At 39.9% G+C, this 144,179-nt stretch overlaps 2 protein-coding genes across 3 annotated transcripts; both read left to right on the top strand.

Moving 5' to 3' along the window:
• The first annotated feature begins 38,731 nt into the window (after positions 1-38,731).
• On the top strand, positions 38,732-122,400 carry LOC124621769 (troponin T). 2 transcript variants are annotated; one of them, XM_047147199.1, is made up of 15 exons: positions 38,732-38,875; positions 65,952-65,997; positions 67,426-67,456; positions 74,372-74,389; positions 83,271-83,310; positions 83,402-83,527; positions 88,679-88,843; positions 93,635-93,688; positions 95,632-95,850; positions 96,048-96,118; positions 96,339-96,360; positions 97,446-97,526; positions 101,306-101,384; positions 108,123-108,344; positions 122,184-122,400. In XM_047147199.1, the coding sequence occupies exons 2-14, from the start codon at positions 65,979-65,981 to the stop codon at positions 108,338-108,340; spliced, it is 1,143 nt and encodes a 380-aa protein (XP_047003155.1). In that variant the 5' UTR covers positions 38,732-38,875; positions 65,952-65,978; the 3' UTR covers positions 108,341-108,344; positions 122,184-122,400. The 2 variants fall into 2 exon arrangements, with proteins under 2 accessions (XP_047003155.1, XP_047003156.1); XM_047147200.1 differs by lacking the exon at positions 101,306-101,384 and adding an exon at positions 99,650-99,728 and having other exon boundaries at positions 38,806-38,875.
• A 2,904-nt stretch (positions 122,401-125,304) lies between these two features.
• On the top strand, positions 125,305-125,901 carry LOC124623068 (zinc finger MYM-type protein 5-like). Its single transcript, XM_047148861.1, has one exon. It carries the CDS (start codon positions 125,305-125,307, stop codon positions 125,899-125,901), a length of 597 nt encoding a protein of 198 aa, XP_047004817.1.
• Positions 125,902-144,179: the final 18,278 nt, after the last annotated feature.

Here is a 144,179-nt window from a genome sequence, read left to right as displayed (position 1 = left end):
CATATCTCCGACATCGCTGGGGCCGGAAAAAGACCCAGCAAGAACGGGACCAATGAAAACTGCAGAGAATCGTTCAACATGACAGAAGCGCAACCCTTCCGCAAATTGCTGCAGATTTCGATACTGGACCACCAAAAAGTGTCTGCGTGCGAATCATTCAACGACACATAATCGATAAGGGCATTCGGAGCAGAAGGCCCACTCGTGTACACTTGATGACTACAATTCACAAAGCTTTACGCCTCGCCTGGGCCCGTCAATACCGACACTGGACTGTTGATGACTGGAAACACGTTGCCTAGTCGGACGGGTCTCGTTTGAAATAGTATCGAGCGGATGGACGTGTATGGAGTCAACCTCATGAATCCATGGACCCTGCATGTCAGCAGTAGACCGTTCGAGCTGGTGGAGCCTCTGTAATGGTGTGGGGCGTGTGCAGTTGGAGTGATATGGAATCCCTGTTACGTCTGGATACGACTCTGATGGGTGACAAGTACGTATGCACCCTGTCTGATCACCTGCATCGATTCATGTCCATTGTGCATTCGGACGACTTGGGCATTTCCAGCAGGACAATGCGACACCCCATCCGTCCATAATTGCTATAGAGTGTCTCCAGGAAGACTCTTCTGAGTTTAAACACTTTCGCTGGCCACCAAACACCCCAGACATGACCATTAATGAGCATATCTGGGACACCTTGCAATGTGCTATTCAGAAGAGGTCTCCATCCACTCGTGCTCCTGCAGGATTCATGGTGTCAGCTCCTTCCAGCACTACTACAGACATTAATCGAGTCCATGCCACGTCGTGTTGCGGCACTTCTGCGTGGTGGCGAAGGCCCTACACGATATTATGCAGGTGTACCAGTTTCTTCGGCTCTTCAGTGTAGATCCTAGAATATTTCTGAGGTGTGGGGGTACCATTCCAGTCAGGACGCATACAAAGAATGGCAGCAGGAAGTGTCACAAGTTTGTGTGACTCAGAGGAGAGTGCACGGAAAGGCGGGAAAAAATAATCTGGCAGATGCCTGAAGATAGACGTGAACTATCTTGTATAAGGGCATTTACTAAGTCTTAAGACCAGTATTAAGGGGAGACTCTAGCAATATACTATGTACACCAGCGTGCCGCTCTCGAATGGACCTCGGAGACCAGGTAAATTTAAGTACAGCACGCACAGAGCATTTGAACAGTCATTTCTCTCTCGTTCCATTCTTGATTGGAAACCCCAAAGTGCGTTACAGTTGTAAGGACCCTCTGCCATGCTTGTCGCAATGGCTGCAGCGCAAGTAGATGACGTCAAGCGTGACTGTGTCCTGTGTCGGGACGTACCCATTCTGTGGCTACCGCCATAACAACAGGCTGTAGCAGCAGTGCTATGCTATGAGGAGTATTTCGGTGTCGCTATTTCTATGACTATTTCTTCATATGGAAGGTACTTTTGACCTACCTGATTACTAGTAGCGTATACTGTCACACGTCTAGAAATGTTGGTAAACGAACGACAGCGCATAAGCAAGAGGTCAAAGTTCCGTGGTCCTAAAATCCCAGAACCTCAAATCAGTTAATAAACTGTGAGAAGTACTGTAGACAGCGTGGATGCAGATACCCGTCGAGAAGAGTTAGCACCTGACTGACTTCCCCAGCTCGACTAACTGCTGTGTGTTCTCAGGAAGCTAACAGCAGATCATAATAATATTACAACAGATCACATAGGCCTACCAGCTTCTGGGAATTTTTTTCAATATCGATGGTGGTAGCGGGAATGGATTCCGAAGTTGCTTTCGCCGTGATGTTCGGTTCTTCATCTCTAATTTGGAAATTATTTTTCTCCTGTATGTGGTGACGCTGTCGAGTACACCGACTGACCGCAAAGGAAATTTGCCAGCCACTATAGACAGAATACACGAGGATGTATGTAGCAAGGCAGATGTTTTCTCGCGAGTGCCAACCACATAACGCCAAGCGTCCGTCAGCAGTCTGCCAGGGCATTACGAAACAATCCATTGTACCCCTCCTAAGGACCGCGACTCTGAACTAAGACAATCGAATTGGCTGACTGTTGCCAAGAAAACGATGCGCACCCATGTCAACAAGCCAAGCTGTTCTTGTATTCATATTGCTGTTGTCAAAGTCCTACGGCAGCAACGAATCACGGTATCCACATCTACTGGTGTACACAGTATACGTAAATCTGTATTCCGCAAGCCGTTGTATACTGGGTATCAGGGAGTACAGAGTGTACCAGAATCGAGCCTCCACCCTCCCTCCACTTTTTTTCCGCTTCATGAGTGAATGGAGTGCCGGTGGACACGTTGTGGATACCTCTATCTATATGTTCAGCTTCGTCAAAATTTCGCCCTCATGTCAGTAGGCGAGACATATGACGATGGAAATTATATGTTTCGTGACACATAATGAAATGTAGGCACCCAGAATTATTGAAGTAAATCTCTCTGTGATGCACGGGGCTATCTCCTAGAGTCTCTCACTGCAGATTGTTAATTATCTCTATAGCAACGAATATCATCCGTTAATGTTATTCCCTAAGGGTCTCAAATCGATAAGCAACACTCTCACGAACTGGACGAAGTTCGCAAGAAAAACGCCTTTTGGCTGCTGCACATTAACTTTTTATTTTATTTATGAACCCAGCGCGTTTCGCCTTTTTAACGAGGCATCTTCAGTGGGCGTCCTGGAATAGTGCGTGATTTGTTTTCACTGTCACATATCGGTCATAGATTTATAACAGTTCATGGAAGTTTATTATTATAAAATGGAAAGGTACTTGAAGCAAAACGTCTAATTCATCATTTGAGAAACAAGCAGCTTTCCCTCATACACAAAACTGGCTGAAAGCGTCCAGTTCATTGTGAACTCACTGTGTTTTCGTAACTTAGCACTCTATTTGCTATTTTCTGTGTCTAAAGTGCCATTTATTTTTGTAAGTGTTGCCAACTTTCTCAGTTTTTGCTGTCATTTATTTTTTGTTTGTTTGAGTATATGTGTGTTGATGTAAGTATGTATGAATCCTGCAGGGCTGCCGACGAATCCGAGGGGGTGGAGATCTCTTCTGAATAGCACATTGCAAGGCATCCCATATATGCTCAATAATGTTCATGTCTGGCGAGTTTGGTGGCCAGCGGAAGCGTTGAAACACAGAAGAGTGTTCCTGGAGCCACTCTGTAGCAACTCTGGAAGTGTGGAGTGTCTCATTGTCCTGCTGGAATTGACCAAGTCCGTCGGAATGCACAATGGACATGAATGGATGCAGGTGATCAGACAGGATGCTTACGTACGTGTCACCTGTCAGAGTCATATCTACACGTATCAGGGGTCTCATATCACTCCAGCTACACACGCCCCACACTATTACAAAGTCTCCACCAGCTTGAACAGTCCCCTGCTGACATGCAGGCTCCACGGATTCATGAGGTTGTCTCCATACCCGCACACGTCCATCCCCACGATACAATTTGAAACGAGACTCGTCCGACCAGGCAGCCTGGGCCAGGCTCCGAAATCCCACATCGATGATATTTCGTTGAATGGTTCACATGCTGACACTTGTTGGTGGCCCAGCATCGAAACCTGCATCAATCTGCGGAAGGGTGCAGTTCGGTCACGTTGAACGATCTCTTCAGTGGTCGTTGGTCCCGTTCTTGTAGGATCTTTTTCCGTGCGCAACAATGTCGGAGATTTGATGTTTTACCGGATTCCTGATATACACTGTATACTCGTGAAGTGATCGTAGGGAAAAATCCCCACTTCATCACTACCTGGGAGATCATGTCCCATCGCTCGTGCACCATACAAGGGACGAATGGTATTTGAGATCATCTGTTGGGATGTTTCTCTATTATACAGGCTGTCGCAGGAGGAATGATTATTTTTTAAGAATATGACTGGAATGATCATTTGAAGCAAAAAACTTTATATGGACATACGCCCAATTTTGAATGGTTTCTGAGATACAACACATTTATTTATTTTTTTGTATTATTCAATACACTGTCAGTTTTACACATGTATAGATGTACAACCGTTAGTAAACATTACAATATGGGCTTTCCGAAGTATCAATGTGCTGGAAACTCTGGTAAACACTGTACGACCACGAATTCGACTGTTGGGAAGAGCCGATGGTAATCTTCGGCAAGAGCAAACATCAAGAGCACTACCACCGTAGACGCCGTAAACATACACCATAACAGCATATTCTTCATTAGTGTATAAGTGTGGCATTTTAGCTAGCACCTGAACAAACACAGTTAACCGATGCTTCTCTCTGATACACTTTCAATCACTCGCGCTACTTCACTCACCATGGAAAACTGTACGTTCAACAGGCTTTTTTAATGGCAGTAGGACATACCGAGGAAAAAACTTGAAAGCAACAAGTTAAGCTGGTCTAGAATAAAGTGTCAAAGAGGTTTGGTGTGTAAGACACACACTTGGACGCCACTAGCCAAAGAAAGTACCTTGAGGGGGGACTTCTATGAAAAACACACACTATTTCAAAAACGCACCAAATCCACAGTTTTGGAGATATGGCAAGGAAGTTTTGTACCACGCTTTACATGAAAGTAACACATTTAGATACAAAATCCTTTGTTTATATAGATTAAACTTTTTTAATGTTATTTGAAGTTTTATTTTCAAAAAATATTGTATGTCCCTATTTCTCAGAAAGTATTCAAGAGATTTCTACAAAAATTTCTCTGTTTCATCTCTTTATATGTTGTAAGCTTCTCTCATAAGGTTTTTGGACTAGGTCAAATAGGAGAATTTTCATAATTTTTTAATTATAATTCCACAAGTACAATATTAAATTCATGCAAAATTCCAAGCACTTTGCCCCATATCTCGGCTTGCAATCATAATTTCAAAATTTGCTCTTGAGGCAACGTTTATTAGGTTTCCAGAAATATGTGTACAAAATTTTATAATTCTACCATTAATAGAATCTGAGGAAAAGGTACATAAACTTTAAAAACCTAACTTTTCAGGAAACTCAATTTAAAATTCAACCTAACTTTTTCTTTATATCTCTTCTTGAGAAGGCACCACATTTGTACTCTCTGTTGTCTTTCCCTTCAAAGCTTCTCTTCTGGTTTCTTATTATCTGTCTTCTTTCCTTTACCAGGTCTTCAACTGACTTTTCAGCTGCAGAGACGCGCTGTAAATCTATTTTTCTCAGGATGTCTTGAGTAAAATTTCCTATCTTGAAGCCTATTCTTTCTAATACCTTCATCCTCCCGAAGTTCCCATCATTAAATACAATAACTGCATCATAAGTTGCAATCCTGACAACTATACCAGATGTAAATGTGTTTTTAGGGCATCGTTTCCATATGAGTGAATTTAGAGACTCATTTGGATTTTGGATTTTGCTATGAACACACTTTTTGAGAAGTGCAGGATCGACCAGAAGCCTGTAAGTGGGCTTGACAAGGTCCAAGATACAATTTGGAAGCCTCTCCTTGTGAATGTAGGGGTTGTTATTGAAGTGGTATTGGAGTGCAGCTTCAAAACGTGGGCTTGGCAGGGAGGCTGTATCACACTTTTAATCAATTTTCAGGCACTTCGGATGCGATTTCAACATTGAAACTTTGGAAACTTACTGTCCATGAGTTGTACTAAGAAATAAAAAATAAATCGAAAGTTGACATTTGTGGTCAATTTCATCAACTTCCCCCCTTAAATGTGTTCTATGACACAAACCATTCGGAATGAGGGACATGTCCATATCAAGTTTATTGCGTTCCTGTCATATCCCTGAATACTAACCATTCTTCATGGGACATCCTGTACAAACAATTATGTAAACAGTGAGTGGTTAGTCACATTCACGCCGCCATTTAGTACGAGCATTATTGCTACTTTCATTTTATTTATGCAATAATTTTCTTGTGCAGTTAAGAGGCGTCTTCACTATTCAGTCTATTTTAATGTCTTTCTGCCTTGTAGCCTTTCTTAAATGTTCTCCAAAAGTTGGATGGCTTGTATCACATGTCGAATGTTCTACTAGTTTATTCTACATACATTCCACCATAAGTGTTGCATAGTAGTTCATATATTCCTGCTTTCTGGTAGACGTCTGTGTCTTTTGTTATTTGTGGAATGTACTTTTGGACTGAATTACCTGTTTGGAAACATTTATTATTTTATGTATGAGCTAGTGCTTGTATGTCACTAATTACCACCTTGAATCTTCTTTCTTGTTGTCATATATTCTTTGTGTTGTTGGTGTTCTGTCACTTCAAGTCCCTATTTATATGAGGTTATATTGTGTTATTTTTTGTGGCTGTATGTATTGTGTTTATTGACTGCATTTTTTGTTTAATTTTGAGACTAGATTACTATTGTACCCAATGTTTGTTGCTGTTTGTGTGAAAAGTCCAGTTCTTCCTGGTGGTTTTCTTTGCTGAGTGGTACTGTGTTGAGTCTACGAAACATCTGAGTGCTGCTTCTTTATGTTAGTGTGGGTGATTTGAAGTCTGATGTGTGACTTTGATACATGTTGTGGGTTTATAATAAATTTCATAGTTATGTTGGTTATTTTGTTTTTTGTTATATCTAAGGCACTAATGAGAACGTGTGGCGCCATAAAACGGAGATGCGATCATGACTCACGAAACTTCTGATGTAGAAGGTAACACCAGTTCGAACTTTACCGTCCCTAGAGATGCTTAACTGAGCCAATCCAGCACATAATCATCAAAACCCTTTGAAAAAGAGAACAGGATTGAGGTATTAATCAGTTTAATGGCACAGCTGGGTGATGATACTAAAAGATGTTGACCAAGCAGAGTGTAGAATCAGAAGACAAGAGTTGTTGACAGACGATAGAGACCGTTACTTGAGATCAAGACCCAACTGGAACACACGTCAATAGTTCAGTAACAGATTAGCAGTGTAGAATGTCGGCAAGATGGACAAGAGATTTAAGTCGTGTGTTGTAGTTCCTGGCATGTGTTCGCTATAGTCAATGGTTCGGCCTATGTGGCTATGAAAAAGCTAAAACTACACTCCGCCAAAACAGGCCATGAAGGCCCAACGGTACAGACCGACCGCCGTGTCGTGCTCAGCACACAGCCATCACTCTATGTAGATACTGAGCAGCACGTGGTCAGCACACCGCTCGCCCTGCCGTATTTCAGTTTACGAGACCGGAGCCGATATTTCTAAGTCAAGTAGCTCCTCAGTTTGCCTCACAAGGGCTGAGTGCACCCCGTTAGCCAGTAGCGCCCGACAGTGCTTAACTTCGGTGATCTGATGGGAACCGGTGTTACCACTGTGGCAAGGCCGTTGGATGTGGCTGTAGCGGGAGTTATAACAAATCTGAAGAAGTTTCTAATTTCGTCCCCCTTGCAATCCCAATTTTCGTTTCGGTGACGAAATTTGGAACTGTTATTAAAAATTGATTTTTTTTGTTGCTATTTATAGATATTATTTTACTTTTTTCACATGGGGAATCGCAGACGGAGAGAAATAGATTCGTTGCACGAAATGCTTGGTTTGTTATCATGAAATACGCTATTCACCCGGACAAACATACAAACTCATATCTGACAGATGTTTATACGGTTGAAAATAACTGGAAAACATTGTTCATTCGAGGCCTTTGCGTGATTTATAACAATGAAAGCGTTTGCCAATTTTAGTGTGGCAAAATACATTTAAAATAATCGAAAATTTTAGAATTTTTATGAGGGAAGAAATTACGAGCATTTTTTTTTAATTTCTGTTTCTAAAGTGTCAACTTTTATGTCAAATGCTCTCTTTAGTGTTTTATAACAGTTTAATTGTAACTTTCCTTAAGTGAAGAATAAATTGAGGGATACATATACCAATTTGTGACGTTTTCGATAACCTTTCAGGAATGATACAATCTCTAACCTACTAAAGTGACGAAATTTTGGCCTCCTACCTTGCATGTTCAATACCGATAGCGGAAACTGTAGAAGTACAATCACCTCTCGAGTTATGAATGATGCTTCTTTCTTACGGGGGACGTGAAAACTTACGGCGCTAACACGAGCACAACGTCGTTTAGATCGTCATGATATCAAGAGAAATGAGTACCCATGTTATCGCAGAGGATTTCAATCATTGTCATCCAGACAGTGATGGTAAAACTTCTCGCGAAATTTCATAAATTGTGTTTATTGCAGACAAACAGAAAAGCTGAACAGTCGAAAAGTATTACAGATGAAGCAACGTCAGCAGCTGTTCCGACATCATTCAGTAGGAGTCTAAGAGTGCAGTACTCATCACGTCTCACAAGACATCGGGGTCAGCCAGGCACAGGCCTACCTAGATATCCAGCTTCCCCGCAGCTGGATACGTCTTAGGGGTCCGATGATGTGGACGCCACATTAACTGTGCTCAAGTCCAACTGATTTCTGATCAGAATCGTTGCACGACTCAGCGAACGGAATGTTGATGCTTGTGCTCGCATTCGAGTGCATGTTTGGTTAAAACTCGTGAAGATGAAACAGTTCAGAGCAACCTTACAATGAGCTGGACAACGCATCGAGCACTGCCTGTGAGCTTTGTGTGTTAGCACCAGCATTTGCCCTGTTTTGTACAACTCAAGAATGAATAAAGCCACCATGCTCAAATGAAAGACACCATTGTTTTTCATGTATAATTCTCTATCTGTTTTATATGTCATGACCCCCTTTGTATCTGTAAACTACGTGTTGCATCAAGATGGCGTCTTCCAATATGGCCGCCATGTTATTAACATATTCTCAGATTTCGCGCTCTACTACCTCACACTATCTGACTTTACATTTCTGTTTATCCACAAGTTTTTGTACTAGAATGGTTGTTCCATACCTATGGACCACCCAGCGCTTTGGCATTTAGTAGGCATACGAACGCACCCTTCTTAGTTGGCGGACGTGACGTCACACAGAAGGTGCTGGAATAGCACAGCTGAGGGAGGAGACACCGCACTCTGTTCCTGGCAGATACGGTGGCAGTTTTCTATAACTGAAGTGTGGTATCCGTGAGTCTTTACACTGACGACAATTTATCACAAGTATTTGAAATTATTTATCAGTCTTTATTTTTAAAACTACGATGTATCATCCTAACATAAATAATTAATGTTGGTTGGTCTTGGCCAGAGTACTGGACAAACTCTATAACACTTTTGGTATGTGGTGGGAGTCACACTGAAATTTAAATTAATTTGGAAATGTTTGTGTCGGCACCCAAAATAGAAAAGGAGTCCACAAACTAGGCATGGGCTGCGCCCTCATCAGGAAATAATATGCACTTCATAAAATATGGCACCGCATGAAAATTTAACGTGTCTTGTTCGACAGAATTAATACAAGGTTACTAGTTTCAACCACAATGGTTGGTTATCTTCAGGGCTATTGATAAAGACAGCCAAAGGAAAAGTATCAGATATAACCAATTAATTAAAACATTACATAGAAAACAGTATACGCAACCACACATTAGTTACTGCAGAAGGTCGTCGCAGTTGCGTAATCACCAGTCATCACGCTGAACGCTTTCCAAACTTCAGAGCGTTAATATTGGAATTATGCGCTAATCTGGGCAGTGGAGCTCAGGTTTGTGCAGCTTATAATCCAGATAACAAAATATTACATACGAAAAATTTCAAAAGAGAAAACTACAGTCCAAATCAAAGTTATATCAACCAAAAGCTCACGATATTCAATGGTACAAATACAAATTAAGTTCGCTAATATCAACAGTAAGAGAGGAAATAACATAACAACGTATAAGTCACCTAGAATCAACGGTATTGCTACTAACACAAAATAGTTCATGACAAGATTCTAAAAGGCATATTGTGTAAAGGAGTAACAGAACAAAACGCAGTATGAAAGTAACAGGTGCGAAACAGTAACGGCGAGCAGCCTGCAGAGGTCGCAGCGCTTGCTGGTCATGTATTCAGCGTCATCTACTCGCTAGGATACAGCCACTTAGCTCGTACTGCAGGAAAGGAAGCATGGCTCCAAGCTGCATGCACGGGACACTCTACGAGGAAACACCAAAATACTTTATCATGGCGAGACACTGTGACACATCTCCAGTGAGTGACCTCATCCTACACTCCTGGAAATTGAAATTAGAACACCGTGAATTCATTGTCCCAGGAAGGGGAAACTTTATTGACACATTCCTGGGGTCAGATACATCACATGATCACACTGACAGAACCAGAGGCACATAGACACAGGCAACAGAGCATGCACAATGTCGGCACTAGTACAGTGTATATCCACCTTTCGCAGCAATGCAGGCTGCTATTCTCCCATGGAGACGATCGTAGAGATGCTGGATGTAGTCCTGTGGAACGGCTTGCCATGCCATTTCCACCTGGCGCCTCAGTTGGACCAGCGTTCGTGCTGGACGTGCAGACCGCGTGAGACGACGCTTCATCCAGTCCCAAACATGCTCAATGGGGGACAGATCCGGAGATCTTGCTGGCCAGGGTAGTTGACTTACACCTTCTAGAGCACGTTGGGTGTCACGGGATACATGCGGACGTGCATTGTCCTGTTGGAACAGCAAGTTCCCTTGCCGGTCTAGGAATGGTAGAACGATGGGTTCGATGACGGTTTGGATGTACCGTGCACTATTCAGTGTCCCCTCGACGATCACCAGTGGTGTACGGCCAGTGTAGGAGATCGCTCCCCACACCATGATGCCGGGTGTTGGCCCTGTGTGCCTCGGTCGTATGCAGTCCTGATTGTGGCGCTCACCTGCACGGCGCCAAACACGCATACGACCATCATTGGCACCAAGGCAGAAGCGACTCTCATCGCTGAAGACGACACGTCTCCATTCGTCCCTCCATTCACGCCTGTCGCGACACCACTGGAGGCGGGCTGCACGATGTTGGGGCGTGAGCGGAAGACGGCCTAACGGTGTGCGGGACCGTAGCCCAGCTTCATGGAGACGGTTGCGAATGGTCCTCGCCGATACCCCAGGAGCAACAGTGTCCCTAATTTGCTGGGAAGTGGCGGTGCGGTCCCCTACGGCACTGCGTAGGATCCTACGGTCTTGGCGTGCATCCGTGCGTCGCTGCGGTCCGGTCCCAGGTCGATGGGCACGTGCACCTTCCGCCGACCACTGGCGACAACATCGATGTACTGTGGAGACCTCACGCCCCACGTGTTGAGCAATTCGGCGGTACGTCCACCCGGCCTCCCGCATGCCCACTATACGCCCTCGCTCAAAGTCCGTCAACTGCACATACGGTTCACGTCCACGCTGTCGCGGCATGCTACCAGTGTTAAAGACTGCGATGGAGCTCCGTATGCCACGGCAAACTGGCTGACACTGACGGCGGCGGTGCACAAATGCTGCGCAGCTAGCGCCATTCGACGGCCAACACCGCGGTTCCTGGTGTGTCCGCTGTGCCGTGCGTGTGATCATTGCTTGTACAGCCCTCTCGCAGTGTCCGGAGCAAGTATGGTGGGTCTGACACACCGGTGTCAGTGTGTTCTTTTTTCCATTTCCAGGAGTGTATTAATAATTATGTAATGAAACATATGAGAGCTAATAAAAATACGTGATCAGCTTCTCAAAAATGTTGAAAAATTAACCCATCTTCACATTCCTCGTTCAAAAGACCCTACGAGAACCTTTTCTTGTACTATATTCCTCCAACTCTTCTAAACTTCAACGTATAAGGGATAGTCAAATGAAAATCGAAGATCCACCACAGCGGGACCGTGAAATGGTTCCAATCAAAAGTGATCACCACACACGTTAAGACGTTTACCCACAGGGGTGTCTCAGATTGCATGACGGATCAACAACCGCACCCACTCTTGCCTGTCCTCATCGGACTGCAACCTACGTCCTCGCATGTCCACGGTCGCCAATGATGTGAAAATCACATGCTGAACGATCCGAGCAGTACATCTACATCTACATGGATACTCAGCAAATCACTTTTAATGCCTGGCAGAGGGTTCATCGAACCACCTTCACAATTCTCCATTATTCCAATCTCGTAGGCGCGCACAGAGAACGAACACCTATATCTTTCCGTACGAACTCCGATTTCCCTTATTTTATCATGGTCACCGTGTCTCCCTATGTAGGTCGATGACAACAAAATATTCTCGCCTTCGGAGGAGAAAGTTGGTGATTGGAATTTCGCGAGAAGATCCCATAGCAACAAAAAACGCCTTTGTTTTAGTGATGTCCACCCCAAATCCTGTATCACTTCAGTGACACTCTCTCCCCTATTTCGCGATAATACAAAACGTGCTGCCCTTCTTTGAACTTTTTGCATGTACTCCGTCAATCCTATCTGGTATGGATCCCACACCCTGCAGCAGTATTCTGAAAGAGGACGGATAAGCGTAGTGCAGGCAGTCTCCTTAGTAGATCTGTTACATTTTCTAAGTGTCCTGCCAATAAAACGCAGTCTTTGGTTAGCCTTCCCCACATCATTTTCTATGTGTTCCTTCCAATTTAAGTTGTTCGTAATTGTAATTCCTAGGTATTAAGTTGAATTTACGGCCTTTATATTTGACTGATTTATCGTGTAACCGAGGTTTAATGGACTTCTTTTAGCACTCATGTGGATGACCTCACACTTTTCGTTATTTTGGTTCAATTGTCAATTTTCGCACCATACAGATATTTTTCCTAGATCGTTTTTCAATTTATTTTGATCTTCTGAAGACTTTATTGGTCGATAAACGACAGCGTCATCTGCAAAAAACCTAAGAGGGCTGCTCAGATTGTCTATCAAATCGTTCATGTAGATAAGGAACAGCAAAGGGCCTACAACACTGCCTTGGGGAACGCCAGAAATCACTTCTGTTTTACTTGATGACTTTCCGTCAATTACTACAAACTGTGACATCTCTGACAGGAAATCACGAATCCAACAACAATTTCACTACAAGCTGCTTGTGTGGTACAGTGTCAAAAGCCTTGCGGAAATGTAGAAACTGGAATCAATCTGAAATACCTTGTCAATAGCACTCAACACTTCATGCAAGTAAAGAGCTGGTTGTGTTCCACAAGAACGATGTTTTCTAAACCCATGTTGACTGTGTGTCAATAGACCGTTTCCTTCGATGTAGTTCATAATGTTCGAACAAAATATATGTCCCAATATCCTACTGCATATCGACGTTAATGATATGGGCCTGTAATTTAGTGGATTACTCTTACTACCTTTCTTGAATATTTGTGTGACCTGTGCAACTTTCCAGTCTTTGGATACGGATCTTTCGTCGAGCGAACGCTTGTATATGATTGTTAAGTATACTCTGAAAGGAACCTATTTGGTATACCGTCTGGACCAGAAGACTTGTTTTTATTAAGTGATTTAAGTTGCTTCACCACTCCGTGACTCATGTTGGCAGCTGTTCTTGATTCGAGATGTGGAATATTTACTTCGTCTTCTTTTGTGAAGGCATTCGGAAGGCTGTGTTTAGTAACTCTGCAGCACTGTCTCCGATAGTATCTCCATTGCTTCCGCGCAGAAAAGGCACTGATTGTGTCTTGCCCCAAGTATACTTTACATACGCCCAGAATCTCACCGGAATTTTCTGCCAGGCTTCGAGACAATGTTTCGTTGTGGAGACTATTATAAGCATCTCGCATTTAAGTCCGCGCTAAATTTCGAGCTTCTGTAAAAGATCGCAAATCTTGGGGATTTTGCGTTCGTTTAAGTTTGGTGTGTTTGTTTCGTTGTTTCTGCAACAGCGTTCTCACCCATATTGTGTAGCAAGAAGGAACAGCTCCGTCGTTTGTTAATTTATTTGGTATAAATCTCTGAATTGGCGCCGATACTATTTCTCTGGTCTCCACTTGTATTATTAATTTGGAAGGAGTGGAGCTTGTCCCTCAGGAAGGAGTCAAGTGAATTTTTATCTGCTGTTTTGAATAGGTATACTTTTCGTTTATTTTTGAAGGATTTGGGGGTTACAATATTCAATCTCGCTACGACAACCCTGTGTCGACTAATCCCTGTATCGGTTTTGATGCTCGTTATTAACTCAGGATTATTTGTTGCTAAGAGGTCAGGTGTGTTCTCACAACCGTTTACTACTCGCGTGGGCTCATGAACTAACTGCTCGAAATAATTTTCAGAGAATGCGTTTAGTACAACTTCGGATGATGTTTTATGCGTACCTCTGGAATTAAACGTGTATTATCGCCAACATATCGAGGGTAAATTAAAGTCGCTACCAAGCAGAATCGTATGGGTCGGGGTCGTTTTCTTTGAACCTTTCAGGAACTGTATCATCTGAATTGGGAGATCGGTAAAAGGATTCGATCATTATTTTATTCCGGTTGCCAAAAATGATCTCTGTAAGGAAGATGTTGCAGTGTTTATCAACCACATCGCTGAAGCACAGCTTTCATCCTATTGGCAGTGTAGAGGCGGACATTACCCTGCAGCAGGATGATGCTGTACGACAGCGTTCCTGGCCGTTTCGGCTTTATGGCGTGTCACAGTGTCTGCAGAGTGTCTTCATAAAACTGCACATTGATTGTGGTTCCATGCTCGAGGATCTTGATGAACGGAGGGCCACTACATTCGAAGAAGAAGGGCATCATGACCACACTGGGACTTGTGTGAACAGCTTTGTATTTGTTTTCTGGGAGAGATGTGGCATGTTTCCACTGTCGGCTTTGCTGTTTGCCCTCGGGCTCGGAATGGTAGCACCACGATAGGTCATGATGACCTTCTGACCTTCTTCGACTGTAGGAGCCTTCTGCTTGTCGAGTTCCTTAAGCATGGAACCACAAGCAACGCGCAGACACTTCGACACGCCCTAAAATCAAAACGCCCAGGAATGCCATCAGAAAGCATCAGCATGTCGCCAGATAAGTCCCACCCTACACTGCCAATCGGACCAAGGCTACGCTTGAACGATGTGGGTGGGAAACGCTGCAACATCTTCCGTACAGCGAGGATCGTTCACCGTGTGATTTTCACATCTCTGGTGACCTGAAGAAAGACATCCGTGGACATTGGTGTCAAACGGACGAGTAAGGGAACAAGTGGGTGCGGTTACGGATCCTTCAGTGGCCGACAGCGTTCTATGAAACAGGAAACGATCGTCTCGCCTTCCAGTAGGGTAAATGTCTTAAAGCGTTTGGTGATTACTTTTGAACGGAACAGTCCACGCTCCAGTTGTGGCGGGTGACTGGTTTTCGTTTGACTTCGCTTCATACCTTCCTATGGCTCCTTTGTGCAATGTTTAGCTGGCAGCTGTGGCCGAGCGGTTCTAGGTGCTTCGGTCCGGAACCACGCAGCTGCTACGGTCGCAGGTTCGAATCCTGCCTCGGTCATGGATGTGTGTGATGCCTTAGGTTAGTTAGGTTTAAAGTAGTTCTAAGTCTAGGGGACTGATGACCTCAGATGTTAAGTCCCATAGTGCTTAGAGCCATTTGAACCATTTTTGCAATGTTTTCATGTCATGGCTAATACTTCCTACAGGATGTCTATTTTCTTTTATATGTACCATACTCCAAATACTGACCTATGATTAGTACACTATTGGCCATAAAAATTGCTACACCACTAAGATGACGTGCTACAGACGCGAAATGTAACCGACAGGAAGAAGATGCTGTGACATGCAAATGAGTAGCTTTTCAGAGCATTCACACAAGGTTGGCGCCGTTGGCGACACCTGAAACGTGCTGTCATGAGGAAACTCTCCAACCGATTTCTCATACACAAACAGCAGTTGACCGGCGTTGCCTGGTGAAACGTTGTTGTGATGCCTCGTGTAAGGAGGACAAATGCGTACCATAACGTTTCCGACTTCGATAAAGGTCGGATTGTAGCCTATCGCGATTTCGGTTTATCGTATCGCGACATTGCTGCTCGCATTGGTCGAGATCCAATTACTGTTAGCAGAATATGGAATCTGTGGGTTCAGGAGGTAATACGGAACGCCCTGCTGGATCCCAACGGCCTCGTATCACTAATAGTCGAGGTGACAGGCATCTTATCCGCATGGCTGTAACGGGTCGTGCAGCCACGTCTCGATCTCTGAGTCAACAGATGGGGAAGTTTGCAACACAACAACCATCTGCACGAACAGTTCGACGACGTTTGCAGCAGCATGGACTATCAGCTCGGAGACCATGGCTGCGGTTACCCTTGACGCTGCATCACAGACAGGAGAGCCTGAGATGGTGTACTCGACGACGAACCTGGGTGCACGAATGGCAAAACGTCACTGTTTCGGATGAATCCAGGTTCTGTTTACAGCATCATGATGGTCGGACCCGTGTTTGGAGACATCGCGGTGAACGCACATTCACCGTGCATTTGTCATCGCCATACTGGCGTATCACCCGGCGTGATGGTATGGGGTGCCATTGGTTACACGTCTCGGTCACCTCTTGTTTGCATTGACGGCACTTTGAACAATGGACGTTACATTTAAGATGTGTTACGACCCGTGGCTCTACCCTTCATTCTATCCTTGCGAAACCCTACATTTTAGCAGGATAATGCACGACCGCATGTTGCAGGTACTGTACGGGCCTTTCTGGATACAGAAAATGTTCGACTGCTGCCCTGGCCGGCACATTCTCCAGATCTCTCACCAATGGAAAACGTCTGGTGAATGGTGGCCGAGCAACTGGCTCGTCACAATACGCCAGTCACTACTCTTGATGAACTGTGGTATCGTGTTGAAGCTGCATGGGCAGCTGTACCCTTACACGCCATCCAAGCTCTGTTTGACTCAATGCCCAGGTTTATCAAGGCCGTTATTACGGCCAGAGGTGGTTGTTCTGGGTACTGATTTCTCAGGATCTATGTACCCAAATTACGTGAAAATGTAATCACGTGTGAGTTGTAGTATAATATATTTGTCCAATGAATACCTGTTTATCATCTGCATTTTTTCTTGGTGTAGCAATTTTAATGGCCAGTAGTGTATACAGGGTGAGTCACCTAACGTTACCGCTGGATATATTTCGTAAACCACATCAAATACTGACGAACCGACTCCACAGACCGAACGTGAGGAGAGGGGCTAGTGTAATTGTTTAATACAAACCATACAAAAATGCACGGAAGCATGTTTTTTAACACAAACCTATGTTTTTTTAAATGGAACCACGTTAGTTTTGTTAGCACATCTGACCATATAAACAAATACGTAATCAGTGCCGTTCGTTGCATTGTAAAATGTTAATTACATCCGGAGATATTGTAACCTAAAGTTGACGCTTGAGTACCACTCCTCCGCTGTACGATCGTGTGTATCGCAGAGCACTGCAACATACATCGCGTTTCTACAGAACGATCTGCCAACGTTGCTCGAAAATGTCCCACTGGAAACGCGTCGACGTATGTGGTATCAGCATGATGGTGCACCTGCACATTCCGCAATTAACACTAGGCTGACCCTTGACAGGATGTTCGACCGGCGTTTCACAGGACGTGGAGGACGCATAAATTGGCCAGCCCGTTCTCCTGATCTTACACCTCTGGACTTTTTTCTGTGGGGTACGTTAAAGGAGAATGTGTACCGTGATGTGCCTACAACCCCAGAGGATATGAAACAACGTATTGTGGCAGCCTGCGGCGACATTACACCAGATGTACTGCGGCGTATTCATTACGCCAGAGATTGCAATTGTGTGCAGCAAATGATGGCCACCACATTGAACATCTATTGGCCTGACATGTCGGGACACACTCTATTCCACTCCGTAATTAAAAACGGAAACCACGTGTGTACGTGTACCTCACCCCTCATGGTAATGTACATGTGCGTCAGTGAAAAAGACGAATAAAAAGGTGTTAGCATGTGGACGTAATGTGCTGTTCCAGCGTCAACTTTAGGTTACAATATCTCCGGCTGTAATTAACATTTTACAATGCAACAAACGGCACTGATTACGTATTTGTTTATACGTTCAGATGTGCCAACAAAACTAACGTGGTTCCATTTAAAAAAAGGTAGGTTTGTGTTAAAAAACATACTCCCGTGCATTTTTTTATGGTTTGTATTAAACAATTACACCAGCCCCTCTCTCCTCACGTTCGGTCTGTGGAATCGGTTCGTCAGTATTTGATGTGGTTTACGAAATATATCCAGCGGTAACGTTAGGTGACTCACCCTGTATATATGTTCTTTATACCGCACTTCACACGAATGTCCCATTTGACTACCAATAAACTGTTACATTCATCTTCCGACTGATATTTCGAAAGCTCAGTTTCACGTCGGCATTTTTGAAATTATGTTTTGCTGTCGCCGAAACTTAGCCGTTATATGTCACTGCAACGTATTTAGCTTCGGGTTTCCTTATTTCTATGTTTTATTTCTTAATGTTGTAATACATATTGCTCATTTCAGATGCTCTGCAGTATTTTGCTTTGGCTGTTTGCTGAAGATGCAAGTCCCTTATTAATTTCATCCTCTAGAAAAAGAGAATGTGTCGAACCGTGAAGCGAAATAATGTATCTCTGAGCATAGCAGAACTTTCCAATAACAATTACGTCAATATACACTATCTGGTTAAAAGTAGCCAGACATCCCTAAATAACGCGGAATTTACAACTATATGTTGTCATGAGAAGCTGACCCGCCGTATAAATGGATAATGATGATGATGTTTGGTTTGTGGGGCGCTCAATTGCACGGTTATCAGCGCCCATACAATTTCCGAACCTTGATGATGAAATGATGAGGACAACACAAACATCCAGTCATCTCGAGGCTGGTGAAAATCCCTGACCCCGCCGGGAATCGAACTCGGGACCCCGTGTGTATAAATGGAGGAGGGCAGTACTGTGTTGTCAGTTGAGAAACAGTAACAGAAGAACGGGTCGGTCAGGAGAACTCAGTGACCTCGAAAGTCGACTAGCCATTGGATGTCACCTGAGTAACAGATTCTTCAGGGACATTTCAACGTTTCTAAAGCTCCCAAAGCCAACTTTTGCTGATACAGTTGTGAAGTGAAAATGTACAGTTGTGAAGTGAAAATCCGAAGGAACAACCACTGCTAAACCAAGGCCAGGAAGACCACGCATGCTGACTGACAGGGACTATTAAGCATTGCAGACGGTGGTTGTAAGAATCGTATGAAATCAGCGGAAGGAACCAGTAGTGAGTCCCAATGTGCTACCGGAAGTCCAGCTAACAGAGTGATTGTGCATAGGGAGATAAAAAGAACGAGATACAATGGTCGAGCACCTCCTTGTAAGCCAAATTTCTGAAGTCAGTGCTAAGCGACGGTTGAGGCGGCGTACAGAGCAACGACACAGCTCAGTGGATGATTGGAAAGGTGTGATGAATGACACTGTAACCAGTGGCAATCCGATGGAAGAGTACAGAGGAGGTGGTGTTACTCCATAGGGGTTTTCCGTGGTTAGGTTATGGGCCTCTTACTCCGCTTAAGCAAAATCCTAAATGAGGAAGGGTGTGAATACATTTTACAGCATAATGTGACGCGTACAGTAAAGGAACAGTTAGGAGACCACGACTGTATCAGCTCGCAGTCCACCTTATCGCAAAGCAGCATCTCTGAAGCAATGGTTTGTGGCAAATACACTCCTGAAATTGACTGACCCGCCCAGTTTCCCGAACTGAACCGAACAGAACACCTTTCAGATAAGTTCAAACGCCGATTTCGCTCCAGATCCCAGCGACCATCATCACTACCTTCTCCGGTTTCGGCTCTTGAGCAAAAATGGGCTGCCACTCATGCGTAGACATTCAGACACCTCACTGAAAGTGTCCCCAACAGTGTTAAAACTGTCAAAAAGACGAAGAGTTGTAGCAGGTGTAGTAGGTATGGTAGGTCACATCTGTGATGACAGTGGATAGAGAAAGGGAAGTTACTGCCTATCACTGGTTTCCTATCAGCCAGGATAATATTCTGCCTTACATTATGAAGACATTAACCTTCTTCACCTACTGTAAGACTTTCGTCGCCTAAATTGATACTATAATTAGAGAGAAGTTCTGAGAAACTTAGCAAGCTGTCACCTTGCCGTACGGCAAGTAGTGAAATAGAAAATACATAAAGACACAATGAAAATTAAACAAGAATGCGTCCAGTCTATATACAGAGCGGGAACTTCCGAAATGAGATCAATGTTAGCCATGAGTTCCGAAGTACGATCACAAAAACAGGAGCAGTACGACAAAACTAACCATATCGCCACTGGCGGAATTACAATGCCAGACGCTCATGGTACAAGTAGCAGAGTTGTATGGTAGTTACCAACATACTAGTTCCTGCAAGTATCCTATCGCAAAACATGCTAATCTAGCCGGACTACTTTCACACAGGAATGCTCCCAAGGTAACGGAAGGCAATGTGTGTGTATTAGAACGTTGATAACTTCCACGCTACTGTCCAGTATCTGTAACCGAATGGAGTCACAGAGCATTGTCCCTGCACTTTCGTAAATTCGAAAGCCATCCAGCAGCTTGTGTCCATAGATAAAAGGTTCCCATAGCCAACATAACAAGGGGTGGAGGCAGAACTGTTGCTGCTCCCTCAGACCAGTGGGATGACACAGCCTATGGATGCACAAGTTGGGAGAGCTGTCTTTGTGCCAGTTCTTCGAGCATGGGAGAAATTATTGCTCATCCACATTGGCATGGCTCCAACTTAAATTCGAACATAACGGCCCTGAACTTTACGGATTTCCGCCCACCACCTTAGGTACTTTCTAAATTAATTAAATGGTTAATGTGAACATTGTTTCACGCCCTCCAGCCGGTGGTCTCCCGTGCGCGGAAGCCATCAGTGGTGTCCTTTGGTTCTACTTTTTCTTATGCCTTTGATCCTCATCACTGCGTGGTTAGTAACGGATTTGGCAAGGTTATTTCAAGAGATGGATGGACTCTTTCCTGTGCGCCACCCTGTTACCCCATGGTACGTAGCATATGTACCCCAGTTGTGTAGTGATATTTAAGTGAAAGCGAGCGAAAGTTTTCGAAATGTTTGCTAATCGTGAAACTGAGGCGAAACTTGGTTACCAGCCTGGTATTCTCCTAGAGGGATGTACCAAAAAGCCGCATCCTGGATGGGCAGCACACTGACCCTCATCCTTAGTCCGCTGGGTGAATTCGATTTGGGACCAGCACACCTTCCCCTCCCAGAAGCAGCGCTTCAACACGGACGACTATCCGAGTGAGTTGCTGATGTCATTCAATTGGAGAAAATTAATGTTACTACATAAAATAGATGATTTAGTATTGTGACGTTTTAGTTGATTGACAGTCAGATCTACGATTACTAGCAGTGAGCTTGAAATTTTGCAAGAAACTCGAATCTATGATTGAAATTACGCAATTAATTTTATTCGGCTCTGCTTCTTTGTGATGTGAACTGGACTACACACACTTTGTGGTTTCAGCACGTGCGTCGTACGCCTTTCAAAAAGTCTCTGCGTTACAGGACAGACACACCTCGCATTGATGTCCACTAACAGGTGTCCACAAAAATATGGATCCACGTTTAGGAAGTTAATACCATTATTTTGTCCAACTGTAAAATTTATCTGAGTGTGCTGATTTCATTCCTATCCTCATTATAAGTACTATTGCCATGGCCTGTAGGCGTTCTTATTACATCATTTCTGCTATTCAGTAGATATATTTAAATACAATTGTTATGAATTAAGGAAGTGAACATTTGTTCCTGTACTTATATAGCAATCAGTCTTGAGTATATTGTCAAAGTTCATTTATGTCAGGGCGGGCCATGGCGTGCCAAATCGGACGAGAGCCATATGTTCGAGCCACATGTGGGCTGAGGCTCAGCCTGTCTTGGTTTTGCTCGGTGTAGTATTTTTCAACCGGCACAACTCTCTTCAATTCGGCAGAGTCGTGGCGTCCACGCTGTTTATTCTTCGCCATTTGTTCGTGGTATGAAGGACGTTCAGAGGTACAGTGGCTGTTTGCATAAAAAGAGACATAAAGAGATCTACAGTCACAAGCCTTTAAAAATGAATAGGAATGAGGGAAGAGAGGGATGGATATTCTCATTATCCATGACGCAGTCGCATGATTGATGGGTACTGCAAAATCGATACGAAACGACATTACAATACCATGCAGAAAGAATTTTAAGATTTAGTTGACAATGAGACACTAAAAAATTACTCTCATCGGCAGACGGGGTTCATTGCTCTGTACATCAAGAAGAACTTTCTGCTAAATTTGTGGGCATGGAGCATGTGAAGAAATTGGTGGTACGAATATTGAATTTCATGAAGTCGTACGCACTATTCCGCTGTCAGTTGCAACAGTATTCGATGGAAGCGAATGAAGAGTGTGGAGACTTTATACATGGTGGTCCATTGATAGTGACCGGTCCAAATATCTCACGAAATAAGCATGAAACGAAAAAACTACAAAGAATGAAACTCGTCTAGCTTGAAGGGGGAAACGAGATGGCGCTATGGTTGGCCCGCTAGATGGCGCTGCCATAGGTCAAACGGATATCAATTGCGTTTTATTTAAATAGGAACCCCCATTTTTACTACATATTCATGTAGTACGTAAAGAAATATGAATGTTTTAGTTGGACCTCTTTTTTCGCTTTGTGACACATTGCCCTTTAATAGTCACAAACATATGGCTCACAATTTTAGACGAACAGTTGGTAACAGGTAGGTTTTTTAAATTAAAACACAGAACTTAGGTACGTTTGAACATTTTATTTCGGTTGTTCCAATGTGATACATGTACCTTTGTGAACTTATCATTTCTGAGAACCCATGCTGTTACAGCGTGTTTACCTGTAAATACCACATTAACGTAATAAATGCCCAAAATGATGTCCGTCAACCTCAATGCATTTGGCAATACGTGTAACGACATTCCTCTCAACAGCGAGTAGTTCGCCTTCCGTAATGTTCGCACATGCATTGACAATGCACTGACTCATGTTGTCAGGCGTTGTCGGTGGATCACGATAGCAAATATCCTTCAACTTCCCTTACAGAAAGAAATCCGGGGACGTCAGATCCGGTGAACGTGTGGGCCATGGTATGGTGCTTCGACGACCAATCGACCTGTCATGAAATATGCTATTCAATACCGCTTCAGCCGCACGCGAGCTATGTGCCGGACATCCATCATGTTGGAAGTACATCGCCATTCTGTCATGCAGTGAAATATCTTGTAGTGACATAAAATTAAAAAATATCGTTACGCAAACAATACTTTTGACGAAACTGTTAATTACTTTGGAATTAATTAAGGGTGGCTTTGCTAACACGTTTTCGAATAGAGCAGAAATAAATACTTTCAAAATACTATTTGTTGTTCCTCCAAATGTTTATAATTAGTACAGAATTTATATTTGTTTATTCAGCAACAACAGAATTTAAGTTACGAAGCAATTACTGATATTAACTAAGAATAGTCAAAATAAATTAGAAAATCATTTACATACATAAAACTAAGCACAAAATTAGATCTGGTACTATATTCCTTAAAACTGAAGGCCAACCTTTCTCTTTTATGAAAATGCAGATTATTTTAAGGAAGCAGATGGCAAAACCAGAGGGGAAGTAAAAATATCCCAAATTACTTCGTCACATCATCCCCTCATTGGACTAACCAGATAGAAATTGAAAATAGCTAACTGGGCAGATCCAGTGACCACTAGTGACGCCAAAAAGTTGGTTTAACTATTTACACAAAAGGATCTGGAGGATAGCCAGAATGGCCACGGAAATTGTAGGAGAAATTCAAGTAAAAGAAATGGAGGAGATGACTAAATTCTGGATCAAACCATTTAAACTAGATAATGCTCCATTTTTGGCTCGCACTCGAGCAGGTAGTGATGAAGAACCACTTGTATATAAATGTGCTGTAATCATAAGTAAGTGTAACGCAAATGATGGTAGTAAAACGAGTGTAATTTCTAACTCTAGTGAGATGTTGAATGATGGTGTGGGTAGCAATGTTTATCCCATAAAAGGAGAGGAGGAACTTACTATAATAAAATCAAGTGATGAAACAGTGTGTGTTGCTGGTGCTCAGGATGCACAGTGTCAAAATGGATGTTAAATTTTTAAGAGAACACAAGGAATTAACGTGTTTTGCTTTGTGGTCTAGTACAGAACACAAGGATCAACTAATCAGTCAAGTATTTTAGGACAATGAGAGTGACAAAAGGTCTGATTATGGCAGTAGTGGTAATGATGATAGCGGTGACGAATCCAGGAGTGATGAGGACGAGGTATTGGAATTTGTAATTGATAATGATGGCCTTGTGGTAAGTAAAGAAAGAATAAAAGAGGATAATATTAGGCCTAATGAAGAGTTAGAGTTTGATGGCGGTAATGAGGAAAAGGGCTATGTTATCTGTCATTTGACTGAGTCTATAATAATTTTGATAAGCGGGATGATGGTTTTTCCAGGGAAAGGATTAATAAGGTTTCTCTGCCTCGTGATGACTGGGTCTTGTGTGCTGTCCTTAGGTTAGTTAGGTTTAAGTAGTTCTAGGTTCTAGGGGACTGATGACCATAGATGATAAGTCCCATAGTGCTCAGAGCCATTTGAACCATTTTTTTTTTTATTAATAAGGATGTGTTGTATGAAGAAAATCATATGGTAAGTAAAAAGGAAGCGTGGCTCCCTGTAATAGCAGCAAGGGTACAAGGGATACATGTTAAGTGTTTACTGGACAGTGGTAGTGACTTGAATGGCATTTCACAGGCATTTTTTGAATCTATTAAGAACACAGAGGGTATCGTAGTGATGCACGTTTCTGGAATAAAAATTATCGATGCTACTGGTAAGCTATAGAGTGTAAAACAAGAGGTACTATTAACTGTGGAATTGGCAGGACAGCTGTTGGAATGCAGTTTCTTGGTGATTCAAAATTTCAGCATTGATGTAATATTTGGAACTAATTTCTTGCGCAAATGGAGTGTAAATATTGATTTTGCTAGTGGTAAGTCTAGTTTTAAGTACAACGGAAGTAGGTACAAAGTATCATTTTTGAAAGGTATGGACAAGTGTATGGAAACTGAATTAGATTCGCCATTAACAGTTTTGACCACAGAGCAGATTATTGAGGAAGAAGAGGGGGAGAGAGTAAGGTTGGAAATAATAAAGAGAGTTGAGTATATTGAAGGTATTACAAATAGTCAAAGGGAGGAATTAAAAGGTATTCTCCTAAGCAACTGTAAGTCATTTTCAGACAGGCCAGGTTTGGTAAAAGATTTTGAGTGCGAATTAAAGTTTAAGGATCATGAACCATGTTCGAAAAACGTTATATTATTCCATTTTCAAAAAAGAAGTAGTGAGGAAAGAATTTCTAAAGATGGTCTCATGAGGGTTAATTGAAAGGTCAAACAGCAGGTATAATAACCCACTTGTGGTTGTAAAGAAAAAGAACGGTGGTGTCAGGCAGTTTCTGGATGCCTGGAAGTTAAATGAAATTGTAGTAGGAGAGAGTGACAAACCCACTAGCATACGGTAGATGAAATTTTACAAAAGTCCCGTGGACGTAAATTTCTAACTTCTTTTGATGTGACTTGTGGCTACTGGAATATCAGTTTGGCCAAGGAATCTAAGCCATGTACAACATTTTTACATGAAAGTAAGCGCTACCAATACTGTGTGGCGCCATTTGGTCTGAAATTGTCTGTGTGTGTGTGCTTGTGTACGTGTGTGTGTGTGTGTGTGTTTATCACAACTATTGACAAGGTGCTAGGTGAGATATTAACCAATGAAATAACGGACTATGTAGGTGCTACCCTAGTAGCGAGTGCAGAATGGTACAAGCACTGTAAGATTCTGAATGAAGTACTGAGAGCTATGCACAGAGGAGGAGGTACGAAACTAAAATTAAGCAAATCTGAATTTTTAAAGAAGGAAATTTCATTTTTGGGCCACAGGATTAACGAGGAAGGTATACAGCCTGATCCAGAAAAGCTTTCTGCTATTGCCGATTTCCCACCCCCAAAGAACAAGAAGGCTCTTAAAGATATGTTTGGTTTGTTTGGCTTCTAATGAAAGTTCGTATCAGATCAGGCATTAAACCGTCCTTGCCTTGGTAATTTATTGAAAAAGAATGTGATGTGGAATTGGAGAGAGGAGTGTGAAGAGGCATTTCACAGTTTGAAAAAAGAATCAGTTAGGACATCCAAATTTTTCACTGCCTTTCTGTATGAGTACTGGTGCAAGTTTTTGTGGTTTGGGGGATTGTGGATAGTGAAAGTAAAGTACTATGAAACCCAACCGTGCATCTGTCGGCTACATCATTTAAATTAGACAGTACCACACTTCCGTCCTCTATTCTTTCAGCCAGTACGTCGACACCGAGGACAATCAACGAACAAATAGAAGCGGGCGAACCGCCACAACTGTAGCAATATTCCACAACAGGTCGCAGTAGCTTACGAGCTGTAGTCAGGAAGTTTTAATTTCCACCTCAAAAAGCTAAAATTATTTAATTAAATTTGGTTGTAGGTACATGTTTGCAGTCTAAGCAAACATTGAAAATTCCTGTACCACAGTAACCTACCATGCTGCAACAAAGCTCACTGTCTGCTGGGTTCATCAATTCCTCATACCCACTCAAACATGCTGAAAAAATTAGTCAGCATCAGAATTCTTGCAGCTGTGAAGGCCAGTCAATACGATATTTTTAGCCTCATATACAACGTGGACTAGTGCTAGGTGTATCACTACAACTTTGAGACGAGGAGCAATGCAACAGTGAAAACACGTGGATTCAGCATCACCGAAAAACCCAAAGACCAAGCCATAAGACGGCAAGGTGAAGTCTGTGTGTTTTCTGGGGCTGCCATGGTACACTGTTAACATATTACGATCGTAAAGTGAAAAAAGTCACAGGAACATACAACAGAAATCTCATGGCGACGAGAGCCTGTCAAGACAAAGTCATGGGAAGCTCCCCAAAGATGTGTTTATGCTCCACAACACCCCAGTTCGTTCTGCACAGCAGACAGATGCATAGCTTCTTTGGGCTACCAAATTATATACAAGGTGTACAACTTTGCTTTCGCCGTTTGCCGATAGGTGGCGACAACGGTAAGTAGCGGTCGAAAGAAACAGATCGCAGACGTCAGGCAGTTAGCTTGGACCTCTGTCAACATAATTTCATTCAAACATTAGTCGATTTGTGTCTGCATCATAAAGTTGTTCTTGATTGAAAATGTCAGTTTACGAGACTAATTCTCGTCATTTCCTGGAGGTGTTACTGTTTTGTTTCAATATGAAGAAAACATCAGCTGAGTCTCATCGAATGCTCTCAAGTACGTATGGTAAGGACGCTATTAGCGACAGAACGTGTCGTGAGTAGTTTCAATGCTTCAAGAACGGTGATTTTAATGTCGTAGACCGACATAGTGGTGGGAGAGAGAATGTTTTCGAAGATGCAGAATTGGAAACATTGCTGAGTGAAGACTCGCGTCCAGCTCAAGAAGAATTGGCACTATTAGTGGGAGTGACACGGCAAGTCATTTCAAAACGTCTCAAGGCTATGGGCATGATTCAGAAAGAAGGAACTTGAGTCCCGTGTGAGCTGAAACCAAGAGACGTTGAACGGCGTTTGTGTGTTTATGAACAGTTGCTTCAGAGACAAAAACGGAAGGGATTTCTGCATCGCATTGTGACCGGGTTCATTACGATAACCCTAAACGCAAAAAATCATGGGGATATCCCGGCCATGCTTTCACGTCGATGGCCAAACCGAATAGTCACGGCTCCAAGATCACGCTCTGCATTTGGTGGGACCAGCTCGGCGTAGTGTACTATGAGGTGTTAAAACGAAGTGAAACAGTCACAGGTGCTCGTTATCGAACGCTATTAATGCGTTTGAGCAGAGCATTAAAAGACAAACGGCCGCAATGCAGCGAGAGGCACGATAAAGTGATTTTGCAGCACGACAACGCTCGGCCCCACGTTGAAAAAGAGTTCAAAACGTACTTGGAAACGTTAACATGGAAAGTCCTACGCCACCCGCCGTATTCTACAGATATTTCTTCCTCTGACTATCACCTGTTTAGCCGGCCGCGGTGGTCTCGCGGTTAAGGCGCTCAGTCCGGAACCGCGCGACTGCTACGGTCGCAGGTTCGAATCCTGCTTCGGGCATGGATGTGTGTGATGTCCTTAGGTTAGTTAGGTTTAAGTAGTTCTAAGTTCTAGGGGACTGATGACCACAGCTGTTAAGTCCCATAGTGCTCAGAGCCATTTGAACCATCACCTGTTTAGATCAATGGCGCATGGACTGGCTGACCAACACTTCCGATCTCATGAAGAAGTCACAAACTGGATCGATTCGTGGATCGCTTCAAAAGACGCGGGGCCCGTAAACTGCCCGAAAGATAGGAGAAAGTAGTGGCCAGCGATGGAAAATACTTTGAATTGATACATGTGTAACCAATTTGTTTCATTAAAGCCGCAAATTTTTGGGAAGAAACGCCGGAAGCAAAGTTGTACACTTTGCAACTAATCTGTTTTTGTTTCATTTTTAACATAAAGAATGTAATTCAATATATTACATGTAACTGAACATCCTTACTTTCCACTCGGTGTATGTGCTTGTTCTACCTTATATCGCTCCAGACAGAATCTTCCAGCTCTCTGTAGGTTCTGAGTGACTGCTAATCGTGTAAGTAAATGGTATTGGATTTTTCCATATTTTTATGTTCACTTCATACGTTTATTGATGTTCAGTCAGCTGCCAATCTCTGCACCAGGCGCTAACTGCTGCGTCGATGCTTTATGCCTACTCAGCCAGCAACCAAGCACACAGAGGGGTTACAGGGGCACAGACCTCACAGGGGACAGCTCTTCACATGACAGACAAGCGATGGCTGCAGTCTGCCTTTCCGCAAGGCCACCAGAAGTCACTGGCCCAGGGACCTTTTCTCCTCCAAAGGTCATTTGACTGAAAGTAGTACCTGTAGTATCCTGGCACCCGAGCAGTATTTATGCCACTGCCCAGGCTACACTCGAAGAGTTCACTCCGAGTGAGTTTCCTGGGCAAGGTGTCAACTGCAAAAGCATTCCCACAATCAGGATCTCACTCTGGAGCTGCTGCTATGACGACGCTGTGTCCATTGGAGACTCATCGCCAGGAGCTGCCAGCTATTGACTTGCACGATTTTTGCCTCTACACCAAAGTGATGTGGCCTCAGATGTCTTGAAAAGCAATCGGACTTTTTTATATTTGCCTCTGTTTTTCATCAGAAATATTCAGGACCTTTATTCTCAGGACCTTAACTTTCACACATCCCTTCCAGAGTGTGACTGCGGTACACTTAGTCTATGGTCATTGGAGTTTGGAACTTTTAGATTACTGTGACATTTTAGGGTCTTCAGCCTTCAGATAATATTGCTGTTCTCTTAATGTCCAAGAAGTGACTTATTTTCAATCAATGTGTTCCATACTAAATCCCATCAGAGAAGACCACTCATGTGTGCTACAATTAACTTCATATTCATCTCAAAGAAGGGTATGTTTTGATCTGAGTTCTTCCACTTTCAAGTACACTTACTGTCATGTTTCTTCCAGCATGACAGAACCGGGGATGTCTCTGCCCAGGTGTTGTTACTGCTCCAGCAGATGCACAGCACACATGAACTCCTGATCGAGTGGCTGGCGCCCATCACCACATTGCCTGCAGAGCTCCCCAACTGTCTCTCCTGGATCGACTCCATGATAAAGGGCTTCTGGACGGCGCCCTTGCCACTTCAGCAGCTTGACGTGAAGGTTGAACCATGGGCAAACTATGTCGCATGCATGGAACAACACTTCATAGACCGTAGCACACAGAAGACGCCCACTAGTTTTCCTGTCATACATGGGTCCAGACATTAAACACCTTCTAGAACAATTAAATTTGAAAGCGGAACCGCAAGATCTGCCCTATGACAGGTTGATTTCGAGTTTTTTAAGAATATTTTACTCCAAGGTACATATGGTGGCAGTCCACAACAAGCTTTCCAGCTGCCATAAATTTGACCGTGAATGCCTCCAGGGTTTACCTCACAACTGTCATTTCCAGTAAAGTAATGTGAGCAATCGTTTTTGAAGAGTCTCTCAGGTCGATAGCCATAATGAAGGATCGTCGTTTTTTCCTTGGTCAGATATTATCTGGTCACTGTTACACCTAGTTTGGTGGGTTCCTTCCTGGGGGACTCCTGGTTAATCGCCATAGATGCTGGCTGTAGCTTCCCCTATGCCTCAGGCATGGCCGCCATGTTTGCAGGTCAGACCACTTAAATTCTGTCTTGTATGTATTCAGTTGAAGGGCTCCCAGAATCCACTGTCATAGATAATGGTCATCAATTTTTTCTGCAGAGTTTTCCACTTTCTGCAAAGCAAATGGGATACCATTGATACATATTGCACAATCCTGCTCTTCTTCTAATGGTCTAGCTGAGCACTTAGTCAGTACCTTTAATTCCCATATGTCCAAGCTCCAGTGCCATCAACATTTGGATGAGCTGCTTATGCTCTTCCTGGTTTCTTGTCGCTCCACTGCTCAGGACAGGTCAACCCCAGCAGAAAAACTCCACAACTGACCCCATCAGTGGCAATTACCTATCATCCAGTCTGGCAGCACACACCCTTCCTCTTGGCTGTGCAACACAACTATTTCTCACCCAAACATAGCCTGTGGGCAATTGTCTTCACCAAAGGCTGCCGGCATTGGTTTCCTGTGGTTGTTTCCAATCTTCTGACCAGGTCTTTGGCTGAGGTGATACTTCAAGAAGGCACAGAGTGCTGTAAGCACATTAACCAATTGCAGCTTTGCTGTATTCTTCTTACTGTGTCCAGTAATCTACCAACATCTTTTATTCCAGAGGCAAAGCCCTCCTCAATAAACACGCCAGACACCACTTGTCTGTCTCAGCTCTGGCCTATGACTGGCTTCCTTGAGGTCCCCCAGCTGCTGCACATGCATCACAAATGCCAATGCTGATGGAGGTGCACCTGAGACCCCCACCCCCCCCCCACCCCAACCCACTCCAACCACTGGCAGGGCCCTATCCCTTCCAGAGACATTGAGATGTGCTACCACCTCTCCTCCTCTTTTGGGGGGGGGGGGGGGGAGGATGAGGAATGCTGTGTCGAGGTCTTGTACCTATTCAGTCAGTAAGCAACAACACAGACAGGTTATGTGGACACAGACCATGCAGAGGACAGCTCTTCAGATGACAGTCAAGGGATGTCCACACTCTACCCTGCCAACAGGCAGGAATTGAAGCACTGCCAGAGGTCACTAGCCCCACAGACCTTTCCTCCTCCATGGGGCATGTGACCAAAAGTATTACCTGCAGTAACCTGGCGCCTGGGCAGTTTCTAGGCAGGTACCTAGGCTACGCTCAAGTTCACTCTGAGTGAGCTTCTTGGGGGTAGGCACTGATTGCAAAAACATCCCCACAATCAGGATTTCACGCTGGAGCCATCGCTTCAATGATAACGCCGCCAACGTCCATCTTCGCTTCCAGGGGCTTCCAGATATGAACTACACCATGTGTGCCTCTATATTGAAGAGACATGACCTCTGACACCATGACCAGCAGTCAGACTTCGTATTAATGGTTCAAAAATGGCTCTAAGCACTATAGGACTTAGCATCTGACATCACACACATCCATGCCCGAGGCAGAATTCGAACCTGTGACTGCAGCAGCACCGCGGTTCCAGACAGTGAAGCACCTAGAGCCGCGGCCGCAGACTTCGTATTATTTGTCTCCATTTTTAATTGGCAATCACCTTACTTAAACATCTGTGTGTCCCTCCGAGACTTTGATTGTGATATGCTTAGTGTATGGACATTGGATTTTGGAACTTACTATCTTCTTCTTTCTTTACACGTGGCTAAGGCCTTATCGACCATACACCTGCTCTACGAGCCTCTTCCAATTATTTCTATCCAGGGAAATTGTTGTCCAATCAGAGTTGATGCCCATCCTAGCTGCATCTTCCCGGATATTCTCCATCCACCTAATTCGAGGTCTTCCTCTTCTTCTCTTTCCTTCTAATTTCTTAGTGGATGCTATTTTGGGTAGTCTGTTCTCTGGCATCCTTGCTACATGACCAGCCCAGTTCAGTCTTCCCTTCTTTAACATTTCCACAATGGTACTATGTTTGTACAGCTCCCGTAGTTCTTCATTTTTCCTTATCCTCCACTCCATGACATTTTCATCGAAGATTGGTCCAAATATTTTTCTTAGTATTTTTCTTTCAAATATCAACAGTTTTACTTCATCTTTTTTCCTGAATGTAATAGCTTCACATCCATATAATGCTACTGGTACAATAGTTGACTGATAAAAACGGATTTTGAATTCAGTACTAAGTGATCTCATCCTTAAAATTTTGATACAGCTGTAAAAAGTTCTATTAGCTGCTGCTAGACGGGCGTCTATTTCTATTTCTGCTCTATTGTCTCTGCTAAAAAGACTCCCTAAGTACTTGAAGTGGTCAACTGCCTTGAAAGTGAGACCATTTACGGTCAGTGGTGTATTCTTTAGGAGTTTTTTACTTATGACTAGATATTCTGTCTTTTCTTCATTCACATGAAGTCCAGCTTTCTCAGCTATTTTGTAATAATTTTGCATCATCCTGATTAATTCAGCTTTTGAAGTGCTTATTAAGGCTACATCATCTGCATAAGCAAGTCTAGTAATGTTCTGTCCCTGCAGTTGGATCCCTTGTGGATTAGTTTTGGTGAATTCTCTATCAATCTTCTCTAAGATAATATTAAATAGAATAGGTGAGATGGCATCCCCTTGTCTCAGTCCAGTGTACACCTTAAAATTTTCAGTCTCTCCTGCAGGTGTCTTAACTTTGCATATGGTTTCTTCCAAACACATTTTAACTAATTTGATTAATTTTAATGGTATTTCAAATTCTTTCATGGTGTTTAAGAGTGTCTGTCGGTGTATGCTATCATAGGCCTTCTTGAAGTCTATAAATAGAATATGGATATCTACATTAAATTCCCATGCCTTCTCATTTATTTGTCTCAATGTGAATAAGTGATCCAAAGTGGATCTGTTAGTGCGGAAACCACATTGGTAGTCCCCAATCAGTTCTTCGGTTTATGGGAATCAGTCTGTGTAGTATACACATCGACAAAATTTTATACGTGACATCGAGTAGGGCAATTCCTCTGTAGTTATCACAGATAAGGGGATCATTCTTCTTAAAGATGGGGCATATAATTGCAGTTTTCCAATCGGCCGGTATGTTTTCTGTCTCCCAAATTGTTTCAATTAAGGAATGTAGTTCTATTTCCAATTGTGGTCCTCCATTTTTTAAAAGCTCAGCATATACCTGGTCTCCCCCACAGGCCTTGTTGTTCTTTAATTTCTTTATTGTTTGTCTTATTTCATTTACTGATGGTGTGGTGACTTGTATATCAACTGTATCTGGTTCTTCAAATCTAAAGTAATATTGTGGATCATTGCAGTTGAGCAGCTGTGTAAAGTATGTCTTCCATGTTTCTTGTATGTCATTCTTGTTTGTAAGTATTTTCCCATTATGGTCCTTTATAAACTGTTCCCTTTTAGTGAATTTTCCCAAGGACTTTTTTATATTCTGGTACATCTGCCTTGCTCTGTGATGCTTGAAATCATCCTCCGCTTCCCTTACCATGTTGTTGTAGTGTTTTCTCTTCTCTTGTCTTAGAGTTCGTTGTGTTTCCTTGCGGATTTTATAGTATCTCTCCTTTAGTGTAATATTGTCCATGTCTTGCAACCATGCCTTCCTCGCATTTTGCCTCTCCAGTACTCTTTCTTGGCACTTTATATTAAACCAGATTTTGTTAGTTCGTTTTCTTTTACCTATAGTTTTGGAAGCTACATCTTGAATACTGTTTCTGAGGTGTCTCCATCTACTTTCCACGTCTTGCTGGTCACTATGTGTCAGTCTAGATTCCGATAGGTTAATTTCCATTTCTTTCCTAAAGTTTTCTTTTATTTTTTCTTCTGCCAGATTTTCTACATCGTACCTTTTAATTTCAACCCTATTTGTACTTTGTTTCTTTTTTAGCTTTATTTTCATTTGAGCTAACATATGATCTGTCTCACAATCTGCTCCCCTAAAAGTTCTAACGTCTTTAATACTGTTTTGAAATCGTCTTTGGATGGCGACATGGTCAATCTGGTTCACTACTTTTCCATCTGGTGATATCCATGTCCCTAAATGAATGCGTTTGTGTTGGAATTTTGTGCTGCTTAATGTGAGACCATTTGCCATTGCAAAGTTTATGAGTCGCACACCGTTCTCTGAACTTTCATCATGTAAGCTGTAATTCCCAATGGTTGGTTTGTAGATTTCTTCTTTTCCTACTTTGGCATTAAAGTCTCCTAACACTATTGTTACGTTATGTCTACTTATTGAATTATATGTCTGTTCCAGTTGACTATAAAATTCTTCTTTCACGTCATCTTCCTTATCTTCTGTGGGTGCATGAACATTTATAAATGTAATATCAAACCACTGAGCCTGAACTGTAATGTGTGATATTCGGTTATTAATTGATTTGAATTCCTTTATTGTGTCAATTGCTGTTTTATGAATGTAAAAGCCCGTTCCAAATTCATGGCGTTGACCGCAGTCTCCATACATTATTGTCCCGTCTCCTATTTTCATTGATCCCGTTCCCTGCCATCTTATTTCTTGGAGCGCTACCAGTTGTACCTTGTATTTTCCTAGTTCGTTTGTTAGTATTTGTGCGCTTCCTGGGCGGTATAGACTTCTGACATTCCACGAGCCAAAAGAGAAATCCTTGTAACTTTGCCAATTTCTGTTCCAGTAAATTCTGTCCTGTTTCCGAGGCATACCTTGAGTGTCCTGACCGGCCATTGTTTTACATGAGTGGGTTGGTAGCCCTCTGCACAACCCCCAACCTGGAACACCAGGAGTCTTGATTTTGGGGTACTCTACCCCTAGGGATTTGCCTTCACCATGGCTTAACGAGTCTTCCCTACCCGTGCTAGTTTTGGTCCACCCCGGGTATTTTATTTCCCCAGTACCCCCCATATCTGGAGAGCATTCCCCAATCCGCCACCCGGGGAGGCGCCCGATGGGGGACTAGCAACCCCACACGGGGGAACTTACTATTTACTTATTTTTTCAGGTCTTCAGCCTTCAGATGTTATTGTTGTTCTTTTAAGATCTAAATAGTGACCTGTTTCAGTATTTTAAACATAGCTGCACAACAGCAACGGTTCCATGTAATAAAATTATAAACAGCCGACCAGTTGCAATGGATAAAGAATTCTTTACCTAGGTTTCAACAAATTTAAATTTGTCTTCTTCAGAAGGTGGCAATTTTACATTAGTATGGACTGATGTATCGTCGCCGTTTTTACAAATGTCTGCATAGATCCATTTGTCAAAATTAAAATATAGAGCTCTGCAGCATCCATGTACTAATTTATATTCACGTGACAAACCCTATTTTTAGGGCTATATTTTAATTTTGACAAATGGATCTATGCAGACATTTGTAAAAACGGCGACGATACATCAGTCCATACTAATGTAAAATTGCCACCTTCTGAAGAAGACAAATTCAAATTTGTTGAAACCTAGGTAAAGAATTCTTTATCCAGTGACCTGTTTTCTAATATTTTGTTCCAAATTAACTTCCATAGTTGAAAAGTATTTATGTTTGTTACAATAAACATCATAGTCATTTTATACCCAGGTATTTTTTCTGCACCGTCTTTGGTGGACTTATTCAAGAGTCAATGGAGTAATTTTTTATGAGGCAGTGTCGCAATTGTTTTGTCCGAGCCAGGTAGACATTATTTTGGAATGTGCTCTTCCACTTTCAAATACATTTAGTGTCACATTGCTTCCAGCAAGACGGAACCAGTTTATGTCTCTGCCTAAATGTTGTTACTGCATCCACCAAATGCAGCACACCTACGAACTCCTGATCGATTGGCTGGCGACCACATCCACGTCACCTCTGGAGCTCTCCAACCGTCTCTTCCAGATCGACTACATGTTCAAGGGCTTCCAGACGGCGTTGATGCCGTTCCAGCAGCTCGACAAGAAGGCCGAGCCATGGGTGAACTACACTGCATGCGTGGAACAGCACGTCTTAGCCCTTCGCATCACAGTTGATAGCAATGCCTTCTTTCTGGCACACGTGAGCTCAGACATTTGCCACCCAGAAGTGGAACTCTACAGTATGCCCTATGAGAGGTTGAAGTTGAGTTTGCTAGAATACTTTGGATCACATGTACATATACTTATGACAGCAGAAACCACAAGTTTTTCAGCTGCCATAAACTTAGCGGACCATCTTAACACGAATGGATGGCACACTTCCAGGGTTTATGTCGTGACTGCCATTTCCAGTCTAGTAATCCTAAAAGTAATCATACGTGGCTTCCTTGGCCTGGGATATGATTCTTGTACATGCCCTGAAGATGAACTATTTGTGTACCTCCTTAAATTGGAGGACCCTTCCTTAGAAACATGTCTCCCAAATAGAAAAACTTTTGAACAGTGTCTCAGATCATCAGCAAACCTGCAGGACCCATCACAAGTGTTTAGCGCCCGACCAACACGCTGCCCTCAGCCCCAGCTGCACTCTCCATGATGTCAGTTTCACACAATGCAGACAAATACTCGGTAGCCTGACTTCGTCCTCAACAGCTCCCTTCCAGAAGCTTGTGTTTTATTAGTCACCAGACACCAGTGACACTACTGGTGCGCTAAGAGCAACTCTTGTGGGAAATCCGGATATAGGGCTGAAATGTGCCAAGCAATATTCAAAAAGAAAGGCAACTAAACACTTATGGACCAGTCAGACACAGGGTGGACGACAGGGCAGACCTGTTGCCGGACATATCCTACATCCAGTTTGTGCTTCCTCACTCAGAGGAATCTCTATCGCTCATGCTAGCCATCAACAATGTGCCCATTGTGCTACAGATAGACACAGGGTCCTCCATCACTATGATACATCGGTGATCATATTGACACTCCACAGCACAATTATATCATTAGAATCAACAGCTAATTTTCAGTCGTAGTTCAGCATCGTTCAAATGAATGCACAGCCGGGATTTTGGTTGGCAATGCTCCTGAAGCAATCATTCTCTCGGGCCTGGGTCTGTTCAATGCTATTGGCTTAGAAATCCATGACTCTGCCCCCACATCTAATCGCTAGCCACCATCCCTTACCTGAATGACCTCTTTTCCAAGTTTAGCTCAGGTGCGACAAAGCCCTTCTTGGGTCTCAAAGCTTTTGAGGCACATATGGGTCTTCCCCCGTCAGTGACACTGAAGTTCGTCAAAGCCAGAAAGGTACCTTCACACTGAGAGACAAACATCGACTGGAGCTACTGCGACTGCGAGGTGAGGTGTACCTCCAGCTTGCATTGGCTGATGATTCCCAATGCTGCTTAATTGTCAATATTCGTTTTGGACTGTTTCAGTGTAATAGACTTTCGTTTGGCATTGCCAGTGCACACAGACACGTGAATAAGGCCCGAACAAGGTGACAAAGGTAAGACAGAAGTCAAATGAGATTAGCCGGTCGGACGTAACCAACCCCCATCATGACTATCGACTACACAGTTGCATGCCTTCCTAGCAAACATATTTACAAACGGCTGTAGCACGGAAACGATACACTTACGGACATGGGTTAGGTACTACCCCCCCCCCCCCCACCCCCCACCCCCCTCCTCCTACAAGTCCAAGATGTTTGTAACGGGAATTCCCGAAAACTCTGTTTATCGGTATTTCTGGCGCATTAAACGCGTTGCCAAATAACGTTGGTAGTAGAATGAGATTTTCACTCTGCAGCGGAGTGTGCGCTGATATGAAACTTCCTGGCAGATTAAAACTGTGTGCCGGACCGAGACTCGAACTCGGGACCTTTGCCTTTCGCGGGCAAGTGCTCTACCAACTGAGCTACCCAAGCACGACTCACGCCCCGTCCTCACAGCTTTACTTCCGCCGGTACCTCGTCTCCTACCTCACAAACTTTACAGAAGCTCTCCTGCGAACCATGCAGAACTAGCACTCCTGAAAGAAAGGATACTGCGGAGACATGGCTTAGCCACAGCCTGGGGGATGTTTCCGGAATGAGATTTTCACTCTGCAGCGGAGTGTGCGCTGATATGAAACTTCCTGGCAGATTAAAACTGTGTGCCGGACCGAGACTCGAACTCGGGACCTTTGCCTTTCACGGGCAAGTGCTCTACCAACTGGGAGGTAGGAGGCGGAAGTAAAGCTGTGAGGGCGGGGCGTCAGTCGTACTTGGGTAGCTCAGTTGGTAGAGCACTTGCCCGCGAAATGCAAAGGTCCCGAGTTCGAGTCTCGGTCCGGCACACAGTTTTAATCTGCCAGGAACTTTCAATGTTGGTAGTGACTGGAAACCGCTCAATACCGGTCAAATCAGTGAGCGCATATAGTAATCTCGAGCATTTTCGAGCGACAACAAATCTGATGCCCGTTTGCAACTGCGTAACGCAGGGATGTCGGCTTTACGGTCACGAACGACGTTGGGCGGGGCCGAGAGTTAACGACCGAAGTGGCAAGGGACCGGACGGCATACGGCGCTCTCGTAGCAGCCTCTGGATGTGTGCGGGGGCGGTGGAAGCGGCGGAGGCAGCGTCTGGAAACATGATCGCGACCGTGCGCGCTGGGCGAGCGCTCGATTTGACTGGGCCGGGCGGCGACTGCTCTATTTCTGGTCGTCTCGCCGGCGGGGGGTGGGGGGCGGCGGCGCCCCGGGGGCGGGGTGGTGGGGTGGCGCCGCCCCCTGCGAGCCGTGGTGGTCGCGGCGCGCTGGCCCGCCCTCGCCAGATCCGCTGCAAGCCTCGCGGACTCCACATTCCACGGCCCTCGGATTCTTCGCGGACAGTGTGAGTGCCTCGCGGCTCAGCTGCGTCTGTGTGTCGGCCGCTTGCCGCTTGTGTGCGACTGCAGGTGACGCTTGTGCTGCCGTGGTGGAACGACAGTGGTGAACACAGGTGCAACAGGCAGACAGTGCAAGTGTTCTCTCTAACGGCTCGTATTCGGGATGCGCGCCGCGAGAAACGACTGGTCTTCGTCTGATGAAACCTACGTGAAGAGCTATGGAAATAGTGCGGTAGCTGCCAGCAATTCGCAGCAAGTTTCAGTTCGTGTCCGGGAACCATTGTACAAGTTTTTCTTCGAAAAGAATTCAGAGTGTTCTGGCGATGGATTCTGAATGAGATTGTGGCCACAGAAGAACACGTTCTGTGGGACTAGAAACCTAACTCGATACTACAAGAATCTACTCTCTCGTTCGCTCGGAGTAACTACACGCGCTCATTGGTTTCATATCTGTGACAGAGTATGACAGGGACGAGTCTTTCGCTGTACGGACACGTAATTTGGCCGAAGGAGTAGAGCCTATCTCTGTTGCCTGTGATCACCGCTGTTTTCAGTGAGAGTGGCAGTGTGTTAAAAAAAACTATTAAAATAAACAACTTATAACGACGGGCAGGTGCAAGGATGTCGATTCTTACCTTACTTCTCAAGTCCCGAAACCAACCAAACGGAAATTAACCTTCCTTCTCACACCCACGAACTACTGTAGATTTCTTAATTTACTTTCCTCACCCTTCGTTCTACACTTTTATTTTACTTTGAAAACATCATTTTCATTTTTCTATTTTGATTATACAGCGTACTTCGGTAACAGGTACTTCGCAATTTAATATTGCCCTGTCGATTTTGTCTCTCTTATTTTCCCGCCTTAGCTCATAGTCTCACACTTGCATGATGTTTCCTCAGCAAAAATCTAATTATACCTAATCTAATCAACTGGTTACATTTTTTCCAAAATTCAGCACTATAGTGGTAGTTTCTTCGTTCATCACTCTGCAATGTCTAAAACCATATTGCCCCTGACCCATCCACCTTGAGCTGTGTCACCATGCAGCTTTAGACTCTAATCTGTCACTCCTGACTGACTTACAACTTAAATTCAATGTTAGGAATAAATCTCAGAAGGCATGAATGGTGAAAATAGTTCTTTTATTGTCACTAAGTGTACAGTCTTAGCAGACAGATTTCCGTTGTCACTGAATGCGTCTTACCAGAGAAACTCCCCGGTAGAAGAGGGCGTCACCTCTTTCAGTCTGTTCTGTTTACTGTCACTGCACTTCACGCTAGCTTTATTAACTCAAATGCCATCACTGCTTCTACTGTGTTTCTCTCCTTCTTCACAGTTCTCACAAATATGCTTTATCCTCAGAAATAACAATCATTCACTTGAATTAACGTCATATAAACGTAAGAAATAAAGTGACAATTTTTTATTTCGTGGTACACCAGAACTTGTAGTTTTTTACTACTAGATGCTGCACATGTATCTTGTTGAGAAGAGTGAGAATCGGTTATGACACTTAGATAGTCTAGTGCCATTCCATATCCACAAGGAAGCGACAAATATGAGAAATATGCCTAAATATCGGGAGAGGAAGTAAAACGTATATACTGAACGTCCTTTGAAACGCGGGCAACATTTACTAGTCAAAACGGGGCAAAAAAAATTGTTTTTCAGCAAATGACTGTACGTAAATGCCGAAAGATATGCTATATGAAGGTCCTGTGTAACGTACACAACACAGACATGTCACAAACGGGGCAACATAAAAAAATTGACCTCTCAGCAAGTGATAGTACGAATATGCCGGAAGGTATGCTGTATGAGTAAGACTTCTACATTTGTCATTTACTGCTATGTGAAGTAATTATGATTATAAAAACTTCCCTTTAACTATCAGACAGTTTCTGAAAATAAGAATACAGTGATATAAAGCTTATTAGTATTTGCAGCACAATGTTTCTCAAAAATGGACGCGAAATGTGCTAAATGTGTCCGAGCCACGGTACGCAATGTTTACGTGGTAATCGAGGTGAAAGTTTGCTGTCCCAGAAACTCTGGATCCCGTATCTAGAACTCTTCTCAGCTATATTTGCGAAAAGTCTCAAGTCATTACATTATAGTGCCCCTCTTTTCAAGGGCATTCGCAAAAAAATCATTCAGTTTGAAAAAAGGCAGTTCTTCAGTATATCAGTTCAGTCAGATGAAGTTATGAGTATGAACCATACTTGCTTGCTCTTATGGGTAATACCGTTTGTAGAATTCTTGTTTCCATTTCACAAAATTCTCTGTTCCGGTTTCGGGTTACAAGCCCGTTTTCTAACGTTTCTGTTTCAAAGAGTTATATCTGCCTGTCAGCAGTCTCTTTGTGGAGAGTAGGAACACAGATGTTGATGTACAGTACAACCATCAAAGAAATTAAGTAGTAATTCGAAATACTTCAAAATCTTATAATATATATCAGGTAAATTAAGTGATGTATATGAAACATTGATAGAGTAATATCTAATAGATCATACCATATTGAAAATCGATTAAATAGGTTATAGGTTGTCCTCATCATCATTTTATCCTCAATCACCGGCGCGCAAGTCGCCCAATGTGGCGTCGACTGAAATAAGACTTGCGCTTCGCGGCCGAACTTCCCCGGATGGGGCCTCCCGGCCAACGATGCCATACGCTCATTCCCAATTTGTTGTTGTTGTATAAACTGTTCTTGGTGTGCTCCCATTATTATCTATTCCATCTGTATACTTCATGTATAGAGAATAAATGCGGCAAGTACATCTAGAACAGTTTATACAGGTTAAATATATGGTTTCTAAGCCGGTCAGTGTGGCCGTGCGGTTCTAGGCGCTTCAGTCTGGAACCGCGTGACCGCTACGGTCTCAGGTTCGAATTCTGCGTCGGGCATGGGTGTATGTGATGTCCTTAGGTTAGTTAGGTTTAAGTAGTTCTAAGTTCTAGGGGACTGATGACCACAGATGTTAAGTCCCATAGTGCTCAGAGCCATTTGAACCATTTTTTTGGTTTCTAAAAACAGAATGATGGCAACGGGACACTATTTATTACAAAGCAGAGGATCGTGGTTAAGTCAGTAAGTATTTAAGAACGTAGAGCAAGCAAAACGCTTTAGGTCGCAGCAGTTCAGGGTGAGCCCTTCTTTCGAAGACAATAACATCTTTAAAACAGTAATACTATATATCTGTGCCCAGAATCTAGGTCGTTCGTGGACACAAGAAAAAAATAGAGTTTTCATGTGTAATTATTTAGTATCTTTCAGTAAGAACACACAGTTAAGCCAATTAAAATGATTCAATTAGTACTCATAACAGTCATGCCACGTCTAATTAAAATGATTGTACTCAAAGTTAACCCCAATTCTTCCAAATTGGCAACTAAGTCCGAGGCATGCTTTCATTTCTTCGCCTTACAGTGAAACCAATTGCGCTTCTGTGTTAAAAGAGAGTTCTAAGACAATCTTGTAGGCAGGCAGTCATATCCATGACCTTCGGGTGGCCTTTTATACTGAGGAATTGTTTACCTGGATTAGACAAAACCCATCGTGCAATGGCCCACCGAATGTGTACACTAATTGTGTATTTGTAAATGACTCAGCGAAAGGGTGCAGCGATTAAGACACTGGTTGGAATGGGATTCAAATCCCAGTCCAGTAAGCTTGATTTTTCCGGGGTTTCGCTAATAAGGTGAAAACCAGAATGGTCCCGTTAACGAAAGCCACGAGCGATTATCTTACTCCGCCTTTTATGACCGAGTTAATATTTTGTCTCTTCATGTGGGGTGCACGTCCTGCTGAATACAAAAATCAAAACTTACTTTGTTAGTTTGAACACTGGTTCGATGCAGCTTTCCGTCTAGTCTATGTTGTGAAAGTACTTTCATATCTGCACAGCTATTTCACTCTACATCTATTTGAAATTGTGTATGTACCAATTCTAGTGTTGGTCTCCTTTCACAGTTCTTGCATCCATGCTTTCGTCCATTACGAATATATTATACACCAAAGGATATTTAATATTGGCTCTGAGCACTATAGGACTTAACTTCTGAGGTCATCAGTCCCCTAGAACTTAGAACTACTTAAAGCTAACTAACCTAAGGACATCACACACACCCATGCCCTTAGCGGTCGCGCGGTTCTAGACTGTAGCTCCTGGAACCGCTCGGCCACCCCGGCCGGCGATATTTAATATTCCTTGCTGCCATAGCATATGCCATATCAGTCGTCTCGTCTTTTATTTCAGTACCATTAAGCTCTTTTTTCCCCAAATCGGTTCAGTACCTCTTGATCATTTACTCCATCTTCCTATCTAATCAACAGAATACTGTAGCACCACATTTCTAAAGCCACTACTTTCCTCTTGTTTATCTTCCACGTTCCACTTCCATATAAGGTTACTATTCACACAAATGCTTTCAGAAAAGACTTCATGACACTGAAATTTATAATCGACATTAATATAGTTCTCTTTCCAAGAAGGCTTTTCTATTAATACCAGTCTGCATTTTATATCATCTTTGCATGTGCAGTCGTCCGCTATTTTGCTGCCCAAGTAGCAGTATTGTCTACACCTTTTAACGTCACTTTTCTAATCTGATTTCCCTCATCCTCATTCGACTGAATTTCGTTACACTTCATTACCCTTGTTTTACATTTCCTAGTGTTCATCACAACTTCTATTATGGACAATATCCATTCTTTTCGACTGATCCTCCACGTTCTGTGCTACCTCAAAAGAATTATAAGTCATTGGCAAACCTTAAAACGTATACACACAAATAAAATATTTCACACTATAAAAAAGAAAATTAAGACTTCAGGCGCTCGGTTGCCTAGGTTTACCCATATAGTAAAACTGGAGCTTGTGAATCCGTGTGCTAGCTCGCGTTCTCGTCTTTCTCCTATCTCTATCCCTTGTGGAAGGAAGCAAGCCATCTCATTATCGTCTAGACGTAAAATTCTACCGTAACTTTCCTTTTGCGTATGAAACACAGGCTTGATTGTTCTCAGACGATAAGGACAGAGCAGCAAGGCAAGTTATGCAGTCTTGTTTGTGACACTAGTGTCCAAAGTTGTATGACCATTCAACATTCTTCGATCGACGTTGTCACAATTGTACTCTTGACAATAAATTAGTGGCAACACAACCTACGAGGATAGTTTAACGAGTCTGCTAAAACTGCAAGAAAAAAATGTTTGTTCTGTAAACAACTCACCTTACTTCTCGACATAGTCTTCTTTGTGGGGTATACACTTGGTCCAGCAAACCTCCAGCTATCAAATTGCAATATACTCTTTGACTCCAACTATCATTTCCTCATTTAATTAAAATTTATTCCCCGCACGCCAAAGTTTCACGGTAGGGAACAGGAAGAAGTCACTTGGGACTAAGCCTGGTGAACAGGCTGGATGAGGGACCAAGTAAAAGTCTAATTCATGCACTTTCGCCTTTGTTATCGTTGATGTGAGGGATGGTGAACTATCCTGGCGAAATAGCGCATTTTTTTTGTGCCAACCTTGCCTTTCTTCTGCCAGCGCAAGTTTCAAACGATCCAACAATGAAACATAATGCGGTCCAGTTATGTTTCTATCTTTTTCCAAATAATCTACGAGGATTGTTCGTTGGGAAACGCAAGGAACAGTGGCCATCACCTTACCAGCTGACAGAATGGTCTGTGCCATCTTTGGAGCACTTTCGCCAGCCTTTGTCCATTATTTTGACCGCCGTTTTAACTCTGGTGTGTAATGAAGGATCCAGGTCCCATCAACAGTCGCAAATCGGCGCAACAAGTCATGAGGATTGCGATTAAATATCGCCAGACATTGTGTTGAAATGTTGTGCCGGATGCGCTTTTGGTGGTCTGTTAGCATTCGTGACACCCGTCTCGCCAATTCTACGTGCTCGATATGCACTAGCTTATTTGAGATGCCTGCAGTCTCAGCAACATCACGAATTTTTATTCAGCGGTCTTGCATTACCATATCATGGATTTTGTCAGTGGTTTCCCTTATGGTGACATCAATTGGGCGGCCGGAGTGCACTTCATCTTTGGTGCTTCTCGGACCAGGTATAAATCCAAAAGTAAATGGTCTTCAGTGATGGTGCAGATTACGCGTGAACTTCATCCAGTCCTGTTTTGATTTATGTGGCAGTCTAGTTCTTCAAATTAAAATGTTTAATAACAGCACTAAACTACGTTTTCTCCATTTTCAATCTCAGTCGACACACTGACCATTTCAAATGGCTGTCAACAATGAACTGTACACTACTGAAAGTATTTATACGATCCTTGGAATAATCAAGCTGATCAACCCCGAAGACGCAACAAAAATGTTCCATTCTTTCATGGTAATTTACCAAGCTTATCAAACCGCCCTAGTACCTTCAACAGTATGGAGATCGATCAGCACTGTAACCAATAACGACCGATAGTATAAAGGAAGCAACAAGTCGCTACGGCTAACGTTATGCCATGTTATAGTGCAGTAGCTACCAAATGTGCGCTTGACAGAACAGAGCACAGTCATTATCTTCAGTATGATGTAGGAACAGCTGATCAGCAAGGATGTCTCAAATAAGGTCGTAGTACAGTAGGCAGTAGCAATTCTCAGTAGTTACAAATGACTGCAAGCATTCGCCTTGTGTAGAACAGTCGGGGCACTGGTCATTTTGAGTTCTCTATTATTTTTTCTGGTTTTCAACATGATACTATACAGCGCAACACGTGCAGTTCTAGGCTCATGAAATGGGTCCATTAATCTTCCTACACCCGAGAATTTACATCATTTCCACGTTTCACACAGTATGTGAAGAAGGGACAGCTGGACATTGCTTTCGTCCGTAGGACATTGTACTTTCAGACTTGCATTCTGACTGGATAAAATTAGTAATAAGGTCAAATTATATATCCAGTCACTCATTCAATTATACTGACACGGAATCGGAAGACGATAAAGCGAAACCGGAAGTACTAAATTCGGTCTTCCATAACTGTTCCGCAAAAAAAAGGCGTTCTACAGTTTCTACATTGACAGAAAAAAATCACAACACCAAAAAATAATCAATGTAGAGTAATTAAATTTCGGAATTAATTTGTCTTTGTAACATAATTAAGTGATTAACACTGCACGATCACAGCTTAATCGCGATATAACCCACGTCAAATGTAAGTGCGAGATAAGCCATCAGAAATGTGAAATACTGGTATGTTCATAACCAGTGTAACCGGCAGACTGTTGAAAGCAAGCATACAAACGTGCATACATTTTATTGTCCATTTCCGGATGTCATTTTGTGAGACGGAGTTCTATGCCTGTTGCACTTGGCCGGTCAATACAGGGACAGTTAATGTTGGTTATGGATGACACTGGAGTTGTCCGATGATGTCCGATATGTCTTCGATTGGAGACAGATCTAGTGATCAAGCAGGTCAAGCCACCATGGCGACACTGTACATGTTGGGTTACAACAGCTGTTTGTGGTCGAGCGTTATCCTGTTGGGAAGCACCCCTGGAATGCTGTTCATGAACGACAGAACAACAGGTCGAATCGCCAGAATGACGTACAAATTTGCCGTCAGGGTGCATGGGAGAACCGCGAGAATGCTCCTGCTGTCATACGAAATCGCATCCCAGACCATAACACCAGGTGCACTGTTAGTGCGTCTAACTTGTAGATAAGTGGTTGAATGCCCTCAGTTGGCCTTCTTCTAACCAAAAAACGGCCATCACTGACACCGAGACATAATCAGCTCTCATCAGAAAACACAAACCCCAAACCTGACCTCCAATGCGCTTTCGCTTGACACCAGTAAAGTCGGATATCGTGTTGATTAGATTAGATTAGATTAGATTAATACTAGTTCCATGGATCATGAATACGATATTTCGTAATGATGTGGAACGAGTCGAATTTTCCAATACATGACATAATTAGGTTAATTTAACAACATACTTAAGTTAATATAACAACTTTATTTTTTGTGTTTTTTGTTTTTCTTTATTTTTTATTTTTTAAACTTTTTTTTATTTTTAAAATTTTTTTTTTCTTAATTTATATCTAAAAATTCCTCTATGGAGTAGAAGGAGTTGTCATTCAGAAATTCTTTTAATTTCTTCTTAAATACTTGTTGGTTATCTGTCAGACTTTTGATACTATTTGGTAAGTGACCAAAGACTTTAGTGCCAGTATAATTCACCCCTTTCTGTGCCAAAGTTAGATTTAATCTTGAATAGTGAAGATCATCCTTTCTCCTAGTATTGTAGTTATGCACACTGCTATTACTTTTGAATTGGGTTAGGTTGTTAATAACAAATTTCATAAGAGAGTACATATACTGAGAAGCTACTGTGAATATCCCTAGATCCTTAAATAAATGTCTGCAGGATGATCTTGGGTGGTTTGGGGTCAGTGGAATACACGTTAAAGGGTGTCCGGCTTGGACCTGTCCTTGCAGTAACCGATTTGTAACAGTTCACTGCGTCACCGTACTGCCAACTGTTGCTTGAATTGCTGCTGCAGATGCTGTATGATGCGCCAGAGCCATATGCAGAGCACGGTGGTGTTCCCTCTCTACAGCGCCATGTGATAATCCGGAGCCTGGTTTTCTTGCGACCGTACGTTCCCGTGATCACCACTGCCAGCAATCGTGTACAGTGGCAACATTCCTGTCAAATCTTTCTGCAATTTCTGGCGCGAAATTTGAATACACATCATCTTTCAGGTGTAGAAACATTAATACCAATTTTATTTTATGTCGCACAACTCGTTCTTGGTGTTGCAAATTTTTTCGATTATTGTACTTATGGGCGATGTAAGGACACAAAAATTCCATACCTAGATATAAGGGAATGCAAAGTTGAAAATCGTCTAAACTCGTACGAAAGGTGGAAGGTCGCTGGACCTGGCAAGGTAACAGTAATATCCTGGACTGTTTATGCGACAGACCTGTCCGCCCCCAATAGGATAGGTGAGTGGTTGGTGTGGTTGACTGTTATTAGGAGGGCCTGGGTTCAATTCCCACTACTGGCAGGGAATTTTCCTCGGTGGGTGGACTGGAATGGAGTCTACTCGGCCTCGTGAAGCCAAGACTACAAATACAAATAGAAACACTGGCTGGGATTGAGATGGCGCTCGGTCGGCTAGAATGATGGAGCTTTACTTTTCTATGCAATAGATCTGGTCCTTCATTTACCAATGGTTTACTGTCAGATCACTACAGCATTGCACTATGATTAAGGTTTCTTCTCGTTCCATTCCCGGATGGAGCGTGAGAGGAATGGTTGCTTGTAGCCTTTGTGCAAGCTGATACTCACCTCCCTTATCTGCGCGATCTCTACGAGATAGGTACGTAGGGGGTTATGAATATTCGTAGTTTTTGTCATTAAAAATGGTTCTTGATTTTTTCTAAGCAAGTTTTCGCAAAGTCTACGCCATCATTTTTCGAGTGGCTGGCGGTTAAGATTTTTCAATGTTTCTGTTGTACTCTCTTGTCAGTGGAACAAATCTATCACAATTCGCATCCACCTTTTTAGTATATGTTCAATGTTCCCTGTTATTCTGACCTGCATTGTAGTTCCCCAAATTTCTACCAATGGACAGTGGCCTGCCATTTGCTTTATGCACAACTGAACATTTAGGGCTGTTCTACTTCATACATCCACAAATTATTATCCAAATACACTACCAGACACAGTAAAGTGAAGCACCCAGAAGACACAGTCGGATGTCATTGGCTGGCATGTAAATGGTTAGACTTTAAACAGCAATTCTCTATAATAGGAAGAATGGCCACCAGGTGCATTATTGTGAAGGATACGGAGATTCCATGTAGTCATATGAGATAGCACTATCTGCCCCTGACAGATTGGAAAGGCGCCTCACTGTGCGTCTACATCTGACTGCCCGTTCAAATCACACAATTTTCAGATTTTTGGGGCATTGAAATGTGACACTGGACCAATGCTGGTATGTATGGAAATTTTAGGGCATTAATGTTTGGGCTGACCATATCTGACAACAAGGAAAGACTACCACACTGTGTACGTAGCACATCGTAAACCGTTCACATTCCCACCTGCCTTCTGAGAATAAGTAATGGACTCCCTGCAACATTCTGTGTCATCCGGCACCACTGGTAGGAGACTGGCAGTGGCCGGACTAGGGAACTACCATCCCATGAGCAGGCTACCATTAACATCACAACACATCCGGCTGCATTTGTTGTTGTGCCATGAGGGGTAGCATGGACTGTTGATGAATGGCATCACAATATGTTCAGCGATGAATTGCAGTTCTGCGCTACCCAGATGAGCACCGTCGATGAGTAGAGCGGTGTCCTGGGAAGACATCATGGCAGACGGTGGTTCTGTCAGTGGCTGTTGCAGAATTATCAAGAGATCTTGTTGTGAATTAACACATCCGGCATGTACAGGCAGATGTAAATCTCCAAGCAATTCAGGAGATATGACACCAACACCGATTATCAATCAACGTATGGGCAGGTGTAATTGGCGATAGATTAATAGGGTCATATGTGCTACCACAAAGGTTAATAGGGATACATTATCTGGACTTTCTCATTAATGTATTGCCTACCTTGTTGGAGGCTGTGCCATTGCAGCAACGAATACACGTGTGAAAATCTAATGAGGATATCTCAGGTCTGCTGGATTGGTCAGGGGAGAGGGGGGGGGGGGGGGGGGGGGGGTCAAACCTCAATCCCCTAGACTTCTGATTTAAGAGAACACTTGAAGGAACTGGTCTACACCATGCCAATCAATGATACAACAGGGTCACATCTTCAATACAGCCCAGCAGGTACAACAACTGGATGTACTTCAAAGGGTGCATCATTCCTTGTGCCAGAGGACAGAGGTGCACATTTTCTGGATAGACTCTTTGTTGGGCACTTCCTGTAAACACATGTTTATGGCAGCAAGTGTGCATTTCCGGACCCATATTTAATTGAATGTATCACAGAAAGTATGCATTTCTGGACCCATGTTTACTGAACTTATTTTTCTTGCTCTGATGAGTACTACCACCTCTCAAAGTATTCAACACTTTTTTTAACACCCTGTACATTTGGAAAATGAGGACAAAGTGCACCAGACCACACGGAAATGGAAAGCTCTTTCTTTGTGTATGATCCTCTTTATTAAGAATTTGCGTTGGCCTAAAAATATCCTGAACCCTGTCAACTAAAGAGTACGAATTTGGTTAACAGTTTGAAGAAGGCCAGAATATGTAATGGATACTGACAAGTAATGATGGCTCATGCAAAATTATATCTATGTGGTACAATGTGGTGGCCTACAGCATTCCAACTTACTAGGGCAGCATTCGTAACTAAAGTGAATATATTATTTTTGAATATATCAATTGATATTTAAATTTTATTATTAATAGTTCAACATTGTGAGGAATAAGATACAATGGAAAAATAAAGAATGTTGGCAACAGCATGAATTCAACACAAGTCAGAGAGCTGCCAGTCTGTGCTTTAGTCCGCTCACTAACAGTGGCATTGAGAAAGCCACCCTTTAAAAATCCATCATGCCCTACGATTGTACAATACGTTATAGACAGTTTCAAAGAAAAATACTGACCTGCTGCTGTGAGCAACATAGCACTCTTAGTGGCAGAAGAGATGATATCACATAAGATCACGTGCAGTGGAAAATGGACAGCTGCATCATTCCTCTCAATTGATCCTAGTGCAGCTGACCATCATTTCAGGACTCGATGCTGGTTTCTAGTTATCATAGAGACAGAACTGTAAAACATGTTTTCGTTCACTTTATTTGCCTATCAGCACACATTTGAAGAGAAATGGCATAAATTTAGTGCAATTTCCAGCTCGTATGCAAAGAGAATTGTGTAATTTTAGTGCAATTTATGGTTTGCATTTGAACCAAAGTGCCACATTTGATATTTACAGTGAGCTATTGCATATGATAACTGGCTGCCATTGCTAACAAATAAGATGTGTAGTGAGAGCTATTTGTTGTGAGATCCCACAGCTATTTTGCCATTCACTGGGAAACAGACATGAATTGCTTCACCCCAACCCCCACACACCGTCAACTCTGGTCCTGGGTATGCTCTCAAAACTACACATTCAGTTTAACTCGTCACTAACCTGGGTATTAAACAGTGGGAAATTGAAAAACCGGATAACTGGCAACTTGTTTTAAATGTTCAGGAATGGAAAACTGTGCATTTCACAAAACAAATAAGTGTAGTATCCTATAGTTATAACATCAAAGTGTCACAAACAAAATTGGTCTATTCATAAAAATATCTGGATGTAACAATTTGTAGGAATATGAAATTGATTGATCATGTGGGCTCTAGTGTAGGTGCAGCAGGTGTCAAATTTCAGTTCATTTGTTGAATACTTGGGAAATGCAATCAGTCTACAAAGGGGATTGGTGACAAAAAACTCCTGGGCACATCTTAGAACACCACTCAAGTGTGTGGGACACGTACCTAACAGGACTAACAGGGGATGTTGAACGTATACAGAGAAGGGCGGCACGAATGCTCACGACTTGTTTGCGCCATGGGACAGTGTCATGGAGGTGCTGAAGAAACTGAATTGGCAGACGCTTGAAGATAGACACAAACTATCTCGAAAAAGTCTACTTTTACAAAGCTTCAGCAATTGTATTTAAATGATGGATTCAGGAATATGCTGCAACCCCCTCCTCCTGAGATCACTTCTGCACGGTTAGCAATGACACAGTTAAACTAATTACAGTGCAGCCAAAGGTGTTTACACACTCATTCTTCCCATGCTCCACATGTGAATGGTACAGGAATAAGCCGTAATAGCTGATTCAGCGGAAAGTACCCTCTGCCATGCACTTCACAGTGATTTGTGGAATATGGATGTAGATGTGAACATATTGAATGTGAATGATAACACATATCTTGTAAATTCTTCTCTTGAATTTATTAATCAGCTACTTAAACAAGGTTATGACTTCTTAAAATCATGCCATGAAAAGAGATCCATTCTGTCTTACATTTTACCCACCACATCAAGAATAAGCTTCTTGTTGTCCTCCCAATGTCCACAATTTCCTGGTCAGACCTGATGCTCCTTCTGTGCCCATATCCCTATCCTATTGCTCGAACCCCTGTGACTGCTGTACCACACTAAGACCTGCCCTACGCACTCTCCTGCCACGACATATACCAGAGATTTAACTGGCAAAACATATATTATCAATGGGACAACCATCTGTGAAATGACATACGTCACTTACCAGCAGTTATGTAAACACTGTTCAGCCTACTACATTGGAATGACTACAACCAAGTTATCACTTTGGATGAATGGACATAGGCAGATGGTGTATACTGGCAACACACAATATCCTGTATAGAGCATGCTCTACCACATGGCAGACATGACTCAGTGCTTGTTTGACTACACACGCCATCTGGGGTTCTTCCTCTTGGCACCAGCTTCTCAGAACTCTGCAGGTGGAAATTAGTATACACCTGTGTTCTGTCCTTGCCATCCACCTGGCCTAAATTCACGTTAATTTCTTTGGTCTCATCATTTCTTTTCTGTAACTATTCCATTTCTTTACTTCCTTTTAGTTTACCTGTAACCCCCGCACCTTCCACCACACATGTTGCACTCCGCTGGTTTAAGCTCACCCAACTATCAGTCTTTCCTTCTCATCATATTCAGTAAGGTCCCCCTTATCCAGGGTTCTGGGCAATTTTTCCATAACTGTCCCCATTTCGTAAACCTCAGCAGTCCTTTCCCTTCAACTCATCTGCCAGAAGAAGAAGCCACTGGCTCTGAAAGCTTGCATACGTCCATAACTTTTATATGTGTTTTCTCTTGCTGCTGCCTGGCGAATAGATTTTTTCACCTGTCTAATTATAAAGGGGAAAATACATAAGATCAACAACACAATGTTAAAAATAACATCATCTGAATACAGAATGAGCAGAACAGAAACTAATGAACTAGTTCAAATACAAACAAATAAAAATGAAGGGAGATAGGAAAAGATCATCTAAGTTAAACTGTAATTAAAATAAATGCTAGTCTTTGCAGCCCAGTAGAATACAGTGAGATTATAATAGCGTATTGGTAAATAGTTACACTTACAACATAAATGTGCATTTAGTTCTGAAACATCAGTTAAAATGAGTGAAAGTTAATGTAACTTGATAGATAAAAAATCTACTAATCAAACAGTGGCAAGAGAACACACACAAGACACATGTGTACGTTAAAGAAATTCGCATGCTTTTGGAGCCAGTGGCTCCTTCTTCTGGCAGAAGGGTTGAAGAGGAAGGAAGACGGATGAAGGAAAAGAACTGCTGGGATTTGCAAAAAGGTGGGAGAATTTTGAAAAGTCACCCAAAACCCTAGATCAGAGGAGAACTACTGGACAGGATGAGAAGGAAAGACTGATTGCTGGAGACTGCACTGAATGAGATTTGAAAGAGGTTACAGACAAAGAATCATGCATGAGTCAACAAGAATGGAAAGCTAAGTGCATTATACATTGCAGATGTGAGAGGGGGGAGGGGATAATGCAAGGTGTAGAAAATTATAAGGAGGCGACGAAAGGAATGGTTACTGAAAATAAATGCTGAAGCTGAAGAAATTAACATAAATTAAGACCAGGTGGTTGGTGAGAACCAAGGACATGTTGTAATGCCAGTTCCTACCTGGGTTCTTACTACCCCCACCTGGTCTTAATTTACAAGGTGATTATAATTAAAGTTAAGCTTTCAGACCGCTGTCGAAATAACACCACTGGTCAGAATGACATCAAATTGCAATGGAACATTATCTTTGAAGGGGGAAAACATATGGCAATTTAATAGTGGTTGACTAAAATGACAAATGAATCATTCAACAATGCCTAAGGTGTACGTTTGACATTAAACAAACTGTACTACTCAGTGTGCATGGGTTTACAGGTGTGATACTGTTAGTTATGTAAGCCCATCCACCACGGGAAGATCACATCACATTGATTTTTAATTGTCCTGAGGCCAGAAACTGCATAAAAAGCATCAATCACATTGGTTTTTAATTGTCCTGAGGGCAAAAACTGCATATAAAGCATCGATCCAAATCAAATCGGATTATTAATTTACATGTGACTGGCACAAAACATGTTCAATATGCTGTCCACCATTTTCTGCAACATGTTGAAATCGAGAAACAGCATGTTCCACAACTGATCGAAGTGTTTCCAAGGTCACGTTCAGAATGTGTTCCACAATGTGTGCCTTCAATGCAGCTAAGTTTGCAATTGGAATACTGAACACAACATCTTTCAGATAGCCCCACAGCCAGAAGTCACACAGATTAAGATCAAGTGATCGGGACAACCAGGCTGTAGGGAAATGGTGGCTGATAATTCTACCGTTTCTGAAATGGTGCTTCAGTAGCTGCTTAACTGGATTTGCAATGTTCGGAGGTGCACCATCTTGCACAAAAATGATCCCATCCACATTGCTGGAGAGGCGGAATGACGTAGTTGCGCAAAAGACACTCATAGCGCTTACCATTGATGGTACAGGTAACAGGACCGGAAGTTCCTGTCTCTTCGAAAAAATATGGGCCTATGTTAAATGATTTCTTTTTCCACACCACACAATGACCTTTTCAGGATGAAGTGGTTCTGGTTGAAACTTCCTGGCAGATTAAAACTGTGTGCCAGACCGAGACTCGAACTCGGGAACTTTGCCTTTCGTGCGAAAGTGCTCTACCATCAGAGCTACCCAAGCACAACTCACGCCCCATCCTCACAGCTTTACTTCTCCCAGTACCTCGTCTCCTACCTTCCGTCTGGCACACAGTTTTAATCTTCCAGGAAGTTTCATATCAGCGCACACTCTGCTGCAGAGTGATAATCTCATTCTAGTACTGGTTGATTTGCATGTGGATTTTCTGTTGCCCATATTTGACAATTCTATGTATTGACATATCCTGTCAGATGGAGGTGGGCTTCATCCATCCACAAAATCTTCCACAGTCAATCATTGTCCAGTTCCATGTGAGCAAGAAATTCTAAAGCGTAGGTCTCTCTTGGTGGCAGGTCAACAGGAAGCAACTCTTGGACATCGGTAATTTTGAAAGGATAGCTGAAGAGGATGTTTTGTAGGATTTTACGCATTGTGCTCACGTCCAATGTTCGGGCAGTTCTCTGTACACTACACATTTGCACACCACGACTCGTCTCCTCCTGTATTGCTGTGGCCACTGCTTCCATTGACGTCGAACCAATTCATTTTGTCCCTTACCATATTGCACACCATAAGAACCTGTCTTTTCCAAATTTCTGAATCATTTTCTCCAGACCCACTGCATTCATTGGTCCAATGTCTTTTTTCAAACCCTTCAGTGTATGGAACTTCTGCAGAGCAATGTGTGCACAGTTATCATTCTTGTAATACAGCTTTACAAGCAGAGTGCGATCCTGCATTGAGACAGTCATGGCAAACATCGCAGATGTGAAAGGAGGAAACGCCATGTACCCGGGGTGTTTATACCAACTTCAATGAGTCATCCGCATGACAGGTGTTTTCATTTACGTATTCTGGCACATACAGCACCATCTATTCATCAATTTACACACTATTTTTTTTCTTCTGCCATATGTTTTCCCCCTTCTCCGATAATATTCCTTTACAATTTGATGCTGTTCTGACCAGTGGTCCTATTTATACAGCGTTTTGAAAGTTTCACTTTAATTATAATCACCTTGTACATTAATTTCTTGAGTCTTAGCATTACTTCTCAGCAACTATTCCTTTCTTCAGTCCGTTTTAGTGTTCTATTTTTTTTTTTTTTTTTTTTTTTTTTTAACCTGTCTATTTTTCTCCACCTCCCCACTTTACCACATACTATGCACTTAGCTTTCCACTCTGATTATCTCTTGCCCAATGTTTTGTCAGTAATCTCTGTCTTGCTTATTACTGTATCTTCCACCTATAACCCCAGTTTTCAAATATCATCCTGTGCAGCCCCAACGGTCAGTTTTCCCTTATCATCTTGTCTGGTAAGTCCCCATGATCTGGGTTTCTGGATGACTTTTCATTCTCCTGCCACCACTTGGTGAGTAAATTTTTTATCTATTGAGTTATATCATATTTTCAAAAATTGAAAAGTTAAAAATGTGAGATTCATAGCAGGCTTGACTGAAAATGGTGTTGCTGCTGGACAGTCTTAACTGACAGTGGTAGAATACAGTGTTTATAATGACTCATTAATCCCGTGTTAGAAGTCTGTCATATGTTCCAAGTTTCTGAAGTGCATAATTGCACGTTTATATACAAATACCTATGAGACATTTAGTGGATTCCTGCAGTTATTAACCGAAAGTTCGAAATATAAGATTCACAGCCTAAATGGTTTCAAAATCTGATTATGTCTTCACTGGCTCAAAACCAGAGCCATAGACAGGTCTAGGAATAATATTAAGAATTGTGAGTTTATTTGGTTTATTCTTATATTGTCTGGTCCATACACGGCAAGTCAATGTTTATTGTTTGTCTGGTATTTATTCCTGGTGATGACTGCCTTTCCAACATTAGAACATCACTTTAATCTAATAAGTGGAATGTTATAAAATTATAAGGACACAGAATGTCTGGCCAAAATTGACTTCAGGAGGTGAAATTCCAATGCTACAGTGTAAAACTTATTCCTACATGAAGAGGGAGGTGTCAGAAACAGGAGGACAAAGATAGTATGTTGGTAATGCTGCCCCAGTTTCAGTCAAGAAATAAGGAGATAGGGAGCGAGGGAGGGAGAGAGGGAGGGAGAGAGGGAGGGAGAGAGGGAGGGAGAGAGAGAGATGGATAGAGGAAGAGATATGAGAAGTAAAAGGACTCTTAAAAAATAAGGTGAAAGTGGAAATGGAGATAAAGAAAAGGAAGGGAGAAAGTGAAAAATATAGAAAGTAGAATAAGGGAAATAACTGAGTAAATAAATCATATAATCATAAAAAAAGGAGTGGGTCTGATGACATGTTAAGGCGGTCAAGTCCAAGTAGGTGGTGCCATGAATGGACTTGTTGTACCAGGTGTTAGGATCCGTACAGCCCATTTTATTTCTCCTTTCTCTTCCTCTATCCATCTTTACTTCTCATTCCATCCTCACATCACCTCTGGGTTGAAGCACCCACTCTCTTTGACACCTTCCCCATCATCTTTGCTTCCCCTTGTCCTCAAAAAACAAGGACCCCTCTCATCTTGGAGTCAGATGATCTGCCCCTACTTTCTAATCTTTTTCATCCACCTCTCTTTCCTCCCTAAGAATGGGACCAACAATTCCAAAACCTACAAGAAGTTTTCTCGATTTTAAATGTGTCTATTAGCAGTACTGTGATTTCGCCTCCTGAAATTAAGTGCTACTCAGCCAGTCTGTCTTTGCAGTTTTGTTGCTTTCTCAAGAACAATGTTATGAATGACATATACCTGCAAATCATTCAAAATCTGTTCTTGGTTTTTTTGTGTTTTATGACATTATATTTATGAGATGAACGTGAAGAGCGAGCTAGGCATTTGGCTAAAAAGATGAGGGAAAAAACTTAAAAAACAGATTGGAAAGTGTGCAACTCAATGATTGCTAGGTCTATGAATGGAGTTAATTTTAGTCTTACCAATCTTCCTGTCTGAAATGTTTGCATTCTACACTCAGTACATGTACTACATAATTAACTATACTTACAATCATGCATAAGCTTCACTTAAATACAAACAATAAGGAGTCAACTCAAATGATAAAATATGTAAGACACTAAATTATGGAATAAAATGAAGCTTATTGCATAACACACTGCCATTATAACAATGTTAAAGACAGAATACTTCCTCGTATAGTAAAACCAGACTTTAAAAAATCAGATGTGGTTTCAAAAGTAACCATCCCAGCACAGACCTTAGTCAAAATATGTAAATCACAAGCAGTCTAAATCTTGATTGCAGATGGACATGTGAACCCCTCTAATCCCACATAAAGTTCAGTGCCTTAACTAAAACACCACATTGATAAGAAAACCATGAAATTTATTGTTGAATTTTCATGACCAACATAATAGCATTACATACACACTAAAGAAAAACAAGACAGTGATTAAAATTGTTTCAAAATGATAGTAAAGCAGAAACTTGCAATTGCTGTCCACACTCACCACATTTTGTGGCACCATCAACATTATTCCTTGAAAATAATCCCTGTAACTTTAGTTTATGCCACTCAAAAATTTGAACACCAGGGGACAAATGCTTCACTATTTCCTTCTGCCTGTGTAATAAATACAAAAAAATTCTCAAATAAAATAAGGCTACACACCTTTCCTGGTTCATGGTGTTCATGGTGTGGGTTCCTGTAGTCATGTCCTAGTTCATGAACCACGGGCAACGTATGAGTGGCCAAGTAAGTGGTCCCGGCAGTCGGGATACCAGTTACTTTGGAATAAGGCTGGGCATCTCGGACATATTCTGAGTCGTGGTCACCTTTGTGCTCATACGGCAAAGACTACCAAATCCACCGGTTAGTCCCTCAGCCGTTAGGGGTAAAACCCAATGGGACTCGGGGCAAGTAAGGCTAGCAACCTGCTTCCCTGGTACTTTAAATATGATGCTGGCAACAATCAGAGCAAAATGCCTCGGACCTTTGGAGGTGACGGAGTCCCACCTCTAACTGACAAACCAGGGACTCCTAAGATACAACTTGGCAAACAAATGGTAATGAGATGGGGAGCTATTAATATCAATGACGGCTACTCTTGGAAGAAGGTACAGCTGGCAGAGGCTGCAAGTAAGATGGGGCTGGACGTTTTAGCTGTTAGTGACATTTGGGTAAGGGGTGAGAAAGAAGAAGAAGTGGGAGAATACAAGGTCTACTTGTCAGGAGTCAAAGCAGGAATAGCACAATGGGGTGTAGGGCTTTACATCAGGAAAGAAATGGAACCCAGCGTAGTTGCAATAAGGTATGTAAACGAACGACTGATGTGGATAGATTTGACAGTGTCTAGCAAGAAAATTAAGATTGTGTCAGTATATTCGCATTGTGAAGGGACTGATCAAGATAAGATGGATAGTTTTTATGAGGCACTCAGTGATGTAGTTGTTAGAGTAAAGGACAAGGACAGTGTTCTGCTCATGGGTGATTTTAATGCCAGGATTGGAAATCGAACAGAAGGGTATGAAAAGGTTATGGGTAAATTTGGAGAAGATATGGAGGCCAACAGGAACGGGCAGCAACTCTTGGATTTCTGTGCCAGTATGGGCTTAGTAATCACAAACTCCTTTTTTAAACATAAGAACATTCACCGGTATACTTGGGAAAGCAGGGGAACCAGATCTGTCATTGACTATATAATAACAGATCAGGAATTCAGGAAGGCTGTGAGGGACACACGTGTATTCAGGGGATTCTTTGATGACACTGATCATTATTTAATCTGCAGTGAAATTGGGATTGCGAGGCCGAAAGTGCAGGAGGTCAGGTCCATATGTAGGAGGATAAGAGTGGAGAAACTTCAGGATAAGGAAATCAGGCACAAGTACATAACAGCGATCTCAGAGAGGTACCAGTTAGTTGAATGTAGTCAATTACAGTCATTGGAAAAGGAATGGACAAGGTACAGGGACACAGTACTAGAAGTGGCTAAAGAATGTCTTGGAACAGTAGTGTGTAAAAGTAGGAGGAAGCAAACAGCTTGGTGGAATGACACAGCCAAGGCAGCCTGTAAAAGGAAAAAGAAGGCGTATAAAAAATGGCTACATACTAGAACTCAGGTAGACAGAGAAAGTTATGTTGAAGAAAGAAACAAAGCCAAACAGATAATTGCAGCATCCAAGAAGAAATCTTGGGAAGACTTTGGAAACAGGTTGGAGACATTGGGTCAAGCTGCTGGAAAACCATTCTGGAGTGTAATTAGCAGTCTTCGAAGGGAGGTAAGAAGGAAATGTCAAGTATTTTGGACAGGTCAGGAAAACTGCTGGTGAATCCTGTGGATGCCTTGGGCAGATGGAGGGAATATTTTGAAGAACTGCTCAATGTAGGTGAAAATACGATCAGTAATGTTTCAGATTTCGAGGTAGAATGGGATAGGAATGATGATGGAAATAGGATCACGTTTGAGGAAGTGGAGAAAATGGTCAATAGATTGCAGTGCAATAAAGCAGCTGGGGTGGATGAAATTAAGTCGGAACTCATCAAGTACAGTGGAATGTCAGGTCTTAAATGGCTACACAGGATAATTGAAATGGCCTGGGAGTCGGGACAGGTTCCATCAGACTGGACAAAAGCAGTAATCACACCAATCTTTAAACATGGAAACAGAAAAGATTGTAACAACTACAGAGGTATCTCTTTAATCAGCGTTGTGGGTAAAATCTTCTCAGGTATTGTTGAAAGGAAAGTGCGAGTATTAGTTGAGGAGCAATTGGATGAAAATCAGTGTGGGTTTAGGCCTCTTAGAGGTTGTCAGGACCAGATCTTTAGCTTACGACAAATAATGGAGAAGTGTTATGAGTGGAACAGGGAATTGTATCTATGCTTTATAGATCTAGAAAAGGCATATGACCGGGTTCCTAGGAGGAAGTTATTGTCTGTTCTACGAGATTATGGAATAGGAGGCAAACTTTTGCAAGCAATTAAAGGTCTTTACATGGATAGTCAGGCAGCAGTTAGAGTTGACGGTAAACTGAGTTCATGGTTCAGAGTAGTTTCAGGGGTAAGACAAGGTTGCAACCTGTCTCCACTGTTGTTCATGTTATTTATGGATCATATGTTGAAAACAATAGACTGGCTGGGTGAGATTAAGATATGTGAACACAAAATAAGCAGTCTTGCATATGCGGATGACTTAGTTGTGATGGCAGATTCGATTGAAAGTTTGCAGAGTAATATTTCAGAGCTAGATCAGAAATGTAAGGACTATGGTATGAAGATTAGCATCTCCAAAACGAAAGTAATGTCAGTGGGAAAGAAATATAAACGGATTGAGTGCCAAATAGGAGGAACAAAGTTAGAACAGGTGGACGGTTTCAAGTACTTAGGATGCATATTCTCACAGGATGGCAACATAGTGAAAGAACTGGAAGCGAGGTGTAGCAAGGCTAATGCAGTGAGCGCTCAGCTACGATCTACTCTCTTTTGCAAGAAGGAAGTCAGTACCAAGACTAAGTTATCTGTGCACCGTTCAATCTTTCGACCAACTTTGTTGTACGGGAGTGAAAGCTGGGTGGATTCAGGTTACCTTATCAATAAGGTTGAGGTTACGGATATAAAAGTAGCTAGGATGATTGCAGGTACTAGTAGATGGGAACAATGGCAGGAGGGTGTCCACAATGAGGAAATCAAAGAAAAACTGGGAATGAACTCTATAGATGTAGCAGTCAGGGCGAACAGGCTTAGATGGTGGGGTCATGTTACACACATGGGAGAAGCAAGGTTACCCAAGAGACTCATGGGTTCAGCAGTAGAGGGTAGGAGGAGTCGGGGCAGACCAAGGAGAAGGTACCTGGATTTGGTTAAGAATGATTTTGAAGTAATAGGTTTAACATCAGAAGAGGCACCAATGTTAGCACTGAATAGGGGATCATGGAGGAATTTTATAAGGGGGGCTATGCTCCAGACTGAACGCTGAAAGGCATAATCAGTCTTAAATGATGATGATGATGATGATGATGATGATGATGATGACCTTTCCTGGCATGGGAAACTGCATTGCAGCACATTGTGCGACCAGTTTGAGCAAACTGCATCAGTCATAGTGAAATGTGCCAAATTGTGTGCAAAAGAGATGATGAATTATACTCATCAGTTCTGGAGACAGATGGAGCACTAGTTCAGCTAGACAAGGTGGAAGAATAAATCATTCATGGTCCTGTTGTATGAACCATTTTATCAATTTTGAATCACAAGTATCAAATATTGTGCTTGATCTTCATAACCGAACAAAATGCCAGGTATTATAATGAAAGTGCAGATACTCATAAAAGTCCAGTGTGGGCTGTAATCATTATGTGGTAATGAAACTTGGCAGGTATGGTAACATGTTAATGTAGAACTGATTTATGCTAGAAATAAAATTAGTTGCCATTCTAGCCACCAGGTGCAAATCTGGCACTGTGAGTGCAAGAAAGACCTGCATACAGCAATGTTTCCATATATAATGGATTAGGAATGGGACAAGGACAGAAATGTGAAAAAGGCATAATGATGATTTTGTCATTAACTGCTGCTTACACAGTTTGTTCAATATGAGCACCAGAGATGTTGACAACATACTGCATCTGTAAAACAATATAATCAACTGTTGCTCACAGCAGTTCTGGTGGAATTTGAGCAATGTGTTCCTGTGCAATGTGTTCCTGTATACTGACATCAGGTAGAGACCAAATGTAACTGAATAATAGGTGTAAAACGAAGCATAGGATTATAGATTGAGAGATGTTGAATGAAACACTTTTGGCTGTCAAGAGAGAGCAATGCGTGATGCCTTCTACATCTACATCTACATAGATACTCCGCAAGCCACCATATGGTGCATGGGGGAGGCTACCCTGTACCACTACTTGTCATTTCCTTTCCTGTTCCACTTGCAAATAGAGCAAGGAAAAGCAATTGTCTATATCCGTCCATATGAGCTCTGATTTCTTGCATCATATTTTTGTGGTTCTTACACACAATGTATGTTGGTGGCAGTAGAATCATTCAGCAGCCAGCTTCAAATGCTTGTTCTCTAAATTTTCTCAATAGAGTTTCTCAAAAAGGACGTCACCTTCCCTCCAGCAGTTCCCATTTGAGTTCCTGGAGCATCTCTACAACACTTAACATGTTGTTCAAACCTACCAGTAATAAATCTAGCAGCCCACCTTTGAATTGCTTTGATGTCTTTTCTTCAATCCAACCTGGCACAGATCCCAAACAATTGAACAGTACTCAAGAGCAGGTCGCACCAGTGTCCTATACGTGGCCTCCTTTACAGGTGAAGCACTCTTTGCTAAAATTCTCCCAATAAACAGAAGTCAACCATTCACATTCCCTAACACAGTTCTCACATGCTTATTCCACATCATACTGCTTTGCAGCATTAGACCCAGATATTTCAATGATTTGATTGTGTCAAGCAGGACACTAGTAATATTGTATCCGAACATCACAGGCTTGATCTTCCTACTCATCTACATTAACTTACATTTTTCCACATTTAGGGCTAGCTGCCATTTATCACACCAACTGGAAATTTTTACTGAGTCATCTTGTATCTTCCTAGAGTCACTCAACTTTGACACCCTACTATATACAATGGCATCATCAGCAAACAACTGCAGACTGCTGCCCACCATGTCTGCCAAATCATTTAAGTATATGCAGAACAGCAGCAGTCTTATCACACTTCCCTGGGGCACTCCTGATGATACCCTTGTCTCTGATGCCTTCAATGACTACCATAGTAAAATATTGTCAAATGATCTTTCACAGAAACCAAAGAAATTCTGGTCATATATGAAGGTTGTTAGTGGCACCAAAGTCACTGTCCAGTCCATAGTGAATGAGACAGGAACTTTGAAATGCTTAACTACATTTTTAAATGTTACTTTACAAATGAAAACTTTGGAGAATTGCCGCAATTCAATCCCTGTACTATTGAAAAGATAACTGAAATAAGTATTAGTGTCACTACTGTTGAGAAACAGCTCAAGTTATTAAAATTGAACAAAGCTCTGGGACCCAATGGAATCCCTGTCAGGTTCTATACTGAATTTGCAGCTATGTTAGCCCCTCTTCTAACGATAATCTGTCATAGATCCCTCAAACAAAAAACCGTCCCCAGTTCTAGGAAAAATGCACATGTCACACCTGCGTAAATATTCAGTCAGATCTTGATAAGATTTCAAAGTGGTGTAGAGATTGGCAACTTGCTTTAAATGTTCAGAAATGTAAAATTTTGCACTTCACAAAATTAAAAATTGTAGTATCTTATGACTATAATCAATGAGTCACTGTTGGAACTAGACACTTCATACAAATACCTGGGAGTAACAATTTGTAGGGATAAGAAGTAGAATGATCACATAAGTTCAGTCATGGATAAGGCAGGTAGCAGACTTTGGTTTATTGGCAGAATATTGGGGAACTGCAATTAGTCTACAAAGGATATTGCTATTCTAAAATATTGGTCAAGTGTGTGGGGTCCATACCAAATAGGTCTAACAGGGGACATTGAATGTACACAGAGAAGGGAAACACAACTGGTCACGGGTTTGTTTAATCTGTAGAAGAGTGTCACAGAGATACTGAAGGAACTGAACTGGAAGACTCTTGAAAAAGTCTATTAATGAAGTTTCACGAACCAGCTTTAAATGATTACTCTAGGACTATACTACAGCCCCCAATGTATCACTTGCGTAGGAATCATGAAGATAAGATTAGAATAATTATTGAATGCACAGAGACATTCAAACAATCATTCTTCTCATGCTGTATATGCAAATGGAACAGGAAGAAACCCTAATAACTGGTACATACCCTCTACCATGCACCTTAGAGTGGTTTGCGGAGTATAGATGTAGATGTAGATGTAGATCCATAGCAAATGCATTCTTTTAGATATCCCCATAGCCAAAAGGTATGTAGATTCAGATCAAATGATCTTGTAGCCCATACACCTGGAAAACTTATGGAGATAACATGTTCTTAGAGGGTTGCATTAGGCAGATATTTCACTGGGCAATTGACATGAGGTATTCCCCCATCTTGTATGAAAATAGTGGTTTCCACACAGTTGTGCTTTTCCAAAGCAGGAATCATACGCTGTGCAAGGAGGTCTAGGTAACGCGCAGCCGTCATGGTACACCTGAGACACCTTTTGCGTATATTGTCTTCAAAGAAGAACAGACCAACAACAAAGGCGCTTGTGAAAACACACGACATGGTCACATACGGCAAGTGCTATGGCTGTTTGTGCACAAAATGCAGTTTAACATTACCCCTGCAGTGAAGAATGTACCTCGTCCCATGTTAGAATATTGCCAGGCACATCTCATCAACTTTGATCTGTGCCAGAAACCAGAGAGCAAATTCAGAATGTTGCAGTCGACTGTGAGGTTTCAGTTGCTATACAGCCTAGATCTCGCATAGGTACCAGTGTAAAATAGACCGCAAAACTTTCAGTACTGTTAACCATGGGATAGACAATTCTCATGACACTGAACGAGCACTGGCACTATCTGGGACACATGCTGCATGATCAGTTACAGAAACAGCAACCTTGTCAATAACTTCCAGCAGATGTCTTCCTCTTCCATGCCCCATACCGAGGTGATACATATTTTCAAATTTCATTATCAACTTCTTTACACCATTAATGACATTAAGCTTCTCTCCTCAGACCTTTCAGTTGGGTAATATTATCTCAGTTAATCATGATTTACAGGATGAATACAGAAATGCATCAGTGTAATTGTTGCCATTCATGTAAAACAGTTTCATTAACAGCACAGCACACAGTCTCTTTTCTTGACAGTCTTACCGTTAACTTGCGTTATGGCTTGTCAAATGATAGCATAGATGTCATACCATCATACAAACAGTGTAAAGTGGCAGACTTACACCAGATGGCCAAAATTGGAACTAATTATTTTCCAACATAAATCGATTTTGGAATAAGATATTAGCATATCTACCAAGTTTCACTGCCATACAATAATTACAGCCTACACTGGACCTCCATGAGTAGCTGCATGTTAATTATAAACATCCAGTATGTCAGATAAATAAATGGGCCTTTCACCATCCATCTAGCAATGTACCATCTCTCAAAAAAATTTCTTCTACCACTATTAGAATGTAGTTTTTTGTGGTGGTATTTTATAGAATCTTAGTCACCTTACAATTGAAATACTTCTGTGGATGATGTTTAATCTTTTATGGATGAATGTGGCTATTTCAGCAAAATTGACATTGTCTAAAGTAAATTATTTAATAGATTTCATATATGGCATAATTAAACTGATTGTTGATAATTATTTCCCTTTTGGTTACAGCTCTTTAACCTCTTGCAACCATGTCAGATGATGAGGAAGTCTACTCGTAAGTACATTATTTTATGATCATGACCATACTTAAGTAATAATAACTGCCTCAAAGTTGTTTCATGTTTGCGACAAATTGAAACTGGTGATGAGGTGAACATTTGAGTCAGTCCTTGAAGCTTGCTTAGACAACAATATTGTTAGTGCACTGTTTGCAAAGTCAAATTTCTAGTTTGAAGAGTCAGTCCAGGAGACAGTTTTAACTTGTCGCAAGTTTTCTGCTGAAGAGTAAAAATATGTTGATGCCATACCAATTTTATTCTTAGTAAAATTCTTTAGTGTGCAAGCTGTATGATAATCAGGAAATTAGAATAAAAAATATCCGAAGACATCAAGCATATGTTATCATAAATTGAAAGAGAAGAAGGAAATGAATGAAATTAATATATTAGATTCAAAACACCGTTCAGAGAAAGAAAACTGCATTGAGTTCAGTGGCAGTACTCTATACAAGTTCTGAGACACTGCTCTACATAATCTAAAGGAACAAGCAGTCTGACAGAAGTTGCATTGTAGAGCAAACTGAAGTGAACTGTAAAAATTGGCATAGCTAAACCAACTAATTCAAGTGTTGTTTTATAAGGCTGTCACAATTTTCATATTATTTATAATACCTATGATTTACCAGCTTTCCCTCTTCAGTTGGGCTCAGAATACTATGATCTATGTCCCTCCAGTATGAATGTATGCATCAAACACATTGTTGTTACAGTTACCACCATTTTTCTACCAAAATTATCTCTAACAACCTTTTGATGCTTACAGCTGCCACAGCGACATCTGTTTCCTTCTTTAATTTCTTTAGAAACACAACAGAGCATTCACTTTTTACATATTTTTTTTTGCACAGGCAAAAATATCAATATTTTCTCTATATCTATACTTCCCATTTCATGCAGAATTCTCTTTCCGATGTTCCTTGTATCAGCTTGTAATATTTTGAAAGTTTTGTAATTTGGGCAGCTCATAGTCATTGTCTAATTATACAAGCTACCTCACAGAAAGCCATTCTAGTTCCCATGCAGCAGATACTTCAGTTTTGTGAAAATATTAATGTATAGAAGAGGGAAATGTAAGGAGTTCATATCAGGAACTCTGAAGCAAAAAGATTGGATGGAAGACAAATTGTGCTGTGCCTCTGCTATACTGAGATAATACAATAGCAAATAGGGACAATGAATAAATTTGACAAAAGAAAAATGTGAATAAAACTGTGATGAAGAGCTGTTAACTCTCACTGGAAATGGTATGACAACCCTGTTAGCTGTTCATGACCAAAAGATGAAACAAAGCTACTTGCTGTATGTAACAATATTTATAACTAAATTTGATACTTCATTAAAATAAATTGTTCATTGTAAAACTATTATTATGTGTTGAAAGCACCTTACAGTTTAACAAAACCTATTCTTTCTTTCTTTTCTAGTGAGGAGGAGGAAGAGGAGGTTGAGGTGTAAGTATATTGTTTAATTTGTATACATTTTCATTCTGGCACTATTAACTTTAAATGCAATACTTAATAGCTTCTATTAATAAAAATTTTAACTTCTGAAGGGTTTACAATATATTTCTTTTTATGATTACAGGAAGTAAGTATTGAACCGGCAGCCAGCACTTATTCTACTTTAGTCAAATGACAGTTACAGCCCTAGATGGACAATAATTACTGTGAAGTATTTGCTGATGAAATAACACAATTATTACCCATGGACATCAGCCATGAGCAATCTGAAAACACCTATGGTAGCTTGCTGGAAGTTTGTTATTTTACTGTTCCATCCGATACTAGCAGTTCATGCATAGATGTGCATAGTGGAAAATGATTTTGTACGCCATATCAGGTATTGTACATAATATGATGAGTTTTTAGAAGAAGTGAAGCAGAATATTCAGCACGCCTTATCCATTTATGTTGTGTGAAACAAAAGTGACTCAATATTATGAACATAAACCTCCATTCTGCTACAAGTATTATTCACACAAACAAAGTTGACACCTGGCAAGGTAGCTGATGGGAGCGACTGTACATGGGAAATGCCTTTACAGTCATTCCCTTCAGCCACTGCAGCAAGTGTCAACTTTGTTTGCACGTATAATAAAACTCTGTTACCTTGCTAACCTTTAGAATATGTTATATAATTTTGTATAACAAGAACTGAAATTCACAGATGGGGTTTATGTATTATATTTGTTTTGTTTTTGTTGTTGTACAGTAATTCAAAACTAAATAATCAAAGAATGTACATCCCACTATCCTTTTCAAGCACACACACACACACACACACACACACACACACATACACACACACACAGATAGATAGATAGATAGATCTATGTTCTCTGTGTCACACCACAATTTTAAGGAAAATTTTACATTTGCTAATTCTATGACACAGGGAGAGGAATTAATGAAGAAAACTAGCATAGGCTGTATTGCTATATTATTCAAACACTCTGTGTATTGCTACAAATCTGTTATAATAGAATAATGATTGTTCCCCAATTTTGCTTCTAACTGAACTGCCACAAACAAGTGAAGAGTGCTATGTAATAAACACTGCATGCCACAGCAGAGAGAGAACTTCAAGATGACAAGTGAATATTAACGTTGATGTGCTTTGAATTTTGTTGTGAAACAAGGCAGATAAGATGATATAAAATTGCATGTGCTTGAAGAAAGCCTACTCAGTTTTTGTGAGAATCTCCCCACAAACAATAGTTATTGAACATAATTTCATTGGTTATTGTCATTACACATATCTATGTTGCTAATGCTCTCCTGTAATGCACTTCTATGTAGATTTGGAATCAATGTCACATATTCTGACAAGCCTAAGCATTATGATCATGTGCTTAATAACTTGTTGGTCCATCTTCGGAACGCAATACATCAAGATGTGTCGCACCAGATGACCATGCACAACTCATGTAATTTCCTTAAACAGCATGCTACTAATTTGTGAGCACGATGATGGTGCCTGATAGAGACCCAAATGGGTTCCATTGAATTCACATCAAGAGAATTTCATGGGCGAGACATCAACAAGAGTATACTACCATGCTCCTCAAACCACTGTAGCATAGTTCTGGCTTTGAGACATGGGCAACTGTCCTGCTGGAAGAAGACATCGGCAGTGGGAAAGACATCAAGCATGAAGGGGTGCAGGTGGTCGCGGCTCTCAGTGTGTCTTCGATTACCATGACCGGGCCCATGTAAGTGCAGCTGAATGTCTCCCATAGCATAATACTGCTCCCACCAGCCTGCATCCTTGGCGCAGTGCACATTTCAAACTGCCGTTCATGTGGATGATGGCATTTGTGTAGATGACCATCAACCGGGTGTAGCAAAACCGTGATTCATCTGACGAGGTGATACTTCTCCATTGATTCATAGTCCAATCTCAATGATCCTGCGGCCACTGCAATCATATGCAATGTCATTGGGCCAACACGTGAACACATAGTGGCTGCCTGCTGCGTAGCACATGTGCAACAATGTACAATGAACAGTGTGCCCCAAAACACTTACACATGCACCAGTAATGTGCCTTTCAGCAGAGATGCCACAGACTGGCTCATATCCTGCTTTACAGAGCAGGGAAACCTCCAAATCTCATGTTCTGTGAAGAGTCGTGAACGTCCAACCACTTATTGCCCAGTGGTAGTTTCACTGTCATTCTTCCACTTTCCACAGACCCTCATTACAGTAGCATGTGTAGGCTCAACCAGCTATGCCATTTTCAAGATACTTGCTTACAGGATCTGGGTAAGAATAATATCACCTCTGTCAAAGTCGCTTATATCAGTAGATTTCCCCATTTGTGGCCGGTGTCATGCTAGAATGATTCCCCACCCGTCTTCGATCCACTTATATGCTTCCCTTACCATGTCATGTTCCCTCAACAGCACCAGGCAACATACAACTTCAGGGTGGGCTGTGGTCATAATGTTTTGGCTTATCAGTGTTTATGCAGCATATGGATTCATATATTACAACATAAAAATATTTTTTGAGTCTATTTCAACTGATGCAATGAACAACTACTTCTGTCTTCTATCATACCCCCATGATAGCGGACCACGGGTAGTGACAAAGAATGGAAACTGAAACAACTTCTGACTGAGTTAACAATAAATTAGCACAATGTAGCAACAAGTATGGGAAACGTTTTTTCTCTCTCTAGAACAATAATCATAGAAATACAGCAATATGAATCACACGTGAATTTCAAAAGGTACATCATTATGAACCTTGCACTGAATAAACAAGTACAATATGGATTTGCCATCTGTACACAGCCTACATTTATGACAGTCTATAGCCATATTGGCTCTTATGTGTTCATGGCTTACAATCATCATCATAGTATATCAGATGGTACGTGACTGTACATAACAACAATCACAAGAACCCTATTATGTTATTTACCATTTATATTTCATCTCATCAATTGCCAATGAAACCATATATTTATCTTACTTTCAATAGTTCTGCATCTTTGTTCAATGCCACAATGATAGTAGTTATTCAACATTTATTTTTTGTGAAATCATTGTGGAGTATTAAATCTGCTTAACATTTTCAAGCAGAAACTGTTTCACAATACAGTGGAATCTTTAAAAGAAATCTGTGAAGATAAGAATGATGAAAAAATAAACTTTCTGACATACAAAAGCCCTCAGGGAAGGTCAGAGTGATAAAGCCTGTAAACACAAAGCAAGTATACTGTTTTTCAGTACCAGTGAAAGGCAAAACAGATAGTCAGAAAGAAAAAATTCTCCAGTGCCACAGCACACAGACAGAAATGTGATTAAGCTAACAGCTCAGGAAAGACCTCTCCTGTGGAGGGAAAAATATTTTAATACTAAAAAAAATTACAGTAATGTTCATAGTGATTCTAAGCTGTCATTTTTGTAGGTCAGAGATACATTCATTCCATCACATTTCATTTTTTTGGAATATGGACAAGGTATTATCAATGAAAATCTCACTTTTATCTAATGTTCATAAACTAAGTGACACAAAAAATGCATTCCAATTAGGTCTGAATAAACACTTTTTAGTTGTGCCCTGCTGCATTTGTGATATACAACTGTATTCAGTAAATGAAATAGCACTACAATAACAAATTAAATTTATTGGTGATGTGGTGTACATTTAATACTGTTTTGAAAAATTGATTCTCTACTAAGTTATATATACAAGAAAATGACAGCATCTCAGAAATGACAATCGCAGAGGAACTAACGAACTATACAAATTAAATTAAAGGTATGTTTTTGAAATGTATGACAAACATAAAATGTATTATGTATATTTTTAGAAATACACATTGGCATTTTAATACTACTTTCTGCCAAATTTATTTCATTCTTTAAATATTATAGTGTTCATTTTAATCCATGGGTCTTGTTCCGAGATGCTGTAATTAAACTTTCAAATGTTTTCTCAGTGAAGAATATTACTAAGATTTAACCAAGTTAATTTACTTTAAACATTTTTGTTTTCCTTTTTATCTTCTTCGATATGATGTCACCCTTATCAAAGACAGCCACAAGAAGCAAAGAAAGAGTAAGTGGATTGTGCATCAGTCGCACTACACCTGCCAGAAGTCGCTGATACAATATGAGCAATATTCATTTTCACTAAACAGTCATTTCATCACAAAACTTTTATAACTGACTTAACAACCATAACAGAAAAAAAGTAAACTTACGATTTTTGTATGAGGGACTGATTCAAGCTTGTGGTTAATAATTCCTATTGGTGTCAGTGGAAAAACATTATCTTTAGATATTTATAAATCTACTATTGGATTCCGTGAATTTTATCTAAGGCAATTAATTCAGGTGGGGTTGAATAAAAATGTATTACTGGAACAACAAAGACATCCAGTGATTAATAAATGAACTGAACAGAATAAAAGCTTACATCAACTGCAGAACTCTGAATAGATCATTAAAACAAATTTCAGTTTTTCTTCAAAACCTTGTAAAAGGAATAACATTGTGATGAAATGACTATGTCCCTGATAATGCTTTTTATATGCACTGGCTTTCTTTTTAATAAACAATTAGGTATTTCTTTACATACAGACAAACAGTAGTGTCGTTTATGTTTGCGTTGTGTAGATTTCACATGCTTCAGAAGCATTTAACTGTATTTTCCATATTTTAATTACTTGATTTACTTATGAATGCCATAGATATCATTTTTAATTTTCATTTTTGCTATTTGCAAAATAATGCCCATATGGTTTTCTTTTACTAATTGGACTTTAATACAAAAGTACTTCAAAAAATTTAAAAGAAAACTTTGTCTATCATCATTTTCCTGCCTTTTTCCAATGATGGTATAATTTTTCAAATGTGTTGTTTTTCTTTTTATTGTGAACATGACTGTCTGGCAGTTGTGCGACGTCCTTGTCACTGTCCTTGTTCATTTAGAAACTTTAATGTGTAAAGTGTATATTGATGTCTTATACAATTTGTGTTGTCTGTCAAATGCCCATTTAATTTGTGTCTTCTCCTGATGTGTCCAGAATCAGGACACAATACTATCCTTTAGATTACATTATATAACATCCACATCATTCAAGTAAATATCTATTTGTATTGGAAATATTTCTTGGTCATAATCTAGTACAAACATAAGCACCAAATGAACGTTATGAAATACTGCATTTGGTAACACTTACAGACAATGGGTAATGATCTAAATGTTAGTATGGCAGTAAAGCTTCAAGGTTAAAAAAAATATTTTAATTCATTGTCATCTACTCTACAACAAAGACCAAAAAAATAGTTTCATTGGAGCTCTTTAACAATTGCTATAAATGCCCCTGAACTATGGAACTCAGCCTGTATCATACTTAGACACCAATGGTGGAAAAAGATTTTTTAAGTACTTTGCTCCATTTATAAATATAACTAAATGATGAATCATGATTGAGAACAATATATATTAGGAAAGAGTTAGATTCCTTATGCTTGTAATGTCGACTATGCTATTAAACATTAAAGTATCTTAGCACCAATTTAAAGGACTTAAACTAGTTTCTTCATGATGTATTAAAACAGAAAAAAACTAAGGTTTATGTTTCTGAGCTTAAGAATTAAAAACACAGACACGTTCTACATACGAGACACTGCAAATTAATCAGTCCTATTCCACCTATTCAACAAATGTATTCCAGTTTTAACTCTGCATTATGTAAACAGATAGTTTGCTAAAGTTGTTTTATAATTAAACAAACAGCCCAACTGAAGCATCACAGGCCTTCTGTCAAGTTATATTTAGCCTTATATGCAGCTCCTCATCAAAGTATAGTGATATAATTTAAACAAGTTTGGAATTCTAATATATAGTGAAATGACATGTGGCATTTCTAGGTTTCACAAAAAGATGACAATCATCTCTTCAAATGAGTGATGAATCAAAATAATATGTGAAGGAATTGAATTCCCCAGAAATTAAATTTAAACACAGATATGAAATTCCAGTGTTAGGAGTAATTAGATTTTTTTTCATAAAAGTATTTTGTTTCAAACAAAAAGTGTCTGAAAAGGCTTAGACATATTCTTCAAACAGGTTATGGTTATAAACCTTAAGTTTTATCACTATAGGTTCTGCTTTTATATATATTAGATAAAATGGGTAGCTTTGCTTCCTAGCTGTTCGCTTTTACTGCTTATTATAACATGCAGATGAAATAGTCCTTTTACTGTAGCTCTCTAAACTGCCTTTCAGGCCCTCTAGCATGAAATTATGCATGGTAACAGCAGATGTCCTGGGTAAAGTAAAACATCACTGTATCCTCAGATTCTACAGTGCTTTAGCTATTAGTCATATACTTCATACTGTTGAAAGTGAGCTCTTGTTTCTAAAACAATTTATGTTTATTTTCAACATGCAGTCCAACTCAAAAATGGAATACATCATCTCATTATGTAATGAAAATATTATTAAATGACTGATATAAGGCTAATTAATTACAAAATATCTTCTCACTTTCTTCTGATTCATATTGGAAGTACTGTGACTACAATGTAGAATAACATATGTGCAATGAACAGTTCTGACATTTTTAGGAAATTTTATATTTGATACCTGTTGAAAATGAAAAATGGTATCCACATTTCACAACTATATGCAGCATAAGGTCAGACGATATTTTATTATGTCAATGTATTCTGTCACTTGTTACAATGTTATAAAACAAGAGTTCATCTTTGAATACAGCTTTAGATTACCCTCTATAAGTAGAATTTAAAAGCCAATATTTTAATGCAGAATTAGTTGAGTACTTGTATGCTAACACAGTATCATATAAATTAACAGTTTTACTACCTGATACTTTTTTTCTTTTTAGGCCCAGAAAGAGCATTGTGTAAGTTTGGCCAGCAGCATTATATGTCAGTCAGTGGCATGCTTCTTAACATAAATTCTGCTTTTTGCTCTGTTAGGAAACTTGATATTTTAAAAATAATAACTTCACTTTCAAGCATATTCTTTTGGCATATTATATAATGTACAAGCCATGCTATAAATGTGTAAGTGTGACCTACATCTTTCAGTGACAACCAATGAATCTGTGATGTAAGTAGTTGCAAACACATCACACAGAAATTCACTAACAAAACAGAAAGGATGAAAAGCAGAATTTACATATAAATGTGCTTCCTTTGCAATACTGTTGCTCTTCAGATCACAATATGGACTTGTAGCACACTGTCTTATAATGTTTTTATCATATTCTGTGACTGATTGTTTCCAGTCATTTTGACAATGGGCTGCCCCACTAAGCACAATCTGTGCAAATGAAAAGTACATATCTGTTACTTATATAAAGAACAGAATGTAACAGTATTAAGAAAAGGATAGTTGCAACTCAAAATAGCAGATGTGCCGTGTCGCAGACAGGCAAAACAAAACGACTGTCTGAAAGTGAGCTTTTGGCCAACAAGGCCTTCATCACAAATACATGACATATGCACAAACACATTCACATAAATGCAGCTCACACACACTTGACCAATGTCTCTGGTTGCTGAGGCCAGAGACTGTGGTCATGTGCGTGTGAGTTGCAATGGCATGTGTGTGTGTGTGTGTGTGTGTGTGTGTGTGTGTGTGTGTGTGCACACGCATGTGTGAGTGTGTGCATTGTCTATTTATGATGAAGGCCTTGTTGGCCGAAAGCTCACTTTTTGACAGTCTTTTTGTTATGCCTATCTGAGACTTAGCATCTCTGCCATATGGTGAGTAGCAACTGTCCTTTTCATAATATTGTTACATTCCATCCTGTATTTTCCACTGTTTGATTATACAGAACAGAACATTTATGTACTAACTTTTACATTTTTCAAGACAGCAATACAGATAGAAATTTCAAAAAATGCTCAGAAAATTATAAGGACATGTGTGCTTGATCTGAAGGTGTGTCCTGAATTGATCAAATGTCAATCCTTTGTCTTTCAGAAAAATTGCAGTTATTGTCCAATATGCATGAAATACATGCTAATGTCATTCTTTCACACAGCTTGCTGCAGAGCACTGCAATATGCTAGCTCAATTAAAAACTGCTGAAATCTACCTCTACTGATAATATTAAATTTACTATTACCACAAGCTCTAACATGACGTTTGGTGCTAACTCATCTTCAAATTTAAGGGTACATGAATGTCATACTATTAATATATACTACAAACAGACCTTAAATTGAGTATAAAACTCTGAGGGCCTGTTCCACTCCAGGAAATTCAAGACACAGCAATAAAATATCTTAACAGCATTGCACATGTGGTGGAGAAGAAACTGTCAAAAAAATTACAAATACAGACTGTACGTATTGTGCCCAAATAACAAAATGGGGTACTGAAAAACACAGGTAATTGAAATACATTTGAAACAGGCAACAAAAACACTGATAGTCTGTACATGTTTATTGTATAATAGAGTTCTGTTAACCACACATTTCCATTTTATTGTACACTGTTTATACTCACCAACGACATGGTCATTAGTATCGATGTTTCTACTTTAGTATCACATAGCATTAAAACGTGTTCTAAAAACAGAGGAACAAGGTGTCAGGCTCACACTTATCCTACAACCATTATGGAAGCATAGTTTCTCTCCTGTTTTATTTTCTATGTTTACCCCAAGTCATTGTACAATTAAAGGAACATACACTGTCAAAATAAGCTTTGTTTGTTATCGCATTACTGTACATATGTTTATGTGTTTGGTGTTGATAAAATGCTAATATATGTGCGTCTGATAGCTAAATGTATGCTTGGAATTGATGGTCTGGTTTTGTCATGAATCTGTCTGTACCTTTCAAGTGCTTTATGTCTGGTTTGTGAAAGATTTTTATGATTTGTGTTTTTATGTTTGCAATGAGTTAGCTACACGTGAATTATAGTTCTCATTCACCCTCAGTTTTTGTATGATGAATACATGAGAAAGAAAACTTCATAAGATCAAGTTTCTCATTAATGGTGACTTATTTTTGCAGACAAATTATTTATTACAAAATCAAAAATCAGCTAATGGTAAATGTGAGCAGAAAATGATGTATGCAATAACATCAGTTGCAGATTGACAGGCTCCCATCTAGATAAGCAATTAACATTGACAATACTGACACAATGTTACGTGGCTCATTTCCCTTTCAGAATAATATTTTATCCTATAATGGAATTAAGCTGTTTTGAATCTTTCTGGCAGATTAAAACTGTGTACTGGATTTAGAATCAAACCAGGATCCTTGCCTTTTACTTGTTACATGCCTACTGAAGAGCTATCCAGCCACAACTCACAGCCTCAATTTTGCTCATATTTCTCTCCAACTTTCAAAAGCTCACACTGGATTATCAGTGAGAGAAAGGACATCATGGGGAATGGTTAGGAGCAACACAGCATGTTTCCAATTTTAATCTCTCATTCTGCTGAGTGTTCTCTGTTATGAAACTTTTGAGTTCCAGTCCAACAGATGGTTGTATTTGTCAGGATGTTTCTCAACTTCCATTTCCAGTTCAATAAAAAAGTGCCTGAACAATCACCTGCTCTCTTCAGCATATATGGGATAGTTTTCTTTTCCTGTCATTTGCACAGTTTAAAAAAAATGTCAAGTTCAAAAACAAAAACTGTATACGTGATATTCTTCTGCCAATAAAAAATATTGTTAAACGTGTTATTGCAACCTACTAATATTGTTTTCACTATGGGTGCACGAAAAAACGACAAAGAAAACTAAAATATAATATTTATATTTATGTCTGCAATATGTTCACTACAGAAACATAGGTTACACAAGCCAGCAACACCCAAATATTGTAAGTTTTTGGGGGACTTACACCAAAGAAGATATATTGTGTAGCTTACACACTGTGTGCTGTCTTGCTAGAGATACATTCCTATAGACACAACTTGATTAATTAGCAGATGAATTTGTTCAGCATAAAAAATACCAACCAGTTCTGTCAACTGAACATCACAAGAATGAAGTTTTCTTTCCTAGAGCCCTAATGTTCTCCCTTTTGTACCATCAATTAACATATGGTGCAATGTCACTTTTTGTAAATATATTTTTTGAAGTGCTGAGCATGTGACAGTGTTAAGACTTACTTTAGTTTTTAAATTTATGCTGTTTATTAATTAACACTGCACAAATTAATTAATAAAGTTAATGATGATGTGGTTTTCTTCTCAGTTTTCTGTTACTTGTTTTGTAAAAAACACAAATGCATTCTGTTGCCATCTCTACTGTGTGTTTTTATCTGTATTTGTGTACCATTATGCCAAGATGTATGGAAACTTTTTTCTGTTGCACTATGCAGAGAGTAAAGTGAAATAATGTTCCTACTGACAAGCAGAGTACCACTGCCTTCTTCATATCATGTCAGTAAATATACAGAGCTGTAATAAAGCCAGCATTTTTGTGAAACCTGATGACTTTTGGCTTGTATAAAACCATGTATGGTGGCAAGATGAAACATATTTTCTTTGTCAAAGACTGTGTCTTCTGTATCAAAATTTCACTTTTTGTTGGGTGTGGGACCCTTTATGTCAACATACCATGTGCAAATGTTCCCAATTCCAGCACTAAGTGCTTCAAAATCTTCATTTTTCCCATTTATTAAGGAGACTGTGGATTTTTTATTGTAGTTTTGCTATATTGATGGCTTCACCCCTAAATATGGTGGTAATTTTGATTCAATCAACATGGAGTGAGCCACTTCAAGCAAGGGATGATTCTTTTATTCAGTGACACTATTTTGTTGTTGTGTCTATGAAGCCATTAGACATCACCATATATCTGCCATCCTGAGGGTGGAGAACATTCTCTCACTATAGTATTCCTTATTGTTGTCTGATTGAAAAGGCATAATCTTATGTCCAGTCTGATTTTCTGCCAAGCTTTTGATTCAATAGATTTATCAGAAACCTGTACCTTATGATGAAGAAAATACACTCGACTCCAACTGCCGTTTTTGTCTATGAAAGTCACCAAAAAATCTTGCTCCATCTAGAGATGTTTTTCTCCTTGGTCCACAGACAACAGGATGTATTAATTGCAGAAATTTGAAGCTGCCCCTCATTTGGTGAAAGGAGTGGACACAATCTTTGCTTCAAGACATATTGTGTGTTTTGGGAGATCATCTGTACATGAGTTTCTGTCACATATGAGAACATTACATAACACATGTGAGATACGTGGCTACTTTCTATGCATCACAGGGCGTTCAAGTCACAACCTTAGGAAATAGTTCATTCATGGAAAAACAACAATAAGCTTTGTTGACTTCCTTCATGGCTCATTCATTCAGTTTATTCTTGATAGAGTGCTCGCCCTGCCATACGTGTGTTTTTATATCAAAAGTTACACTTGTATGGTTTTTCAATTTTCGGTTTGATTTTTGCTCTGATTTGTCACTTTTTCACGGCAACTTTTGACCTGTTCACAAACACTTTTTTAACAAACATTGCATCACTACATTTTCTATTCCTTTCTGAATCCTTGTGTAGTGTTCTCCTAGAATTTTTACTTTTAGTGCCCCAATATTCAGCAAATTGCCAAAAGACTTAATGGCACACCTTAGATTATCATGACTGCCTGGAATACTGAAAGCATTATCAGCATCCATTGCTTGTAACATGTCCACAGAATCAAAGAATTCAACATGATGCTATATCATGTCATTGCCAACTTCTGTTTTGTGAAATGTGAGACTTTAAGCATTGTTGCTTCGCAAGAACGTTCTTTGGATGTATTGACAGATTCTAATTTGAACAATATTTGATGATGTGGTGCATGACTTGACTTCTTTTGGCTCAGATGGTTTGATGTAAAATAGTCTGTTCATCATTCACTGCACATGTATATATCCTAATACAATTCCCCATTATCAGTCTTTTTTATGTGAGAAATGCTTTGATTTGTATTCTCCATGCATTATAATTGTTATGCAACAACATTTCCACCCAACCTCAGTGTGCAGCAGTCTACATACCATATTCATTGGTCTAATGAACTTGTTAAATCTGCACTTCTCAACTTACAAATACATTTTCATGCTCAAAAAATGTCACTATCCTGATCATGCAACCTGTGCCCAAAATCTGTTGCGAAGTGTGAGCTTTGATTCAGTTCTGTTTAGCCTTGTGCACAGTAAACATACAAGGTGCTCATTTTAACTGAAGATATTGAAATATCTCAAAAACTACACATCAGATCCAAAAACGTTATAAATGCAATCTACTTTCTCGTCAGGGGACATCCAATGATACCACTCTCAATCTTCCACCCCACCCCATGAATGAGTGGTTGGGGCAACTTTGGAACTCTTCAATGGGGACCCCCATTTTATATTGCAGATAATGATTCTATGAGAAAATCTACATACATTGTGTCTGAGGCATCTTCTTCATTTCACCACAGGTGGCTCTGTAATCTGAGGGATAGAAATGGGCACAACATACTGCTCAATGGCCCTTGAACATCCAATGGCATGTGGGACCCCATTTCCACGCTGCAAGAGTAGGAAAGGCCAGTATTTCATAACTTCTAGTTGGAAACCACATTTGCAACGTTGTATTCCTTCGACATATCGAACACGGTACTACTCGACGTGCCACTGTTGATGTGGCTCGTAGCGATCACTACTGTACTTTTCAATAAGTGTTTGAGCACAGTAGCAACAACTTCAATACACTTAGTGATCCACTTTTCAAATGACTATGCAATGGACAGAAGCATATCTGTGGGACTGCCAGCACCAGCATTTCTGATGCAGTCGGTCATGTCTTCCTGGAATGTTGGCACTTATTGGTACACCTTACCCTTTAAATCCACATAGAAAGAAATCCGGTTATATCAAATCTGGCAGCCTAGTAAAACTACATACACTGTCGAACATCCAGGGTAACATCCTGCAATAGTACTGGTAGTTCCTGTTCCAAAAATGTTCGATATTTGCATCCATTGTACATTCCATTGATAAAATACAGACCAATGAGTTTGTTCCCTATGATGCCACACCATACGTTAACTGACCAAGGACACTGACGGTTGACTTGTCATAACCAGTGCAGACTGTCTACACTCCAGTAATGCACGTTTCACCAGTTAACACTACCATGGTTTGTGAATGCAGACACGTCAGAAAATAGTACCTAGGCAAAGAATGTCAGGGTCATTTGCATTTGTTGAGGTGCCCATTCACAAAACACTAACCGGTTATGGATATCGGCACAGTGAAGTTCTTGATGCAGTGACATGTGGTATGGATGATACTTATGATGATGCAGTACTGTGACAATACTACCTATGGACATACCAGAATCACATTATAATCACCGGGCGCTTATCCATGGGTTGTGGTACACTGCTGCTAGCACAGCTATTTCACTAGCTTCTCCTGTAACACCTTGCTTTGTTTCCTTCTGCCGGTCTGTATGCTGGCATCAGATATAAAGGTGTTCACAACCTTGTAAAATAATGAATGAGAACGAGCTTTCTCTGGAAAATGCTCGGCATACGAGGCTACAGCAGCCTCAACATTTCTCCTATAGTCTCCATAAATTAGGATCATTTTAATTTTTTATTCTGTGGTTGTAACATGCAGGGTCCACTTGCACATCTGTTCTCCAAATGATAGGTAGGCAAGCAGGCAATAAAAACTGTGCAAGTATTATAATATTTAGAGCCTCTATCTGCTTTACATCTGCATGATACATGAGCTCCAGTCGCAGTGTGCTGCCTGTTACGATACATCACAGACCACTACTCCGCCACAACGGCGCATCGAGTAATCTGCTGTTCAATATGTCGGAGGAATACAATGTTGCAAATGGGGTTTCCATCAGGAAGTTATGAAATACTGGCCTGTCCTACCCTTGTGCAATGGAGGTGTGGTACCAGGTGTTATACGATATTCGAGGGCCACCGAGTAGCAAGTCATAAATTACAAGTGTGTACCCATTTCTATTCCTCCAATTACAGTGCCATCTGTGGCAAAATAAAAAATAAAATAAAATAAAGAGGTTTTAGACAAAATGTATGTAGATTTTGCTGTAGAATTGTAATCTGAAATAAAAAATGGGGGTTCCCATTGAAGATTTCAAAGTTGCCCTCCGCAGCCAAGCATGGGGTGGGGTGGCAGGTCAGGTATGTTATTGCTGGACTTTCCCCTCCAAGATAAGCAACTTGGAATCATAACTTTTTTTGATCCAATGTGTACTTTTCAATATACTTCAATGTCTTCAGTTAAAATGAAAGCCCTGTATATAATATCGCTGTTCCATAATTACATGTCATTCCCAGTCTAAAAGACTTCCATAATACGTAACAGCACTGTTTTATACTTTGCAGCATAGTCTGTAGGAGGAAATCCTTTTATAACGCAGAAAAGAAGGACCTTTTGTCTGTCAGATGAAAAAGAGTTTGTCTTTATTGGTGCAGGATGACCAGCCTCCACCTACTTCTTTTACTGCTGATTCATTTCTTGAATGTAGTTTGTAAACAGCTCTCGCTTAAAATACTTTTTTTTTTTTCTTTTTCTTTTCAAATGCTCTGAACCATTCACTTTGCATATACTCATCAGCATTCAACTATCATGGTACCTATTTGCACAAAGTATTCTCTCAATAAATTCTTCATTTACAAATCTTCCTTTATATTTGTCTATAGTATCATTTATTTCACACACTTTTTATCAGTGAGCATCCAGTACCATACGGTGCATTTTCTCAATACCTTCACTGTGGTTGCAGTTTTTGGAGATCTTTCAGGTGGATTATCTTCAAGAAAAATACAGCTGCATTTGAATTCTGTTGCTCATTTCTTAACTATTGAAAATGAAGAAGTAGATGTTTATAAACATTTTGTGAACTTGGAGAAATTTTCCTTTGTGACAAATAATTCCAAGCCAAGAATTTTAGCACAGTATTCCAGTTCATCCATTTGAGTGAAAAACAGCTACTTTTAAAAGCTGTAGAAGCAAAATTATTCCACAGATACTGTTTACAGTGGACTTATCAAATGCATTAAAATACCAAAAATGAGATTTTATTAATATTAATGCCACCTCAGTACCGAACAAGGGCTTTTCAACTTGCTGCCATACTGCATACACAAAAGTGTGTGGACATGTGCTCAGTCTCAGTGTAATGAGATAAACAATGCTGTCTGCATATACATCCTCACAATGGGACATCATATTCCTGTGTCAAAGATCTTTTACTCTAACCTGTTAAAGAGCTGTCTATGATAAGAAAGCCGTACAACCCATTTAATAGCAGCTCAGCTAAGACCAGACTGCATTGCACTATGAAGATGAAATACTCAAGTTTGTAGATGTCTCTTATTATCAACCATACTCTTGCTTGCAATACAGCTCTGCAAACTCACTGAACAGAAGACAGTTGCTTTTTCACTAATTTTGTTCCTACTTATGGACAAAAGATATTTTACTTGGAGTCAGCCATTGCACTGAAAACAGTTTACATAGCTCCCTACATTTTGGCAGACAATAAATTTATAATTCAAACATTTTAAGTGATTTATAAATAAATTGAAATATTACTGATATGAAACAAAAAACATCAAGTTGAAAACATTTTTTAAATGTTTCTGTAAAGGTAAATCAAATGATAAGTTGTAACATCACTTCTCTATGTAAGTATGCTAAACATGAAATTTATCAGCATTATAAATAAACATCACTTTGTAACTAATTGTAATTTATTTTCTATTTCTTTGGAATAGGGGAGAAACTGCTCCTGCTGGTGACCCAGAATTTATTAAGGTGAGTTTTTGAATTAAACTGCCAAGCAATTTTGTTAGATCAAACCAAAAATAGAGCTAATGTATATGAAATTGTATGATTAATTTTTCAGAGGCAAGAGCAGAAGAAATCCGATCTTGATGAACAGTTGAAAGAATACATCACAGAATGGCGCAAACAGCGAGCCAAAGAAGAAGAAGAACTCAAGAGGTTGAAAGAAAAGCAAGCCAAGCGCAAGGTACATTCACTTTTCAACTGTTGGCTGCAAATATAATTTATGTAATATATGGACCATGTCACTTGCTTTCTTCTCAGTTACTCAAATCAATCAAAAACCTATATCTTACCCATAAATAAGCCACAAGTACCAAAGAAGCTGAATAATTTCTACAGAACTTACTTGTTTCGCAAAAAGCTTGTGACAATAATTGAACAAAACATAAACACATGACTTAAAGTAGTTAGAAATTCTGAATGCAACAACACGTAGTACTCATAATACACTCATCAAAATTTAGGCGAATTTCATAGATTAAGCAGAATGTTTGATTTATAATTTGCAGCCATCAAATGAAGTTTTCTTATTGTATAAGTTGCTTTTCCTGGTATCTGACTTAATAATCCTTTTTACAACAATGTAAAGCTAAGAAGTCCTTAGTGGCACAAAAAATTAGTCATTGTGTTTAATGAAAAGTGCCCATTGTTTGTGGGACATATCACTGACAGAAGACTACAAATAACTAATACAAGTATTCTCCACCGTAACAATTGTAAATGTGTACTCTTAAGGTCTGGACCTGGGTAATAAACAAAAAGTAAATTGATATAACCGCCACCATCAGCAATGAGGGCTGAATCTTTAACAGTGCCAGCCATTTGTAATTTGTAATTTTATTTATCCTGTAGATCATACATTGTGTGCAGAGAAACACATGATGATGCGGGATAAGTCAAAAATGAAGATGAGATGATACATGGTTAAACTGATTATGAAAGCATATAGTTGAATATCTTGTGAAAAATTCAGAATTGCTCAATATTTCGAAATAAGTTCACACTATTAAGGGAAAGAAATGTGTAAGCAAATTAAATGGAAATTCAGAAGCACAACATACATTTAGAAATTCATTACTAAAGTAAAAGTAAAGGTGACACACTTCTGCATTGAAGTGTTCAGGTTTACATAAAAGGTGTTCAGGTTTACGTACAAAGTGCAAAACAAATAACATGGAAATTCGAAAGTATACATTAAAATACATTACATATGGGAAAACTCACTTCTGTATTACACAATTTATGTTTGCATACAAATGCATAGAGCATGGACAGAAAAAGTAACAATTTGAACAGTGCTGCATTATATACAAGATGATGAGCTTTTAAGGTGAAATTAGAATTCTGTGTCAAGAAATGCAGTAATGGAGTAAAAACAGTAATTTAATTTTTTTTTTAAATTTTTGGTCTCAGTTCTTCAGATTATTAATTGTCTCAGCATATAATTTGGTGCTGTGTGCTATAATTTTTAACTGAGATTTGTTTCTAGTGTTGTGCATGTGGCAAACTAGAATTCTGTGTAGTGTTCCTAAATTCTGAGCTACAAAACAAACCAATTCTATTACACAAAGGCACAGCATTGGCAGGATTTTTAATACTTTAAACAGTGGTTTACAGTGTTCAGTTCTGTTTTTTGAAGCCATTATTCAGACCACCTGTTTTTGTAATTTGAAAATTGTATTGGCTTCAGAACTATTTCCCTAGAAAATTAGGCCATAGCTCATAATGGATTCAAACAGAGCATGGTATATGAGCTTCAAAGTGTCAATGTTGGATGAGTCTTTTACTGATCTCAGTAGGTAACACATTTTGCTGAACCTCTTCGCTACTATCTCTACATGCAATTTCCAGTTTAGTGAACTACTGACAGTTATTCCAAAGAATTTGGTGTCCTCCACACTGACAATTTCATATTTGCCAATATGTACATCTGCACTGAAAGGGGTATCATTCTCCCTTGTGTGAAAGTTCATGTTTACGCTTTTCTGGGTGTTTATTAGTAATCTGTTTGCCTCAAACCAATATTTTGTGTGACAGGTAGTTTCATTGAATGTTTCTTGAAGTGCATCTTCTCTGTTGGAAATTAAAATATTTGTATCATCAGCATACATAAAAGAAATAGCATTAGAGATGTTTTCTTGGAGGTCATTGATTAACAATGTGAATATGACTTGCCTAAGAACAGACCCTTGTGGGACACAAAAAGCTATAGTTAGGCTTTCTGACCTGCAATAGGTAGCATCCTTGGGGTTTCTGACTTCTACACATTGTCACCTTTCATTTCATAGCTACTGGGCCAGCAGTGAGCAGTAAAACCGATTCCAAATTTCTCAAGTTTGCAAGGAGCAACTTATGGTTGACCGCATCAAAGGCTTTGGATTGGTCAAGGAATATACCAACAACAGGCTGTTTATGATCATTTAGACTTGAGCACTTCTCTAAAAACTTATGCAGTGCATTTGTGATTGACCCATTTTTGTGAAAACTGTACTGAGAAGATGTTATAATGTTGTTGGAGTTAAAAAAGCTTCCTTATCTTATGGAAACACAGTATTAAATTTTTTTGAAAATGTGGATAACACTGCAATAGGTCTATAATTTTCCATGGCAGTTTTTGCCTCTTTCTTGTACAGTTGGGTAATTTTAGAAATTTTTAACTGATTAGGAAATGTTCCCTCTTCAAAAGAGGTGTTCATGAAACTACACACGGGCCCACAGATGAAAGAGAACACTTTTCAAGTAAAAAGCAAGGTACCATACATGTGCAGCAGAGAATATTTTTTTGATTCTTTTCCTTATAATATCTTCTACTTCAGAAGGTGTTGTTGGAGATAGGAGAAAGGAATTCAAGGGAACATTGTTTTTTGGATAAGAGTGTACAATATTTGAACAGGCAGGCAATATATTTTTTTTGAAATTTCTTAAAAAATTGTTAAAATCATTGACAATTTTATGTGTATTTTCTGTTTTTTGTCCTTCTATGTTCAACTTAAATTCATTGTCTGTGGTTCTCTTTCTTCCACTTTGGTCGTTTATTATACTCCATATTGTCTTACATTTGTTAGATGAGTGCCTAATGACATTATCATTGTGACCCTTTTTTGCTGTTTTAATCACTCTTCTACAAGTACATTTGCACTTTTAAAGTACAAATTGAACTCTTTCGGTCTGCCACCGTCCAGTTTGCTAGCTCTGTGCAGTAGGCCCATTTTTATTAAAGATGTTTTAATCCCTTTTATAATCCAATAATTTTTGTTTTTGCGAATGATGAAACACCAATAAAATAATTGCATAAGCATCGCCCAAAGTTCCAAAGACAGAAGCCCCCAGGCAATATGTCGGAGAGCAACCACAAAGCCTCAACAATTTTCTAAAAATTAAATTCTCTGAGCGAATAATATCCCAATCAAAATTAATCAGCTATATAGATAAGTCAGCTATAGATAAGGGGGAAAGCAGCTGATGTTATAAAATCATTCATGGAAAATAAAGAAAAGTGTGTAGAAATAAAGCAAAATATGAACAATACTATCACAAATGTCTGCTCAAATTTTGAATTTGTTAATGAACTATGGGTTAGTTCATTCACAAATTATATGGTATCCTGGTGCACATACAAAGAGTACTAAAGCTACAAAAGAAGGCAAAATTATCCCCTAGAGATTGCTGCACAAATAAATAACAGTAGCATCATTGTACATATATGAAACAATTATTCATGTAAAAAGTAAACATGCTACATTGTTAAACAGTAATATCCATAACTGTAATACAAGAAATAAAAATGATTATCATACTGAATGAAACTGACACAAATTAACAGAAAATGAGCCTATAAAAGCAGAGTGCCTTCTGTACAACAGTTTGCCAAATTATATAAAGGCAATAGAAAACATGTCTTCTCTCAAAAATAAACTAAAATGTCACTTGATTAAAACTTTCCCATACAGTATTAAAGAATTCCATAAACCAAAAATATAATGTAATGTTTCATACGTAAATGTGAAAACATGCAAAAAACACTTTCAGAAAGCATAAAGTGATTTTAATCTTTGGTAATTATGTATGTATATCAACATTTTTAGATGCTTATATTTTAGAGGCTATTTTTGAAGAAATCAGTCATTTTACTGATATAAACATATAGTTATGTATTTTTCAAACTTGTAATTTTTTCAAACTTCATGTAAACATGTCCAATATAGCTGTGCAGAATGGTCCATGGACATAAATAAGTAAATACATGTTGTACAGGTTAACTGCCATCTTTAGCAAGTGTAATAAAAGTCTTATTCAGACCGTACACATTATGCTTTATTTTAAATATGCTCTTTTTCCACTTGTATGTATTGATTATTTGCATTTGCATACAGGACTTTCACTGTAGTTGACACATTTACACTTCTGCGCACTGTCCTGAAGAGCAGTGAAAGTCTTGTGTGCAAATCAAATGAAATCAAATCAAATGCAAATACTAAACACATACACGTGGTCCTGTGGGCAAATGCAAATACTCAACAAATACACATGGAAGGCAAAGAAGAATGGAATAAACAATGTAAAACCTTATGACTGAGGATGTGTTAAAATAAAACAAAATGCATCTGGTCTGAATAAGACTTTTATTACAGTTGCTAAAGATGGCAATTAACCTATACAAGCTGCATATGCACAACTGTGGAAAAAGAGGCCAAAACAACAAGGAAACAACATTAATAAATGAATAAATATGCTGCAGCTTCCTTATATCAAGAATTAACTATTATGCCTATTGCGAATAATTTGGAAAAGGAGGAGGATGGGAGGCCAATGAGAGATCTGCACATAATGTTACATAGTAAAAGGAATAAATTTATGTATTTACTGGAGTTTCAGGACAGACAAATATCTCTTCATAATCATAGTTTAATATTTGCTAATGTCCCTGTTTAACTATCAGTTTGCAAAATAGGTACAGGTTTTTAATGTTAATTTTATTTATTTAAGTCTACACATATGAAATATTTGCATAGTGTTAAGGTTTTTGTTCAGTGAGTTAACTTCATAAATACTCATTCATGCTTTTGTGCTTGTACTATGTCTTATTTGTTCAAAAAAACTAAATGATTGCTGTGAACCTTAACTTTTGTTATGTCATATGTTGGGTGTTTTATTATTATTATTATCATCATCATTATTATTGCTGAGACACTAGTGATCTGCTACGTCTTATGACTATCAGTAAATTAAACAGGCTGAAAAATGTAGCTGGTACTAAATTCTCTTCATCTAGTCTCAATTCCTTACCACATAATCTGTAGCCTTCTCAAACTAAATACAAAACCATTCCAAACAGGTCATGCGTGCTGATGAAGAGAAGCGCTTGGCTGAGAGGAAGAAGCAAGAGGAAGAGAGGAGACAGCGTGAAATTGAGGAAAAGAAGCAGAGGGACATTGAGGAAAAGAGACGCCGTCTGGAGGAGGCTGAGAAGAAGAGACAAGCTATGATGGCAGCTCTCAAGGTATAGTCAGAATACAATGCTTCTTGGCTTATCCCTTTCATCAACTATTATTCACATTTATTACCCCTACGAAACAGCATTTCACACATTTCCAGACTTTCTGGGTCTTTTGCATGCAGCTCTGCTCCAGATGTCAATCTGATGCTGTTCTTCATTAAGTTTTCATTTGAAAACAAGTTGTAAAGGACCACCATATAAGTTCATCTTTAGCCACTACAAGGAGACACAAAGCTAAAAAATCACAATCATCTTTTTACTGCAACTATGATCTTAATCACCTATAAACACATAAAGTTATTGGATAGTGCTTGTTGATGCAACTGTAAAATCTACCACTTCCTCCATAGAATGTCCTCTACTATGGCTGAAGGAAAATAACCACAATTTTGCCAATCTGTCATATCAGCCTTGCACACTGTGTTACTCAAGATGAAAGTAATAGGCACTCACCTGTACCATTCCCATAGATACTATAACATTAGTGCAAACATTCCAAGCAATCGAATTCTGTTTCTCGTTATTCCACAGTATTTGCAGACACATGAAGATACTGTTAGATTCAACATGCCGGGTGACAATCTTTTGCTAGTCATATGAACTTAAATTCGCTATCTATTAGTGTGCTGCACATCTTAAAGTTTCATATGTCAAATTTAAACAAAGTTTTTTTATGAGGAACCATGATTATTTGAGGCTTTCAGTATGTACAATTCCAGCTTAAGACAGTCACACAGATTTGCATCTAATTTTCAGTTAGCGTAACATTACATTTGTTTGCAGTTGGCACACAGTATTGGTATTTGGAATCAATAAAAAGCTCTCTGATATAACATTTTTACTTTCAGTTTAAAATTTATTAATGGATAAATGCTTATCACCATATGTTTCCATTAACACTGTGCCTCGATGAAGTCACTTTCACACATTACAGCACTGACAACATACAACACTTAAGTTTGCTTTTCAGTGCTGACAGTGTGATTGACAATTGGGAATGTTTTCTTATAAAATTACGTTTCAAATACATTGAAGCAAAGGAGACAACTTACCAAATAGCAGAAATGTTCAGTTGTTAACAGGCACACAAAAGAGAATGAAAACTTTGCTAGCTTTAGGAAGAAATCCTTTCACACACACACACACACACACACACACACACACACCTGTGCACCTACACAGAGCTGGCTGGACACACAATGCCAGGGTTGCAGTTTGGCAGGTGGAGTGGGTTAGGGATTTAGTTGCATGGGGTGGGTAGAGAAAGAAAGAGGCAGGAAGCAGGAGGAAGGATTGAGGACATGTAGCAATGACTTGGTCACTGAACTGAGACCCTGGCATTGAGCTTCTAGTCAGCACATTGTAGATCCAAAGTTGTGTGTGTGTGTGTGTGTGTGTGTGTGTGTGTGTGTGTGTGTGTGTGTGTGTGTGTGTTCATGCATGCGTACGTGCGTGCGTGTGTGTGTGCGTGTGTGTGTATGTGGGTGGGTGTGCGTAATGTATTTGTACCCCATTCATCAAAGAATTTCTTTTGAAAGCTAGCAAAGCTTCCACTCTTCTTTGTGTGCCTGTCGACAGCTCAATGCTTCTGCTATTCAGTAAGTGGTCTCCTTTACATTCTACTAGAACTTACCCTACACACACAAAATTTCATTTTATGTATTGTCTACATAAATTTCTGAAACTTAGCTTACACTATTACTGGAAGGCATTCTTCAGCAACAAGATTAAATACTTTTAACAGAGCATCATCAGAATGATGACCATCAGAATAATAACATAATTTTTTCGTGAATATCAGTTCTGGTTTTTCAGAAATCATCTTCAAATCTGACATTTCTTTAACTACAACTATATTTGATCCATTATATAGGCATGTCATATCACATGTTGTGTTAGATATTGACATTTCATCATCATGCATCTCCTATGACATGCTCAAAGGGCAGACATACTACAGTCGTAGTGAAAGGAATTAACTGATCCAAAGATGGTTTACTGAAAAATCAAAACCAGTAACCACCATAAGACTGTTGTATGACCCTGGCAGTTAATGAAGACAGGTAAAATAAGGAGTGATCACGAATTCCTTAAGACACATTTTCTTTTTTTATGTGACAGAGTTCCCGCATGTTCTAATTGCAAATGACACATCAGTTAAACATTCCCTAAATTGTGTTGGTCACATTTTTAAATCACCTACATTCCACCAGATTCTATTTCACAAGATTCTTGTATGTGATTTTGGATGAAGTGGTTATCTGTGTTGTAAATATTACCTTCCACTTAAAAGAACTCAAATGATTTGGGTGTACTAATGCAAGGAGAGCTGAAGGAAGTGAGGGAATGATTTTAAATTTATTTTATGCTGTTTCAAAGCATTTTAATATTTTTCATCAGTAGCTACAAGTAATTTGCATTTTTTTTATTATTTCTGTAATGCCAGACACTCAAACAGATATACTGGTTATTACTTAAAAGCAAAATAATATATCACATAAAGTTTTCAAAGATTCACTGTTCTCATGAAATACTGTATGTGTTGTTGAGCACGCCATATACAGGGTGTACATAAAGTCCAGGTACACTTTCAATTATTTATTACACAAGAACCAAACATTGTACAGATATCATAAATATGTCATAAACCCTGAAAGTTTTTCCTCAGGTATACTGCCACAGCCTAGTTTGGTAATTTGCTGATAGTCAGCGCTAGTGGCAAACATGGCGAGTTCAGGTGGGGAGCGAGCTTTCTGCATGCAGGAGTTGACAATAACAAGTGTGCTACAGCTGTTCAGTGGATGTTTAGAACCATGTACGGTAAGTAGCCACCAACAAGGAAGGGACACATTAAAGATTTGGTGTGTGTACCGCCTCTACCACGTGATGTCGCAGAACTCCGGGAGAGAATATGGGAAGCAACTGCCACAGTTGACGATGCCATGCTGGGACGGGTATGGCAAGAATACGATTACTGTATTCACGTCTGCCGGATCACTCATGGTTTCCATATCGAATGTTTGTAAAAAAAACTCTTCAAAATGCACTATGTATGATATCTGTACAATGTTTAGTTCTTGTGCAATAAATAACTGAAAGTGTTCCCAGACTTTATGTACATCCTGTATTATTATTGTATTTTTCCTGTATGACACCTACTAGTAGATAACTTATACCCAAGTAGCTGCAGTTGCTACATTCTCTTTAGATACATACTGGTTTAGAGTTTCTAACTGCATTATATGATGCATGTACCATTTGTAGCTACTTCCTTGTAGTAAAAAGATTTTATGAGATAATATAATGTTGGATAGTTTTACACTGTACTGTATTAAATTGCATTATATGATGCATGCCCAATAAGTAGTAAATCCCTTATAGCAAAAAAAAAAAGGATGTGAAAATGAGGTATTAAAATGTTAGTTAGATTCATAGTGTAATGTATTAAATTGTTTACTTTCACGCATCATTGTAAACAGTAGCATACATTTACTTTTATTAAGCACACACAAAAGTGTGATTCCTAGACCTAAAATCAATGTACAGTAGATCTGAATTGAGTCTATCCACTTAGATGTACAGACAGTTTTTTAATGTTCAGTGTCTAACTGTGTTTCTCTCTGTTTTTCTCTATTTTTCACAGCCGGTAAGCTAGTGGTGACCGCTGAAATTTACAGTGTAGTGTGGTGAGACCTGTTGGACCAACCTGCCTGTGTATTATCCTGGATACTCTGGGCGAGTGTTGGTTTCTCTGCCCAGAAGATAGTCCTCCTGCATCTTTCTTGACTTAGGAAGAATGCTTATCATTCTAGGAACAACCACCTCAAAAATAAATGGCTAACATGATTTGTATTACCCCTGTCTAATTCTTACCATTCCTTTCTTCAATAACAGATGCTGTAACAATTAAGCCTCTTACCTTTTCTAACTGAAAGAACTTACTGTATTCCACATATAATCAGCATGTGCTGTAGCAATTTCTTCCTGTGCTATAAAACCTACTAATCTGGCATAAGATCTGTTACAATGTTCTATTCAAACACTGTGTAACAAAATTGCTTTTATTTTTTTATTTCTGGATGTTTAATAAATACTTTGCTGTCTTTCTGTTTAAACTGCAGATGCTTGAAGGAATTAAAACATGTTTTAAGATTGCTTCTTACAGTGCTGACACATCATAAGGATGTGAAATCTGTGAAGTCTGTGAGCTTTACAAAAAATTTATTCACTGCAAAGATTTTTGTTTTTGTTTTTATGTTTCTCTTTTTCCTTTTTTTAATTCTAACAAAAGTCAGTATGGAAAGAAATTCTCTTTTAATTGCGAAAGTGAAGTTTTTAAAAATCAGACAATTTATTTTTATCTGATTGCTAACAACCAAATAGCATGTACATACAATAAAAATGGCAAAAGAACAGTTTAAAAATATAACTGCTAAATAATTCCTCAACGCAAAGCTTTTCTGCGAAAGATTTTTGAGGCTTTCAACAGAAATTGGTTCCTGTGCAACAACATACATAGGTAAAGAAAACCTTTTTTCTGTATGGTAAGTCAGTTTTTTAACAATATTCTTTTTAAAATTTTTGTATCTGGGCATCAAAATTTTGAACAAAACTAGAAAACAGAAAAGTTTTCCTGAATATGAATATGACTTACTTTCATTAAATGTCACATATAAAATGAAAATATGGACAGAAATGTAAAACATAAATCAATTTTCAAAAGAAAAAAAAAACGAACATTCAAACAATTTCTGTTTACAGTACATGAACTGAAAATTACAATTCCTTCCACAGGACCAGAGCAAGAACAAGGGCCCCAACTTCACGATTACAAAGAAGGATGCATCCGTAAGTAAACAGTTCATATTGTAATAGTATAGCAATATTACAACATAATACCTCTAAAACCAAAGTTTTTAACTCTTGATTAAATACCTCTTAATGGTCTGAAACCAATTTACATTTTTCTGCCCACTTCTTTGACTGGTGATCAAATCAATTACTGGGTAACAATGCAGCCAGATTGTGAAATTGTACTGAAATCATAATGCTTAGTGAATGGACAACTTTACAGTTGCCATTTGAAGTGTCATGGTCAAGAAAAGGTGTCAGCCCATTCCAAAATGGAAAAATATCAGTCCACATGTTCTGGTTTACACTGAGAATTGTTGATAACTTCTGCTACAGTGTTGTGTATGTACCAATCAGGACGCAGATAGGCATACATGACGCTTTTATAAATCACTGTTTACCCTCACCTCCCCTTCTCCTTCTTTCCCTAAATAAATGAAGTACAGATTACCAACCAGAGAGCAGAACATTCTCCAATTTACCTGCCAGAGAGGACACTATAGAGAAGTTGGTGAATGGCAACATGTAATTGACCATCAGCACACATCTGCCAATATCTCATTCTGTAACTCAAAAGTACAGTATTCTGAAAAAACTGCTAATTTACTTGTCCACTGACATGTTGGTGAAGAATGATTGGCCCATTATGTCATTACCAGTAATTCCAACCCAAACACTGGCACTAAGACAAAATATCGATACTAAAGTATTACTGCTGAGAAAAACACAAATATTCCATGGAGGTTTGCAGTTGTCTGCAGAGGCTGGTTGTGAACATTAATGATGCAACCTCTTTAATCATGTCAAAGTTTATGGGGAAGGTACAGTCCTGCACATGGTTGGCACTGGAAAATGTGTCAGTGTGGTAGACTGTTTTAACCTGGTAGGCATGTTTATTTAAGTTTATTCCTACTTACACCTCAGTGCAGACTGAAAGTTCAATTCTGCAACTAATTATTAAGCTATGGTTAAACTATTTCTCAACCAACTTCTTTCTCTTAAAAATGCTAGTCACACAAAGTAATGCAAGTGAGCTTCTGTAGAAAAAGAATAGGAGGGACAGAGCATCATGGAGATGCTTAGAAAACTGAACTTTCAGGTGCTTGAAGCTGAACGCAAACTATTCCATGAAATTCTACTTACAAAGTTTCAAGAACCAACCTTAAGTGATATCTAGGAATATAATACAACAAAAAATGGGTCAAATGGCTCTGAGCACTATGGGACTTAACTGCTGAGGTCATCAGTCCCATAGAACTTAGAACTACTTAAACCTAACTAACCTAAGGACATCACACACATCCATGCCCAAGGCAGGATTCGAACCTGCAACCACAGCGGTCACGCAGTTCCAGACTGTAGTGCCTAGAACTGCTCAGCCACTCCGGCCGGCATATAATACAACCCCTGCCCCATGTTTCACTACTGTATCAGTCATAAAGACAAGGTAAGACTAATTACTGTGCATACAGAGGTGTTTAAGCAAATATTTTTCACATGCTCCATTGACAAATGGAATGGGAAGTCCTACTAACTTGTATAGTGGGAAGTACCCTCTGCCATACACTTCATAGTGGTATGTAGAGGAAGGCCATAGATGTGAATCAGTCTTTGTTTCAGATAGCAGATCATTGTCTAGATAGGCCTACAAATTTAACGTGTCAAGAATATTACCACCCTATCATATCTGACTGCAGAGTGAATGTTCCATTCTAAAACTTGATAACTACTTGTAACTGGACATGTTTTTATGATAAGTTAGAAGTACTTGATCTACTACTAATTATATTTGTAGATTTTATACTATCAAAATTACTTCAATTTTGGATTTTTCCATTATCATAAAATAACATACTTATAGATGTATAAATAATGCAAATGTATAACAAAAGAGAAGATTTGTGAGTTTATAATCTATATGACTTCTTCCTTTTCAACAGTTCAACATGTCATCTGCACAATTGGAGAGAAACAAGACCAAGGAACAGTTGGAGGAAGAGAAGAGAATCTCCCTGAGCATTCGCATCAAGCCTCTTGATATTGACGGGCTCAGTCTAGATAAGCTGCGTGCAAAAGCAACAGAACTGTGGGAAAGTATTGTAAAGCTTGAAACAGAGAAATATGACCTCGAAGAAAGGCAGAAGAGGCAGGACTATGACGTGAGTTCAACTAAATGAACATTTCACAATTGAAAATACACATGATAAGTACACAAATAAAAATCAGTAGCTTGATGATAGTTACATGAATGTTTTTACCTCTACATAATTTGTTCATGATATATTTCCCATTATTCAGGTTATATCTCTAATAAGAAATGTATAATCCAACACAACTGCATGATTTTGTCTTGCAGCTGAAAGAACTGAAGGAGAGGCAGAAGCAGCAGCTTAGGCACAAAGCTATGAAGAAGGGTCTGGATCCAGAGTAAGTGTACCTGCAGTTACATTCATGAATTCTTACCGCACACAGTATTATTTGTATTCTTTGAGTAAATAAGACAATTTAATATCCCCTAACCTGTTATTCATACTGCCAAGTATATTCTAATTCTCAGAACCATTCATAGAGATTTATGTTTACAGGATTATGTGATGACATGAATAAACCTTTACTAATTATTCCACTTCTCTCTCTCAATTTTCAGAGCACTGACTGGAAAGTACCCAGTAAGTATCAAAAGCCACTTCACTTTAAACTTATTTTTCTTACTATTGTATGGTAGGAAAAACTTTAACTGGCCAACCACTCTTTCAACCATAAAATTATATTTTCAATACATTTTCTTGGATGTTTAATCACAAGACTACTCTCAAAATACAGGGTGATTCAAAAAGAATACCACAACTTTAAAAATGTGTATTTAATGAAAGAAACATAATATAACCTTCTGTTATACATCATTACAAAGAGTATTTAAAAAGGTTTTTTTTCACTCAAAAACAAGTTCAGAGATGTTCAATATGGCCCCCTCCAGACACTCGAGCAATATCAACCCGATACTCCAACTCGTTCCACACTCTCTGTAGCATATCAGGCACAACAGTTTGGATAGCTGCTGTTATTTCTCGTTTCAAATCATCAATGGTGACTGGGAGAGGTGGCCAAAACACCATATCCTTAACATAACCCCATAAGAAAAAATCGCAGGGGGTAAGATCAGGGCTTCTTGGAGGCCAGTGATGAAGTGCTCTGTCACGGGCTGCCTGGCGGCCGATCCATCGCCTCGGGTAGTTGACGTTCAGGTAGTTACGGACAGATAAGTGCCAATGTGGTGGCGCTCCATCCTGCTGAAATATGAATTGTTGTGCTTCTTGTTCGAGCTGAGGGAACAGCCAATTCTCTAACATCTCCAGATACTGTAGTCCAGTTACAGTAGCACCTTCGAAGAAAGGTGACGCTGACGCCTAGTCAACAGCGCCTCAAGCAAACAAATGTACAACTAAATGAAACTTTATAGCTCCCTTAATTCGCCGACAGATAGTGCTTAGCTCTGCCTTTTGTTGTTGCAGAGTTTTAAATTCCTAAAGTTGTGGTATTCTTTTTGAATCACCCTGTATTTTAGAAGTAGATCTCTTGTGAGGAAGATTTTTCTACAGACCATTCTTTTTATCTGTATCATTATAATGAAGTATTTAAGGATGATAAATAGTATTATCTTTATATTTTCAAATAGTAGTCTTCTTTTGTACTTATTCTTCAGTATCGTAGATTATATTAATTTTTCATTTTCTTAATTTCATCACTTTCACAGCCTAAAATCCAGGTTGCTTCAAAGTATGAGCGCCGTGTTGATACAAGATCATATGACGACAAGAAGAAGCTCTTTGAAGGGGTAAGACTTTCAATTCCTCATTTGTAAACAATCTACATTCCTTATGTATTACATCTTACACACACCCTCCAAGTAAGTTGAAAGACAATCAACAGTCATTGCTCATGAAACCACATTTTGAAACATTTAAATAGTTGCAGAAATCACACATATTGTATGTAACTAAAGAAAAAGAGTACAATGTCTGATTTTATTTTGAGCTAAATATGAGAAAATGTTTATAAAGAATGGTAAAAATGTCTTTATTAATTAACCAATCAACATCCAATAACATTGGTAGTCTCTTGTTGTTCTCATTATCTTCTGAAGTAATTTTTCTGGCAACAAGAACTTCACAGCTCCCTCATACACTGAAGGTTGATATAAAAAGAAGTCTGTCAGCCACAGCAGGCATAAAATGCAAATTATGGTACAAGAAAAAAATATAAACCATTCAATTCTGGCACCATATGCCCAAAAAAAGCAAAGGATACTGTATATTAACCAGATGCATATTTCAATGGAAAAACGATAACAGTGAGAAAAATGGTGCCTCTAAACTCCTTATTTGCATCTAGGCACATGTCCCAGTCCAATACAAAACAAAGATAAAGTAATGGGAGTCATTTATGCAATATTAAATTTGAAAGAATTAAGACATTTTTAATATATACTCAACATAATATAAAAGAGAGAGATGTAAATGACAAAGACAGATAAAAAATTAAACATAATAAGCCATTAACACTAATACATACAGTAAAGCAATAAATCTTGTTTCACTATATCCTTTAATTCCCATCTGAACATAGTACCTCCAAAAGGAGTTGCAAACCACTCTATTGCTTGCTGTATCTTTTGCATTTTACCAGCATTTTCTCACAACTGTCAGTTTGAGAAACTGAAACATAAAAAGCTCATAATAATGTAGGAGTCAAAAGTAATCTAAGGGAAAAACAGTGGTAATGAAATATGTTAAAAATCAGGGTTATGTGAATAGAAAAGTAAAAAGTAAACGCAAAATCATGAGACAGAGCAAAAGAAGGAATGGGGAGAAATAGAGTTCTTTTATCTGAAGCCGTTATTTTTTTAAAAAAATCATGGTATCTTCTTGAGAAGTATTCATTATAAATGTTTGTAAATGTTTTAATTAATTTTTCTTTTTAATGTTCTTTTTTTTTTTAAGTGAAAACACATCATTTACTTTTTGCTCTCTTTGATGGTCATGTACAGACATTTATTGCTAGGCAAGTGTGATTTTTCTCTACATATCTATCCCTGTTTGATTTTTTTTTTTTCATTTTTAACTTTCTTGTCTGTAGTTTAGACATAGAAAGAAAAACTGTCATCTGTGTGGCATTAACAAATGGGTGGCTAACTTGGGAACATGGCCTACAAGTGCTATCCTGCAAATCAAGATCAGCGGTGCTTGAGTTATCAGGCATATTGAATACATAGTTTTAGTGTGCTCACAGTGCTGTGAAATACACACAATACAAAACAAAGTAAATGAACTGGGAGGTATCTTAACCAGTAAACCTTTTGTATAAACCCTGGTGTTAGTATTACAATATTACTCAGTTCCCTTTGGCACACAGACATAAGTCTAAAATAGCTAACCAGAATTTTAGTTACATTTAATGGTATCTCTCAATTTTTGCAATCTTTAACTTATTTTTCTAAACTGCTAGACTTGGTTACCTGACTTTGCACACACTGTGTTATCTGCAGCTGGTGGACTCTAATATTGTTTAAATAAATATGCGTGCCAATGGCTAAAAACCATTTATTTATTTCACGAATATATTGCTTAACTTTCAAACACCATTGATGTCATGAAGACATCTTGCTTATTTTCTTGCATTTCTATACATTGTACTTCCACTTTCATAATATTATTTTCCTTGTTAATTGTGTGTGGCCTTTACTGTGGATCTTAATCACATTAATTTCTATTTCTTATCAGATGTCAGACTTCATGCTTTTGACAACCGCATTTTTACCTCTTTTGTACCATTTCTTACTACCACTTTCAAAACAAAAGGCACATATCTAGCTGCAGTTTTCTTCATGGAAGAAACTGTAATGAAAAAAAACACACATTTTTCTTGCTTAGTATAACATTTATTCCTGTCCTCATGCAGGGTTGGGCCACATTAAGCTCTGAGGTAAATGAGAAACTTTGGAAAGAGAAGTACGAAGTGTTTACCAAGAGAAGCAAGAGTAAGTAGTGAGGTGGTTCCAGCCACAGAGAACTGCATTTTTTGCTGCTTGTTTTTCCCTACCTCAGGCACCTCACTGCTGGGACAAAGCAACAGGCCTGCCGATATCTCCTAGAGATGTGTATTACTGCACTGATGTAATATGTTATTTATTATACCTGTGTTTATTCCCTTAGGATATTCTTCCACAGAATATATGGCTGGACCTTTACGAGATTGTTTGCTATTTCATGACTTACAGTCAAATAACAGTTAAATATTTATTAAAATGTGATAACACTAACACAACACTTAATTGTCCATAAAGTTAAAGAGAATTATATGACTGCTTACTGCAACCCTTTACAAATCTTTGTTCATTGCAACATGAGAACTGAAAATTCAGATCAGTAATAAATATTTACAGTTCTTTTCATTCTGGAGGATTTTGAGTAACACTGAACACTATCAGCAGCATATGAATGCAGAAAATAATGTTGTGGTCATTCGTCAGAAGTTTATGTTCACATTTTTGGTGACAAACACTTGTATAGTGGAGAATGGTCACTACTTGAAGATTAACGAAAGTTAATATTAACAACATATGGAAAAGATAGAGTGCTACATACCATAAAAATGAAATGTTAAGCTGCAGACAGGCGCAATTAAAAGACACTTACACATGAGCTTTCAGCCACAGCTTTCGTCAGAAAAAGAAAGAGAAACATGCACACCCATTCATTCACACAAACATGCATATTTCATCCACACATGACCATCAACTCTGGCAGCTTGGACCAGAATGTCAAAAGTATTCTTTCAGAAAAGGAAACCAACCTGTATAATATTTAGAATTTATCAGTTTCTTGTTTGAAGTTTCTACATAAGCAGCTAAAGATGAATTTGCTAATCAATTCATCCTTCAATTGAATGAATGACTGCATGAATCTCAGTTCTATCAATTTCTCAAAAGAACAAATGATTCAAAAGCTCTGGAAAAGCAATTTATTGCAGATATTTATTCATATTTGTTTATGTTCCTTTATCTGCAAGCTAAAAGAAGATTTTTGCTCCTCTGATTTCAAACAATACTCTTTCCTATTTTTTGCCTTAATTCAAAGTAAAGAATAACAAAAAACATAACATAGAAAATAATTCACTATATTTCTTCTCTGTAATTACTAAACCTGGATAAATAACCACATTCTCGTCTAAAGAGAGTTGTTAAATTCATTACCTTGTTCATTTCACTGTTTTGGCACATAACACAGATGAATAATTGTGCCATCAAAATTGATCTTTTTTGTTGTAACTACAGCCTATATAGTTCTCTTTCCCTGCCGATGACGTGAAAGCTAACAGGTTGCATCTGTGGGTCCTTATGAAACCGTACAGCATGTGCACGTGCAATGTCTTTTCACTTTGATTTAATTAATTTCTTTTTTTAAGAACAGCACCGGTTGCAAACTCGTATTGCCATCTCTCTGTGGAAGAATGACAACACAGCAAAACTAACATATCTGACTCCTGATGCATTTGTATGACTGATTGTGTGCTCCCATTTAATACAATGCGTGGCTGCTTGGTCTTCCCCTTCAGGGTTTAGCTGAACAAAACAAAGAAGTCCTGGAGAAGCAGTGGACTGATAAGGCTACCGAATTTGATTCAAGACAAAAATGTAAGTTATGTTCAAGAAAAATTTTTACAATGGAGGTAACATTTTTTTGTGATTTTAATATGTTTTTGCAGTAGCTTGGCATAGGAAAAAAGCAACAAAATTAAACTTGCAGTTAATTAGCAGTTAACTCTTTCTTAAAACAACTATATCAGTAGAGCTTTCTCAGGAGCCTATGCTTCACTCTTAACAAACACTTGCATATAGATTCATTGTGATGTTTTAATAGTAAATACCAAATTCAAATGACAGCAAAGCATTTTATTTGAAAATTAGTTAACACTAAAATGTTACATTATATCAAATAACTTTGTAGTTTACAAATCACATTCATTGAAAAAAGCAAACTGCTAAAACTGATTTAAAATTTTTGCTTTCTTTCATATTTCAAGTAATGTTTTTATCCACCGGGAATTTTTTTTCTGCGCAAAAATCTATACACGTCACAATAAACTCAAGAGCAATGTTGATAATACATGGTAATCATTTAAGATTATATATTCCGAATACTGAGAAAAATGAACTACAAATTTCTTAGTTCTATAAGTTGCCCCTTGTCAGGTTAACATTATCAGACAATGTGTTTTATATTGTAGTTTAACAGTCCCTTATATAGAATCTTAACATTAAAAAATGGTCTTGTCAGAACATTCAGAGCACACAGTTAATAATAACATCTTTTTCACTGACAACTAATACAGTTCTTTTAGATTATAAAAAAAGGTAAGGAATAATACAAATAAAACACTCTAACTTTAGTGAAACTGCTACAGTATCTTCTGGTTATTTGATGACTTCCACAAGACGACATTAAACAACCTGCAGACAAAATACTATCACTTAATCCATAGCCCAGGGAATGCTACAGAATCTCTCCATGAGACAAGGCACTCAAGGTTACAATCTCTTAAAAGTCTATGATGATTTTCTTCAGTCTTTTTTGTAGTGCAGTGCAAGGATAGTGGTGATACTAGTGGTCAGCTGGTGTTTCAATATGCTTAGTCTCTTGCACAAATTGAGTTGCTGGTTGTGGTATTCTTCAGACAAAGAGAATACACGATTTATATCATCTTCTGCAGTAGTCAGAGGAAAGAATAGGGGAGTCTCTGATGCCTACTCTATGAAAGTGACTAGGAAAGTTGTCTTGATGGACATTAGGTGCAGTTTAGCAAATGCTAAATCTGTAAACCATGATCTTTAGAGGGTATGGGTTGCAAATTATGGCATTATCTCTGCAACACTATATTTCTTTCCACTCCTCTTTTCACATATTAAAATTTCAGGGATGTTGTTGGATACATTGAAATCATGGTAAAACAACTGTGTGTTGTATAGTACATCATTTGCGAGAAGGTCCAAGACCCATTTTGTTGGGTGTCTGGGTAAGGTGGTATCCAGAGAAAGTTCAGTGAATTTTCATACTTCTATAGCTCAACCACATTTTGTATTATGTTCTTAAAATGAATGTTGTTCCTCCATACTTCTGGGGTGTTAAGAGCCAGTACACTTCCCAAGTCCGATGTGGTACGCATCTCGCTGCAGTCCTAGATGCTTGACATGATGATGGGTACTATCTCTGCTGTAAACACTGATACATTTTGGGGAGATAAGCACAACTGAAGGTGCTCGTCACATATAGCTGATGAATTATTTTCATTCGCTCAGTGAAAATTTTAAAAATAGAATGCCACTCATTTGCGTAAGTCTTGTGAATATATTGTTAATGTATGATGTTTCTTGTTTGGGGAGCAGATTTATGCTTCACAGAGTGAGTAGTTGAGAAAAAGGAATTCTGAAGTGCAGGTTCATCTTGTGAACTAGATAGTATAAGATGATTGTTACAGATGGTTATTAATAATGAATGCTTAAATTAGAACAACTGAAACAACTCTGTGACTGGAAAGATTCTTACGACATGACTACATTGCACAGAATTAAACTTTAGGACCCCCAATTGTTCATAATTAGCTGATCAACAGGGGCTTTTCCAGACAAATGATAATTTGTCTCATAAATATTCCAATCATTTATTTTCTGAAGAAATATTCCTTTTCTTTGGTCTTACAGTCTGTGAGGTAACTGAGCTAAGATGGAAAGAATACTACCAGTACTATATGTGTCAATGCAAATTATTTACTGTAACAACTGGAAACATTTCCAAACTGTGGAAATGTATGTACAAATGATATCATCTGCACACTCAAACATATCATTACAGGGGAAATAAAAATATAAAACTGTAGTTCATGATAAGTAATGAACCAGCAGATTGCACCTAATCACAAATGCAAACAGAACCAAAATGTAATGCCTAATTCCTTAAATATATGTCTATAAGATGACTGTGGGTGAGAACCACATATTATTCTTAACAGCACATTCTTGAGAGTTGGAGACTTTCTTTCTTAATGATGAGTTACCCCAGGAAGTTATTCTATATCACGTTATTGAATGAAAATATGTAAAATTTGTCAACTCACTGATTTGCCTCTCACCAAGATTTGCAATGATTCAAACTGTAAATATGGTTGAACTATGTTGTTTTAGGAGTCATTGTCTTCCTTTAAGTACATTAGATCCCGCAGTGAAATAAACTACCACAGTTATAATCTGCTGTCATCAGGAGTAAACTGAAATATTCACTTAATGACAGAAACTAAAACTATTATCTTAAGACTAATACTGATGATTATAACTTCCTAATATGTCATTCTTCTCAGTGAAAAGGTTCTAAAACCAAGATCAGTATTTTGAGCCAATTTTTCTTTAGTTTTGTTATAATGTGTGAGTATGTTGTGCCCAAATGACTGATCTTCCTCAGTTTGTTTTTTCGTACCACTGCAACTGAAATGTGAGAGAATTTTTGCTGTTTTTAACTTATAACTTGAATCACAATACTCCAGATTTCTTTCCTTGAATGCATGTTATAACTTAATGTGCTTTTATAGTAATAATGTCAAGCTGAATGTGGGACTGTATAAGTTTTGTTTTCTATGCAATTTACTGTTAAATTATTTCACATAATATCGAATTTTGATAAATGTAGCTGAAAAATATTTTGTAACAATGCAGTATAATGATTATTTTATCAGGTTGCCCTCCATGGGGGCATTTTATCATTGTGCAGAACTTCATTTTAAGATTGCTATGTTGTAGGTTCTAGAAAAATAATCAAAGGTAGCAGTCACACTGTTTGTTTAGCTTTATTTAACTCCTTGGATTGTGTCATATTATAATCAATTTCATCTGACAAAATGACAATATTGTGAAGAGGATAGTTCCTACTCACCACATAGTGGAGATGCTGAGACACCGATAGGCCTAACTACGACTCAGCATCTCCACTAGATGGTGAGTAGCAACTATCCTTTTCATAATATAGTTATTATTCCATCCTGCATTTTCCATCATCTCATAAAATAAACACAGAAGGCCTTGACAAACAATAGCTGGTAACTTTTGCTGGCTGCTTCCTAATGGCTACTATTTTTAATGAGCTCTTATGTAGTCTCTTGATGAACAAGATTACAGTTTTCCTACAGGTACATAATGTTTTCAAACTACAAACATTTACAATAGGAATAATCTTAGAAATTTGTTCCATTGTTCACTGAACGGCTTAGTTTACAGGACAGCAGCAAATGTGATTAATATGCAGATTTTGGGTGCAGATGCAGATCATAAAATTTCAATTTTTACTGCCTGGTTTACAAACATATCAGCAACTATTCCCTAAAAGCTGTGAGTAATACTTATAAAGACATCTATGACAAAGAAGAAACCGAAAGGTATAGTATGCCTTGAAAATTCTTGGTAAAGCATATGGAAATATTCATTAAAAGTATTACGTCCCATAAAAATATGTCCACAAAATGAAACGGCAGTATTTTCCCCCAATTATAAATCAGTGTTTGATGTCACACTTGAGAGCCAATAACTAATATAGAGACAATCAAGTAATCAAGGTCTTCTAGAATAAATAGCTTCCCTCCTATATCATAATTATTTATGAGATGATAATGATACATTTAAAAGGTTTATGGGAAGAAAGAAAAAAGAAAATCAAACAAAGAAAACTATCAGAGAGGAACTGTTGATTCTTCAGTTATAAGGAATACACTGAATAAACACATCACTAGGAATTATAACTGTTATTTATTCCTAATCTAATGAACAGCCTTAAAGGCTCTTAGTTGTTATGAACAAGGTTAAATTACATAACACAGTTCTTATTTCAGCACTCCTAATAGTAGTTATTATAAAGTATTTGTTATGCAGAGGAGAATAACTTTATGACACATAATTTAATAAAAATTACTCACAAACACCAACTGATGTTTTAATCTTTTGACACTCAATCCATAAGATGACAGAACTTACAAAAATAGGATTTGCAATGTGGTCAACCTTACACATCCAAAGATTGCCTCACTTGGTATAGTTTACTGCCTATTTGTTGATGAATAGAGAGGTAATATTACATCAAATGAAAAAAATGTGCAGAACTGGAACACTAGCTGCAATAACAACTGTGTAGGCATTGAGAATGGCACAGCTCTGATAGTCAAGAACCAACATCAGACTCTGTGTAGCACTGATGTATGAGGGTGATCAACAACTCTGATTTCATCCATGCTATTTAGTGTAGCATCTCACTGGGGACTTTGCATCTGGGTTAAAAACAATGCATTCCACACTGACTACTGAGATAACTTATAGTGTGTTAAGTAAGTCATTGTTCATGTTTACAAGATGTGATGACATGAAGAAAGAATGCAGTTAACAATGAAATATTGTACCAAGTTAGACACAGAATTCATTTTTTCTTTTTCTGGGAAATTTAAAAGCATGTTACCAAAGAACATTAAACAGTTCACAGTATTTTGTAGTTTGATGAGATGAAAAATCTGGTGATGACCTTTCTCGACATAGTGAAAGCATATGACAGTCTTCCCAGGGAAAAGGCATGGGCAACCTTGAAGAAAAAGTGAGTTGGAAAGCAAACACTTGAAGTCATCCAGGCAATGTATGAAAAAAGCTCTACTTGTGTGCAGACACCAGTTGGAAGATCTGAATGGTTTAAGAATGTTATGGGACTAAGACAAGGAAGTGTGATATCATCACTACTAATTATAATGGTGATGGATGTAATAGTCAAAGAGGTGAAAGAAGCCCATAGAGGATGAGGATGAAGCTGTTAATATTTGCTGATGATATTGTGATGTGGGGAACAAGCAGTAAGGAGGTACAAAAATAAATAGCCATCCACATGATAAGGTCAAGAAATATGGAATGAGATTTAGTGTGGAGAAAAGTGAGACCATGGTGGTAACCAGAGGGGATAGAGAGGGCAAGGGACAAATTCATGTTAAGGGACAGGATATTGAAATAGTGGACAACTTTAAATATTTGGGAAGTGTATTAATGGGGAATGCTCATTTGGAGACAGAAATCAGCAAAAGAATACATCAGAGCAGTACATTTTACCAGTGTGTGAGGGGCTTGGTGTGGGGATGGGAAGTGCTAATGAGGTGCGAGCTGGTGCTACACAAGACTTACTTCACACCCATACTAATTTATGGCTCAGAGACTTGGACTATGACCAGAAGAGAGGAGAGTGAAATACAATCCAGTGAAATGAAGTTATGAGAAGTATGCTAGGGAAGACTAGGAGAGACAGAGTGAAAAATGAAGATGTTCAAAATGGTTCAAATGGCTCTAACCACTATGGGACTTAACATCTGAGGTCCCATCAGTTCCCTAGAACTTAGAACTACTTAAACCTAACTAACCTAACGACATCACACACATCCATGCCTGAGGCATGACTGAAGCGTGTAGAACTGCTTGGCCACTGCAGCCGTTCATGAAGATGTTAGGAAGGTAACTGGAGTGGAGAAGTTGACTGAGAAAATTGAAAAGAATAGATTAAAATGTTTTGGGCATGTGAAGAGGGTGGGAGATGGAAGAATACTAAGAAGAATGATAGAGTTGAAGATTGAGGGCAAGAGGCCAAGAGGAAGACCGAGAACAAGATGGATTGATACAATAGAGATGAGTTTAAGGAGGAGAAACCTGCTATGGAACCAAACTGTGGAAGAAGAATGGTGAAAAGACAGAAAAGTAGTGAAGTACCATTGATACCCCATCCCAACCAGATGCTGGATAGAGGGGAAATGAGGATGATGATGGTGTGATGTTTATTGCTAATTCCCCTCAGTGGAAATGTAATGACTGTGCTAGGTTTTATGACAGACTAAAATAGTTATCGGAGGTAATACCTATGAAATAAGAAAAAAACAGTGGTATGTACTCATCATTGCAACAAGTTACAATAGTGTGTCACACAATGACTGGAATCCATGTCCCTGCCCTTTCCAAGCAATGTACTACTAACTGCACTAGTCAAGCTGTCTCCATAGCTGGACTGTCAGTGTGCCTGACAGCATGTAATCCTTGAGTAATGCATAAAATAAGCTAGATGACTTTTAGGTAGTCAAGTGTTTAACACTTACTTCTTTCCTGCTAAAATGCAACAATTTGAAGATGCAATATCTATCAGGGCATTCTGTTATTCACAGGTAACATCTGAATAAATTTACATTGTTACAGCTTGTAAACTTCACTTACTGAATCACTGTCATAATATTTACAAATATTCTTGGCCAAAACACGGTTTGTTCTAGTCAGCTATTTTGGCATTAATTATTGAAATCATAATGCAAAGCATTATCCCCACAGCCAAGCTGCCCAAATGGTTTGGTGAGAGGCCAGGCAAGAAGAAGGGAGACCCAGACAGCCCCGAGGAAGAGGAAGTGAAGCCTGTTGATGAAGATGAGGAAATTGAAGAACCCAAGTTCCAACCTGAGCCTGAAGAGGAGGAGGTTGAAGAAGAGGAGGTTGAAGAAGAGGAAGAAGAGGAGGAAGAAGAGGAAGAGGAAGAAGAAGAAGAGGAATAGACAGGTATACACCAAAAAATTCTATATGTTTATTAAGGAAAGGAAAAAATTAATATACACTCCTGGAAATTGAAATAAGAACACCGTGAATTCATTGTCCCAGGAAGGGGAAACTTTATTGACACATTCCTGGGGTCAGATACATCACATGATCACACTGACAGAACCACAGGCACATAGACACAGGTAACAGAGCTTGCACAATGTCGGCACTAGTACAGTGTATATCCACCTTTCGCAGCAATGCAGGCTGCTATTCTCCCATGGAGACGATCGTAGCGATGCTGGATGTAGTCCTGTGGAACGGCTTGCCATGCCATTTCCACCTGGCGCCTCAGTTGGACCAGCGTTCGTGCTGGACGTGCAGACCGCGTGAGACGACGCTTCATCCAGTCCCAAACATGCTCAATGGGGGACAGATCCGGAGATCTTGCTGGCCAGGATAGTTGACTTACACCTTCTAGAGCACGTTGGGTGACACGGGATACATGCGGACGTGCATTGTCCTGTTGGAACAGCAAGTTCCCTTGCCGGTCTAGGAATGGTAGAACGATGGGTTCGATGACGGTTTGGATGTACCGTGCACTATTCAGTGTCCCCTCGACGATCACCAGTGGTGTACGGCCAGTGTAGGAGATCGCTCCCCACACCATGATGCCGGGTGTTGGCCCTGTGTGCCTCGGTCTTATGCAGTCCTGATTGTGGCGCTCACCTGCACTGCGCCAAACACGCATAAGACAATCATTGGCACCAAGGCAGAAGCGACTCTCATCGCTGAAGACGACACGTCTCCATTCGTCCCTCCATTCACGCCTGTCGCGACACCACTGGAGGCGGGCTGCACGATGTTGGGATGTGAGCGGAAGACGGCCTAACGGTGTGCGGGACCGTAGCCCAGCTTCATGGAGACGGTTGCGAATGGTCCTCGCCGATACCCCAGGAGCAACAGTGTCCGTAATTTGCTGAGAAGCGGCGGTGCGGTCCCCTACGGCACTGCGTAGGATCCTACGGTCTTGGCGTGCATCCGTGCGTCGCTGCGGTCCGGTCCCAGGTCGACGGGCACGTGCACCTTCCACCGACCACTGGCGACAACATCGATGTACTGTGGAGACCTCATGCCCCACGTGTTGAGCAATTCGGCGGTACGTCCACCCGGCCTCCCGCATGCCCACTATACGCCCTCGCTCAAAGTCCGTCAACTGCACATACGGTTCACGTCCACGCTGTCGCGGCATGCTACCAGTGTTAAAGACTGCGATGGAGCTCCGTATGCCACGGCAAACTGGCTGACACTGACGGCGGCGGTGCACAAATGCTGCGCAGCTAGCGCCATTCGACGGCCAACACCGCGGTTCCTGGTGTGTCCGCTGTGCCGTGCGTGTGATCATTGCTTGTACAGCCCTCTCGCAGTGTCCGGAGCAAGTATGGTGGGTCTGACACACCGGTGTCAATGTGTTCTTTTTTCCATTTCCAGGAGCGTATATCATATGTGTGACTGAAGTATCCTATTAAAAAACACTGAAGTATGAAAGGACATTATTTGTTAAGTCAAAATTAATTATAATATCTCACAAATACATTGACAGGTCCGTTCTCAGAACAATTAGTATGAAACAATTATGACACAGATTTTAGTTTTCATGACATTATCATGAAAAGAAAAGCCTGATGTAGTTGTCCTAATTCTGCACTGTTGGCACTTGTCGCTGCATCTATTTAGACAGTGTGTCAGGATACACTCTACCCTATATGTGCATCTGTTCTATGCATTTTGATTTTTTTTTTTCTAGTAGATGTTGTTGTTGTTGCGGTCTTCAGTCCTGAGATTGGTTTGATGCAGCTCTCCATGCTACTCTATCCTGAGTAAGCTTCTTCATTTCCCAGTACTTACTGCAACCTACGTCCTTCTGAATCTGCTTAGTGAATTCATCTCTTGAGTAGATACCTCACCAAAAACTAAAAGTAGCTCTCTGACTCAAGTAGTATACTTGGCTTCATTTGAATTACAAACACCAGATTTTGCTTATTATCAAAATTACTTGACTAAATATAACTCACAGATTTCAAAAACTGAAAAGACCCTTCTCTACTAATACAAAAAATATCAAAGTAAAACATTTTTTTCATTTTGACATGTGTCAAGAATATTGCATTTCTATTTAAGGAAACAAAATCTGATAAATACGGGAAAAATACACTCAGAATTTCTGTTTGGTAACAAACTTCCTGCAATATTTGAAGCTACTTGATTAAGAATTTTTCTTGGGACAATTAGCATCTTATGTCCTCTGACATTTCTTTAATAATTTCACTTTTAGCTAAGTTCATATAGCATACACTATGCTCTCATTATTAGAGCTCACAAAGTGCCCCAATTTTTACAAATAAGTGTAATAAATAATGAAAAATCAAACCACACAGAAAGGGTATTGAGTGGCAGACAAGCTTATTGAAAAGACTGCTAGATATTATTGGCTATCAGACTAAGTCTCTTGTCAGATGTAGCCAAAACACATCCATATCCACATGCATAATTCATGCACTGTATGTGACTTGTGAATGTATGTGTGCTTTGGCTGTATCTGGCAAGGACTTAGTCCAGCAGCTGATAACATCTAGCAGTCTTTTCAATGTCCTCGCCTGCCATTTAATACATACTCTGTGCGATGAGTAGCAATTCACTCATTTCAAATAATACTGAATTCCTAAAGACCAAATTGCAGATTGCAGTAAACCACAATAATATGATTCCTTAGACACTGTGGTAGCCCAATTAGTAATGACAACTTACAAACAACAAGCCATAAAATTACTCTTAAATTAATTGCTTGAGCCAAGTATAGTGTGTTAAGTGTAAGTTGGCCAAATACCTGAGGGTTTAGTGGTGAGCAGAGGAAATAAGCCCAACCCCCACACAGACCACCATGGGATGAGGAGCTATGTGGGGGAAGAGGGGAGGAGGGAACAAGCTCCATGTGCCTCCAACATTACAGGCACCTTAATTTACGCTTCATGCTTCAGCAAAAGCAGAATTCATGTACCGATGTAAAAAAGACTTAAATATTGTTTATAACTGAAACTGAAATTGTCTTATGTATTGGCATGTTTAATAAAGAACATAACTGCAACAATTATGTAAACTTATTAGAAGGAAAGGAAACAGTGCAAAATAGAGTGAAGTACAGCACAGTGACACAGCAGACAAAGAATACCTCAGACAGTACTGTCAGTTAGGCAACACTGGCTGAACTGGAAACAAATGACTAGTGGTTGAAGCCTTCCAGTTTCTTTCAATTCAGGATTAGAGAGTTGTTCGAACAACTTGCAAACACACTGTATATCTCCAGGGCTATCTGCAACAACCATCAGAAGATACTGGTTCAGTGTACAAATTCCTATATCTACCTCTATAGTTCGCAAGTGACCTTACAGTATGGTAGAGGGTACTTTGTGTGCCACTGTGCTTTTCCTATTCCAGCTGTGAATAGATCCCAGATTATAATGATTGTTGGTAAGCCTCCATGTGAGTTAGAATCCCTTGAATTTAACTTCATGGTTTTTTCATGAGATATACATAGTAGGAAGCAATATATTGATTAACTCTTCTAAGAACATCTGCTCTCAGAATGTTGACAGTAAACCACACCATGATGCAGAATGCCTATGTTGTATCATCTGGCACTGTGGCACTGGAGTTGGCTGAGTATCTCCACGATGCTTCAAAGCCTATGAAATGAATCTGTAACAAAATGCCTACTCTCCTTTCAATCTTCTCTGTTTCCTCTATCAATCCTCTCAAGTACAGATTCCAGACTGAAAAGTAATATTGAGGTACTGGTCAAATGATGGTTTCGTAAGCTGCTTCCTTTGTGACTGGACTGCATTTCCTGAGGATTCTTCCAATGAATCTCCATCTGGAATCTGCCTTACTTGTGATTAGTTTTATCCGGTCATTCCACTTTAAATCACTTTTTAAGCATACCCCTAGATATTTTATGGATGTGACTGGTTCCAGTCATTTATCTGCAATTGTGTAATCATACAATAATGGGTCTTTCTACATATATATGTGCAATATGTTATATTTGTTAATGTTGAGGGTCTACTGCCAATCATTACACCAAGTGTTGATCCTCTGCATGTCTTCCTGCATTTCGCTAAAAATGTTCCATTGCAATTTCTCTGTACACAACTGCATCATCCATGAAAAGCCTCACAGAACTTCCAATGCTATACACTAGTCATTTACATATAGTGTGAAAAGCAATGGTCCAACAACACTCCCTTGGAGTATGCCTGAAGTTACTCTTATGTCTGAAGATTTCTCTTCATTGAGAATGATGTGCAGGTATTCTGTCTGCTAGAAACTTTTCAGTCCAGTCACACTACTTGTCTTATATCCCGTAAGCTCATATTTTGGTCATTAGAAAACAGCGCACAACTGTACCAAACATCTTCCAGAAGTCAAGGAATATGTCATCAACCTGGACACTCATGTCTACCACTTTCTGGATCTTGGGGACCAACAAAGTGAGTTGAGATTCACACAATCCTTGTTTCTGGAACCCATGCTGATTCCTACAGTGTAGATTTTTGGGCTCCAGAAATGTCATCATATGTCAGCGTAAAATATGTGTCAAAATTTTGCAACAGACCGACCTCAGAGATATATGAGGTGTGACAATAAAGTAATGAGACTGATGTGAAAAAAAATGTTGCTTACCATTTTAGTCAAGTTTACTGTTGTCTCCTTCAAAGTAGTTCCCTTCTGATTGCACATACTTTTTCCAGCATTTCTGCCATTGATGGTAACATTTCTGGAACTCATCTTCTGTAATATCCTCCAAGACCCTCTTTTGTGGCGGTGTTCGTAGCGACAAACAATTCGCTGTAGAAACGGCTTACGAGTCACCGCCACACTTTTAATAGCGGGCCGACCGGTCCGCTGGAACAGTGAACAGAAAGATGAAAACCCAAACACTCTGATTAAATAAAAGTCGGTACTTATCTTTATTAACAAAGATACAGAAACACAGTAGTGAACTCGGTGTCTACAGAAATCTGTCTAGTTCGAGTCGGAGCGGATAGGTCAGCGTCGGCTGACGACAAACAACAACTCTGCTGCGATGAACACACAACTGACTAGCAAGTACACAATTCGGTGGCGAGTATACAACTGAGCGGCGAATACAGAACTGTCCTAGCGCTCGCGACTCCAGCGCTTAAGAAACCAGAAGCCAGCGGTGGCGCGCGCAGACTTGCGGCGATTTCCTGTCTCGCTGGCGCTGCTTATGCGGACGGCGTCCGGACTTTGATGCTGTCAACCTTTTGGCAGCGGGCTCGGGTGGCATTACTGGCTAGGATATAACACTCCTCCCCCCCAAATTGCCGCACCGTCGTTGAATAATGACGTGGCGAGCGTCAACGGCGGAGGAGGGGTCTGGCCGCAGGCGTAGCAGAAGAGACCGGGGCGGAGACTGTTGTCGGTGGCAGTCCCCGGTCCGCACCCCAGCATTGGCTGCGCGGGGCCTCGGGAAACACCGACTGAAAACCGAGGTCAGGGTGCACGCCTGTGACCACGGGCGCAGCTTCTGGTACTGGACGCGACGAGGCGTCGGGACCCACGAAGAGAGGCAGCGTCTCCTGACGCTGCGTCGACGGTTGCTGAGTGGGCGCCGGACAAGGCGCTGCGGGGTCAGACTCCTTGGGGGTGCCCAAGGAAAGCGGCTGCAGGACAGGCTGCACAGCCACCGCTTGGGAAGGCGGCCCGGCTGAGGGGTCGACGTCCCTCAACTCCGAAGGCGGTGGCGACTGAAGAGGGACCGCAGGCGCCGGAGCGACCACTGGGGGCGCTCCCGGATGAAGATGCGCGGGAGGCATCAACGGGACGGGTTGTCAGCGTGGTAGCGGCGACGGCTGCTGCTGCTGCCCTGGGGGCGGCAGCGAAGTCGGAAGGCGCGGCTGGAACCCACCGTGGACCAAATCTGTGGACAAAGAACGAGCAGCAGAATCCGGGCGGCCAGCGCGGCGCAACTGGTTCTGATGCCTCCTGTGCACCCCAGTAGCACCTTGAACAGTATAAAAACCGCGACCCTGGACACTTATCACGGTACCACGTTCCCAACGACGGCGACCGTGATAAACTCTGAAAAAAAACGGCGTCGTTGCGCTGAAAACGCGTGCGATGCTCAGAAGCGGCGGGTCGATCCGGGGGGTGCAACAACCGTAGTAGGGTGCGATGACGACGGCCGTGGAGAAGCTCTGCAGGCGAAGGACCGTCGCGTGGCGTGGTCCGGTATGACGACAGGAACGTGATGAGGGCCTGCTGATGAGAGTGCGTAGCACGAAGGCGGTCCATATGATCCTTGAATGTGCGTACAAAATGTTCCGCTGCACCATTCGATTGAGGGTGGAACGGCGGAGTAAGAACATGGCGAATGCCATTGGCAGAACAAAAACTTTCAAATTCAGCAGAGGTAAATTGTGGACCATTGTCAGACACTAAAACTTCTGGAAGACCCTCAATACAAAAAATTGAAGTCAACGCCTGTATAGTTTGTGCAGACGTTGTAGACTGCATGGGCACAACAAAAGGAAAATTACTAAATGCATCTATCACGATGAGCCAACGAGAATTCCAATATGGACCAGCGAAATCAATATGTACTCGCTGCCAGGGACCGGCAGGGCGTGCCCACTCAAAATAGCGTTGAGGCGGAGCAGCTTGGTGTTCGGCACACGTCGAACAATCTGTAGACATCTGCGTAATCTGCTTATCAATGCCGATCCATGTACAATGACTGCGGGCAAGCTACTTGGTGCGGACCACTCCCCAATGACCTTGATGCAACAAGTCAAGGACCTTGGATTGGAGCACTTGGGGAACCACTACCCGAAGCTGGTCATTCTCGGTGCGTAACAGCAAAACTCCGTGCGAAACAGACAACAGATGACGTTGCGGATAATAGCGACGAACCACAGGATCCGATATGTCCTTTGCCTTGGACGGCCAACCACGTTGAACAAAACGTAATAGTAAACTCAGATGACGATCCGTAGCTGTCTCACGTGCCACCTGACGATAATCAATCGGAAAATCCCGGAGGGATTGATGCTCATCGGCGTCAATCTGATGGCAAGAGTCGTCTGAGGAATCGAAGACATCATCCGCAGCAATCGGCAATCTAGAAAGCGCGTCAGCGTTTGCATGCTGAGCTGTAGGGCGATACAGTATCTCATACTGGTATTGTGATAACAAAAGAGCCCAACGTTGTAGTCTCTGAGCTGTCCGCTGAGGAACTGGTTTAGACGGATGAAACAGTGACGTCAGGGGCTTGTGATCTGTTACTAAATAGAATGGTCTACCATTGAGGTAGTGATGGAATTTTGTGACACCGAACACAATAGCCAACGCTTCCTTGTCCAATTGGCTATAATTACACTGAGCTTTGTTTAGAAATTTAGATGCGAACGCAATAGGACGTTCGGTGTTACCGACTCGGTGAGACAACACAGCACCGAGGCCGAAAGAAGAGGCATCACAAGCTAACACCAGAGGCTTGTTAGGGTCGTAATGGACCAGACAACGATCATTCAATAAAGCCTCTTTAAGCTGCTGAAAGGCTGATTGGCAATCAGCTGACCACACAAACGGAACATTCTTACGGCGGAGACGATGCAACGGTGCAGCAATCTGTGATGCATGAGGTATAAACCTAATATAATATGTCAATTTGCCAAGAACTGCTTGCAATTCATGCAGATTGCGAGGGGCGGGCAAATCACGAATAGCTGCTAAATGTGACTGGGAGGGATGAATGCCTTGAGCATTAATAACATGTCCCAGATACTCCAGCTCCGTAAGGAAAAATGAACATTTATCGATGTTGCAACGTAGGCCTGCCTGAGACAACACTTTAAACAAACACTCCAAATTACGGAAATGTTCAGCAGGCGTCCGACCGGACACAACAATATCGTCTAAATAGTTGCAACACGATGGCACATTAGCCAGAAGTTGTGACAAAAAACGCTGAAAAACAGCTGGAGCTGACGCACAACCAAAAGGCAAACGCAGAAAACGGAACAACCCCAACGACGTGTTTATGACAAAATACAGTTGTGATTGCTTGTCGAGGGGCAATTGCAAATATGCTTCATGGAGATCAATTTTGGAAAAGAAACGAGCTTCCCCTAACTTATCCATCAGCTCGTCCGGTCTAGGCAAAGGAAAAGAATCAATGACAGTCTGAGGATTAACTGTCGACTTAAAATCAGCACACAAACGTAACTTGCCAGACGGTTTCTCGATAATAACTAAGGGAGAAGCCCACTGGCTCGTTGAAACGGGTTGAATAACACCGTTGTTTTGCCAACGACGAAGTTCATCTTCTACAGGTGCCCGGAGGGCGTGAGGCACTGGACGAGCACGACAAAATCGAGGCTGAGCATTATCTTTTAACGTAATATGAGCGGCAAAGTTCGCAGCACAACCTAGTTCGTCTTTAAATATGTCACTGTATCGTGTACACAAATCGGTTATGCTGTCTTGAGGAACAACAACAGAATTAATTTGCAACACATTGTCTTGGATAGACAGGCCAAACAAGTCAAAACAGTCTAATCCGAAAATGTTTACACTGTCTGGAGCGCGGAGCACTGTGAATGAAACTGTTTTTGTATTGCCACGGAATGTGGCTGGCACGCTACATACACCTAACACAGGAATTTGTTCTCCACTATAAGTAGCCAAAGAATGTTTTGCCACTGAAAGTTTAGGGCGGCCGATAGCCGCATACGTAGCACTATTTATGAGAGTCACAGACGCACCAGTGTCAAATTGAAAATTGAAGGTCTTATCCTGGATGCGTAGCTTCACAAATAGTTTATTACACTGTCTCTGGATCAGTGCAGTGGAGGCGGAAGACACAAAATCAGCGCGTTTAGCGCGTGTTCGCTGCTTACGGCAACTCGTGGGTTGGGCGGGTGGAACAACAACTCCCGCTTCACTTGCAGTTTGTACATTACTTTTTACAGTGTTTGAATTACGCTTGGGTCGCATAGCAGAGGGCTGGGTGGGTGGCTTATTGCGAACAAGTTTATTACCCACACGAACCGTGGAAGAGTCTTTAAACGCGACCTTCTGGGCGGGCTGGCTTTGAAGAACATGAATATCCATGGGCTGGGCAGCACTAGAATTGTTCTTGCGTTTACGCAAACAAACAGTCTGGATGTGTCCTTTCCTTTGACAAAAGTGACAAACCGCGTTTCTTAACGGGCAACGTTCATGAGGATGAGCAAGAACACACTTAGGGCAAGACTTAACTCTATCATTTTGCACACGCGGCTGAGGAATGTGTTTAACATGACGCGGCCGGCTAGTGTTTACAGTCTGACTCTGCCGGTGGGGCCGCGGGCGTGACATAACTTGCTTAGCACAGGCAATTTGAGAAATACATGGCTGATCTAACTCACACTCAGCATAGTCAAAAGTATCTTGGGCTTCAATGATGTTCATCACAGTCTCTAATGACGGGTCAGGCAACTTTAAGATAGCAGCACAAATACGGGAATCTGCAATGTTTTGAGTAATAGCGTCTCGTAACATGACATCACTGTAGGAAGCTCCACACACACAATTAAATCGGCACTGATGGGTGAGGCCCCGTAAATCTGTTAACCACTGTTTATTAGATTGATGTGGCAGTTTCTTTAATCTGAAGAACTTGAATCTGGCTGCTGCCACATGAACTCGTGACTCGAAATACTCAGCAAGCTTGTTAACAACAACGTCATAGTCTAAAGCTTCTGGCTTGGATTCCGGGAACAACTTACAAAGTAGTCGATAGACTTCCACGCCTGCAGTGAAAATTAAATAAAGCTGCCGCTCAGTACCTGTGATTTTGTAGACTGTCATGTGCGCCTGCAACTGCGCGAAATATTCTCGCCATTCCTCTCTTGATGCATCAAAAGCACGGAAAGGTGGTGCCGCCTGTGCTTGTTCCTTTTGTGTTGGAGGATTAGCCGCTTGTTTGGTGATTGCTTCCACCAGACTTTGTATTTGCTGACTCTGTAACAAGATCAACGGTTGTAATTCGGCAGACATAGTGAACACAAATTAAACCAGCCCCCAAAATTTTATCGCTATAATTAGTATAACCAGAAACAAGTTGAACCAGCCCTGCACACGAGTTCGGAAGTCCTCGTCGCCAGTTTTGTGGCGGTGTTCGTAGCGACAAACAATTCGCTGTAGAAACGGCTTACGAGTCACCGCCACACTTTTAATAGCGGGCCGACCGGTCCGCTGGAACAGTGAACAGAAAGATGAAAACCCAAACACTCTGATTAAATAAAAGTCGGTACTTATCTTTATTAACGAAGATACAGAAACACAGTAGTGAACTCGGTGTCTACAGAAATCTGTCTAGTTCGAGTCGGAGCGGATAGGTCAGCGTCGGCTGACGACAAACAACAACTCTGCTGCAATGAACACACAACTGACTAGCAAGTACACAATTCGGTGGCTAGTATACAACTGAGCGGCGAATACAGAACTGTCCTAGCGCTCGCGACTCCAGCGCTTAAGAAACCAGAAGCCAGCGGTGGCGCGCGAAGACTTGCGGCAATTTCCTGTCTCGCTGGCGCTGCTTATGCGGACGGCGTCCGGACTTTGATGCTGCCAACCTTTTGGCAGCGGGCTCGGGTGGCATTACTGGCTAGGATATAACACCCTCTTCACAGCTTTTTGGACATCTTGTGTTGCTTGGAAATGGTGTCCCTTGACCGCCGTTTTGACTCTTGGAAATAGAAAAAAGTCGCACGGAGCGATATCTAGTGAATAAGGTGGCTGTGGTAGTACTGAAATTTGTTTTGAGGTTGAAAATTGCTGTACTGACAGAGCAGTATGGGATGGCGCATTATTGTGATGCAGAATCCAATTAACAGCAATGTTGGCACAGACACGAAGAACTCTTTTCTGAAGTCTTTCGAAAATTTCTTTGTAGTAATATTGGTTAACTGTTTGTCCAGGAGGCACCCACTCTTTATGAACAATTCCCTTGGAATCAAAGAAGCACACAAGCTGCATTTCACTTTTGACTTTGACATGTGAGCTTTTTTTGGTCTGGGTGATCCCTTTGAGCACCATTGCGAACTTTGGTATTTTGTCTCTGGATCGTACTGAAAAAACTAACATTAATCACCAGTGATAACATGGCTCAACAATTCTGGGTTGATTTCCATTTGCTCTAACGGATCAGCTGCCACATTTTTCCGTGTTTCTCACTGTTGTAGCGCGAGATTTTTGGGGACAATTTTTGCACAAATCTTTCTCATACCAAGATCTTCAGTTGTTATTAGATGAACCATTTCTCGACTGATGTTCAGTTCTTCTGCAATCATTTTCACGGATAATCTTCAAACAGATCATACAAGTTCATGCACCCTGGCCAAGTCGACATCCGTCCATGAGGTTGATGGTCGTCCACTGCGGTCTTCTTCAACATTCATTCCACCTTCACTAACCATTTTATGCCAATGAAAAACTTGAGTTCTTTGACATAACCTCCTCTCCAAATGCATTCTGAAGTTTACCATAAGTTGTCATCGCGTTTTCACCCAATTTAAAGCAAAAAGAAATGGCATACCGTTGCGCAATATTACGCGGTTCCATTTCTGTGACAAGAGACACAAACACTTGTCAACTTATTAGCGGTTCCATTTCTGTGACAAGATACACAAACGCATGTTAACTTATTACAGCACAACTCATGACTGAGCAGTTGCATCGATGTGCTGCTTGGACTAGAAACAACTTATAGATCAAGGTCAAAGATATTGTGCCCACGCAAGCCTGCAGGGTTTCCCCATCTTGCAAAGAAAATCAGTCTCATTACTTTATTGTCGCACCTCTTAGGCCTATACTTCTGTGCATCTGTTTTGGCCCTTCTTGAAAATGCAAATTGTCTGCCCTTTTTTTGGTTCAATCATTAGGAACACTTCCCTCCACGAGAAACCTACAGTACACTGCTGCTAGAAGAGGAGCAAGATCTTTTGCATACTGTACGTAAAACAGTTCTTGTATCTCTTCAGGTCCAGTGGTCTTTCCTCTGTTGAGGAATTTCAATTAATTTTCTATCCCACAGTCACTTATTTTGATATCTGTCACTGACATTTGTGCACTGATTTAAAGCAAGAACATGGTGTGACCTTCCTCAGAGAAACACATGTGTGAAATGACATTTAGTATTTCTATCTTCCCTGTGTCATCTTCTGTTTTAATGTCACTTTCATCACAGAGTGTCTGGGTGGATTGCTTCAATCTTTCTACTGATTTAATGTAAGACCACAACTTCTTAGGATTTTCTGTTACATCAATATATACAATTTTACTTTAAAACTAATTGAATACTTCATGAATTGCTCTCCTTACACTGATTTTGGCTTTGTTCAATTTTTGTTTGTCTGCAAGGCTTTTGCAACATTTAAATTTGCAGTGAAGCTATCTTTTTATTTGGTAGTAGCTTTCTGACAAGGCTGTTGAACCACAACTTTGCTCAGCACATACCTATCCAGAGTGTATTTTCATCATCTGTACTTGACAGTGTCAACAACCACTACAGGATAGGCTTGATCTCTTATACATATTACTGATATACTTATTTACAGACACAATTACAGACATCAACTTTGCCCGTTGATGCTCGACATTTTTAGTGCTGGAGATGAAATTTTCACGCTGACCTCTCAGGTATTCTGAAATTTGTTTCTTATTTATCTTGCTAATCCAAAAATTTCATCCCAAATTTCTTTATATTCCTATTTACAATGATGTTTGGTGATACTATGATGGATTTGTGATCACTGATTCCCCATTCTATGATAACTGTATCAAACAGTTCAGGCCTGTAGATGCAAAGAGATCTAATATGTTACCTCATGAGTCAGTTGGAAAAGGCATTTATGACAATTTCAATGATTCTCTGTCCCTACTACCCAACTTAATCACTCAAGTTTCACAGTCTGTAGCTGGTAAGTTGAAAATCTCCAATTAATACTATATTACTACTCTTAATGCTACAACATGAGAAAGAAATTTATGTGAAATTTTCCCAAAGTTTCCTTCAAATGTTCTGATGCTCTTGCTCCTCAGGCAGAAGATTTATAACCGCATTTGATGACCATATGTGATCCACATTTAACATTCATTCAAAGCCAAATTATTTCACATTCAGAATCTGTGCTAACCACTCTAGATATTACAGTATTTTTTTTACAGCTATAAACATGCCATCACCACTGGCATTTATCTTTTCTTTGGGATATACATTCCAATCTGAAATTGGAATTTTTGGTACAAATAGTATTCTGCCTATGGGAAAAAGTGATTGACATATATTATACAATAATTTTCATTTCTTTTAGGCCCAATTACAGAATACACATTTAATTGTGGCCATTTTGTCCATCTTCAGAGACAATAAGACTTAGGCATCATATGGTGAACAGAGTTCTCTGGTTTAGTATGACAACACATGTAGTGGACATACCGTTCACCACATGCAGATTTATGGTTTCTGAAGATGGCCAAATGTATAGATGAAAGCATTCATAATTAAAATTGTGCCCTCTGATTAAGGATGGAAGAAACAAAAATGATTCCGCAATAAACTGTGGAAGATATTTTTACAAGCTTCGTCACTGATAGTATTGTGATTTTTGTTACAAGGGAGACATGGTCATTGTTTGCATGTACGCAGTTTCACACAAATAAATATACAATTATTGTCTCCTTTGAAATATATTAATTTTTTGCATTTTTCAGCTGATTCTTTCTATGCTCCAGGGTTTGCAGAAGAGCTTGGCCATTCTCCTCAAAGAAGACCACTTCACATCTCCATCTGGGTTAATCACCTCAAAATTCCAGGACTGAACATCATTCATTGTAGGGGTGGAGCCATCAGAAGTTGCAATATAATGATTTCAGTTATTGCACACATAAAATAATTGGATATCATTGTAACATAAAAATATTTTAAATATACTGGATAATGTTGTTTTTATCGTTCGGTTTATTTTAAAGTCAAAATATTTTTATACATTTACATCTTATACTGTAAGCCTGTTACACATTATATTCTACACCTGTTACAGTTCTCTGTCAATTAAAATGTGTAAGGTTGTTCAGTTTATGTCAAAACAGAACTCTCAATGAAGTATCTTTGACTTGCAACTGACTTGTGTAATTACCGTTTATTCTGGTAAAGTCTTCAAGAAAGTCTATCCATGCCTTTAATTACTAACACCAATGAGTTCACATGGCTGGATTCTAGAAATCACCAACATCTTAAATGAAGAAAAAATTATGGACATCCCTCTATTTCTTTTAGATTTTTCATCAATTTTCTTTTTCTTTGGGGGAAAGGTGTATATGTATTTGTGTGTCTATCTAACAGTGCTTTCCCGTTTGGTAAGTCACAGCATCTTTTTTTTAAATATGTTTGTATACTTCTTTATACAATATTTAACAAACAAGATACCTTAATTCCTTATGTCATACTTTTAATATTACATCATCTCTTAATGTCATGGGAACTGTGAAGCTTTTTATGTTCGTACCATATACGAGCATTTACTACTAGCACAAGACATATCAAAGAACAATAAGTAAAGTTAATACAATACTTTTCCAACTCATTCAAAAGTAACCATAAGACAGGAAAGATCCACCCTGCAATAGCAATATTAGAAAATTTCAGAGAACTGACACAATTACACAAAACATTAAATCAAAATACAACTTGAAGAACTAAGGAATATTACAAACTTCCAGAATGCTAGAGTAATTGCTGGGCAGCAACTTTGTTAATCAATACAATGGAAAACCAGCCAAAGTTGCAAATTCCACCTCATCTGCTCAATGACTAGTTTTGGGTATGGTCCCATTTTCATCTCACCCAGATAGTCAAAATGTAACAATGAAAACGATCAATTTTTGACAAAATAATTTAATTGGATGGATAAAAAATCTACTCAAGAAGTGGTGGCAGATCACACACATAAAAGAAGGTTGTAATTAGGCAAGCCCTCAGAGCCAGTAGCTCCTTCTTCAAGCAGAAGAATTGAAGGGTAGGAATACGGGGGAAGGAAAAGGACTGGAGAGGTCTAGGAAAAGGGGTAGATTTCGGAAATGTCACAAAGAACTGCACGTAAGGGGAGACTTAATGCACAAGATGAGAAGGAAAAATGATATTTCCCAAAATATAAGAACCACGTCAAGATAACAGGCATACATTTGTAACAAAGTGCAAATGGTCAGTTAAAGAGCATACAGTTAACAAACATATATGTATAACAAAGTGTAAATGAATAGTTACAGAGCATAAAATTATTTGTACACCTTGTAACTGATCATTTGCACTCTGTTAAATGTATATGATTGTTATCTTGACATGGTTCTTATATTTTGGGGAATACCTTTTGACTATCTGGATGATTTAAAAATAGGTCCCAACCCAAAGCTAGACACTGAGTAAATAAAAGTGAAATTCACAACTTTGGCTGTTTTGCTGTTGTATTAAAAATATTAATTTAACCTTTATTTGATAAGTTGCGTTCATGACTCTAGGTGTTGAAATTATGAAGGCTATTCATAAATTAACGTCCAACTGTCTATAAAAAAAGAACAAAAAACAGATAATTTGTATAAAATCTGTACTTACACATTAACAGTACTTCTCCACACAGTCATCACCAAAAGTTAAACATCTGACTTAGCTTGACACCAGCAGCTTTATCCTTTCATCAAAGGGTAGAACTGTATAATGTTTCAGCCAGTTGTTTCAGCATCTCTCAGCCCATCATTGGTCATGAAGTGCTAAGTAGCCAGTCAGGCCTTCATCTTGAGGAAGGTTGATAGTAACCAGTGGCGGCATTAAGTGTCGGCAACTGCTGATGGCCTCACACCTGTGGGATTGTTGCAAAGTTGTTGAAGGTGTTACAATGTTAGCTGCTTAATTGTCTGTCTCTATTTCTGCATGAATGTAGTAGTATTTATCGAGGGTCGTCTGGTAACATTATGGCAGTAAAGTCCCATTACAAGATGCATCTAAGATGTATATCTATGGGGCAACACATTAAGCGTACAAGTTTGGGACTGCAGACTGCTTCTGGTAGGCCTATTACACTACAAGGTTCACACGTGATACACCTGTCGTGGATCACCACATGTGCACTACACGGCAGTACCGCATGAAACTTGAAGGAGACTGTTTTGTTGTAAAGTCGTTCACACAGACTAAAAAAATTTTGTACAATAAATTATTAAATTATTTATTTAGAGAGAAAGCTGATCACCCTATTAAAGAAAGATGTATATTAAATGGAAAATACATTTACTTTTCTTTATATCATATTCCCAGCCTGCTTGGTATGCACAGTTTTTCCGAATTGACACTTCAATCCAAATAACAAGTAAATGCAACACTGCTTTGTGGAAGAGACAATACGGGCATGAGCATTGTCTTGGCTCTCTGAAACCAATCCTACTAAGTGTAACTTCGCTCTTTTTTTTTTCAAGTTACTGGACTGGTACAAGTGAACAAGTCTTTTATCTCTGAAGGTGTGGTTGTACCAATTTCAGCCATACATTCTAAAGGAACCCCATCCTATGGTAAGTCAGTATACAAATACATTTCTTGATGTATTTATTTGGCTGCTATCATACATGACATAAAAAAAAAAATATTCTGCCATGTATGATAATCACGCAGCCTATTGGCTTTATACTATGAGATTAAGTGCTTTAAATACCCTCCTGTACTTGTCAATGTACTTAGCACAAAATGTTTTTTAGATCATCATGTCTGGAGGACCCTAAAGAGACAGAGGCATAAGGAGAAAATGGGAATCAAAAAGAAAAACAAAAGGCTTAGATGATTATATCCAACCTAGCTATGAGTTCGAATATGATCAAATTTCTTAAGAAAATTTCAGGTGTAACTCCTCCACAGGCCTGCGATGAAGCTCTTATCCAAATGTCTTTAGTTTCTGAAACAGAACCAGCTTCAAGGTCGAATGAATCTGTTAGCCTTTCTGATACAGCATCAGAGTTGGGTGAAACTGCTGTGATCCGTGATTGTGAGCCGAATAAAGACCCCAAAAGTGATAATCAAGAGCAAACCGTTCAAATAGGAGAGTCACTAATAGAATTAGATCCAGGAGAGTGGGTATTTCCAGTAACAGATTTGCAGCATCATGATTTAATTCAAAATGGTCCCCACCAAAACCTAGAGAAACCTGATGAAAGTTATCCCAAAGATGCAAATAAAAGACATTTTACTAAATTTCATTTTACTAGAAAACTGAGTAACAGCAAAAAGCAACATCACAGATGGTTAGCTTACTCCACATCTCAAGACAAAGTTTATTGCTTGCCAAGTCAACTTTTTTCACATTTGCAGACACAGACAGTAAAAGAAGGATTTTGCAATTGGAAAGAGATGAGTAGGATATTGCAAAGGCATGAACAAAGTCAAGGACACATGGAGTGCATGATTAGATGAATGGAATTCTGTAAAGTAATCAAATACGGAAAAACAATAGATAAGAAAAACGAGATACTGGTAAGGGAATCACAAAAGTATTGATAAAACTTCTTTGAAACATTGGTCGATATTATATAGACTGAATGATAGCAGAAACAGTGGAAATTTTATAGACCTATTTAAATTGTTATCCAAATATCATCTAACACTAAATGAGCACTTGCATTGTATAATTAACAAAAAACATCTTTGTCAGCATTATCTGAGCCACAACATACAAAATGAATTAATTACATTTATGTCCAAATCTGTTATCAACAAAATTATAAGCAGACTCAAACAAGCAAAATATTATGCCTTCATGCTTGATTGTACCAGGGATCAAGCCATGTTGAACAAATGTCAATAATATTAAGATTTTGTCATTTCTCAACTGGAGAGATAGAGGAACATTGTTGCCATCGCAGAAACAACAGGAAGGTATTTAACAAACGCCACTTTAAATAAACTAGAAAATAATGGCCTAGATATCTAAAACTGTTGAGGACCGGAATATGATAACTGTGCCAATATGGTTGGCATTAATAATGGTGTAAAAACAAGAATACTCAATATTAATCCACAAGCTTTGTTCATGCCGTGCAGATGCCATTGTTGAAACTTGCTTTTGTTAGGTGCCACTAACACTTCTACAACAGCTAAAATGTTTTTTGGCTTCATGAACAAAGTTTATGTGCTTCTTACAAAATCAAGCAAGCATTGGAATCATATAAAAACTAAACTGAAATTGACATTGAAACCTCTGTCTGGCACATGACAGGAAAGTAGAATCATAGCTGTGAAAGCGATATTTCTGAATTTGATAATATCATCAAAAGTGTGAGTGACTTGAAAAATAGAACTGATGATTCTGAAACTCTTGGCGACTGTGAAGCAGTCTTGAAGGGAATATTAACTTTTGAGTTTACTGTTGAAATACATGTGTGGTATGGGATTTTAATATGTGTCAACAGTATAAGTAAACTATGGTAATCGGTTCAAGTGAACTTGAAAGTCGCTATTGATACTTTACATTCATTTGTGATTGGACTCAGAACTCAATTGTTTGTGGAAAAAGTAGTTATGAAATTGTGTCTCAGTTTAAAAAAAGAAAAAAGCACAGAAAAAATTGATGAACCTATAGAATCTGATGAAATGCAGCTGAGATGCTATAATAGTTGACACTGAACGTTGATTCAAATCATTCTATGAATATTTTGAACGATTTAGTTTTATTTATGATATGAATTATTTGACATTGTTATCCAAGGACGACCTTCCCAAACATTGTAATGATTTAGGTACAATACTTCAAGAAGACGAAAATAGTGACAAACAGCCTTTCAAACTTTATGAGGAACTCCAACTCACAAAAAGCACAGATATATATAAATCATGTAATAAAAACCACAGCAAAAAATCTTGCAGCAACCCAGATTAGAAATTGAGTAAAACAAACAATGTATCAAACGCAACAGATAAAGAACAAGATGCAACACAGAGTCACGAAATGCTAAGAGAAAAAAAAAAAAAAAAAAAAACACACACACACACATCATAATTCACTCTCATGGTTTTGGAAGAAGGATGCCCACGAAAATGAAGACCCTGACAACTCAAAAAAACATTAAAATTGCAGGCATCGTGAAACCTGGAGCAAGATTCAACTAGATCCTCACCAACACTGAAGACTGCAGTAATGTATCAAAGAGTGACTTTGCAGTTATTATACAAGGTTCCATTGATGTATACCACAATGAAACAGCTGCAACAACAACAGCCGTGAAGACAACACAGACAAGTTAACAAACACAAATGTTATCTTATTTAAAATACCTCATAGCTAAGATTTAATCGAATCATCATGTGTAAATAGAGCAATAACCAAAACTAAGTCGTATTTTGAAACAATTTGCAAACAGTTTAAAAATGTAATGCTTTTAGATATTAAGGAATGTCTCACTTGCAACCATCAATCCTCTGACAATTGTAACTGCTTGACAACTTGTCGTACAAGACATGGTCAAGGCCTACATGGATTAGGAAAGACACTGCTGGCCAAAAAAATGGTAAATAATAAATTCTCTTGTATCAGCAAATTAGAACATATGTCTCAGAACCAGATCAAGGAAACATATAAGGCTCACCAAGCCCAAAATGTGTCAGACTTGGGCAAAACAAAGAACTTCAAAACACAATATCAAAAACATACTTCAAGTAAATAATCAAACTAAGCTCAGTGTGAGCAATGTACCACCGTATAGCAAAAATGAACTACTTTTGTTACATATAAAGGCTGGAGGAAATTATGTGTGGCATTCTCTGTGTGAATGAACATTGGATTGAAAGTGCAGAAATAAGTTTATTTCTACCATTTGGGTACTCACTGCCAACAAGCTACTGTGGACCAAATGATATCCATGGTGGAGTGTCCATGTATATCAACAAAAATTTGAATCTAAAATATTCAGTCATAGACCTCACAAGCCTGTCTGTTGAAGGACTTTTTGAAGCATCTGCCTTAATTATAAACACTCAAAAACCCATTATTGCAACCGTTTATTGACTATCAGCTTCTGATGAGGAGATATCCACAGAAAAACTCTCTGAATTAGTCTTACTGAATCCAAATATAAGCAATATAAAACATTTATCACAAGAGACATTAATATAGATGTAAGAGTAAAGAGAAAAACTGTGATATACATCCTAAATATCTTAAGATCAATGAATTGCTACTGCTTAAATGAAAAACTGACCAGAATGGAGGCATGCCTTAACAATATAATTAGCAATGTGTATAGGAATCAAGTAGAGTGGGATACCATCAAATTAGGATTATCTGACCATGATGGCATATGGCTCAAAATTGGAAATTTCACACTTGATGATACCGGGAGACATACATATAGAGCTCTCAAGGAAGAGAACATTGAAATAATGAGAACTGAGCTGAGTAGAATAGAATGGGCCAGAATACTAACCACTGGCAAAGATATAAATGAAAGCTTTTCTGCATTCATAACCAATATAAAACATACATTAGACAGTAACTGCCTTCTTATTACTAAGAGATGTAACCCTAGCAATATGCATAAACCACAATATACAAAAAAGTGGTACACCCCACACCTCAATAAAATCAGAATCCTTTTACTCATGCTGAAGGACAAAATTGAAGGCAGTCAAGAAAACAAGAATAGATACATAAACTTAAGAAAAATATACAAATCTGCAATTAAAGCGGCAAAAATGAAAGCAAATAAAGAGTATATTTTAAATTCTAAAAACAAATGTAAAGAAAGCTGCCTGGAACATAGTTAAAAGCAAGATAAACATGGGAAAGGAAGGAATCAGTAACCCAAGTAATTGTAACACTCTCAACGAACACTTCATAAATTCAGTAAATGCCCATGTACCAAAAAGTGATGATTTAACTGATGCGGAAGCTTTTCTTTTGCAATCACAGAATAAAGCAGATAAAAGATTAACTGGAGTAAAATAACTGCTACAGATGTACATAACTCTGTAAACAAGCTGAACAACTATAGAACAGAAAACTACTATGGATTCAGTAACTTTGTAATAAAGGCTAAAATTAAGGAAGTTAGAACTCCTCTACTCTACCTTGCAAATAAAATCCTTGATGATGGCATTTTCCCTGATTGCCTTAAAATTATGGTTACACTCCCCATCCATAAAAAGGGTGACAGAGAAATACCAGATAACTATACATCAATATCAATTGTCCCAATACTGGCCAACATCATACGAGCTGTTCACACACACAGATTTACATGTATTTCGAGAGCAATAAATTGCTTAGTGACAACCAGTTTGGATTTAGAACTAATCAATCAACCATAAAAGCTATTGAAGGCCAGATAATTGAAATCCACAATGCTTTCGAAAGGAAACTGACCACCCGAGTAACATTCATAGACTTAAGTATCACTTGAGATAATTGTTAAAAAATTAGAATATTATCGTATTGCCTACAAACCACTTAACTGATTAAATCATACCTAAATAACAGGCAACAGTTAGTGTATGTGAACAATGAAAGGTCACAACTAGTGAAAATTAAGAGAGAAATTCCACAGGGCTCCATTGTTGGATCCTTCCTCTTTATTGTCTATGTTAATGACTTCTCAAATTATATAGCATGCAAAACTGTCTTATATGCTGATGATATGACCATGATCTCCATAGGTGAGAGTATGCAAGAAGTGGTAGACAAAAATAATGAACTTTTTTGAAAAATGCAGGTTGTGGTGTATTGCTAGCCAGGTATGTATAAACAACACAAAAATGGAGGAAATTTATTTTAATCTGAAGGTAAGGAAAGAAGAGAATCACAGTGTCGAACTATTGGGACTAAAAATAGACCAAAGGCTCTCATGGGATGACCATATAAGCTATCTGGCAGGCAAACTTGCACACATGATATTACTGCTGTATAAAATAAGATAGTCTGTCAGTAAAAGCTTATTGATGCTTTGCTACTATGCATTCTTTCAGTCACAGCTACAATACAGGATTCTGTTATGGGATAATTCAACAGGCACAAACTGTGTATTCAAATAGCAAAAAAAGCGACTAGGTGTATACAAGGATTAGGTCCAAGAGAAACCTGTAAGGAGCACTTCAGCCTACGAAACTTAATGACCTTCCCAAGTCTCTGTATGTATAACTGCCTAATATACATAAAAGAAAATATACAACAATTTACACAGAGAATGAATTTACCTTTGCACAGCACCAGAAACAACTGCATGCTTGATATTCCATATTCTACGCTGTCACTGACACACAACAGTCACAAACACCTAAGTCTAAAGTTATATAATAAACAGCCACAATCAGTCAAAACCCTCACCCTCCTTAAATTTGAGGAAGTATTAGACATATGGCTTAAAAATAAAGCGTAATACTCAATTGAAGAATATCTTGGAAGTAATTTGGAAACAATGTATAATCAATGAAATAATGTAACTATCATTAACTAAATGTGTAAAACTGTATAATTAACTCTTGAATGAAATAAACACTGAAATAGTGTAACTATCTGTCTTGTGACAGCCAGAGCGAGAGCACCAGCAGCAACGAGTACTGTTTGTATAAAGCGTTTATTTTGCATTTTGTTTACGACCTTCCACTAAGGAAGGGATTCTATTTGTGTTTATCTGCTCTGCATAGTAAGTAACAGTTCTTGATAAAACTTTACGTAGTTTTCGTGTTAGATTTCTTAGTGTTTTCTTGATCGTTTAGAACAGAAAGCGCCCTAAAACCGTCTTTTGTTTGTTTCGCGGCTGTTAGCCACTAGTCACTTGAATCAGCAGTTGTCTTGTGACAGCCAGAGCGAGAGCACCAGCAGCAGCGAGTACTGTTTGTATAAAGCGTTTATTTTGCATTTTGTTTACGACCATCCACTAAGGAAGGGATTCTAATTGTGTTTATCTGCTCTGCATAGTAACTAACAGTTCTTGATAAAACTTTACGTAGTTTTCGTGTTAGATTTCTTAGTGTTTTCTTGATCGTTTAGAACAGAAAGCGCCCTAAAACCGTCTTTTGTTTGTTTCGCGGCCGTTAGCCACTAGTCACTTGAATCAGCAGTTGTCTTGTGACAGCCAGAGCGAGAGCACCAGCAGCAGCGAGTACTGTTTGTATAAAGTGTTTTTGTACTTATTTGCTGCGCTTAGCTTTTAAATAGTTTTTCTGGGAAAACCTAGTGTAGTTTTCGCGTCTCGTATTTCAGTGAGTGTTTCTTGATTATCAGAGTAGCTCATCAGAAGATTATCTTGGGAATTTGTCACCGTATAGAGTAGGGTAAACATAGTCATGTGTAGGGACTGTGGTTGTTGTGAGTGGACGCAAGGAGAATTGGCCACTCTTCGGGGGCAGGTGGAGGCTTTGTCTGTTAGGCTCATCGAGCTCGAGGCGCAGGCGTCGGCTCGTAGTGGCGTTGGGGCAACTGTGGTGAGACCTATGCCTACTTCGGTGGCCTTGGAATCACATGGAACCCCTGATGTCGCTGCGTCTTCCGGCAGTGAGCATCTTACCGGTCAGCCATCGCTCCAGGGTGAATGGCGGACAGTGGTGGGCTCGCGCGTGCCTGGCCGAAAGGCGAAGGTGGGATCTGGCCATGTGGCAGCTGCCTTACCCCTTTCCAACAGGTACGGGGTGCTTCCTAGTGGTGATGACATCGTTTCCGAGCCACCACAGGATGCCTCGCCTGTTGGGCCAGTGGCCGATTCTCCGGCAAGGTCCCGACAGTCACAGAGGGCGGGCCTATTAGTTATAGGGAGCTACAATGTTAGGCGGGTTATGGAGCCCCTCAGGAAAATAGCGGGTAGGTCGGGGAAGAATGCCAGTGTGCACTCGGTGTGCTTGCCGGGGGGTCTCGTCCGTAATGTGGAGGAGGCCCTTCCGGCAGCTATTGAACGCACTGGGTGTGACCGGCTGCAGATAGTAGCACATGTCGGAACGAATGACGCCTGCCGCTTGGGTTCTGAGGCCATCCTTGGTTCCTTCCGGCGGCTGGCTGATTTGGTGAAGACAACCAGCATCGCACGCGGAGTGCAAGCTGAGCTTAATATCTGCAGCATAGTGCCCAGAGTCGATCGCGGTCCTCTGGTTTGGAGCCGTGTGGAGGGTCTAAACCAGAGGCTCAGACGACTCTGCGACTATAATGGTTGCAAATTCATCGACCTCCGTTATTGCGTGGAGAACTGTAGGGCCCCCCTAGACAGGTCAGGCGTGCACTACACACCGGAAGCAGCTACTAGGGTAGCAGAGTACGTGTGGCGTGCACACGGGGGTTTTTTAGGTTAGAGGGACCCCCCCTTGGGCGAAACGATAAAATACCTGACGGCTTACCAGAGAGGACATTATCATCGTTGATAAAGAACGTCCGTCCTCAGAGACCAAAAACAGGAAAAGTTAACGTAATATTGGTAAACTGCAGGAGTATCCAGGGCAAGGTTCCTGAATTAGTATCTCTTATTGAAGGAAATAGTGCGCATATAGTATTAGGAACGGAAAGTTGGTTAAAACCGGAAGTGAACAGTAACGAAATCCTAGACACATAATGGAATATATACCGCAAGGATAGGATAAACGCCAATGGTGGAGGAGTATTTATAGCAGTAAAGAATTCAATAATATCCAGTGAAGTTATTAGCGAATGTGAATGTGAAATAATCTGGGTTAAGTTAAGTATCAAAGGTGGGTCAGATATGATAGTCGGATGCTTCTATAGACCACCTGCATCAGCAACCGTAGTAGTTGAGCGCCTCAGAGAGAACCTACAGAACGTCGTGAAGAAGTTTCGTGATCATACTATTGTAATAGGGGGAGACTTCAATCTACCAGGTATAGAATGGGATAGTCACACAATCAGAACTGGAGCCAGGGACAGAGACTCTTGTGACATTATCCTGACTGCCTTGTCCGAGAATTACTTCGAGCAGATAGTTAGAGAACCAACTCGTGAAGCTAACGTTTTAGACCTCATAGCAACAAATAGACCGGAACTTTTCGACTCCGTGAATGTAGAAGAGGGTATCAGTGATCATAAGTCAGTGGTTGCATCAATGACTACAAGTGTAATAAGAAATGCCAAGAAAGGAAGGAAAATATATTTGCTTAACAAGAGTGATAGGGCACAAATCGCAGAATATCTGAGTGACCACCATCAAACGTTCATTTCTGAGGAAGAGGATGTGGAACAAAAATGGAAAAAATTCAGAAACATCGTCCAGTACGCCTTAGATAAGTTCGTACCGACTAAGGTCCAAAGCGAGGGGAAAGATCCACTGTGGTATAACAATCATGTACGAAAGGTACTACGGAAACAAAGAAAGCTTCATCATAGGTTTAAGAGTAGTTGAATCATAGCTGATAAGGAAAAGCTGAACGAAGCGAAAAAGAGCGTAAAGAGAGCAATGAGAGAAGCATTCAACGAATTCGAACATAAAACATTGGCAAACAATCTAAACAAGAACCCTAAAAAGTTTTGGTCATATGTAAAATCGGTAAGCGGATCTAAATCCCCTATTCAGTCACTCGTTGACCACGATGGCACCGAAACAGAGGACGACCGAAGAAAGGCAGAAATACTGAATTCAGTGTTCCGAAACTGTTTCACTGCGGAAAACCGTAACACGGTCCCTGACTTCAGCCGTCGCACGGACGCCAAAATGGAAAATATTGAAATAAACGATATCGGAATTGAAAAACAACTGCTATCACTTAGTAGCGGAAAAGCATCTGGACCAGACGAGATACCCTTAAGATTCTACAGTGATTATGCTAAAGAACTTGCCCCCTTTCTATCAGCAATTTATCGTAGATCGCTGGAAGAACGTAAAGTACCTAGCGACTGGAAGAAAGCGCAGGTCGTTCCCATTTTCAAGAAGGGTCATAAATCAGGTGCGAATAATTATAGGCCTATTTCGCTTACGTCAATCTGTTGTAGAATAATGGAACATGTTTTGTGTTCTCGTATTATGACGTTCTTAGATAATACAAATCTCCTTCATCATAACCAACATGGATTCCGCAAACAGAGATCATGTGAAACTCAGCTCGCCCTATTTGCCCAAGAAATTCACAGTGCCGTAGACACTGGCGAGCAGATTGATGCCGTATTCCTGGACTTCAGGAAGGCATTTGATACGGTTCCGCACTTACGTTTAGTGAAAAAAATACAAGCTTACGGAATATCGGACCAGGTTTGTGATTGGATTCAGGATTTCCTAGAAGAAAGAACACAACATGTCATTCTTAACGGTTCAAAATCTGCAGATGTAGAGGTAATTTTGGGAGTACCGCAGGGAAGCGTGATAGGACCTTTATTGTTTACAATATACATAAATGACTTATTTGACAACATCGGTAGCTCCGTGAGGCTATTTGCAGATGACACGGTTGTCTACAAGAAAGTAGCAACATCAGAAGACTCGTACATACTCCAGGAGGACCTGCAGAGGATTAATGCATGGTGCGACAGCTGGCAGCTTTCCCTAAACGTAGATAAATGTAATATAATGCGCATACATAGGGGCAGAAATCCATTCCAGTACGATTATGCCATAGGTGGTAAATCATTGGAAGCGGTAACGACCGTAAAATACTTAGGAGTTACTATCCGGAGCGATCTGAAGTGGAATGATCACATAAAACAAATAGTGGGAAAAGCAGGCGCCAGGTTGAGATTCATAGGAAGAATTCTAAGAAAATGTGACTCATCGACGAAAGAAGTAGCTTACAAAACGCTTGTTCGTCCGATTCTTGAGTATTGCTCATCAGTATGGGATCCTTACCAGGTTGGATTAATAGAAGAGATAGACATGATCCAGCGAAAAGCAGCGCGATTCGTCATGGGGACATTTAGTCAGCGCGAGAGCGTTACGGAGATGCTGAACAAGCTCCAGTGGCGGACACTTCAAGAAAGGTGTTACGCAATACGGAGAGGTTTATTATCGAAATTACGAGAGAGCACATTCCGGGAAGAGATGGGCAACATATTACTACCGCCCACATATATCTCGCGTAATGATCACAACGAAAAGATCCGAGAAATTAGAGCAAATACGGAGACTTACAAGCAGTCGTTCTTCCCACGCACAATTCGTGAATGGAACAGGGAAGGGGGGATCAGATAGTGGTACAATAAGTACCCTCCGCCACACACCGTAAGGTGGCTCGCGGAGTATGGATGTAGATGTAAATATGTAAAACTGTATAATTAATTCTTGAATGTAAACTACATAATGATTATTACTGAAATCTTCTGATTAGTAAGAAGTTTATTTATTTGTGAGCATTTGTAAAATGATGATGTATGTAAAATGCAAAAATTAATAACTACTAAAAAGATGTATGTATATATATGCATAATGTATAATGTACAATGTAAAACTTAGTAGCAATTATACTTTTATGAATGTGTAAAATGTATTTTGATGAAGCCAATTCCATGGTAAACATGCTGAACAGCTAACAAATAAACATATAGAATCCAACCTAAAGGACTCAGTCAAAGATGCAAAACAACTTAGTCAGTACATATTAGAAAATAATTTGGAAGAAGTATATTCAAATCTTCACAAAATAATCAGAATAATGCTCACAGTTCCGGTCGGTACAGCTTCTGGCAAGAGAAGCTTCTCGAAGCTAAAACTGATTAAGACATACTTAAGAAGCGCAATGTGCCAAGGAAGACTATCTGTGTTGTCAGTACTATCAATGGAAACAGAAATAGTGGCTGGTATTAACTACAATGTAATCTTAAAAAAATTCAGTGTGGTGAAAAGCCAGTAGTTTTGTTTATTCTAACGTGTGTTTGCTTAAAGTAATTTTTCTCATTGAAATAACCCTTGTATACTATAACAATAAAATTTGTGTGTAATGATTATTAGTGTATAATTAACCTTGTTTAATTTAACATTTTCTTCCTGACTGGAAAGAGAAAGAGGCCTCACACAGCTGATTCATCGCCGATGTTCAGTATTCGCCTAGCACCACCACTGATACTTGGTGCCAAGTCTGCACTACAGCAAAGTTGTTGAAAGGTCTCCCAGTCATAAAGTCTAAGTTTTTACTTCATTTGATTCACAGAAGGGGGTCGTGTATCTTCATTAAGGAGAATTATTCCTTCAGTAATCATCCCATGTCATTTGTTTTGGATTGATCTTCAGAGTTTCATAAGAGCCTCACAATAATCCATTGGTGTCACATATTCTCAAATGTTACTGTAACGAAATACATTGTCAAAACTGATTTGCAATCCCCATAAAACTGTAAACATCACATAGCAGTTTAACATCGTCTGTTTGAATTTTTTGGTCTTTTTTAGAGAATGAGAGTGCATCCAGTGTTTGTACTGTTCTTTAGATTCAGAGTACACAAATGGGTCGTTGTCACATCCCTGGCCATGAATTTATTCAGAATTCCTCTCCTTTTAATGGCAGTGCTGAAGAAATGTCAGTACCAAACTATTCTTTCAGTTCTGTGAACAATCAGTCAGGCATTACGGGGCCCATCATACATAAAACTTATAGTAACCTAATCTTTCTGTGACAACATTAAGAGAGCTATCCTAAAAATCTGAAGCATATCTTGAGAAAGTTCATAAATTGTGAGCTAAAGTCAACAAGTTGCACACACAATTTCACCATGTTCCACAAGTTTACCAGTCATATCTGAATGTCTTTCTCGAACACTTTCAGCATGCACATCTTTGTCACCAGCCTTGAATTTTCTGCACTACTCCCTCACAATACCATCATTAACATCCCATTCCCAAATACGTGACACAACTGCTGCTGGGAGAGGCAAAAACACTATCCATTTCAGTTGCTTGCTGCATACACACTGACAAATTGAACAGACAACTGATTGGCGCAACACGACTTTCAAAGTCTCCAAGACTACAAGAGCTACAGAAAAGTTACTGAAATTAAAGGAAAATAATCACGTCATTAGGCTCAGGTTGTATATTAAATTTTTATTAATGTATGTCTTCTACAGGAGTGAGACACACACTGATGTCAATCACAAACTTTGCCCACGAAAGACCTAACAAATGGAACTCAAACAACCACTTTCCCACAATGTATGTATGAGTCAGACAATATACTGTACCGACCAATTTTTATTAGTCCAACCTTGGAAAGCTTATTAATGTGACAATGGATTTATTACATTATAAACCTGAGAAGATAAATTTATATTATTTGCATTTATAAAACATCAATGTAATTTAAGCAACATTATAATTGTATCCAAGCACCACCTGATGAGGGTGGAACAGTTATTCATCGAAATATCGTGGAACTTCGACAATCGGATCTGGCTGGACACCCAAGAACCTTGGATACAGCACATTCACCGGGAAAGCCTCAGATCAAACATTATAATTGCTTTTACTTACACAAAATTTATCGTATTCCCGAAACTCATGTGCACACAGTATTTCTTGCATGAAACATTAACTGGTTTTTGGATAGCAATGACTCTAAATACAATCATAATCAAATGTTCTGAGCAACCTCCCAGCATTCATTCATTTATTCATCATGTCCTGTGGCTGTCAACAAGAAGAACATGAAAGTATCTCAAAAAAGTTGAGGTGTGCATTACCAAAAGACAAGAAATCATAGAAATTTAATCTGCATATTGTATTAACAATAAACTGCTTAATGCTGTTGACACCTTTGCCATCTAAAATTAACCAGGTAAATTAGTAAGAAAGCATTTGACAGCATGCCTCGCTGCATACTGTGAATGAATGTCTGAGTATATTGACTCGGTTACCAGATATGTGAGTGGCTCAAAAACTTCTTAGATAATAGGACCCAGTACGTTGTCATGGATGGCAAGAGTTCATCAGAGACAATGGTATTGTCAGGAGTATCCCAGGTAACAGTGTTCTTGTTTCTGTATACATAAACAATCTGACAGACAGAGTGAACAACAATCTGTGACATTTTGCTCCTTTTTCTGATGACGCTATAGTGTACAGGAAAGTGTTGTCACTGAATGACTATAGGAGAACAGAGAATGACTTAGACACAATTTCTACTTGGTGTGAAGAATGGCAACATGTTTTAACTGTAGAAAAATGCAGATAAGAAGGGAAAATAATTCTTCAGTGTTAAAATACAGTACCAGTGGTGTTCTGCTTGACATAGTCACGTCAATTAAATACAGGGCTATTACAAATGATTGAAGCGATTTCATAAATTCACTGTAGCTCCATTCATTGACATATGGTCACGACACACTACAGATACGTAGAAAAACTCATAAAGTTTTGTTCGGCTGAAGCCGCACTTCAGGTTTCTGCCGCCAGAGCACTCGAGAGCGCAGTGAGACAAAATGGCGACAGGAGCTGAGAAAGCGTATGTCGTGCTTGAAATGCACTCACATCAGTCAGTCATAACAGTGCAACGACACTTCAGGACGAAGTTCAACAAAGATCCACCAACTGCTAACTCCATTCGGCGATGGTATGCGCAGTTTAAAGCTTCTGGATGCCTCTGTAAGGGGAAATCAACGGGTCGGCCTGCAGTGAGCGAAGAAACGGTTGAACGCGTGCGGGCAAGTTTCACGCGTAGCCCGCGGAAGTCGACGAATAAAGCAAGCAGGGAGCTAAACGTACCACAGCCGATGGTTTGGAAAATCTTACGGAAAAGGCTAAAGCAGAAGCCTTACCGTTGCTACAAGCCCTGACACCCGCCGACAAAGTCAAACGCTTTGAATTTTCGGCGCGGTTGCAACAGCTCATGGAAGAGGATGCGTTCAGTGTGAAACTTGTTTTCAGTGATGAAGCAACATTTTTTCTTAAAGGTGAAGTGAACAGACACAATGTGCGAATCTGGGCGGTAGAGAATCCTCACGCATTCGTGCAGCAAATTCGCAATTCACCAAAAGTTAACGTGTTTTGTGCAATCTGACGGTTTAAAGTTTACGGCCCCTTTTTCTTCTGCAAAAAAAACATTACAGGACACATGTATGCTGGAAAATTGGCTCATGCCACAACTGGAGACTGACAGCACCGACTTCATCTTTCAACGGGATGGTGCTCCACCGCACTTCCATCATGATGTTCGGCATTTCTTAAACAGGAGACTGAAAAACCGATGGATTGGTTGTGGTGGAGATCATGATCAGCAATTCATGTCATCGCCTCCACGCTCTCCCGACTTAACCCCATGCGATTTCTTTCTATGGGGTTATGTGAAAGATTCAGTGTATAAACCTCCTCTACCAAGAAACGTGCCAGAACTGCGGGCTCGCATCAACGATGCTTTCGAACTCATTGATGGGGACATGCTGCGCCGAGTGTGGGAGGAACTTGATTATCGGCTTCATGTCTACCGAATCACTAAAGGGGCACATATCGAACATTTGTGAATGCCTAAAAAAACTTTTTGAGTTTTTGTATGTGTGTGCAAAGCATTGTGAAAATATCTCAAATAATAAAGTTATTGTAGAGCTGTGAAATCGCTTCAATCATTTGTAATAACCCTGTACTGTGTGATCCATACAAACCTCAACTGCTGTACTTTAATGAGTCATAACATCTGAACCAGTAATTAGACACATTTGCAATTTTTTGAGATAATATACAACTGGGAGATTACATACATACAAACAAAGTCCTCACAGCAAATGATGGAAGTGCCTTCCATCAGCATTAATGCACGACTGTGCTGGTTTCACCATATTCCACGATGTTCAATAAAATGTATCCTTGCCAGTGTTGCTTATCTTGTGTATCATGGCCTTACAGGGCTCTGCAGCTGTCTGTCTGTCCATGGTCTATTCTTGTACATTTGGCTTTTAAGATATCTCCACAAATAAAAATTAGGGTGGGCCACAAATTTTTTGAGATTCACCAAATAAACTTGTTACAAGTTAGGTGTGTGACACATCACTCCATCTGGTTAGAAATAACCTTTTCATCACACAGTGGTGTTTCATGGATGGTATGGGGGTTTACCCGAGCCCAGTATCTGCTGTCGAATGTGTTGATGTAACATTACAGATGGAGCCATGCCTCATCTGTAAACCAAATTATCGAGAGTACGTCTGCGTGTTGAATAAGAAATCTCTGAAACCATTGACAGTTAACGCATTCTTTTCTCATTAACTGTTTCTTGCAATGCCTGCATCATGTGCATTCTGTATGGTCGCACCACATATTTCTTAGCACCTCTCTGACATGTGCTATATGAAATACTTGTATCCTGGCTCAACTTCGCGACAATTTCCTCGGAGAGTTTTTCTCTTTATTATTTTGTTTTACACATCCAATCCCAAAGAAAGCAGGTGTTGACAGATGTGAAAATTACTAAACTATCAGTTTAATAAGTCACAGCTGCAAAATACTAACGCGAATTCTTTACAGACGAATGGAAAAACTGGTAGAAGCCGACCTCGGCGAAGATCAGTTTGGATTCTGCAGAAATGTTGGAACACGTGAGGCAATACTGACCCTATGACTTATCTTAGAAAATAGATTAAGGAAAGACAAACCTACATTTCTATCATTTGTGGACTTAGAGAAAGCTTTTGACATTGTTGACTGGAATACTCTCTTTCAAATTCTAAAGGTGGCAGGGGTAAAATACAGGGAGCGAAAGGCTATTTACAATTTGTACAGAAACCAGATGGCAGTTATAAGAGTCGAGGGGCATGAAAGGGAAGCAGCGGTTGCGAAAGGAGTGAGACAGGGTTGTAGCCTGTCCCCGATGTTATTCAATCTGTATATTGAGCAAGCAGTAAAGGAAAAAAAAGAAAAATTCGGAGTAGGTATTAAAGTCCATGGAGAAGAAATAAAAACTTTGAGGTTCGCCGATGACATTGTAATTCTGTCGGAGACAGCAAAGGACTTGGAAGAGCAGTTGAACGGAATGGACAGTGTCTTGAAAGGAGGATATAAGATGAACATCAACAAAAGCAAAACGAGGAGTCAAATTAAGTCGGGTGATGCTGAGGGAATTAGATTAGGAAATGAGACACTTAAAGTAGTAAAGGAGTTTTGCTATTTGGGGAGCAAAATAACTGATGATGGTCGAAGTAGAGAGGATATAAAATGTAGACTGGCAATCGCAAGGAAAGCGTTTCTGAAGGAGAGAAATTTGTTAACATCGAGTATAGATTTAAGTGTCAGGAAGTCGTTTCTGAAAGTATTTGTATGGAGTGTAGCCATGTATGGAAGTGAAACATGGACGATAAATAGTTTGGACAAGAAGAGAATAGAAGCTTTCGAAATGTGGTGCTACACAAGAATGCTGAAGATTAGATGGGTAGATCACAAACTAATCATGAGGTATTGAATAGAATTGGGGAGGAGTTTGTGGCACAACTTGACTAGAAGAAGGAACCAGTTGGTAGGACATGTTCTGAGGCATTAAGGGATCACAAATTTAGCATTGGAGGGCAGGGTGGAGGGTAAAAATCATAGAGGGAGACCAAGAGATGAATACACTAAGCAGATTCAGAAGAATGTAGGTTGCAGTAAGTACTGATAGATGAAGAAGCTTGCACAGGATAGAGTAGCATGGAGAGCTGCATCAAACCAGTCTCAGGACTGAAGACAACAACAACAACAATACACATCTAGTTCCACAGGACCACACTAAGAAGCAAATCGCCACGGTAATGGAATAGTCAGTACATCACAATAAAAAAGTAATAATAGATAAAATAAAATGTTTATGAATCCTAAAAAGACATGAATGTATAAGACAATATTATGAAAAAGAAAGTTGCTACTCACCTTATAGCAGAAATGCTGAGTTGCAGATAGGCACAACAAAAAGACTGTCACAAATAAAGCTTTTGTCCAGCGAGGCCTTTGTCAGAAATAGACAGCAGACACACACGAACACACACACACACACACACACACACACACACACAAAAGCAACCCACACACACACAACTGCAGTCTCAGGCAACTGAAATCACACTGCAAGCAGCAGCATCAGTGCATGGTGGGAGTGGCGACTGGGCTGGGGCGGGGAGGAGGAGGAGGGTAGAGGTGCTGGACAGTGAAGTGCAGCAGGTTACATGGAGGGCAGGGGAGTGGTGGGGAGCAGGGGAGCAGTAGCGATAAAGGAGAGAAGTAAAAAGACTGGGTGTGATGGTGAAATGAGGGCTGTGTAGTGCTGGAATGGGAATAGGGAAGGGGCTGGATGGGTGAGGACAGTGACTAACGAAGGTTGAGGTCAGGAGGGTTATGGGAATGTTGGATATACTGCAGGGAAAGTTCACACCTGTGCAATTCAAAAAAGCTGGTGTTGGTGGGAATGATCCATATGGCACAGGCTGTGAAGCAGTCATTGAAATGAAGGATGTCATGTTTGGCAGCGTGCTCAGCAACAGTGTGGTCCACTTGTTTCTTGACCACGGTTTGTCGGTGGCCATTCATGCAGACAGCCAGCTTGTTGGTTGTCATGCCCACAGAGAAGGCAGCACAGTGGTTGCAGCGTATCACATGACTGGTTTCGCAGGTGGCCCTACCTTTGATGGGGTAGGTGATGTTTGTGACAGGAGTAGGTGGTGATGGGAGGATGTATAGGACAGGTTTTTCATCTAGGTCTATTACAGGGGTATGAGCCATGAAATAAGGTGCTAGGAGCAGAGGTGGTGTAGGCATGGACAAGTATATGTGTAGGTTCGGTGGATGGCGGAATACTACTGTGGGAGGGTTGGGAAGGATAGTGGGCAGGATATTTCTCATTTCAGGGCACGGCAGGAGGTAGTCAAAACCCTGGTGGAGAATGTAATTCAGTTGCTCCAGTTCCGGGTGGTACTGACTTATGAGGGGAATGCTCCTCTGCAGCCTGATGGTGGGACTTTGTGAGGTAGTGGGAGACTGGAAAGATAAGGCACAGCAGATTTGTTTTTGTACAAGGTTGGGAGATAAATGCGATCTGTGAAGGCTTCAGTGAGTCCCTCAGTATATTACAAGAGGGACCGCTCATCACTGCAGAAACGATGACCACAGGTGGCTAGGCTGTATGGAAGGGACTTCTTGGTACAGAATGGGTGGCAGCTGTTGAAGTGGAGGTTAGTAGATTTGATATAGACAGAGGTCCTGATGTAGCCATCTTTGAGGTGGAGGTCAACATCTAGGAAGGTGGCTTGTTGGGTTGTGTAGGACCAGGTGAAGCAAATGGGGAGAAGTTGAGGTTCTGGAGGAAAGTGAATAGGGTGTCCTCATTCTCAACCCAAATCACAAAGATGTCATCAATGAATCTGAACCAGGTGAGAGATTTAGGATTCTGGGTGTTTAGGATGGATTCCTTTAGATGGCCCACGAATAGGTTGGCACAGGATAGTGCCATTTATAAGTTTATGTAAATGCAAGAAAGATGACACTCTATATGTCTGTACAAACACAATAAAAAATGTAACACATGAATCAGTTTAATTTTTCAAGGAACTCCTTAACAGGATAGAAGGACCCACGAGCTTAGATTTGAAAACATGTGGATTACTGGTAAGATTTTTGAATTTTTATGGTAGCTTACTGAAAACAGATGCAGCAGAATACTGCACAAGAGTCAAGATGGTGGGATCCAAATGCAGACTGGACTTCTGCCTATTAACCGAGTGAAAGCTGCTAATTCTTGAGAACAGGCTGATACTGTTAACAAGAAATGACATTAAAGAATATATGTATATACTGAAGGCCAATGTCAAAATACACAGACTAAAGAACAGGGGTCGACAAG

The sequence above is a fragment of the Schistocerca americana genome, chromosome 7 (genome assembly GCF_021461395.2).
Source record: "Schistocerca americana isolate TAMUIC-IGC-003095 chromosome 7, iqSchAmer2.1, whole genome shotgun sequence".
Lineage (NCBI taxonomy): Eukaryota > Metazoa > Arthropoda > Insecta > Orthoptera > Acrididae > Schistocerca > Schistocerca americana.
The sequence above is the reverse complement of the archived record's forward strand: the minus strand, read 5'-3'. Positions and strand labels throughout refer to the sequence as shown.

Excerpts from the sequence above, each read along its gene's own strand:
- LOC124621769 (XM_047147199.1), top strand. Across the intron at positions 83,311-83,401 it reads GTGACCCAGAATTTATTAAG|AGGCAAGAGCAGAAGAAATC; the intron begins GTGAGTTTTTGA and ends TTAATTTTTCAG. Across the intron at positions 96,361-97,445 it reads CACTGACTGGAAAGTACCCA|CCTAAAATCCAGGTTGCTTC; the intron begins GTAAGTATCAAA and ends TCACTTTCACAG.
- LOC124623068 (XM_047148861.1), top strand. The coding sequence starts at position 125,305 with ATGATCAAATTTCTTAAGAAAATTTCAGGTGTAACTCCTCCACAGGCC.